The sequence below is a fragment of the Phaethon aethereus genome (assembly GCF_964289735.1).
Source record: "Phaethon aethereus genome assembly, chromosome: 8".
NCBI classification, from domain to species: domain Eukaryota; kingdom Metazoa; phylum Chordata; class Aves; order Phaethontiformes; family Phaethontidae; genus Phaethon; species Phaethon aethereus.
Genome location: NC_138584.1, coordinates 26533942 through 26678120, shown reverse-complemented (window position 1 = coordinate 26678120; position 144179 = coordinate 26533942). Strand labels below are relative to the sequence as shown.

Sequence of the window (144179 nt, the reverse complement as noted above, 5' to 3'; positions counted from 1 at the left end):
ACACTGACGTAATTTTATCCTTCTCTTCCTGTTTTATATTTGGGAGAATCTTGCCTGGATTAGAAGATCACATGTTCCAGTGCTCAGGATGCAGTATTTCAGCATCATGATTCTTGCAGGAAGCCCCAGGGGATCATTCAGAACAGGAAAAGAAGGCCTGGAAATATTGTTGTGAAAAATATGGTCAGAAGCATATTTAACTGCCATGTACCCTGTGTAATGGGATCAGTTTGGGACCAGCAGAGAGGGAGAGAGCTGCCTGTCAGAACTTCAGCACCACCTTGTACAACAGCTGACTGGTCCTGGGAGGTTTCCCATGCAGCTCATAACCAGGCAAGGCTCTGTTTCATGCATAAGAGTTGATGGATTCACAGCCCAAATTGCTGGCTCTGTTTACCTCTCCGAGTATGGTACAAATCCTAGTTATTAAAAATCAAGAACAGAAAATCCCATTCTAGATGTAGCATCAGTCCAAGTCTGATTTTGAGTAGGTGAAATAAACTAACTTCAGACACCAATGGACAGTTGGCTGCTGCACAGTAACACAACACAATTTAGTATAATTTTCCACAGTTGACATATGTTGATCAATATAGGACTCAGAATTTAACAGGCATAGAATTTCAATTAAACTGAATTACAGAAGAGTATAGTCATCACCATGCTAGGAAAGAGGTGTTTTAGCAAATGAGACAGACAACCCCACTTTCTGCATGCTGTGCTGCAACTGATCTGTGAATTGAAAAGTGGGCTTTAGCTTTCAAATTTTCATCAACACTTAATCCTTAACTGAACCATATTATTAAAGGTAAATTTCCTTCCTTCCTCCCTTCCTCCCTTCCTCCCTTCCTTCCTCCCTTTTCCTTTCTTTTCCTTTCTTTTCTCACCTTTTCCATTTCTACTGGGGCTTTGAAAAGGGTAAGCACTGATTGTTTCTAAACTGACAGGCATCTTGTTCCACAAGTGGGCATGAAGCAAGAGAAGCAAACACAAGCCCAGGTGGGTCAATTCCATTTTGATTGCGTTGGTCAGCCATTGCGGCACGCTCAGCCAAGGCAATGGTGGGCACGGCCACATGCACATGCTGTGTTGTGCGTACGTATGAAAAACCTTGTGGAAGTGCATTACAGGCTTGATGCTCACTGAAATTCACTTGTGTGAACGTGCACACTTCAGATGCCCTGCTGTTGTTCTTCATGCAAACATTGATGACTTGAGTTCAGAAGACCTTACTTCATGGTTTTGTGTGTCCCAGTGCCCACTGACTGTCATGGAATGGTTGCAAGCACTGACAAGAATCTAACTGTTGTCACTTAGTGGTGTTTATATTCTTTACAGAAAATAGCAAGAAGGAATCAATTTGTTTCAGTGAGGTAGATGAGTGGATTTTGACTGAGGTTAAGACGTAGGAATAGAGCAACACAGTCACAAGTGACTAAATTCCTAGTTCAGGAAATTTGCATCATTAATGTTGTCTTCCAGCCGTGGCAGAAGTGTTTGCCCAAGTTGTATGAGAATGTAGCGTAGCAAGACAGACTGCTATTTACCATGCTGCAGCTGGGTGTTTCGAAAGGGTCTCTCCCAGATACCAAGAGGCAGGTCCAGGTTTCCCTGAAGAAGCAGGTGCTTCCAGCTGCCTCCAGCTTGTTTTGCTCTGGAGAGTTGTTAAGTGCAGGCCATCGTTTTCAGAGCAGAATGCTCTAAAATGCAATCAGTGTGATACAGTGTCTGCGTTTCTGGCTCTTCCCTGAAACATCCATTACCAGCCAGGCCACCAGGGTGTAGGGAAAAGCTAGTATCTGTGCATTCAAAGGTGACCCAGTGTCTCTAAGTCTCAGTAGGTCTGACTGTGCTGTGCTTGAATGCTCCAGAGAGCGGCTGTGAGATACTGTGAATGGTGTGACATATACAAGGAATTGCTTTTATATCTTCTGATGAGAATGTTGTGCATGTGTGTGAATTTAGTGCTGAATTAACAGCCCCCAAAAATGTATCCACGGGGGAGCTTAGCCTGTGTCTTAGCCCTCATCTGGAGGGACAAGATTTAGAGGTGAAAAGTAAAGACCTCTCAATAGCCCACTGAGTGCCTTGTTCCTCTGTGAAAATATGCAACAAGGGTGCCAACCCAGGCAGCAGGTTTTGTCTTGTGGACACATTTCCACTGGCAAATGGACATAAGACCACCACATTCCCTTCAGCTGCATGATGTACACAGTGGATGTGCTTTTCCAAATGGTTATCTGCTCCAGGTTGACCTCCTCCAGCATTTTGCAGGTGCCCACCTGACCTTCTTGTCCCCTCTAGAGCCTCAGCCCAGTCCATATGAAAGCTTGTGACACTACTGGTGAGATGTGTTAATCAACTTCTGGCCATGGCAGGCACAGACTTAAAATGCCTGTTCATCTCCATTTGGAGACAGCCCATTCTCACCTGCCAGCCTCTGGTGTTTTATGGAAAGTTAGATTTGAGTTTGTCTCTCTGGATGCAGGTGAGCATGCTGGAGCTCTAGCAACTCGTCTCCCTTCGTTTCTTGGTGTTGGTTGTCTGGAAGGGAATACTGTGCAGGTCTGTAAGATGGCCTTTGGGATCTCTCCACTTCCTTTTCACTTAAAGCCTCCTGCAGCCTCAGATACTGACAGTATATGTACTTTAAATAACTGTGCTGTCTTCTCTCTCTCACTTGCTTTCGCAGTGGGCTCCTCCTCTTTGAATATTTGGGGTCTGATTCTTCTCATTTAGAGGGTAATTGACATTTCCATCATGTTGTACTTGCAGCTCTTCCTACTAAATGTCATTAAATTCATTCCTCTGTGGCTAAGGATACCTCTTATTTACACAAGAGTCCCAACATCTCTGCATTTGCAAACACAGTAATTACATATCGTTTTCCTGTTAGGTCTGACAGGTTCAGAGCCTAAGTAATGGCATGGTGGCTGTGGTGCTCCGTACAGACTAGCTCACTCAGATCTTACCTGCACCAGAAGACAAATCTGCTCAAGAAGCAGAATGAATTTTAAGCTACACTGGGTACTTTCATGTTCACTCCTCTTCCCAGGCAAGCTTTGTATCTTCTGTGGCTTTGTGAGATAGTAGGACCTATCTGAATCCTTCTCTGGATTGAAAATCAGATTTTTTTTTTTTAAGTATCTGTGGCTACTGTGAGAGTGGTAAACCTTTTTGGACAGGGAACCCATGAAAATATTTCTGGACTTCATAGTGCTCTCCTGGCATCAAACCATAGTCGGGTCACATACAACTTGGGCAAGCTGTGGTTTCTATCTGTTCAGGACACTGCAGAGCACCACTGGGTGGGCCACAAGTTTAACGCTGACAGTCCTCAGGTACCATCTAGTAGGTTTGTACTGCAGTGGAGTCATGGCAGTGACTCCATCATGGCTCTAAGCAAGGTCAGATCACTTAGGGGAAACTAAGCTTTGGAATATCTCTAGAGATTAAAATATTTGCTCATTCAGACTCTAGTTAAGGAAAGAGAAATATAAAAAATTAATCTATGTACATAACATATATACTGATTCTCCAAAAGTCTGTGTGTTGTGTTGCTGTATGGGGACATTCATTAGTGAGATGGGGCATCATCAGTGTAAATCTCCTCTGCTTCAGTAGAAGGATCAATTGCATTTATATGACATCCCAAAGAGGGTGGTTCTGGTACAGTTCATACTGTCTGGGCCAAGTAGGGCCTTGCTCATTTTACAGTCTGCCTATAAACATACACTGTTTGGGTTTGGAGGAGGGGGGTGTTGGTTTGGGGTTTTTTTAATGATTCTTCTAGGAATTACCAGAATTACTTCTTTTGCTGCCACTAACACTTTTGTCTGTGTGAAATAAATGGAGAGAAAACACAGTCACTCTCTACAGTATTGCTCTTTTCTTGCTTTCTGCAGTACCTGCTCATTAAACGGTTTGTTTGTTACGTTTCCCCTCTTGTATGAAATATATTTGTAAAAAAAAAAAAAAAAAACCAAAAAACCCAGCCTGACTGCAAAGACGCAAACCCTTGCTGAGAGAGTCAGAGGCATGTGGCCCATTGGAGATTCCATCTTTTGAGTTTCAAATTTCAGATTTTCCTTCCACAGGAGTGCGGAAGGTCATACACAGTACTTGAGTTGGAGATTCCTGACCCCAAAAATAATGTTGTAAGGCAGGAAGAGAGCTGAGCTGCTGGCAGACCAGCACCAGGGTTAACACTTGTGAATGATTCTCTGCCCTGTGCTAGCTCCGAAGATTACAATAGCTATTTCTTTTCAAGTAATTACCTGGTTAGAAGCCTGATCCAGGTCCTGCTGGACACAGAGGAATGCTTCCCACTGGGCTGGGATTTGGATCTCTCCGACCTTTTGCTCAGGAGTGCCTATAAATGGAGCACTCAGAAAAAGGGAGGTTGATATCCAGTTAGCAAATAGAGAAATTGCCAATTGTTGGCCATCGGGCACCTCTGAGAATAGAAGTGTGTAGGGCCACTAAAAGTTAACTCTTTTGGACAGCCACCAGCTCTCGAAATGTTTTTTGGTAATGTTGGGCATAGCCAAGAAACCTCGGCAGGTCATGGCAGGTCGGCACACCAGAAATGGTTATTGTTGCTTTTGTCTGAAGGCTGACAATAAATAACAAAAAGGTTTGACTTTTAAAGGGAATGTTAAAACTGAATTGGACTGCAGCCCTGTACAAATCTTGTATTTGCACACAGTTGGCAAAGCCAGAGGTTGTGACCTGAGGTCACTGCAAGCTGATGGAGGGGAGCTTGCCTTGGGGAGCGCTTCTCCATTCTTGCAGTTACAGAGATCCATGGATGAGGTGAAAGGAAAGGATCAAACATGTTTATGCTTAAATCTGTGATCCTTGAATGAAGGTTATATAAACATCTAGGAGTATAAAACTGGGGAGGAACTATGTACTTACTGAAATAGAAGAGGAAACAGTTTTATATAGAGAGGATGAATAGTTCAAGCAATCCTATATTGTCCCTAAAAATATAATCCACCGTCCTCTAAATTCTATTGCTGGGTAAGTCTTGCCTTGAAATCCTTCAGAGATGCATCCCCGGGCAATGTTTCTTGGGAACCTGTCCTGGCCTCCTGGAAGCATCAGACTGTCCTTTCTGTTTTCTGTAATAAACTAAGAGAAAATAAGGGTCCAGTTTCTGCCTGACACCTTCATCCAACTTGAGGATATCCTGAGACATAACTGGGTTTTGAAACATTTTGATCATAAAAATTAAATGAAGGTGGGGGATAAATCTTATTTCCCAATGTTCCTGCTCTCGCTCATCTCTGACACCAGTATTTGATGTATGTAATCAGCTGATCTGTGCTGGAAAGGTTAGAAGTGAAGGATGTTTCTGTCTGCTACAGATTAGCAAAACGTTAGAGTAGCTGCGGCCTTATGAGACTTGAGGTAAATCGGCTTAGTCCACCAAAGTGCAAACCCACAGTTTGCTGGACGGGTTATAGCCATGGGGAGAGAAGAAGTTTCTTTTGGATCAAGTGTTGCTGTATAGACTTAAACTGCATAGTGCCAAAATGTCAAGTTTGTCAGATTTGGCAAGTAATCTGGCAAAATCAGGTTAATTCACAGGATTTCTGTCATCTTGCACTGCAGAAATCTTGTGCTATTGCAAATTCTCTCAATCTTGAGCTCCCAGGTACAGTGTTAAGCTGAAGGCTGATTTCAGCGCCAGGATCTTGCTGGCCATGGATAGCATGGAAATCAGAGGCATGTGCATACTGCAGATTTGAATCCAGTCCTCTTCCCTTCTCCCCAGTAGCCCCATTTCTATTCCTTGCATAGCTAGGCATAGACTCACAAAGAGAAATGCTTTATAAGATGCTCATGATCTCTCCTAAACCGTGGACTGAGGCCTTTTTTCCAGTTATTACTGGTTTTGTAAGATAAAAATGTGAGTTTGCCTGGGGGTGTGTTCAGTTGCTCCAGGCAATCTGGATGCACAGAATCTGTCTGTCAAGATTTGAGGGTCAAATGACTGTGTCACTTGAAAGGTGGTTTCTCCTGAGTTGTCATCCGTCTCCAGGCCAATCTTGCTGGGCCTTCAGCTGCAGACGGATTGCCCCAACACACCCCAGAAAAGTGTGTTTTTTCCTCAGCACATTCCTGCAGTAAGAGTCACCACTCAGCAAGAGCAACTTCTATTACCTATTAAGCAGCAAAATCTCAAAGGAGGTAGATGCAAGTAGGAAGCATTCACCTAACCAGATGCCTTCTAGGTTCAACTGATTACTTTGCTTCACCAATTCCATTTTGCTCCTCCTATGCAACCCACACTGTATCCCTGCATCCTCATTTCAGTCTCCATAGTCTCCACTACCTCCTCTGTAGTTAGATTTCCATAGGAGTTAGAGCAGTTCTGGTTAGCACAGATTTCCTCACATTAAGTGACTTGTGGTTTTTGGTTCCTCTCTCCTGTGTTTGTCCTTTGCTCCCAGCCTCTTATGCCCTGGCTTGTGGGCTATTCAGAAGGGTCGCCTTTAGTTTTTTAGTCATTCATCAAATTAACCAATATTGACACATCTTTTACTCCTCCACATGCAGATGAGAAGGGGCATGGTTAGCAATATCCTTTCATCCTGAAAGTCATAAGAGAGCTGCTACCAATTCCTGACAATAAGAGGCAGATTCTCAGTCAAATTTGCCTAGTATTATTATCATGGGGAAACTGAGTCAAAGATATTACAGCCAGTATTTCCCCTGAGAAATCTAGCAGTCTTTTTAAGAACCTTCATTTGGATTTAGGAGCCAAAGGCAATGTCCATATTTTAATATTTTGCTTTCTCTGTCCTTACTTGATGCCAAGCTGGACAACCTGGGTGTAAAAACAGGGTGTCTAAACTCCTAGTCCTGTGCTTTGTCAGTTGTGGTGCCTCCCAACTCATGAGATTTCATGGAAATCACCCTTCTGCACCATGCCTCAGTTTCCCTGCTTGTAAAATGGAGAGCCTGCTCAGTTTGGAAGAGAGGGTGCAAAAGTAGTGAGTAACTTAAGTCTTGATGGTGAGACAGGAAAATGTTACTGGCTGTGCAGCCTGTGTGACCTTTGCTTTTAACAGCACCACAGGACATGCCCGTCTGCAAAGCCTTAGAGAGTCTGCCTGCAAAGCTTTCTATCACCTGGACCCTGTGAGATCCGATCTGTCTCCAGGCAAAATCCTCATCACTCACTGAGTTTTTAATTCCTTAGAGAGGCAGAAGAGACAATATTCAGCAGCTGGTTATTTCTTCCTTTCCCTCAGTCCCTCACACAGAGTGTCAGTTTAAAAAAAAATGGCAGAGAACTGGCCATTAGCAAGGAAAACAGTTTAGGGAAGAGACGAAATAAAAATGCAATCAATTATCTCTTGCCGTGCCCAGGTGTGTGGGTGCAGTCAATTTTCAAAGTCATCAAGAATTTTAGATGAGAAAAGGGAAGCTGTTCATGGCAAATTGCAAGTGTTGGGGGAAGGAGGAGGGAGAAGGAGAAAGCAAGCAGAGAGGGGAGAGAAGGAGAGATTAATTTCCCTCTTGAGTGAGGAGTGTGTTTGAGACAGACAGATGGGCTGTAAATACTCCAAACCAAGGACAGGAGCTGAGACAAGGGAGAGGCTGGTGATTGAAGTGTGACTGTGATGGAGGTAGTACATTTCCTGGCCAAGGTGACTGGTTTTGTTCTGAACGGGGGAGATTTCTGAGATGTGGCTGCCACACTTCACATCAACCTGGACCAGGACAGCATATTTAGACTTGATAAGTGATATCCAGGTCCCAGTGGGGTTTTCCTTAAGGGTCAGCTTCAACTGCCTGCCTTGTAAGGGAAGTCTGAAGGGGGAGAGGGGAGGGGAAGAAAGAAAGAAAAAAGGGAAGGAGGAGGGGAAGGAAGGAAGGAAGGAACAGAAAGACGCTCTTCTTTCCTCGTTAAAATTATTGAGCTGTCTACAAGTGGTGAGCGAGGGGACCATGTGACCGGCAGTTAATCACATTGCTGTGAAATGTGACTGCTGCTGATAATAGGATCTTTCCTTCAGTAGAATTTCTGTTTCAGAAGTAGTGATTTTCACAAAGAAAAGAGGTGAGGGAGATATCATTTCAGATCTAACAGAGCCTGTGTACATTTTCTTCAGGGAGAAAAACCTCCTTTTTCCTTTTCCGTTTGGCGTCCTTGTTTGTATTATTATTATTATCATCAATTTTTCATTTTCATAGCCCAAACTCACTGAGTACAAATGTAACCCAGCTCCAGTCTGTCTGCTAGCAGATTAGTTCCCGTTTAGTCATAAAGTTAACCAACCTTGTTCCAATCAATTAATCCCTAGAACCCTTAATTTATTGATGCCCCAGTCTATGCTAGCCATCAAAAAGATGAACATACTGCTTCAAAATGAACTGGTTTGTCTTTCCTCCAAGATACAGGACTTATAAGAAGATGGTAGTAAATAAGCATTTAGAAATCCCTTCTGCACAATCAAAGGCAACAGCAGCACAGAGGAGAATAAAGGGGATTTTAGCATGCGTGAAAAAGAGTGCAATAAATGAATCAGGCTCTCGGGACAGGAATAGCAGGGCTGTGGGGCCACTGTGGGCTCAGCCGAGTTGGCTCCTTCTGTCATAAATTGATCTAAATGTATGTCTGTTACTGCAAGAGTCACAGGCAAGTGAAAGGGTGTTGATCCAGACACCTTCCCACCTTCAAATTTTGCTTGCCAGGATCTCTTCCCTCCTTTTTGGGGAGAGTGAATTACTTTCACCCTTGTTCTCTAGGTTTTTGACTGGATTTACTGGTTAATTCAACATGAAACTTCTCCAAAGCACACTGAAATAAGTAGGAATCTCTCTGTTGATTTCGCTGGCTCATAGATCAGGTGTTGCTAAAGCAGATGCTTTAGTCAGAACTAATTAGAGTTGATCTGGTTGCATAGGAAAGAAAAAATTGTAGCAAAGAAAGTATGGAAATACTGAGGTTGTTTCCATGTTACAAGGCTGGAAAGGAGCTATTTTAATTTTCTCTCCATATTTTAAATAGTAGTTGTTGTGTTAACACATGTTCTTTTCTGAAAACACCCAATTTGGAAAACAGAAAGCACCTATAATTGTTCTGATATTAAAAATAAAATAAAATAAACACACAAAAAAATTGCAATCAGCTCAAGTGTTTCTGGAAAAGCAAAAAAGTGCTGGTTGAGGTGCTCAGAAGAGCCTAGATAAAGGCCAGGTCTCAGCTCTTGTGCCCTTTCAGCAACAGGACACACTGTGGTTCCTCTGACATCTTTTGCCTTCTCTGATCAGTCTGGCACACTCTTCTGCCTGACAAATGGTCTGCAAACAGACCCACATTTTCTCAGCTACATCAGCTCAAAATTACTTTCCCAAGCAATTCTTGGGCGGTTGTTCAATTGCAAGCCGTTCTTCATGGGAGGTATGTTTTGACAGGCGATCTGCTTCAAGTGGGCTCTCCTCTCCCAAGGGTTTGTTTCCTTGTGCCTGCGCTGGCTGAACGTGGGAAAGGCATCACTTTGTGGTTGTGAGAGGTGAGCCAGCAGAACATTTATTACTTGCAAACTGTGAGAAAGGCAATGTAGAGCAAGCACAAATGTAGCTGGAGCAAAGGGTTCTTCTCCTAGAAAATCTTTGTGGAAATATTTTTGATGCTATGGCCTCCTTGGTCTCCTCACCAGACAACGTGCCTAGGCTGTCTCCTCTCATGCAAGAATCAGCTTGACCAAGGACAGGCATGTTCTTATGCACCAAGTGAGGAAATGGTTCCTTTTTGTTTCTGCGGCTGCATTCCCTTGGTGGGGTTGCAAACATCTTGTCCCCTTTTGCACTTCTTTAATCTACAAATGGAGGAGACTGGCAGCCTTTGAAAGGTTTTTACTACAGGCAGGTATTGGTTTATTTGTTGCTGTGACCAGCTCTTTATGCCTTATAAGTCCTGCATTAATTTTTTGCATTTGGGAACACCACTTAAAAGAATGTGCTGCAGCAAATGTCGATTCCTGTCTCAGTACTTGAAGTTGTGCCTGTGTGGTGTTCCCTTTGGTTCTCAGTTGGCTTTCCTGGCAACAGAGAAGGGAAATTGGTCCTGAAAATGGCTGAGCCGTGCTTGTCCAGCCCTGTGCCCAAGCTAAGTGGGGCAGCTAACTGATCTGCTCAGCTCAGGGCAGCACCTTGCTGCGGTAGCAATACTGCTCCTCTTACCAGGAGAGGGGTCTCTTTACGTGGAGTATATCTTATATTCTTCCTTTGAACACTGTCTGGTGACACAGACAGGCTGTTGGAGTAGGTTAGGTTTGGTCTCACCTGGTTTGGTATTTCTGGTGAAAAACTCTTTTATTCCTGCTCTCTGTGGGGTTTTTCTAGATAGGCCAGAAATTTTCTGTCCTTTCTGTTTTCTCTGCTCTTTGTCTGCCAGAGCAGCTCAGGTGTGTTTCGCTGTTAGCTGCTTCAGTCCCTGCAAAGTCACACAAAGAGCAAGGACCGATTTCCCGTACCTTCTTCCTACACTGAATGGTTATTCTACCAGAACACAGTCCCAAAAGCATCAACTCTCCCGACCGCTGCCAGGCCTTCACAGCCTGGTCCAGCTGCCTTTCCTTCAGGTTTCCAGCACACTGGAGGTAGGCCTAAGGGCCCTATTTGAATGCAGTTCAAGATACACAGTTCTGCCTCATTTCCAGCCTCACAGCTTCATTCTCTAACCTGTCGTCCTTCGTCTCCTGTTCCTATACCCTACAGCACTGCAGCCCTGCTTGCATATGCTTCTTGCTTCCCCTTGATTGCTTTTTGCACTTCCTCCCTTTGCCCATACTGGCTTGCTTTCACAGGCAGTGTATTTATTGCTAGCTGGCAAACGCAAGCGCTTGGACATACATTCAATTATCTTTGAACAATTTCCATTTACTCTGCTTTTGCTTTTTTTCCCTTTCAGTTTCCCTGAACACTGCCTGTATTTTCTCAGAGCTTTTTCAACCGCAATAGTCTGCTTCTGTTCTCCCTACTTTTCTTCTTTCTTTCCTTCTTTTTTTCTTTCTACATTTCCATGTTTTCATTAAGCTCCCTCACTAAACTCTGGTGACCATTTCTCCACTGCTGCCCTTTCTGTACATTTGCACTGAGAAGGATCCAAGTTTAATGGCAGTGTGTTAAATGCTCCCTTCACCTGCAAGGAAATCAATGGTACAGGCAGATTGGGGTTTTATCTGCGCCCCCGCACCAAAACGTCTTTCTTTTTGACATACAGTAATCTCTCCCCTCCCTTGTGGTTTCACTCTTACCTGTTTTTTCCATTAAAACTTGACTTATGCTTTACTTTTACACCAACGGTGTGCACTGTGGAGATATTAAGGGTCACTTCTGCTTACTATTCAGGTGCTTTTGATCTCCAGATCAGTTCTCAAGTACATAATCTTCCCTGAGACCTTGCCTACACTTAGAGTTGCTGTTTTCCACTGCTTGTTCTCCCTTCCCTCTGGCTGGTAAAACATGACTGTATTTGGACCAACTCTTTCATAACATCTGTTACGTTTTTGTAAGAGACACATTTTGATTCGATATCCACAGAGAGATGTGGTATTGCAAGAAAGGAAAGTGATTTGATTGTCCAGCTTTGAAATCATCCAGACTGGATGACTTTGTGGAAGAGTTGCTTTGGTCAAAATCTTCAGGAGCAGGGAAATATCTGTAGCACAGAGACGCTCAAGCTATTTTTAAACAAGCTGGCTTAGGCACAGGAGAAACAGCATGAGGTGAGCTGTGCAGAGACACATGATGCTGTATTTTGAGTGCTTCTAACTATAGTTCAAGCAGGACTGTAATACGCTGCGGCCACTTTTATGACTGCAGCACAGAGACACCAGCCTGTCACACAGCAAAGGACTCCTCACCTCCAGGAGCTCTCTGTACTGGTACCCCTTGACTTAATCAAATTCTGGTCATCTTGGTGAGAACCTGTGGAGAGACCCAAAAGATGGGATTCATGAAATTTATGAAAGAAGATGACAGAGGGCGGTTTACCACTATGTGAACATGAGCCACTTGTCTGAGCTGTCCTTCTCCACAACTCCGTTAGCAACATTAGCCAGTGATGGGAGCTATCATGATGGTAACTCCTTTAAATACTCTTCTTCCACTCACCCACGCCAACAGTTTGTAGTTCCTGGTGAGTACAGCCATGAGACAGAGGCCTTTAGCCTTTCTCCTGTAAGTACTTGGGTATCGCTTACTTATTGGGCATGGAGCTAATTGAAGGGTAGTTAATGCCATCAAGCATTGGGATGTATTTATATTTTTAACTACATGTAAGTGATTATCAACATTATAAATAATTACAGTCTGCCTCCCAGCCCCTCTGCTCCATTCCACCCTGCTAATTGCAATGCTTAGATCTCAATGAGCTCATTATGTTTTGTCGATATTCAGCTCTTTGGCTTTGCTCACTTAGTAGGGACCGGGGGATGCAAATGGGAGCTAAAGATTGAAAATGCCAAGCTCCTAGGGATTTCAGTTAGCGATCATCATTGCTTCATCTCTATGCACAATTTATTCAGCACTCCACCTTCTCTAATAAATTATAGATCCCTCAAAGGGAAGCTTTGCCAAGGGATGGGCAATTGCCTTACTCACGGGGGAGCCCATTCTGTGCGGTATTGAGCATCTTTGACATCTGGTCCTCGTAGGATTGGATCCCTCCTGCCCTTCCCTTCCACCCATCTCTTCCACCCCTTTTGGGAAGCATTAACCTTTTCACTGTGATGTATGCGAAAGGGCGACAGTCAGCAGTGGCAGTTCCTAATGGATTCTGTTTGGTTGGTTGGTTGTTTGTCTGAACTGCCTGCAATGCTGTCCAGACCTCTTGGAAAAGCAAGCCAGAGTGCAACCAATATTTTAATTAGCAGCAATAGGCAGAGAGGCTTTTAAAGAAGAACAGTGTTTGAATTCAGAAGTAAGGAGCAGATGAATGTGGGGCAGGGGACCTGGGATTCAGTCCAGCTGAAGATGGTACCACATAGTGCCTTTAAGGAGGAGCTGAATTTTCAATCGCAGGCCATAGTGGTGAGATGGTTATGGTGGTCTTTTGGGGCTTTTGGGCTACAAAGGGGTGAATTGGTGCCCCTTACTCTATCCCAGCCAAACCAGGATAGGAGAGTTTGAAGGGGAAGTGATTTTTATAGCCATAAGTGACACTCTGGAAAATGGAGAGAAGTGAAGTTGCTGCTTAGGTTTCTCCTAAACTCCAGAGGTTGCTGGTTAAATTACGGTCACAAGCATATTGTTATGAAAGCCCTTTTCATCAGGGAAAGCAGTGACTGTAAAACTGGCCCACCCATTAATGCTGAATCCCCTTGCAAGCACTTGCTTTGAGATGCCCCTTTTATAAACCAAGGGCCACCCCTGCATTGACTATACAGCTGTGTACTTCCAGCCACTCCAGCAAAGCTGGCTGTTGTTTCAATGAGAGGAGTTGATGGATCTGAAGTTTGGCAATGGTTTATTCCCTCCTCATCAGAGAAGTGAGGGGAATAGACAGGCAGTGGAGAAGGGGAGAGCTGCAGACCTTTCCAGCATCTTTATCCGGACACAGACCCGCTGCTGCCAGCAGCACTTCCCCGGGGGACATGATGTAGGAAAACAAGCCAGCTTGGGTGAGTAGCTTTTTTAGCACAGGCTTTGTGACAGCAGTCAGAGGAGTGTTATTTGTGGCAGGGACTATATATAACTGTATTTGTGTCTGTGTAGATTAAATATATATATATATGTGTAGTGCCTTATCAGTGCATTGCAGCTTGAATTTAAAACACAAAGGAAAAATCAAAGGTTTTAAAAAAGCTAGGAATGGGAATTATAACAGCAAAGAGGTAATTAATTGGGGTGGGGGAGATTATAGTAATATTTTACTCCTTTCCTACAAAGACAGAAATAGGATTAGTTTGTCTACCTGTTAGTAACAGCTCTAATTGTCTTCTTCCCGTTCACCAACACCACTCTGGAGTGACCACCTACAGATGAGGTGTGCCCAGCTGATGTGAAGAGAGCTTTGGCCCAGTTCATACGTGTCCCCGCTTTGGGGAGGAGCCCTCCCTATAGCAGATAACTTGAACTTAAAATGTGGCATTGGCCCCTGATTCTGAGTCAGCAATGTAGGCAGAAATGAGGTCTTGGCATTCATGAGCTGATGCCCCTTCTTTCTCATTTTACTTCATTTAACGCTGGTTGTCCTCTCTTTTTTTAGTACCACTCAATCCCAAGCAAAGCACCCAAAGACACTTTCATCAGTGATTTATCCCTTGTGATGGACCTGCTATGCCACCCCAGCCCAGCCTTGTCCTTGCAGAGAGGGCAGGTGCCCTGTCTGTGGTTTGGCCAGGCATAGTTCCCATTGCCAATGCCCAGATCTTTTTTGTGCTCTGACAGCCCTGGAAATGTGCCACTTTCTGTTGCCTGCATCCTACACCAGAGTGCCTTGTTCTGAATCAATACTTGCAGATACTGGAGATAACTCAGGGAGAGAAATACATTAACGTAGCAGAAGAAACAAAGATAATGATATTTTTTTCTTCCCTTTTTTTCCTCCCTCCCTTCTCCTACAGAATAAAATTTTCTTTTCTTCTCCCCCATCCTCATCTCTATGATCTGCACTTAGCAGGGCTCCAGAGTCTTGAATTATTTCCCACTTTTCAATAAAGCCTTAAATCTTTTTTAAAAACTGCTTGTTTTAATTGAAAAATTTCAATCAATCAATTTGCCCCTTCTCTACCCTCTCGCCTTCCCTTCCTCCCCCAAACAGACCCATTTGCAGTAAATAATCTGTAGCCAGACTTTCTCCTCTAAAGAAATAAATAATTCTGAATTTGCTGAATCCCGCCTGATCTTCCAGCTTTAAATCACTGCACTTTGTACTGAGCTCAGCCAAAATGTTGAACACACTGAAGCATGACTATTACTTGGAGACTGCAAGTGTTTTTAAAGGTACAGCCTCTGAGGCCGTGGTCCTTTTTCCTCCCTGGACAGTCTGAGAGAGGAGCTAAGCCAACTACTGAGGTTAAGTTGTCTCTTCCCTGCATTTTGACCACTACAAATGCAAATGTTGCCTTGTCTTGAAGGGACTTATCAAAGACTGACTGAAGGCAGGAGAAATCCAGTGGGTCTTTCAGCAAGTCCTTAAGAAGAGGCACCTTGACTGAAACCATCTAATGGCCACTGGACCGAGTCCTTTTTCAGATGGGTGATCTAAGGTAGGTTCCAGGAGGTCCTTTGCATCTGCTCAGACACTGGAGAGCAAGTTCCTGTGCTCCCAAGTGCAAATAGTTGCACTTGAACACAGAGGAGCCTGGGGTATCCCAGCCAGGGGAGGAAGGTCTTCCAAAATCATTGTGAGTCTTTCAATCACTACCAGCATTCTGCAATTCTCTTTATTCTTCCTCCATTCAAGGATTGCTCATTACCAATGCTATTCGTTATGCCCTGTCTGAAAATGCAAGCTGCAGCTGAAGAGGGAAAATGCAGCATGCAACAGACTACTGATGTCTAGTTATGATTTATACAACTCATGAGCTTCCAATAATTTAGAGATGAAAAATGGTTTATCCACACTTTGGTGTGTTGAAACACTCTTTCTAATGTTTATCTTGAAACCGATTTTGTTTAGGTGGTGGTGAATGTGAATGCACAAAGCTGTGAGTGGAATGTCTGATGGAAACTGTCAGATATGGAGCAACGGGTGTCATCAGGCTTCTGGGCTGAGATGTGAGGGACTAAGAGGATTCCCAAAAAGTTCAGCCCATGATTTTCCAGTGTATTTGGGGAGGTTTAATTCGGATTGGAAAGTGTTCTACTGTTCTTGTGTTTCACAGAATCATTAAGGTTGGAAAAGACCTTTAAGATCATCAAGTCCAACCGTTAACCCAACACCACCATATCCACTAAACCATGTCCTGAAAAAACATGACTTAAGTTTTCATGCTGTTTTTCCCTTGTGCATTTGAGAACATTCATCAGTGTTAGGAGAAGATTGTGAATGCTGGAATTTCACTTGGAAATTTATTCCCTTCTCCTCATCCCTTTTTGGTATATCAGAGAGAATCAGCTCAGTAATTTTCATTGACTGTGTAAAGAGCTGAGGTCAGCTAACCCACAAGGGCCCCCTTCCCAGAACTCACAAGTGACCAGAATTGAAAACCAGCAAAGATTAGAAATGTTAAAATCACAAGAGATCCATCCTAGTGTCTTCCTGATATTCTAAATAAAGATCCATCAGACATTAATGTGAAATCAGTAAATACAGGCCCAAACTAAATTTTGGGACAATTTGACAGAAGCGGTTATAATCAGGTTTTAAGTATATCATTTTTAAAGTATACCAACATATAGAGGAATGCTGATGCAATATTTTCATGAATTAAAATATACTGGGGCTGAAATTCACCCTTTCTGGGTTTTTCTTTTTCAGCCGTGAGCTTGGTTCTGACCTCTGCCCCTTAGATAACCTCATCAGGAGTCAGCGCTGCCAAGATATTAAATAAACCATTTTCTTTGGTCGTTTTATATCTTAGGCCAGATTTTTACCATTTACAGGAGGGCCCATTTCCATCTCTCACTGGTGTAGAGGGGCCGTAAGACGGATAAAATGTAACTTACACAGAGCAATGTGAAGATGGCATTAGGATAACGGAGCAGCAGTCAGAGCTGTCCCTGCAAAATCATGCTCATAGTGCTGGTAAAAGGCATGTGGATTCAGAGGTAAAAATGGGCAGTGGTCCTCTTGTGTTTCCAGTGTTACTTTGGTGGTGTCTGAGACATCTCGCTCGTCTCTCTTTCCGTGCTTGCTCTGGACAGCCTGATCTTCCTTTCCCCGTCTGTCTCAAATCCCATGTTGAATTAAGTGCTCGCTTTTCATGGCCACATGTGGTAGAGGTTCTGCAGCTCGATGTTGCATGGAGGTTTTCGTCAGTAGCAACATGTGTTCAGCTGTGTGGTTCCTTCAGCGGTGCCGCTGTGCTGCAGAGGGAGAGTCGGGGTACGCGGGCACCCCGCGCCCCGCGCGCCTCCGCCGCCCTTCCATGGCAGCTCCCCGGCAGGGTCGGGAGCGCTTGGCTCTGTCCTGGCTCTGGCTCCCACGCAGCACCTCCACCTCCCTGCCTTTTCCTCTCTCTGCCTCGAGATCCCTCCATTCCCCGTGTCCGCGTGTTAGCTGGGATCCGCCTGTTTCGGTTTAGCTCAGGAGACGGGCAGACGCGATAGCTGATATCGTAATGAGCTCACGGGAGATGCAGCGTGGTCCTTGTGGCGCAGTCCCTCTGGCAGAGACGGCTCCCCAAGATACCTGTTCTCCAACCTCCTCTTTCAGAGAAGGAGAGAAAATTACAGGCCTCTGATTACTCGGGGAGAAGAGCGCACAGCTTCCATCTTCGTAATTTCTTCCACCACAATCAAGCATTTCAGGAAAAGGGCCTGAAAGCCTGAAATAGTCAGTCAGGGATCTTTCCGCCTGGTTCCTTCCCTGATAACACACAAGAAGAATAAAAATGAAGAGTCGTCATTGCTGTTACATTTCATTTCCAAAAGCATCTGTCTCATCTGGGATCAGGAACTGAGGCTGCTGAGAATGGAAATACTCTCCTTGGGGAAAGTCCCTTTGCTATTTCCAGGCTGGCGGTGTTCAGGACATTTATAGATTTTAAGGCTGGACGGTCTGGTTGCATTTCTCTAGCCTGATCTGCCGAGTACCATGAGAGGGTGTCACCAGTAATTCCCACATCGAGCCCGATTCTTACATCGGAGCTAAGAAAAGCCCCATTTTCATCGGAAGTGGCAGATCCTCCCCAGAAGGCATGCGCACGTGCACGCCGCAGCCCTGCAAAACCAACAGCCTGAAGCTGTAGTGCTTGACTGGCCAGGTCCTCTTCTCTCAAAAGTCAGTAGGGAGGACAGGGTAAGTCCTAACTCCTCCCCACACTCCCTTTTAGGAGCTTCCTCCTTTGATAATGATTTTGAAATACGAACCAGATACGCTAGACATTGTGAACCTTGTTTCCCTGGAGTGAGAGTCTCCGGGAAGGATGCATCATCAGCGCCCAGATTTGCACCGTGTTAAATGCTGGTGAAAACCCATAGAATAGCCCCACTCCCCCCAACCACCAAGTCTCTGTATTGCCCCAATTACACTTTGCCTGCAGCGGGCCCCCCCAGTAGATGTGATACGGACAGCATCTCTTATTTATTAGAGAATAGTGTCAGCCCTGTGAAACAAAACAAGTAAGTAACTGGTGAAAACGTGAAAACAGCTCTGCTAAAATAGAGGACTAGCTCTGATCAGGCTGGGCGTGATATAATACGGTGGTTTAAAGCTGTGTAATGTCATTTTCCATTAGAGCTCTCGTTCGAGTCAGGAAGGGGTTTGATCCATTGATGGAAGCTGTTATAAACAGACGAGAAAACCTCATCCATATTTCTCTTGAGATTGTACAAAGCTGACAGTATGCTAGCTGACCACAGTCATCTGGGACTCTCCCACACAAAATAACCCTCTTTACATAAATAACAGGATTGTTGTGGTGGACTGAGATTTGCTGTAGAATTCAGTTTTGTCAAACAAAGAGACTGCTTCTGGTTTTTAATTTGAGCTATTAAAAAGATTCATCTTTTTCTTTGTGTCTCATTTTCCTTCCCCTCTTTCTCTCTTTGCTAATTTTTCTTCCCCTCTGTCTGTTTTTAGGATAACTTAAAGCTGTGTGTCTGAAACAAAAGACTTGTGTGGGTCTGAGCAGTGGTGCCTCTGGATTGAATGGTCACGATTTCAAATCCTGTTTAGGACTGAACTTGGACAAATTCCATAAGCTAATAACCCAGCGCAGTGTTTCAGATTGATGGAGGTGCCGTCCTCTAGATGAGACATAAAAACAGAGATCCAATCTGCTTGGCAGAGACCCCACAGGACTTATCAAACATGAGTGGGGGCTGCTAACTGGTTTGCCCTTGTCACATCCTTACCCCCACCATGGCTTCTCCTCCCGTTCCAAAGCAATGACACTGGACCTTATGAAAATGAGATGGTGAACTTGAAGAAGCCATCGTTTTTCTAATTATTTAAAGCATTTTGCAGTGTCTGGCAAAAGGAGGAAAGAGAGATAAGCCACTCACTTGGAAGTGGAATGACCCTGAATTTCAAAAAGCAAAACAAAAGCGAGCGAATGGTGCCACCATGCTCTGCAGCAGTGACATTATTAAATGATCAGTGAGCTATTAAAGCAGCAACATTTAGTACCTCCCCTAATGACTTGTACTGCTAACTGGTTTCCAAATTGAGATTTTTATTGCCTCCATGCACAGACAGAACAAGGCTGTGTCTGTGCTTCTAGTGGCTCCAGCTTAAGCAGACTGTTCACAATAGGATCTATGGACCTTCTCAGTTGAAAACCAGTAATGGCTTATGAGATTCCCCACTCCTCTGCCCTCTTTTCTTACCAGGGCTGGAAGCTTTGGGGTGTGAGGCATGGCAGGGATTATAAATATGGGGGATTTTGCAGAGAGCCCGGCACGATTCTAGAGCTTCCTAACATCTGTGAAATTTGGCAGAGGAGTTGTGCATAAACAGACTGTCGTGAAATCTTCCCCAAACCACTGATGCCATTCAAAGAGTGAATGCTGTGAGAGCGGTGTTTGCAGGAGGGGCCTTGGGCACACTGGTTTCCACTTGCAGGTAGAAATATGGAGCATGGAGGAACAAGTCTATAGAGAAGGAAGGGAGAGCAAAGGGAATTGCAGATGCTAGTTAAGGTGAAGATTCACCTAGATGTTTCCACCGTGACTCTCCCAAATGGATTCTACTCTCTCATACTAGCTGAGCTCCCGTGATGGGAATAGCTGGGAAATGGCCTTCTACCAAGCGCAGTTCAAGCTCGGTGGGGAGTTCGGGTGGGCAAAAGCACAGCATGTGTGATTGCAGAAAGGAAGCTTCTTAAAAAAAAAAACCCAAACAAACCATTAACCAGCAAAAGTGGGTTCTGGTTGTAGCTGCAGTTATTTGTGTGCTCGTGATATACTGTAGGCCAAGGTGGAGTCTGGGTCTTCTGTGCAACTGAAATAAACGCAAATGTTGTTGCTTTGATTTCTTTTTCTCCATCGGTTCTGCACACGCATGCTGCCCGCGCTTGCTGAGTGAGTCAGGCCACTTCTCACCCAAGCTAGGCAGTCACACGGAGAGACTGTTACTGCTCTTTCTGGCTTTATGATCAGGTGCCTGATTTCCACGACAGAAACAGCCCATCCCTTGCGGAGGTGGCCGGCAGAGCAGAGGGGGTAGGATGCTTGAGAGACTAGTATTAGAACATGCACATTTTTTGTCCCACGCTGGTTCGAGTCTCGTTTCATCAATGCTGACTGCAAGTTGTTCCCATTTGTGACTTTTCAGTGGCTGCACGTGGCACAGGTTTGCATTTTCTCTTTCTTCACAGTGTCCGTCTACCTGTGTGTCCATGCTTTGCAAAATTTTAGCTTTCCTGGTAATCTTAGCAAACAGGAGGTCTGTGTGGGCTGCAAAACATGTTAAGAACTGTAGAAAAATGGGGTGAAGTGGCCTTAGAGGCCCTTCTATACTTCCTTTTCTGAACTTCATGCAGGACCAGTTAGATCTAAACCACCTGTGTCTGCTGTGGGTTTAACCTGTTGTTGAAGACCTCCGGTCTGGAGATTTCCAGACGTGCTAAGGCAGGTTATTCCAGTGGTTAACTGTCCTTACCTTTAGAAAGCTGTTCCTAAGACCTCAGTTCAGCAGCAGAGCTGGATTCCTCCAGGTCAGGGTTAAGGCAGAGTTGTAAGGCACCACGTAGGAGCTCGGGTAGGCACTTCCTCAGCTGCACCCACTCTCATCTAAGGGCTGCCTCCCCCAGGACAGCAGGTCAGGTGTTTCCCACCACGCAAACACAAACAATGTAGAGAGACAAAGAAAAGGGCAGCAGGGCCATTTCTGGCAGAGAATCCTTCTGAGATTGGCACTGACAAAATGTCCTAGAGACTTTACTGAGTCCAATTACCACTTTATGTCTTTAAAGAGCCGAGTAAATGAAAGAAACTACAAGAACAAGCCATGTTAGTCTTCTCAATCCCTTAAATGCTTGACAGCCCTCTCCCCTTCTTTCTTGCTACTCAGACTACTTTGAACTCTTAACCTTTGCTTCTTCTTTGAGTTCACATCTGCAGAAACCAAACTACCCCCAGCCATCCCCAAATTCCAGTAACAATCACTAAACGCTTTCAAAGCAATGCTGCCCTCCCTCAAATTGATAAACTTTAAGCTGTCTCCAAGTTTCTGAACTTTCATGCACGTACGGTTAGTCTCGCCCGTCAGTGCTGGCAGGCTGCGGGGGAGCTTACGGGCTACTGCAGCAGCCGTGAAACAGCCGGTGCTGTTTCACACAAGCAACTATCCCTGTCCACGCAGACAACAGCCATGAACACCAGCTGTTCAGGCGGTGCTGTACTGCTGGGCGGAAGAATATAGACACCCGCAGCACATATGGTATTAGGATGGCAATGAGCGTGTCAGGATAGACCTTGAAACAGAAGGGATAGGTCCATGTAACCACCCCTAGACACGGCAGCGGGAACTAGAAAAGTGAGACCAAATCACTGGAGAGGAATGTGTCAGGAGCCATCCTCAGCCACTAGATCAGGGATTGACTGCAGCGCTAGCGGAGCCGGTGGCTGCCTTTTGCAGAACTAGAGCTAGAGACTGAGTCACGTCAGTTCGACCTGCCCTTTAAATAAATAAATAAATGATAAGCAGAGATCTTACAGTGATGCCTGAACCTGATGTCTCATGCTCACTTGTTTTGATGTGTCTAATGTAAGTGGGCGGGTAATAAAAGCTTCATTTAGAAGCTAGTGTCTTCACAGGCGCTGCTGGAAGCCCCTGGGACGCTGCACTTCTGGAATTTTCCTCTAATGGAAACATCAGCAGATTACTATTGATAAAGCAGAACATGCACGCATGCACACAAAACTACCCAGCAACAGTTTAGTTTCCTGGACTGCTGGGTGTTAGATGCAGAGGTGCATTTAGATTCCTCAGGTTATGTACCCACCTCAGCTACTGGGTCAGCACTCCTGAAATGGCCATTACGATGACTATTTGGGGCAGTGCCCTGGAGAAGTATGTGGTTATTGTAGCATGAGTAGGCACCAGTTCAAAACAGGCAAATAAAAGAGTCCTCAGCCCCCATAATACAGCTGCAGATAATGGCATCGACTCCATTTCTCCCAGCTGGGCATCACTCTGTAGATGATATGCCAGCACTGCTCTGTAACAGGCAGACCTAGTGCTGACATTTCACATAAGCAGGAGATTCACCCCATGGACATATTGTCTAGGATATTATTTTTCAATGCATTCGCAGGTTATCCAGCTTCTTTTTCGGCAACCGAGTCTTCAGGAAGGTCTGGTTCCTGTGCCTGTGAGGTCTTTGGAGAGGCTTTGATGTGCAGCACCTGCCTAGTGCTGGGCTCAGGGTTAGCTGAAGGAGGCATCGTGGCTAGCGAGGACAGAAGAGCCCCCAGAGTTACTCCTGACCTCCTTAAGGTAATCTACTGTCCTTCCAGTTCAGTGCTAAAATCACTATTTCAGGTCCTGAGTACCACACAATCACAGGACAGTGTGGGGGTCAGTGCTAAAGGTTTGGAGGGCTACAGCTTTAATCCCAACCTTGAGTTTGTACACTGGTCCATGGCTGGTTCACACCATGACATTGTTGACCTTGTTTCCTGGATACAAGCGCAGAAATACTGCCTGTATCCCAGCATTTTTAGGTAATTATTTTCCCTGAACGTAGCAATTGGAAGGCCTCTTTTGTCTAGTGTATTACTTCATGACCACCACAGGGTTCTGCAGCTAGGCGTGGGGGGAAAAGGGAGATTGTTTCCTCCTGTCTGTGGTTTTATGCAGCATTTGCCTGTGAAAACAAGAAGCAAACAAAATGACCCCCACTTTATCCGCTTGCATAAGTCATTTTGCCTGAAGCCTGAGCACTGTGGGATGGTTAATGTAAAACTTGCTCATGCATCAAATAGCAGTAATTTACCTTTAGACACTGCTTTTTTTTTTTTTTTTTAAAAAAAAAGCTCCTTAATTAAAAACTTGCAGATATGAAGCTTGGAAGAAATGTGGCCAGGACATTCTTGGATTACTACAGACTGAACTCCTTGGTGGAGAGACCACTAGCACCTACTCCTAAAACTCGGTAGGTCAGAAAGCAATTTCTCTTGCTTTAGCAGGGCTGCATTTTTAATACCTTTCATGGCTAAATTTCAGTGCTACTGCATTATGGCTTTATAATAAGCACGCTAGTCTAACTGTGCTTATTTTATTGAAATTCCATTCAGAAATAAAGCATTTATAATCAGGAAAGATACCTGGTTTACGTCTGAAAAAATATTCAGGGGATTTTGGAGATATTGATATCTCTCCTGAATTCTGTCTGCTGTACACCAATCTCACACCAGTATGTTTAATGGACTTACCCTTCATTTATCTCCTGAGAGTGAGAGGAGAGTCAGACCCACTTTATTTTGAAAAGTTTTAATTCTGGAGGTGAAAGCTTTTTCAGTGCTTCAGGAAATTACTGGCAAGCCTGTGCTAAAGGCAGGGTTCTCCATCTCGCCTGGGACCCGCCGCAGTGCTGGCAGCCAGATGGCAAGTTTCTTCTGCCAGTCCAGCTGGGACCCTTTACTTGGGGATCCCCTCTCACCATAAGTCCCTACTCCAGCTTTACAACCACTTTAGTGGATGTTCATCTAAAAGGAAGTCTTTCGGGACGTGAAGTACGGCACCAATGAGCAATGCACGACAGCGTGAACAGAGGGTTTGCAATGCCTGAGCTCTGCGCCCTGCAGTGCTGCTGGCCCTCTGTCTAGTTTTGGCCAACTGGTGTCCTTTCAGTGGCTGTTAGCTCGTGTGAGGAGCAGGAGCAGGCGAGATACCACTGAACTGTTTGTTGAGAACTGGCATTCTCTGAAACAGGCAAAGATGCATAATAACATAAGGAGGGGAGCAGAGCAGGAACCAGAGCTCCTGTTTCATGGGAAACACCATATTCAATTGCCTCTGTTCTGAGAAAACAGCAATAATGCCTCCAAACTCAAAATTTCCAGTTAAATGCATTTGGGCCAATTGGATTGTTTCATTTGGGTTTCAACTCTTAATAGCACAACCAAATATAAATTATATTTTGCAGTGGAAAAGCCAAGTCCAAATTGGTGAGGGAGGCAGCTGAGCCTTGAAATTCACTCCCTTCATCTCCCCACTTTTTCCCCCTTAAAAAAAGTACCTGTGCGAACAGTTGCTTGTTTGTAAAGCAACACTTTAAGTGTTGTACTACTGAAGATTTTCTTGTGATGCGTAAGATGGATGTTACAAATATCAGCCCAGACCATAGAGCAATTGCTGGAGTTCGTTCTGCAGCCTTTACAAATCCTCTCAGCACAACCATTCTGGCAGTTCCTTATATATGTGGGCAGAGCCAGCCTGACTGCATTAGGTGTCTAAATGCCCTGCTTTGAGTCCATCTCCCTTCCTCTGTTCGTGATCTTGACACAACAGTTTAGTCTGGCTCAAGGAGGATTGTCAGCACTGCAGTTCTGAATGCTCTTATCTGCAGAGACCTGCGGGGTTAGCAGAGAAAAGCATCCAGCATCTTCCTCTCCTCCGGAAATTGAATGTATCATTTCTTTCAGACTCCCAGGGGCCACAGCCTCCAAGGCTAAAAACCCACAACTATTACTGAACCTAATTACCACCTGACAGCAAAGTGCTTTTCCGTAGCGTCATTCAGTTACCTCATCAAAAAGAATGTTTGTTTGCTTTCTTCATTTTAAATTGAAGAACCACTGACAGCGGTAACTGAAGCATTTTAATCTCATCAAATATCCGTGTCCATCTCTATAGAGACAGCCACGCCAGCAGGGAAAGATACACATCTATAATCAGGTTGCACAGAACAAATTTCTCTTGTTCCCCCACCAGAGTCGAATGGGGTGAGGGATCTTTTGTTTGGGGACTGCTACCTCACAGTAAAATTCTAAATACAGTAAATGTTCAGCCCAAAGCCAACAGATAAACGTTTGAGGAATAGATTTTTAAAGATCTATGTTGTAAATTTCTTGATAGCTTTCAAATACCGGCTTTTCCCTGTAAGCAGACAAATGCCTTCTCTTTGTATCCTGGGCTTTGCCACCTGACATTTGATCAGAGCCTGTATGTATATATAAAATGTACATCAATGAAATGAAATTGTTCTTTGAAGCTGCTGTGTTAACTGCAAACCTGTCCAGAAGAAAATCATGAAAACTGCTGGGAAACAGAAGGGAGATGGATGTAGCTTTAAATGTGCCTTGGCTAGGCAGTGCTACTAGGAAAGGACTGGAATATGTAAAATGATACTAAATATCTGTGTAATCAGGACTAATTATATGGCACGGTTATTAGCTTGAAACAGGACATGTTGTGCCCACAGTTTATGAAAATATATTAAAACATTACCAGATTCCACATACTCATTGAAAGAAAGCTGCAGAGTTAATAAACGTGTAAAGGACAGCTAATTGGCTGCTTTGTCCCAGCCTACTACAGGCAGAACGATTTCTGTTTGAGGGAATTAGTGCAGCCAAAATGTGTCGCAACGATAGCCCTGGAAATAGCAGCAGCCTGCAGCACTTCCAGAGCACATCTGACTGAAGGGTCTTAAAGAAAGAACCGTTTACGTTGGTACCACCATGTTGCAGAGGAGGAAATTGAGGCAGAGAAAGGGAGAGACGGTCCTGAGAGTCAGAGATATGGCTTATGGCTGGTAACCAAATTCAGGCACCTTTTCAGAGTTTAGACCACGCAGTCAGGCTGTCTGACAACAGCCATCCTAGAGCACAGGCCATGCAGGCAGTTCAGTGGGAACTGAATTTGGATCGTCTGGAGCAAGAGGCAAGAACTGATGCAACAGCTCTGGTTACAGAACTGTGGTGGGTCGACCCTGGCCGGACACCAAAGCCGCTCCATCACTCCCTCCTCAGCTGGACAGGGGAGAGAAAACATAACTAAAAGCTCGTGGGTCGAGATAAGGACAAGGGAGACCACTCTCCAATTAACATCACAGGCAAAACAGGCTTGACTTGGGGAAATTAGTTTAATTTATTACCAATCAAATCAGAGTAGGATAATGAAAAACAAAATCAAATCTTAAAACACCTTCCCCCACCTCTCCCTTTTTCCCGGGCTTAACTTTACTCCTGATTTCTCTCCCCAACAGGGGCACAGGGGGATGGGGAATGGGGATTGCAGTCAGTTCATCACACGACATAGTTTCTGCTGCTCCTTCCTCCTCAGGGGGGGACTCTTCACACAGCCACCCCTGTCGCCTCCCCTGCTACCAAAACCTTGCCATGCAAACCCAATACGAGAACTGAGGCTGAGGCTGGGGCTAGGGTACCCTCTGCTGTCCTGTATGCTTGTGCAGCTTATTTCAAGAGGGAAAGAGAAATAGCTGTATCTGTATAAGGTGCTTATGTCCCTGCAAATTAATCCAGCTGGTCAGTTGGACTTGTGGTTAAATTCCACCTGTCCTTGTCTACAGAAGCCTCTGAAACAAGTGTCACCTGTAGATGGGGCCTTCAGTTCCTTGCCGTGGAACTGTGCCCACCACCCTCCTCCCAGGAGTCCGGCTCCACCGACATTCCCAAGAGGCCGCCATGAAAGGCTGGTTAGAGCTGGAGCCCTCAAGTGTTTGCTGAGCCTGCCGGGGGCGTGGGGAGGGTGGCAGTCAGGGGGCTGTGTTTTGCCCCTGAGTGGTTGCTTGCTAGAAATGAATCTTGAACACATAGTTCTGATGGTGGTCTCTGAAGGGTTGGAGTGAGCTTGGATGCACCCAGCTCTGCACTGGGCAATCCTGTTCCCTCCCAGCACATCCTCACCAGCAAGAGGAGGTGTTCACAGTTGCAGGCCATAGACATCAAATGTAGAAGCTTCTGCTCCCTCCATAAACGAAGGAGCCTCTGGGCAAACCTCAAGTCCCCAAGTAGCTCAGATCCCTGAAAAGAGCTCTGGACTGTGCACTGACTCTGTAGAGAGGCCAGACACGAAAATTAAATGTTTAAAGTTTATTTTTTTAGCACTGTCTTTACTTCTTAGACAGTCTTTATCCCCTCTCTGTCCAGCATGGTTATTCTCCTGTGCACCCTCCTTCCCACCACAGCTCATCCAGTCCCTCCCAGGACCCTTCAGCTCCTTCCCTCTTGCTGAGCTTCCTCCAACACTCCCCCAGCTCCCCCAGCCCTGTAGCCATGCAGGGTTTCCCACAGCCTGCAAGGGAAGGTCAGGACTTGTTTCAAACAGTAACCCCAACGTGTCCTGCAGTCCTCATCGTGGGAAGACCCCGTGATCCCAAACAAACGCCCAGTTCAGAAAGATAGTGTCTGTTGCTATCAGCATGTTAAGCAGTTGTTTTCCTGAAGGTGAGGTGTCTGCGGCAAGATAGGAAAGCGTCAATGACTCAGCTGGGGAGGGCAGGAAGGTTAGCGTATTTTTCCATGTGAGCTAATGAATTAAAAGCCTTAGTGAAAATGATGGACATTTTCTGGAACGACAAACCAGTAGGCCTATGATTTTCTAACAGAGTTAAGAGAGATCTCTGTGCTGCCTACAGAAGCTGCTGGAGAAGGGAGTGCTGCCACTTAGGCATGCTTCAGAGAGGCTCAGGAAATTCCGTCCTGGACACAAAGACATCTCTCTAAGGTTGGGTTAAGTGGCCACAGAGCAGGAGAGTGCAGTGCAGAAAGGGGCTGTCGGGTGGAAATGAAGGTTCATGCCCTTCCTCTCCTCTTGTTACTGTCCTTTTTTAAGCTTCTCAGTGACCAGCAAATTCTGCTCCCGCTGCACTCACTGGAAAGCATTTGAGTGGGGCTCCCTTTGATGTGGCCAGTGGCACAGGGAGCTCTCCCTCTTACCGAGTCTTTGTCCTGCACTCCCCTCTTTCTACTTGTGCCAGAGTAAAGGTTAAGATTGCTTGGGTTGAAAGTGAGAAATGTCCTTGGTAAAATGCAAAAAATTTGTAAGAGATTAAGAGAAAGCAGAGTACAGCTGTTATGGAGAATGGTTAAGGTAGGAAAACAGAACTTTTGCTGAAAAATTTGCAAATACCAGTCACCTTGCACTACCTTAAGTCCACTGCTTTGCCTATATCGGTGTTGCTCTGCTCTTTCACTCCTTGTCCTGGTTTCAGCCAGGATAGAGCTGGTTTTCTTCACAGAAGCTAGTGTGAGGCTGTGTTTTGGATTTGGGATGAGAAACTGTTGATAATGTGCTGATGTTTTGGGTTGTTGCTGAGCAGTCAAGGACAGTCCAGCTTCTCGTGCTGGCCTGCCAGCAAGAAGGCTGGGGGTGCACGGGGAGCTGGGAGGGGACACAGTCAGGACAGTGACCCAGACTGGCCAAAGAGATATTCCCTACCGTACGACATCAAGCCCAGTACATAAACTGGAGTTGGCCAGGGGGGAGGGAATCGCTGCTCGGGGACGGGCTGTCGATCGCCGGGTGGTGACCAGTCGCTGTATTGGGCATCACTTGTTCTTGTACATCCCTTTGTTGGTATTATCATTGTTGTTTCCTTCTTTCTTTCTGTCCTATTAAACTGTGTTTATCTCAACCCACGAGGTTTTTTTCCTAATTCTCTCCCCCGCCCCACTGTGGGAGGGGGAGTGAGTGAGCGGCTGCGTGGGGCTTAGTTGCCGGCTGGGGCTAAACCACGACACTCCTGGCTCATTGACGGTGCAGCAGAGCCCTGCTCTAGGGCAGCGTCAGCAGAGGAGCTGTTGCTTCTTTAAACCACTGAGTTTTTTTCTCTGAGAGCCACCGGTTCCACGTTTCTAATTTTCTGGACACATTGGAGTTCAAGTTGTAGGAATGCTGCGTGCTTACAGCTCTGGCTGAGGTTAGGGGAGCTGGGCTTTGAACAGACACAGTGTGGGTACCCTGAAAAACCCGTCCTAGCCCTCGCTAGTAGAGCATTCTGCAACTCACGTTTACCTGTAGGTAAAACCCAGGCTCTCTGCTCACAGGAGTGCTGGAAGAGAAATTCCTCCCCATGTGGGAAGCTCATAGTTGCTGCACTGATACACATGAGAGAAGAATCCAGAAGATGAGTAATTCTGTCTAAGAGCGGGGATTTGATGGCACGCAGCAAATAATGCCTGGGGCCAGACACTGAACAAAAAAAGGACAGAACAAAATATTGACTGACCCTTCATTAATTGCTGTCTGTCCATCGTGCCCTGAATGAAGCAGCAGTCTTGTTGAAGAAAAAGTAGGCTGTGATGAAGTAATTAAAGACCACATCAGAAGGCATATCTGCCAGGAGGTTGAATTAAAATTGCTCTGACAGCCTTTATTCTGGCAATTCCTCCTTTTGCTGCTTGACGTTGCAGCCTTAATGATGATGTATGAGTTCACAGCTGTGTATCCTACAGGCTGGATAGGCCCACGGGACTGTCCCGTCACCCTCCAAGGCGATGAGCACCGTCCTCCGCATCACGACGAGTGGAGCTGGGGAATGTCTTCCTATGTATGGGCACAAGTCTGATCAGAGGCACTTCTGCCAGGACAAGTCAGCCTTTCAAGTTATGAGCCCCATCTTGACACTAAAGAGCTGTATCCAGATGTTGTATGGTCTTAGGGGCTCTGACTGATACAATCCCAGGGATTTGCTGCATGCTGTGTGTGGGTCCTTCTGCTCCACTGGGTCTGGGATGCGCTTCCCAGTCCACTTCTTCCTGTTTGTCAGAAAAACTCCTCTCTACACTTCTAAGCTCTGTTTTCAGTATTTTTGAGGTTTCACCTACATCTGGCAGTGCTTTCTTTGACCTGGCCATGACTGACATGAGAGCAGGGAGTGAAGCGAGCTGGGAGTGAAGCCACCTGCCTGGTTTGTAGAGACGGCTGCTTCTTGTCGTTCTCAAGGGGCTCCGTTTGCTGCCATCCCCAGCTCACTTCTCCCAAACTTAAATCACTATCTTGTCATTTGTTCCCCCACCATTTTCAATGGCTAAGAGGACAGCAGAGTCTAATAAATAGAAATAATGTTCTAGACCAGATTTGATCTCAGTGCAACAGAGATTTGAAATACTCTACAGCTTCCAAGGCACAGTAGCATTGCAATGCTGTGAAAGTGAGAGAAAGGAAAACTGGGCACCTTTTCTTTTTTTCTCATGATCTCTCTCACATGGAAGGAGATATTGCTGGCCATCTTTGGGTCATTCATTCCTTGGGCTCTGGTGACAGGGCACAGGCATGTGTTAGTATAGGAAAACATAGCCCAGTTAGCAAACTGATTTGAATGAAATATCTATGTGGGCCAAACAAACAACGCATTCTCCAACATGTGGGCAAGAAGGCAGCTCAGATTTCAGATGCACATTTCAGCCACACTGAGAGGCTACCACTGCTACTAAGAGCAAATTCAGTGCCTCCATTTTTTTGTTTGTTTTGGTTTTTTGTTTGTTTTGTTGTTTTTTTTTTTTTGTTATTGCAAAATAAAACTGTTTTGGGTGTTCAAGGAGAAGTTCCCCAGAGCAATCCTGAACACAGCTGTGGGTCTGACTATTCCCCTTGCCCAGAGAAGATACGCATAGGCTCTTCACCTCCCCAGGCTACTTGTAATATCAGCAGCTCACCCTACTACATCCCAGAGGGAGTGAAGGGACTCCCAGAAAGTCCCAAGGCACCAAAATGGTGCCAGTATCATAAAAACTACAGCCAGTACTTCTTGAATTGTGCAGACACAGCAAAGTAAATGGTTTGTTCCCCTTCCTCCAGTGCTGCTCCAGAGAAAGGTCAGCAAAACCACTTACAAACTGTAGAGAAAGGAGGAAATGAGAAGAGGGCAGGAAAAAAAAAAGTCAGGTGCAACACTGTCCATCACCATCCTGCCTCCTTGGAGGGAAGACTGCAACCTATTCCAGGGATTTCACCAGCACCTGGTCCATGAGTGCCCTATAGCTTTGTCACTTTTGTAGGGACACGTGGGACTTGACTATATTTAAAAATCTTCCTTATGTTACTGGCAGGGCTGGCCAGGGCTGCATGAAACTATGCTAGCACAGAAATGCCACCTCGCAGCCAGAGCCTGCAGACTGTCTTACCCGATTCCCTGCGTGTTCAAACAGCGCAAAGCTCATACGAGCATCTAAAAAACCCCTTGCTTTATCCTCCCACGTTGGCCAGTGCTCCTTTAAAAGGAAAATAAAAACCCCAAACAAACTGTTGAGGAGTCAAACAACTTCAATCTGATTTCCAGGGCTGTAAATTGTATTGGTAATGGGAGCTCTACTACGGTTTAAAGGCAAATTATATGTTTCACCTCAAAAATTAATTTTTGTTTTTTCCTCCTTCTCTATTGGTAATTATAATCTGTCAGCTCACTCCCACACATGTCTGCACATTTCATGCAACTCTTGATACTTGTAGCTGTCGTTAAAGAAAACCTTTCAGGTTTTAAACGGTGACACATTTGTGTGGGTTCAATGAAAAGGATCAATTTGCAGAGTTTGGGGAGATTTGCAGTGCTTGGCCAGCTCCCAGCAGAGGGCTCACCAAAAATACCACATTAAAACAATTACTTTGTCAAGCACTTGGGAACCAGAGTGCTGGCTGGAAGGATTTTACTCTGGATTTAAGCACACACAGACTGAAGCACCTGCAAACAAGCCAAATACACCTCCAGCTTGGTCTTCCTTTCAACAGAGGGTGTGTAAAAAGCCAGCATGCCTGACAGGCAGCCCTGCAGGAGAAAATAATCTGCATTACTATATTAAGTAGATTGGGTCCATGTTAACAATCCTTTCAAAACAAAGGTGCTGTCAGCTGATTTAGTTTAATTTACTCTACTTTAATTTACTTTTGGAAATGAGCTAAATGAATAAATTGAATTATGGCTGCTTTAACTCTGAAGGAGCACATCCACATAGGAGCTAGCTGTGGTTTCACTAATCAGTTTTGCATTTACACCTTAAATGTGTTTGGATTAGCTCTCATGGGCATCCTCATATAGATATGCCTGGAGATACCCACCTGTTTTCCCTTTCCTTCCTCAAGCTTGCTGCTTTGAGGAAGCCAGGGCTTAGTAAGCAGATTTACAACATCTGTGTTATTTCATGCCTCACCCCTGTCTGGACTTTCCCTGTGTTTCTAAAGAGCAGGACAGTGCACTCTCCTCTGAAAGCAGAGACAGCTGCCACATTTAGGGTGGGTTGACATGGGTAAGGTCTGATGTACATAGCACGTTAATCCCAGTATCCTCTTGCTAACTTGAACAAGCTCAAGAGACTGTCATTTTCTGCGACATCTCATCAGGTAAGTGCAACCCATTATTCTTCTGCTGCTCCTTAGGAAATAGGAGGACAGGAGGCAAGACAAAACCTATTCCCATCCTTTCTGCTCCAGGGTCAGTAAAAATATACAATGATGGCTGGGTCTGAGCCACATGCATTGCTGGCTACTTCTCCTTCTCTTGTGTGATAATGTGGTTCCAGTTACAAGCTAATTATTCCTGCTTCTGTGCACTGTCTCCTCAGTGAAGCAGGCGTGCCTTGCTGCAGTGAGCTGGGGAAGGAGAGCAGGAACAGAGGGATGGATGGCAAGTAGCAGGATCCCTTCTGTGGCAGAGGGAGAGACATCTGCAAACTCTCCTGGGGAGCAGGCTCTAATATGAAGCCTTCCCTATAAGCAGTGTGGACCAGCCCCTGAATTCAGAAAGGCAGAGCCACAGGGTATGGACCCGATGAGATTTCCAGGTAGTGGTGGGATTCTCCATACACATTTGTGGGGTTTGTATGGCCCAGAGATGCTGTAATAGGTAGATGGTCATCTGGCAAGTGTGAATTTGTGCTCACTTTCTGGAAACAGGCACTGGTGACCGCTTGGAAAAACAAAAAATCAAGTCTGTGGTAATGGCTGAGGATTTCTGACCTTTGCTCTAACATTTCAAATTTGTTTTTATTGCTTCTAATTGGCCTTGCTTTGGAGCACGCACATTATCTAACTGCCAGGGCACTGGTTGTCATTATCTGCTGCATTATTTGATTTGTGCTTTTTTACATTTGAAACCTGTCAGACATTCCCAGAAAATACTGTGCTCCCTTTGCAGTGTCAAATAGGGGCCTGGCTAATTGTGCATCCCTGAGAGTGAAGCATTTGAAGTAATCAGGCATTGATTGTTTAGCCACGATGGATGCGATGGAAACGCGTCTCTGCTGTATCGGGGGGGAAGTGTAAAAATTAGATCAGCAGCTACATGACAGAAGCCAGATTTCTTGGTTTCAAGGATCAGAGGTTAGCCGTTTTCCAGCCCTGATGATTCATTTTTGATCCCACGCATGTGGCTTGGATAACTTCGTTTTCTCCTTTCTGCAATTTAAACACAAATTCTCTTCTATTTTGGCTCTCTTCACTACAGCAGCTGCAAAGTCAGCTCAACTTGCTTCACCAGGTGGAAACAAAAGTCAAGAAATGTGTGTGTGAAAGAGCTCGAAATGTCACAGTGGCACAAGTGTGCCTATGGTGGTGGCTTTGTAAAGCTCAGCTCATCTAGAACATTAGCCCAGTTCACAAGTCTGCTGATTTATCTTAAGACCCTTAAGGTTTAAGGTTTCCTAACAATTAGAAATCCACATACAGTTGTTTCAGGTGTGAACATGTACACTACATTTGGAGTAGATGTATATAGGACTTGTCTTTCTGCAGACAGGCTGAGAGCGTTATAGGAAGCAATAGGAATATCCTCATTTTGCAGAATGTAAAAAATCATCACTGGAAATACCAAGATGTTAGACCTCAATGTGAATTGTGCATCTGCTGTATTTAGATAGAAGCAATTTTGCTGTTGAAATCAGAGGTTGGCAGTTTTTTCCCCATGGGGTTCTGTAACTCAAAATTGTGTTGAGATCAAGCATGTAGTGGGTTTTTTTTAGCTGTAAAGGTGAATGTATTCAGATTATTCAAGTGGTGATTTTTTTTGGATGTACAATTAGTTGACTGAGAGATGTGGTATAAATTTGGTATTGTAATTGCTATGCCTCCGAGATTTCAATTTGCAAAACAGTTTGCATGGCTGCAAGATTAACTGTTGTATGTGCGATGAGCACATAGCAGAGTTGCGATTTGGTCATGACTGTCTGTCAGTTGGCTGTATGTCCAAAAAAATCACTTTGTCACAAAGTACCTGATGTGAAGGGAGGGGTTGATACCCACGATGCTTCAGTTCGGTGGATGCCTGGATGGCTGCTAAAAAAGGCCAGTGTCTAATAATCCCACCTGTAAGTGCTGTTGGTTAGACAGGATTTCCTTTTTCCGTGTTACCCAAATCATGAAAAAAAGAAGAAGGTTTAAGACCCACTTTTATCCTCGTTGCATATTACATCGTTTCCCTCACTTGCAGAGAGGAGAAGGGGAATGAGGTTCAGCAGCGCTGCTCTAGCGGACCGGAGGAGCGGGCGCAGGGGAACCGGTGCCGGCAGCGAAGAGCCAGCCGCAGCGCGGGCAGGAGCCGAGCCCTGCCCGCCCGCCCAGCGCTGGCTCTGCCCGCCCAGCGCTGGCTCTGCCCCTGGGGCGGGCGGGCGGGCAGGCTGACAGCAGTGACACGGGCGGTGCAGATGCAGCCCCGGGGCAGGGGATGGCTCTCCTCTGTTTTGCGTGATTCTCCATTCGGTGCACAGCTGCTGCTGTGTTTGGGTCTCCAGCGTTGTCTAGGAATATGTCAATGTAATTATACACAGAACCAGAGAAACCGCTTGCTCTCACTTCAGTGTGCCTTTCAGGTCTCCCTCCCAGGGTCTTAATTTATTTATTTTTGGCTCAGTGTTTATCTCTTCAAAATACCACTGTGCCTTAGGTTGGTGACTGAACTGTGGAGATGCAGTTGATGCTGAACTGGTGGCAGCTGTGAGGGCAGTGGGGAGGGCTGGTGGAGGTAAAGCCCTGTGCCACATTGGCCCCTACGTTATTTCAGCTCTTTTAAAACGTATTTTGAAACCTCCTTCTGCAAATAAAAACCAAAGCACCGACGCACACCTGCAGGGTGGGGAGGGCAGGTTTCTCTGCACCACTGTGGCAGGCAGGTTTAGAGGGGCCAGTTCCTCAGGGGTGAGTCAAGGTGGAGGGATCGAGAAACCTGGGTTCCATGTCAGATCTTTTCCTTTCAGTTCTCCCCAAGTCTGCAGCATAGCCTTCGGTAAGTCACTTCACTTTTGGCGACATGGCTACGTGAACAGGTAGGTCCTCCCCTTCCTAGTGCTTGTGTCTCAGTATGAACTAGTACAGCACCAACAGCAGCCTGGCTTGGGTCTCCAGCTGCCGTAGCGAATACAGGTAACTGGTATTAGGGGAGCAGAGTGAGTGCTTAAAGAGTAGATCAGGCACAAGTCAAGGACCCTCTCCATTTGTGTCCCGCCATAGCTGGCGGGGTGGTGAATGAACAAAATCATCAGGGCATGGCAGGTACTGGGTGGGGGGGCAGGAGCTGTCTGAGCAGGCACCCTGAAGGTTCATTGCAGCCCCTCGGCTGGTGTGAGCAAGGCTGACAGCACAGTTTGATCCCCTTCCTCCAGATGGGAACAGATAGTCAGGTTTTGTCATTTTTACAAAGGAGAAGCCATGAAAAGTTACGTCTGCTTTTACAGCTGCAGCACAGCCAGCTTGGCAAGGGGAGGTAATTCTTGGTCTGCCAAAATAAGTGAGAGATGCAGCACCATGGGGTTGGAGCTTGATATATGCAGGGGATGATGATGGCTGCTCAGGGCTGGTGCTGCCTGGGATGAGCGAGGAGGGACCCCACTCTCCGCTGGCAGCCTGCAGGCCCGGCTGTAGGGCTGCCAGCAGACAGCCAAAAGCTCGTTCCTCTGGCTCCTGCACCCAGTGTTTGGCTCAGAGGCACCTTTGCAGCTCCGCTGCAACCCGCCAGTGCTGGTAGGGTACAGCGAGGTGAACCTCCCCACTCCGGGCAGGACCAGCACTGGCCAAATCTCCTTGAGCAGCACAGGATGGTGCTGCAAGATCCCCACCCCATGCCATTCAGCCTCCCATCAAAGCAAGGTCTCTGGGTACGACAACGTGGGTTGTGCCACTTTCGCACAGGCCTGGCTCTGCCCAGCAGCTAGACAGACCAGGGTGGAGGCTGTCTGGTCACTTGCGCCCATCTTGCTGTGAGACACAAGCGTGTCAGGACCCGGAGGGAGGAGAAGTGGCGAAAGCGCTGGGCTGTGAGATGGGAGACTTTAATTAAGGCCTTTAAGCAAAGAGGCTATGTAAGTAAGTAGAACAGAAATGCTACAGAATTAGCTGATAATAAAGGATAAAGACTCACTATTCTTTAAAGTGGCAAACATCCATCGTGCACACAGTAAACACACCCAGCAGCATCTTGTCTGGGAAACGAGTAGTGAGACTGATCAGGAAGCAACGCCTGACACAGCAGGTCTGTTGCCCCGGACAAGCTGCGGGAAGCTGAGGAGCTGCTTCTGCAGTGCTGAGTTGTGATGAGCTTAGTTCTTAGCCCAGGAACTCCTGGGACATCCCTGCAAAAGTGCTTTGTATTTAGTGTACAACTCTTCTCCTTTGGAGGTCAGTAGTTAAATTCCCACTGCTCTATGAGGACTGTAGCCCGAAAGGGGCACTGGAAATGCCACGCTCCAGACTATAGTGACAACTAAAGTTTTGCATGTCCTTCAGATAATTGGAGTTAACGGGCACGGTGAAATAGCAGTATCGCGTCGGGCTGGCTGAAGGCACTGGTCCGGATGCCGGAAGCACCGGCAGCACGTGACGGGCGCACCCTCACCGCGCAGCGGGGGTCTGTCACTGAAGAGTTTGGCCCCCGCTGTGAGCAGCCCTGGCAGTGGGGGCAATCCAGCGGTGAGCAGACCTGTGAACCCAGCTGTCCTGTGAAGGGCATATGCCCCAGAAGGAAATACAGTGATACGGGGGCTGCTAATGAGCAGAAATGAAGGGAAATGTTTCAGGCGTGTGGGGACCGCAGCGAGGAGAGAACAGCGGTAAGTGCATTAGCCTAAAGGGAAGCAGTGGGGACCATCTCTTGGAGAGCTCAGAGCTAGTACAGAGCCCTTGAAGTCTCCTGGAAGGACTATCTCTGCTCTGGCCAGAGGAGGATGGGACCAGCTGGTCTTTAACCACCTCTAATTTGTCTCGAGCTGCCAAAGCCTTCCTTGCAGATGCCCTTTGCTGTGAGACTTTACACATGGCTTCTCCTTGGAGCACATCCCACACACAGCTTACCTGCCGCTGAAACACCGCAGCATTTCACAATACCTGTCCTCTCTCTCTCTTCCTTTGGCAGGAAAGAAAAACTGCCGCTTTTTAAATGCACAACCCAGCGGGGCGAAGGGAACAGCCATGCCAGCAGCAAGCCAGAGAAGAGGAGCCTGGCACGTCTGAAGGACCAGTCCCTCTCCACGCGATGAGAGGAGGGCTGGTCTGCGGGGCAAGGTGGAGGAGCACGTTTAAGTCTGGAACTGATGATGTTTCTCCCTTTTTTTTTTTTCCCCCCCAGACAAGTATTTCTGAGATAACAAATAGTCCAAGGAGGGAGAGGGAAATTAGCTAGAAATTTTACTATTGATTCTTTTTTTATTTATAGATGGTAAATCAATTTCAGGGCTTTTTTTTTTTCCTTTTTTTATTCTTTTGTCTCATCTCTGGGGGGAAAAAAAAGAGTGACCCAATAGATTTACAGAAATAATTTGCAGTGGCTGAAAAGCTATTTGTTAACATGAGAAAGCCTCTCCTTTCTCCACCAGCCTTGCTCTCTCTCTTTAAAGGGGTAATCCATAAGATGAGCTAACAATGGAGTCCTGGCTCCCCTGCTATACCATGTGATGTCTCCCCTTTTAGTGTCAGGCTCAGAAGCTCTTATGCCAATTGCATGTGCTAGCCCTGTTAGCTTTCATTAAGAGAGCCTGATAAATAGCTTCTGGGAGTCAGGCAGGTGCTCCTCAGTGTGCTGTTTATCATCCGCTGCATGGTTAGGTTTTTTGCTCTTCTGTCAGGTCATTTGAGGAAAGGGGTCATATAGGAAATATTACTGTCAGGCTGCAGGCATGAAACTTGCTGCAAGGCATGGTCTAACAGGCAGGAACAGGTCCTCCAGCAAAAACAGGCTGGGGTCTGCAAAGATGGGACTTCTCAACAGATGTATGACTGCGGCGGTGTGAGCTAGGGGCAGTGCTGAAAGGGATGAACAGTGTTGTACCACTACTGTAAGAACCCCCAAGTAAAACCTTGCCACTCTCCCATTACGTGGACAGCATGTGAAAACTCTGGTCAAAGCCACCATCACTAGGCAGTCTTGTCTCCTGTGCTGTGTGACTAATTGAAACGTCTGCCAGTGATGTGGTTTTGAAGTGTGAGGCCAGTGGCTCTCAAACTGGAGAGTAAAAAAGGGTGACCCTGAGGGGAGTCTAAGTGTCTCCCAGGGGATGTCAAGGGAGAGTGCACTTAGAAACACCTCTTGCCACCCATCAGAAGCCTTGGGAAGCAGCTCCTCTTCACTGTCTTCTGCTAGGAGTTGGGCTGCAGTGGTGGCTTGGAGGAGAGAAGGTCCTAAGACCCAGTGGACAGAGAGGGAAAGGATGAACTAGACTGAGGGTGAAGACAGACATGTGAAACAAGACTGAATGAGCTCCTCTTGGTGTGAGGTGGCCCTGGAGAAGTAGAAGCCCCAGGCACTCTGTCTAGTAAAAGAGCTGGGTTGGTTGCTGCTCTTCTCTTTCCCAGGACTTGAGTGCCATGATCTAGGAACAGTCAGACTCATTTGGGTCCTCATGCTGGGCTGTGTGTAAGAAGAACGCATCCTGGAGGTAAATTAAAAGGTATGGCAAAAACTGAGAATTATAGGCTACAATAGGCCTTTCTGGTAACTTAAATTTACTGTCCGTGATTCTTTAGCAATGAAGACCTGACTGCAAGGCCTGAGTGTGACCAATGCTGAACAAAGGTATGATCCTAGGAAGAACTGAAAGCAGCATGGGTCACATTTATGCAGCCAGGAAGCCGGTAGGCCCTCATATGCCCTCAACTGTCTTTGAATACAGTTCCCATATCTATATCTTGATTGATAGAAGGGAGTTCTGTGTAAGGTCCTTGAGCTCCTTTCCATATAAGTAAACACAAAGCAAGCAGGGTCAAGGCTGAGGTCTGCATTCTGTGTCTAAGGACCTCACATGCACTTCAGGAGTCCCATCACAGCAGACCTCTTGGGGAGCCACTAGAACATGGTTTCCATCCACTGAGTGTTACTGCAGCCAGAAAGAGTGAGCAGTCAGGACAAAAATTTGGCTCTGCACGCCTCTGAAAAAGGACAAACTACTCAGGACCTGACAAAACTTGAGCTGATTGTGACTCTGCGTTAGGCACCCATTAGCTGGGCTTTCATTAGTTAGTTTCTCTCTGATAAGGGGAACTTGGTTGAAAACAAGAACGAGATATCCCACTGGAAGGAAAATGATTTAAAACACCAAGCAAACCTGATATTGTCAGTATTTCAAGGTGAGGGGGTTAAACTGTGCATGTTTTTAGGGGGAATAAAATGCCTTCGTATGATGAATTCCAAGGCATCCAAAAGGCACAGTGCTGGCTCTCTGTCTCCAAAAGCAGAGTAATGAATAGCAGTCACAGTGTGATAATTAAAATGACCTCTTGGAGATATGGATTAGAAGGTACGCAGAGGGGGGATAAGTTCTCTTTTGAATTAATCTAGTGTTAATTTATGACTATCGTTGGGTTTTATAGGGCTTTAGTGGAAGACTTTCAAAGTTGGTTTACTGGGGTGATAAAGTTCCTTCTGCATATCCATTGGAAAAAACATTTGCAGAATTCATCATTATTTCTTTTTGAATGGTTATTTATATATATACATATATATGAGTTTCAGGTATTTGCTTAGCCGCTAAAGAGTTTACTCTGGAAATACAAATAAAGTTATAAAAGCAGCTGTGTTTCATTTTCATTACTTCCTCCTCACAGACCCCCAGAGTTACTTCAAAACCAAGACATGGACAAGTGGGTTCTGGGAAACCCTTGTGCTGCCCTGGTATCTGTTATCAGAGGCTCCTGCTATCTGACTTGTAAAAGTTGGTCTTCTATATTTGGATTTAATAACTGGATCTTCCTAGAAATCCCTGTCTCTGCTTCTTACTTGTCTCCTGCTGCCCATATCTGCCCCACAGCCTGCAATTTCCAGTCTTAGTACAGACCTAATGTAGAACGCTCATCTCTGCCAGAGATGTTTTCTTTCTGCTGAGATATCCCAAGCTTTTAGTTGGATAGAAAGGACAGATTGGAGATAGTTACCCATATGGGAAATGATGACATCCCATTTGTCAGCTCCTGTACTGGTAACCTTCTTTCCAGCCTCTCCACCTGCCTAGCAGTACCATAACATCCAAACATTAAGGTTATCTGCCAAGAGCATCTGCCTTGCTTCTCAGTTAGGCAGCATGCCCATTCTGGAGCCCACCTTTGCCATCCTTGTTCCAGCATGTCATGTTCAAACTCTTTGCTCTTGCCTCCCATTTCATTCCTGTCCCAGTTTGTCCCTGGCACCTTCAGGTCCACTCACAGCCACAGCTGCCCCTACCCATTTTTTCCACCCTGAGATTCCGATCACGTCTCCTCTGAACCCTATAGGCAGAGTTGACTCTATAGTGCTTTCTTCAGAGACCCACGTCTGCTTTCAGGGTTCACGGATAAACTGTGTTTCTTGAAAGCTCTCCCTGACCAGCTGGGGATGGGAGCCTGAGCCTTTTGCTGTGGGCTCTCTGCTAGCTTTGCGTGATGAGGGCTCACGCTGTGGCGTGGCAGGGTGTGCATGATGTGCACACGCCGTTTCACAAGTGCTTGGGAAGACTGTCACAGGAGCTGAAAACATGAAACCTTTTGCTCCCGGTCTCTAGTTCACTTTCCTCCCACATGACTGATGAAGTCCATTTTCTCCAGCTTCCCAGAGCCTGCTTCAGAGCCTGCTTCTGGCCTGCCATGAGCCTCTTCTTCGTGGAGAAGGGGATCTGTGTCTCAGACGTAAGGAATGCACATTGTACACTCAGCGGGTAATTCTTTACTAGTCACTTGTGTCAGGTCCAAGGTAAGGTAACAGCAGGGATTTTTAAAGGTTCAGAAGCAAATATGGGTCCAAAACGGGGTGTCTAATTTGACAGAACTGTATTTAGTCCAAAGAGCAAAGGCACACGTTTATCTGAGCACAAGTGGGCGGCTCTTCTTGCGGGGAGACCAGAGCCCTGTTGCATTGCCCTGCCTGTTTCCACTCTCTGCCTGGGGAGCTGGAGCACCCTCCCTCGGAGCAATAGCAATGTATTTACCTGCCTTTGTACAGGGCTGGGTGATGAATATTACAACGCCAAAATTAACTTGTTTTCTGTGCATTCTGCTCTCCTGACAGGAAACCCCCACCACAAACCCCCGCGCGGGCCGTCCAACTGCGCTGAACTGGACCCTTGCTGTGAGGGGATTATATATTCTGATTGGGGCTGCGTTTGCAATTATTTTGTCTGCCACACCAAAGACCTTTACTGCAGAGCTGCAAAGCAGTTACAGGAACATGAAATGCTTTGACTTCTTCACTAGGGAAACATTAATCCAATCACAGGTTATGTCCATTACAGACTATGGCAATATTGTATACAGGAATTCCCAGGAGAAGGTTCTACAAAAATTGGAATCTCTCTATAACCATGTTATGAGATTTACTGGTGTGGATAAAATGGGCAGAGTTAAAATTACCAGGCTGGCTATCTCTAAAAGACAGGTGAAGTCTGCTGGCTATCATTGCTTCATAACATTACAAATGGAAAAGCCCTGAAGTAATTGAATAACACATCTGCCGAAAAAACCTTGTGAACTGCTATAACCTAGAGATAGACTGCAAGGAAACAATGTATGTACAGCACCCGGTTAAAAGGAAAAAGATGCCTTCCTCACCTGGTGCAGGAAGATACCGCAAACGCAGATACAGATTCTCTCTTTGCCTCCTAGATTATACGCGTGTCTGCGCTTTATATATATGTGCGCGTGTTTGTGTCTGTCTATCTCTTTTCGTATAAAGTAAGTTAAACCAGTCTCCTCAGCGGCCGGAGCGTGGTGCTGGGCGGTAGCGATTCATAAGCAGAGCTCACTGCGGCTCCTTTTGTACCGGAGGTGTGAAAAACGTCTGACACGGCTTGCAAAGAGGCTGGTTTCTGCCCCCTTAAAGTCTCTCTGTCCTTGTGCAGAAAAAGATTTCAAAGCATTTTGCAAGAGTTGATTAAGGTTTCCCCTGTGCTTTAGTACCAGTATTCAGTGGTCCATAGCAGGGCTTAATAGCAGGGAGCAGCTTCACCGGGTCGCTGCCAGCCCGGGGCTACGAGGGAGACGTGTACCGAGGCCGCTGCCGCCGCCGCGGCCGGGAGCAGCCTGTCCGTGTCAGGGCACCGCGCGCACCGCTCGGAGGGGAGGACAGCCCGCAGCCTGCCGACTGCCCCGGCATCGCCCCGGGAGTGCGCGCAGGTCACCTCCGGGCACGGAAGAGCCAGGCTTCCTGGAGCCCCGCGCTCCAGACCCGGCACAGCTGACCAGCCATCGCCTCGTCCGTTCTCTGGAGGTAAGTGCGCTACGGACTGGACTTCTCGTGGTGCGTGAGAGGGGATCTCAGATCAGCCGGACACGACACATCCTTCTACGGCTCAGCCGGGGCACGGGGGAGCACCTCTCATTACTCACGTTCCTCCCCATCTGCTAGCTCCGAGCAGGGATCCAAGGGCACCTGACACGGACTGCGCGGCAGCAGCATGGCTGCCAGGCGTTCTCACAGCGGCTCAGACAGGGAGGTGCGCTTTAGTTCGCCTTTCGCGCAGCTCCCGTGGCAGGCTGGCGCGCAGGGAAGGACGACACGCTTTGGAGAGAGGGAGCCTGCGGGAGTCTGAATCCTCCTGTGCAAGGGACACGAGGGCGGAGAGAGCACGAGTACTGATGCGCACGGGATGTAAAAGAACTTTGAAATCAGAGTCCCTTTTTTTTTATATGAAGTTGTTCATTAAGGAAGGTCTTTATCATTGAAAATGTTAAAAAAATCCAAATGTATGAAATATAAAAATGCTACTTTTCTAGTATGGCTTGAAATTTACTGTCTGGAAGCAGTGGGAACAGGAACCATCCAACTCTAACGTTAGCTGCATATCAATAGCCTGGGTATAGGAAGGAAGATTTTCTTACCAGCTAGTATTTGGAAGAAAAAAATACTAGAGCAAGTTATGCTATTGGGGACAAAGTCTTTCTCACAGTCATAAGGGAGCCAATACCCTACTGTGATCCCCCGTTACATACACAAAATTATGCTGAGTATAAAGAGTCCCCGGTTCCTTTTGCGCGCTTCAGGCTGTTATCGCTGGCACTTTCAGCCAAAGCAGCCTGAACGAACGCTGAGGATCTGCACGCGTTTCCCTTCGGTGCTAGGTGAAGGCGGGGGATTTTTTTGGTTTGCTCCGTGTGTGTACTGCTAAGAGTAATGAGGATTGTTCTGCAGCATTTATGACCCATTTTAAGGCTGGATTAATAAATTTCTAGAAGTGTAATTTTTTTAGGCGCTGTTACCCCCACCGTGGGACGCGGCTGCGAGGTGCCCCTTTACATGACCGTGCTGCCGCGAATGACGAAGCCGCTCGCTGGTGTTTGCAGTGCTGAACGCAGGACGCGGTCCTGCGGGGACACAGCGTGCTCCTGCTGGGGAAGGCGTCTTCTGGCAAATCCATGTTGTTCTTAGCACTTTCATTGCTTTGTCCCCTAAGGCAGATTTCTTTTCCCCCTCGGTCGGTCACAGCCCTGTCACACTCCCAGAGAGTTTGAGCAGCTGATCCTGAGTCACCAAGTGGAAAATACACAGCACGCCTGGGGAGGCTTGGCTGAGAAGTAGGAGGAAGAGGGGAGGAAAAAAGATGGAGAGGCACGATTTAGCTTCAGCTCAGGCAACTGGTTAGAGCGTAGAGGTGCTCTCTAGCACGGAGTGGCTCCTGCCACGCGGTTCAGCACTGAGGGCTGGGTGAAACCTTTCGTCCTTTTAGGTGAAGAAGAGTTTTGCTATTCTAACTAAAGCCAGGACTTCACCCTGGAAATCTTGAATGCAACTCTCAGCTCTTCTACAGATCGGATGTTGCAAGATTTAGGATAAGATGAGGAATGTTTAATTCTGTGATTCATCTCTACCATACAAAACCCCGTGATATTTCTACCTCATACTAATATTGCTTTATATACCTTTTTCCATGTGAGGAAACACCCATTTCTCCCGTGGTGGCCCAAGACTCAGGCAGCTGAAGTGAGCTGAAGCAGGACAGAAGCGGGTCACAGAGCCACCAAGGGACGTGAATGAGACTCCATGGCTGGGCCACGGCAGCCAGCTGAGTGATGGCAGTGGGTGCTTGGCTAAATCATCGCAGGTGCTCCCAAGGCGGTGTTGGCAGAGCGTAAACAGTAATTAATAATGGCTGTTAAATGCAGGTATTTCATACCTCTCAACCTTGAAAAAACAGCGAGAGGATTTTTGCAAAATTACTTCCTTTTCTGTCACTCTCACGCTGCAGGTTTGGTACATCCTCCTCCTGAACCGAGCTGTTGTTCAACCATGCTGAGACCTCCCAAACCACTCATCTGACGATTTCTGGCTGAAACGGCTGTAAACGTCACAGTCTCCAGGTCATTAGTTAGTTCCGTGCCCATGATACGATTGGGGGATTTGTGAGATGACAGAGGTTGTGTGGAAAGCCACACAGAGAAGAACCCCAGAAACCCCCATGCCACTTGCTATAATCAGTGTAGGTGCCACCTTTTGGGATTAATCTTGTTTACTCAGGACAACCTCCGGATATCTTTGATGACAAATCAAGGTTTCCTAAGCTTCCTTGCTCAATTTCATCATGATTTCACACTTATTACATCCATGTAGCCCATAAACAAAAAACTAAAAAGAACGTGCTTCATTTAGGCGTTGCAGATAAGTAGAGAGATTGTTAGCTGGAGTAGTTCTGCCATGAATGCCAACTGTCCTGCCTCCTGATACAGTGGAGGTGCAAGACATAACAGGGACAGTATGATGGTGCAAAAAAAATGGTCACAACCAAGTCCTCCCTTCAACCTGAGGCATACGGTATTTGAATGAAACTGTTCCCTGACGCCTATGCCATTTTTAAACAATTTAAAGTATAAATTTCAAATCTGTAACTGGATTTAGAGCAGCCCATGCATGGGTTGGAAAAAAAAAAAGTCTCTGACTTTCACTAATTTAGAAAAATGGTGGCAGTCTGCACAGTGTGGGGCCAGCGGTGGAAACCCAAGTCCTGTTTTGAGCGAGGGTGCCATGTAGCGTAGAACATGCCGGGTTGAAAGGAGAGCACGTTCTGGGAAGGAGAACTTGTATTTGGAAATATGGGCCATCAGAGCAACTAGTGTGGTCCAGGGTAAATTTGCCTTAATTTTCTTCCAACCGCCTCACTGTTTCAGTACCCAAATGCCTGCAGTTTGTATAAAAGTGTTTGTACTCCAAGCTGTAGGTTCAAAACATTGGACTTGACCGATGGCACAACTGAGAGGGACAGAGAGGTGCGCGTTGCTGCTGCTCTGACGTGAGTTTATCAGCGCGTTTGTGGTCAGTGTTCTGTCTGCATGTTTCCATGATACGGAGGGAGTGCCTGGGGGTAGCAACAACCCTCAGACATTTTTTTAATCCCTTACTCTTAAATGCACGTAGGCCAAAATCCTTTGTTATTGTGAGGCCTCTGGGGGAACAGCTATAGGTGAATCAATACCAACAATAGGAACGATCACAAGCACATGTCTCAGCAGTGGTACAGACTAGCCTTGTGTTTCTGTACTTGAGAAGGAGAAGCACATCCAACATATTCAGCCTTTGGCTGCCCCAAAGCATTTTCTTGTGCTTTTGGGAAGACGGGAATGCTGTGTGTTTCTGGAGAGGGGATTACTCAGTGGAGCCAAACACCACTAACCCCTTGTTACTGCCTGCCACAAACTTAACCAAACCTAACAGAAAGGAAGCGGTCCCTGGTGTAACCACGCATGGCAGCCTGGCATAACCCACACGGACCACACACGCCGGCAGGGACAAGGCTGCTCACCGTGAACTGGGAACCTCCCGATCCCGCCTGGGCCAGTTCTGGCCTCAGAAAAGCCGTTCAGTCCCAAACCAACCCACGAGGCTGATCACTCGTCAGCACAACTGCATTGATGCCAGTGCAGAACAGCAGAAAAGACTCTATCCCCATGTACTTTTAAATCATCAAGCTAATAAGTACCCTGGATGATAAGATGTAATCTTTTAAATGCAGTATGGATTTCTTCCCCTGAATTATGCATGATAACATCTTTAGGCATGAACTTTATTTTTTTTTTTTTTTACTGAAGGAGCTGTCTTGTGGTGGTGGTGGAGGTAATCACTGTGCTTTACAATTCGGCAGGGCGGCCCGGGGAAGGCTCCCTGTTGCTAGACAATCTCTGCTAACTTCCTAGGAGCGGTGTGTCCTAGGTCGTGCCAGAGCATCTCCAAGAGATGTGAGGCTGTTAACCCACTGGTTCAACAAGCTGATACTGGTCTCCAAGCAAAAGCAGCCAAATCTCAACAGAGGGAAAGGGAACGGATTTCAAAGGTGACCGGACAAATTCAGACCAAACCTGGTCCCATGCAGTCCCCACCTGGTGCTCGCTGGGAGCTCAGGGGTGTATGGGCACCACATGTTACAGGAGAGACAACAGGCACAAATTAAAACAGATGCATGAAATTCCATATGAACACAAGAAAACAGTTTTTAACGGTGAGGGTGGTCAGACAGTGGAACAAGGTGCCCAGAGAGGCTGTGGAGTCTCCATCCATGCAGATACTCAAAACCAAGCTGCACATAGTCTTGGGCAACCTGCTCTAGCTGACCCAGCCTGAGCAGAGGGGAGGGAAGAGATGATGTCAAGACCCTTTCCAACGTCATCCATTTTGGGATTCTGTTTCCTGCTTCTTAAACACGTTTCTGACAACTTTACTGGTCATTTTTCATCAAGCAGTGTAATAATACCAATATTATTTTTGCAGCATTTTTCACTCCTTGATCTGCCATGTCTTCAACGAGGTTTGTAGTTCATCATCCCTTTTTAACAGCTAGGGGAACTGGGGCAGTCAGAAAACAAGTGATTTGCTTGAAGGCTTTCAGGAAGGTGGGAGCGGAGCAGCAAAATTTCCTGAGTGTCACCTCCCGTTCCTGGACCAGCACTGCAACTGCCACGGCTGTACAGGCGGTATTTCAAGAGAGGTGCCTGGTGTACCCAGCACCCAGTGACAGTGGGGGCCAAAGGCACTGGATGCAGCACCCCACCCGCCGACGCAGCTCTTGGGCTGTAAACCACAGCAAAGGAGCTTCCACGCTTTGCCAGGGAGACAACGGCGCAGGCAGCTCTGCCCCGCTGAGCTCAGCTGAACCACAAACAAGAAGCTGGTGCTTTAATGGAGGTGTACTCACAACTGGTAAAAACAGTCTTTACCCACCGGTGCTTCCAACTACAGGGTCTCGTTTCTGTATAACACATGACTGTTTTTTTTTTCCAGTGCTTCTACTGCAGTTCTCGGATTTGGCCAAGTTACAGCACGTAACGAAAGAAACATTCTTTATTAACACTATTATTATCAATCCTTAGAGACTGATGTTTCCAATATCATAAAAATTCCTTAACTAAAGCTTACATCGCTGTGATTTGGCATCTCAATGTATTTTGATGTATTGACAAGTATACCTTTATTAAAAAAATAATGTCTGAAAATCAGACAGAAGAGCAGATGTGCATGCATGTCTCCAGACACACGCACAGAGCCCCCACTTTAAGTATTTGCTTAAATCCCCGATCTTGGCAAACAGGAATGATCTGCTTGCTACGCTTTTGGTGACCTGGATAAATACATGGACTGTGTTTGTATGGAATAGAGGAAGCAAGCAAGGGCCATTTATGGACGATTAATCACAGCCATGTATTCTTTATTTCCTATTTATGGGTGATACAGTGGGCGGAATTTTAATCAGCTCTCACTACGGTGGATTTTCATGTTTCTGCTTTCAGCAGTTAACACTTTAGAGATACCAGAAAAGGAAGCAAGTGGAATGTCTATGGATTGGGATTGCTCTCTGATTTTAACGAAGATTTTGCTTACTGCCTTCAGAGAAGGAGTGAAATAATGTCTCGTGAGTGTGGGCTTCTGGGAAGGTAACTTGGAAATGGGTGCAGTTAACGACATACGTAACAGCCAGTGGAACAGCAAGCTGAGTTCAACTAAAACCAGTTCTGACCCCAGATTTCCACTATCCTTACCTAACACAGTTACCAAAACTAATGCAAATCAGGGAACAAAATGCTACCGCTGGCGTGCAGGGAACATTCCTATTTGGTGGTGCTTTACAGCCATCCAAGAGGGACAGTCATAAGCAAGTGGAAACGGGGCTCCAGTCTCGTGCCACACTGAGTCAGTGATTCCTCCGACAGCAGGAACATCTACAAATGAACATGGGGGTTTAATGTTGTCTGAAATTGCTACTTGGCAGACGAAGCTTTTCTTAATGGCCAGACCTGGGAGCTAGCCCTGCCTGGAGGGGGAAGGCTGCCCTGCCTGGCCTCTGGCCGGAGTCAAGGGGTTGGTGCAGTTGTAGCTGGAAAGACTTGCAGAGCAAGGGCTGTAAGATTTCGGGCAGAGCTCAGCAAGGCTTATTTAAGTATTACTGCAGGAATGGCTCCTTCGTTCTTCCTTTTTTTTTAACTTAAATAGGCAGCATGGCAGAATGCTCTTCAGCAGATAGATACCCAATCTTCATCCCTTTGTTCAAGGAGTGGAGAGCAGAATAATTAACAGAGCCCTTACCTCTTCTCCTTGGATGATGCTCAGTTTGACCTTTACAGTACTAAAGCGGTATTAAGGTAAGAATCATGTACTGTATCCTGACCTCAGTTACGCCATGGTACATCTGAATTTGCAGTCCAACCACTAAAGTAATTAGAATTGACTGGGTCTAAGCCTGGTGCACGTGGTATTTGATATTTCTGGCATTTATAGTCAAGCCAGTCAGTGGGATCCATTACATCACCCCACACCTGCCCTATGCGTGCCGCACACAATGTCTTTATTACACGTGGTACTAATCGCACAGCAGGTGATTAAAATGGAGAGCATTCTAAAAGTCAAATTGGCCTTTTACATCACATAATTTGGGATGGAAGCCAGATTGCTCTGGATGATTTAGATACCTAACTCAATCAATAAGTATGAGGCATCGAAACGCTTTTGGAAAAAAAACCTGCAGTCCCTAATCTTTAAATTTCATCTTTAATTTTGGAGTGAAATTGGTGCTTAGAAAATATAGCTCGGGGAGGGCAGGGAAAGAAGAGTCCAGTGAGCAAAACTGAAATCTCGCTGAGCCAGGGACTGTCATCAGCCAAAGAGGAGACAGGAAATTAGCACGCAGCTCAGGCTGGCTCGCTCGCAGGAATACATTGACAAAATCGATGGAGGAAGATGATGCCATCCAGCCCCTAAAAACCTAGCGTCCTTTAAAATGAGGGCCCCTGGGTGACAGATACTTTTCCAGGCATTAAGACTCTGGCAGCCCAACCAAAGTACAAGATCAAGAAAGTAAATTTGAAGGAGTTACTTTATTACAGATAACGCTGCCTTCTCCAGATAGACACGCTTCGGTTAAACCCACCGAACCAAACACCACGTTGCAATTCAGTCAGGAAAAGCAGCTTGCCCTAAGATGTGATACAGGACAAGCAAAATTAATAATTTTGAGACGTATCATCATAGGAAGAATGTGAGATTTTTTTTTCTTTTTATCAGGACTCTTGAGATTCTCCTCCTGGGCGCTATTTAAAGCCCAACTTTGTTTGTGCTGCTTGGATGCAGTTTTTATACCCTAGCATAAAACCAGAGCTTGGGAAAGAAAGCAGCATTATATTCTGCCATATGCAGTGGGCCAAGTGGAGAAAAGCCACTTCACCAATGGGTGTTACTCAATGATGGAAAGAATTTCAATGCTTTTCATGAAATGAGGATTTAGTCCGCAAAGGGGCTTGGGGACATGGAGACTATTTAGAGATTTGGAGGCAAAATGATAGATCCTTGCTTCGAAGTCAGCCTAAGACTGCACAAAACCACTCTGAAATTACCCGCTGGCTTGAGGTTATCCTTGTGTTGGGAAGCGGATGCTTCAGCTGCCTTTTCTGGGGCTAGTCAAAGATCTCGGTCTTCAGAGCCGGCAATACTCCAGCACCGGAGTCTGTGTAAGTTGTGACAAATAAGGTGGGATTTACAGGGGAAGAAGTGCTGTGCAAGTACAGTGATGGAGATGCTAAAAGAGTTTCCTCCTGGGTGCACAAATGCTTTTGAGGTTTCTCAGGGTCTTACCCAGCAGCCCAGTTTGAGAAGAGAAGAACATTGCTCGTTTAAGCGCCTGTGTCTGACTGTTCATGAAAGAGCACACGCAATGTGTGCATTGGCAGCCTGGCGTTAACGAAAGATTTCTGTCGATTCCCAAGCACAGCTGGTTTGTCCTCTGCTACACCCAGAAACTGTGAACAGCATGGAAATGAAGATCTGCTCCTCATGGGTAATAATTTAGTTTTTATGTAACATGCTGTAATGAAGATTATCAAAACTGCCTTCACAATTTCCAGGTCCAATTATTTTTATTTTATTAGGAATTAAACTTTCAGTTCCCACATGTGGCTTTGAAAACCTTAGCTTGTAGGTCAGAAACACCAGTGGTATTTGTAACAACTTCCTTCTTGCCATAGGCTTTGTCCACACAGATCGATGGAGTGGGACTCAAACAATGGATGAACGCCGATGACCAACACTTCGTACCTTCCAAGCCCTGGGACCACAACACAATGTATGTCAGAAGCGCAGCAGAGGATCCAGCTGGCAGAACATGCACAGGTTAGTCTTACTGCATGGAGCCTTCATCCAGCTGCTCTTGTTACCCCGTGGCTTCCAGGGAATAGCACATTAGAGCAGTGATTTCATCTTCAAGGGTTGCACCATGCAAGATGCAAAGCAAGCCACCGCAACTCCTCTTCAACACTCCAGCAAATGAATATTAAATTCAGGTACATATTTGATTGTCCGGTGGCGGGGCAGAGCGCTCAGTAATGGGGGATGTTGGGGACAGCCATTACAGCATCAGCCTGGGTTGTGAGGCTCCTTATACTATTTTCCTTCTCTGACCTCTAAAGTATTTTTTTTTTCAGTTTCTATCTAGATCAACGTTCAAAGACACAAAACCTAGTGAAGAACAGACTACAATTTGAGCTAGAGTCCAAGCCAAGTCAATGAAGACATAGTTCATGATGGCAGCATCATTCAATCACCTGTGCCCACATACCAGCTGAAAAGGAGTCAGAGAAGGATTGTGCCTTCAGTCTGCTGCTTTTTGTCCTCCATCAGGCCTCTGGAGGTCACGGCAGTAAGTGTGGTCCCCAAACCCCAACAGTTTAGAAGAGAAAGCTATTCCCAGGGTGTCCTTTTGGAAGCAGCAAAGCTGCAGCTTTAGATTGATGTTCATTTTTATTTTGTGATCATAGCTAATTAAAATAAATTAATAGAAACATAGCCAGATCCAAAAGTTTATTAGTAAAGAAGCATTGGATTTTAATTACAGCACTATGTTGTGTATGACACAAGCCCACTGAAATCTGAATACTTGATGATCTCTGGAATTTGACTAAGAGCTCTTCGGCCTTAGGGAGAAACTTGACAATTACTAATCTACATATGCTGACAATCTCTACATATCAGGGGCCCCATGAGGGTCTTTAATTGCTCTGTAAACTTCAAACTGGAGTGTTCTTCAGTAGGAAAAAACAAGATGCTGCATTCAAGCTAAAGAAGAGTGGTAGTTGACATGTTTATTAAATACTCCCAGGCCCCAAAGGACTGCAGGGTGGAAGGTTCTCTGTGTAGAAGACGTTATAAATGCAGCCTCAGATTTATTCAAGGCAGAGCAATTATGCATGAATGCTCAGGTGCAACTATGCCACGATGGATCCAGGAAAACTTTCTGCAAAAGCATTTCTGCAATTCCAAACCACATTTTTAGTCTCTCAGTTCCACAGCCCTTTTTGCCACATTTGCTTGAGCTTTATGACTGCGCACACAAAACGTCTGCATGATTTCAATGGAAGTGGGCAGTAGATTTTGTAAGATGCTGACCCGAGCTTTTTCAAAAGCAAAATATGTGACGTTTGCCTTACTGTTGCATAATTGTAGGCAGTGAGTTTTCTCCATGTATCTGGCAGGGGAGGGAATTCTATCTTCCGAAATACCTTCAATACAGGACCTGAATTTATGCCAGAAATTTTAGTAGGTCTAGCTCAAAATGTAGCTGCAGGAAAACCTATCGTTTCATATGAGAACTGATAGCTTCATATTCCTTCCCTTTAATTTACAGTTTGACACAAGCCCGCACTTTGATGATTAAGGTTACTCATGTGTTATAGACAGCGCAGAAGGTTATTCTGGCTCATTCTCCTGTTGCTATATTGACTTGATGATGTCTGCTTTGATGTTTACCTTGTACGTTGTCAACATAATTGCCAAGCAAATTCCGATTGCTTCATTTCTCGTTTTATCTCTTTGAGTTTCAGGAATGTCTATAGAGTTATTCTCCCGCTGCGGGGAGGGTTCACTACCCCTACTGAACTGGTCACAGCACATGGAGAAAGCAGTAACACTAACCCCTTCAGAAGCCATCCAACACATCAGCATTGCTCGTGGCGAAGGGTTTTACAAAGTGCTTTGTCATTTCTGGGGAGCAGAAGGAACATACAGAACTTGGACTGCACCCCGATGGGATGTGCAGCACTTGCCATTAGGGGAACACCTTGCCTTGCAATGGGATTGATCAAGAAAGAATTAGAGGGAACAAACCTGGCAACTCCCAGTGCCAGCTTCATTCTGGACTCCAACGACACAATCCAAACCTTTGAATTTGGGCAGGGAGAGTGTTATTGATGCAACATGTTAAGCAACCTTAACTCCAGTGAGCAATGGCACCACTACAACACTTGTTTATTAGCAAAATGCATCTGATCTCAAAGGCCTGCATGACAAGTTCATTACATATCAATTTAATTAGCTGATTTACATTTAATTTACATTTCAATTAATGTCTTTAGCAACAAAACGTTGCCTTAATAGGGTAATTGCCTGTTAGGCAATATGTAAAAGAATAAATAGTCACATTCTGAGGAAGAATTCCTATTTTCAATTTTTTATTACCATAAATAACCTAAATAATTATTGCTCTTAAGGGGCCATGTCCCAGTTCCCTTCTGGGCCTAATTATAAAGACTTAGTACCTCATTAAGCAAAATGGTTTCGGAGTCACAGAAAAGCATTACTCTAATCGTGACTCATTAGTTTCAACAAAAGAGGGGAAAACTGCAAAAGTCGGCACATTTCACCATATTATTCTTGTGGTTCATAAGCAGCAGCACATTTGAGAAGAGGCTGTTACAGCTGTGTAGGCGTTTCTGTCACAAAGTCCTATTTTCAGAGGGGGTTTTTGTGTAACTTTGGTCATTACAAGAGAGTCACGTCCAACTGGAAAAGCTGGCACATGCACCCCTGGCATGGAGCAAGAGGCTTGAGCAAACTTTTGGTTTCCTGCTCCCTGAGAAGCTCATCTTTTCCACATGCGGCCACACACACAGTGGCTTGGTTTGAGGCTGTAATGTAGGACCCATCTTCTTCTACCATAGCAGAAGGGTTGCTTCTGCAACCCTGGGATATATCAGCAAAATATATCCTAGGGCATAGAAAACAGACATGTCTTTTAGGATTTGTCAGAGTTCAATGATGCTTTATCACAGTGCTGCTTCATTGTCACTAAAGAGCCGCAATTGACTGCGGGTTTGGGTGTGACCAGACTGCGACTTTAAGGCTCTCAGTCTTGGTTCCAAACCACTGTGGCAATCTGATCTAAACACTGAACTCATATACACTCGCTCTGCTGGTTTAAATTTGTTCAAAAAAACGTGGCGGGTTTGGCACAGTGCTGGCGGGTTTCATGCTACATTAAGCATTGACCCTCTGGGCTAGCCTAACGTTACACTGGATCCGGCACCGTCTGTCCTTCGGCAGGCGGTGCAAAGCCAGCGTTGAAGCATTAAGCTGGCACAAACTCGGTGTCAGGAGCCCTGGCTGATTTGATGTACATGTCTGCGCTTTGTTTGGATGAAGTTTGTTCTGCTGGCGATCCAGTGGTGCAGAGACCCAGAACTGATGACTGGAATGAAGGCATTGATTGCATTTGCTTAAAATGATGTCATGTAAGGAAATAAAAAAGGGACTGATTAAGATTTTGTTTAGCAAATAATAAATTCTTAGTATTCTAAGAATATATAGAGCTTTTAAAAAGAAAGTGTTTAACTAATGAGAAAACAACCTTTTCATATAGTGTTAGTTTCCTCATTAACCTTTAATGATGATTCATATGTAAAAGAAACCCAAACTCAAACACTGTGCTATTCTTTCTTACCCTGTAGATAAACCTGAGGCTAGAAATAGGATTTCTTAATGATAGTATTGTGCAGCTTGTAAGAACACATAATTGGTGGGGTTTTTTGTCTCTTTCCTTTCTTTTCCTTTTTTTTTTTTTTTTTTGTAACTAAGTGTTAATGTCTTCGTTTTACAGGTAGTTAAATTGGCAGCATAGAAATGCTAAGTGACATTCATACCTCAGAGCTGTAAAGAGAACCCCTACCCCCACAGTCCAGCAACCCTGCTCTAATGTCTACTGAAGTCAACGATGGCTTTAGTGGATTTTGGAACTCAATGTGCCTGGGCAAACGTATTGCCAGGCACTGGGCAAGTTCTAGTTCCTTAGTGCTTCATTTTCCTACAGCAGGGTGCTGTGTGTATATACCATTAGGGCAGTGACAAAGAAATCAGGCGGGGGTCACTTTCTTCTAATAGTAAATGCACTCTTTCACCTGGATAAGAAAAACAGTGCTGTCCTTAGAAAGAGAGAGAGAAGTTTCTGCTTCAAAAATAAAGTCTTATTACCCTCAGAAATTAATTGCTTAGGACTCGGATGTATCTCCTGTTATTCTGCATTTTATTTTTGCTCCTACACTTGATGGATCTGGAATTCTCTTCCAAGCTGCTAACGCAATTTTTGCTTTTTAAAGCTCATTTAAAACCTTTCCTACTTTCCTGTCTCTGTGATTAACACTAATCCACTCTACCCTTTCTTTTCCTACATCTTCTTATATTTGCCCCTTGCTGCAGCCTGCAAGAATTCTAACTGGCATCTCCTCTTCTTTTTGGGTTTCCATTTTTTTCTTTCTTCCTGCTCCATTTTCTCTCTGTTGCTATCTGGGCTGCTCTATGCCATCCTGTTATACTTTCCAGCCCAGATCTGCCTAGTGCTGTAAAGGATTTGATGATTTGCTTTAGGAAGGACTCTAATAATAGTCACAATCCTGCCTCTTTACAAATCTTCTTTACAATGAAAAAAAAATGTTCTGCCCTCCAGAGTGAATTCCATTGAAAACCAAATGTTCTTGTAAAAAAAAAAAAAAATCCCTCTCTGTTTCTGATGGATTGGAAAAATTTTAAAGGAGCAATGTTATAATTTATGGGGAATTTGAGCATAGACCTCAGAGCTCCCTATTAGACAGGGTAACTTCAGCTATTATTTGAAGAAAGCGTTTCAGTTTTCCTCTCTAATACAACAACAAGATACAATTTATAACAGGAAAACAAGCCAGCCAGAAAGTCCTTGAGGTTCTCTAGTGACTTCACTGTTGTCAATCAAATTAACATGGAAGATGCTCAAACATTGCTACTTTAGTGGGCAGAGGGACAAAACTCCAGACACACTGCAGAGAGGCTTTTGAAAAACAAGTGACTAGATGCCATCTGAGCTGGGTTAGGCTAACAGAAGCCAGAGCCTAGGACTATAATGGGATGTGATGGATTTTGAGCTTTAACTGCCATTTCAGATGGCCTATGCCAAACCTGCCCCCGTTCAGCTACTGCCTCAGCCTGGCTGCCCAGAGGGGAAGCTCTTCTCCCTGAAGCCTGCTGTCCGACGCTTGCTTCCTGGCCGTGCTCAGAAGTAGCTCGGCTAAGACAACTCTGGTGAGCTTGGAGCCACGTTGTGCCTTTGCCCTCAGGACTCCAGCAGCCAACACTCCCCGCTGCCCTCCCAGCACCAATTTGGCAACGCCAGGTGCTGCAACGCATGAGCTCCAAAGCAAACTGCTCGAGCCCTCTGCTCTCTGCTCAGTAAGCAGTACTTTACCATTTACCTTTCTAACGTGCTTTACAGAGTCACAATGTTTACAGACAGAACATACTGTTAGACCATTAGGGTAGCCTCCTGTACATCACGGACCATTAAATACTGTTGTCACTTTTGACTAAAATTTGCTTTGTTTTCATAAAAGCATTTCTTGAGTCAGCTCCTCGCTTTCCTTCAGTATTGTCAGAAGATGGAGAATTCACTTTCCCTTTGATAGCTTGCTCCAGTGATTACTCACTTTCTCTGTTACCACATAATGCCCGATATCTAGTTCAAATTTGTCTAGCTTTAGCTTCTAGCAACTGGCTCTTGCTATGCCTTCCCTCACTAAAGATCCATTTAGTATCCTGCATTTTTCAGCACAAAGGTACGTATCCACTGTAATCGAGCCACAGCTTTTGGCTTTCTGCTCAGGCCACTGCGCTATCGCTGCTGCAGCTGGAGCCATCACAGCTAACTATCCATTAGCGGAGGTTCTTCAATGCAGAATACAGGTCCCCTTTTGTACACATCCAAGCCAGCTGCTCTGAATTACTGAAGGATCAGAGTCGTCGTCTCTGGGATGGCAGAGAAGTGGACAAGAATAGTTGGTAATTTCTGCTTCCTCCACGACCATCATCTTGAGTTGCTTTGCCAACTCGACAATGTTCTGTTCTTTGCTTTTTAAATACAAAGCCGTACATACATAAGGAATAAAACGCTCTAATTTATTCTGCAAAAGTGTTCATCAAGTGAGAGACAGGACTCTGGGAAAAGATTAAGAGCTTACATTTTTCATTTGACTTATTTCACATAAAATTTCATAGAGGATAAAATGATGGGAGGCAAAGAAGCAATGATATTTCTGTTTTATCTCTGTCTAAGGACCATAAATCTTTCTGAAGTATCATTAATTATAGCAGCGCCATTCACAACGCTATTGTTCAGGGTCTATCAGCAGTCCCATTATAAACCCCTATTTTCAGGGGTTTTTAACTTCGTTAGAAGAATTTTGTTTCAGGCAAAAACTTCACTGGGGCAATGTCTCCATCTAAGACAATTTTTTAAAAATGTAAAACACAAAGGAAAGTGTTACCTCTTTTGAACTGCATAAGGGAGAGCTCAGCAACTTTCTAGGGGTACAAAGCTAATGCTGTCTTGGCTGATGGTATCTGTACCATTTGTGAATTCATAAGACTGTATTCATAGAAGTTCTCTCTTAGATGAATTTAGATCGTTCCTTTATAATGCATGTTTCCAATTACTACAACTGAATTCAAGATCCAGAATATTCCTCTAGTGGCTGTAACCAAAACAGATCTGATTTTCTTTTTTAGCTGCAGCCAGCCAAGAAAAAATTTAGCAGACCTGAAAAACAGCTTACATCTTAGAAAAACTTCAGTGTCCTCAGGTAGCTTGCCTTTTTTTTTGTTGCAGGCATGACATACATCAAGAATCAGTGAAGTTAATGGTCACATCCACCAAAGCAACTATTGGCTTAGCAGCCGTACAGAGGAATTGCTCTGTCATGGCTGAGCCACAGCAAAATGTTAGAGAGGCATCGAGTGTCTCCAGATGTGTAGTGAAAAATGCTCTTCAGTAGGCACTAGTGAGACTGGGAGGGCACAGGGAAGAAAGGTCACTGCTTTGCCTACATAACAATAGGTGGCCTTTTGCCCGTAGCAACCTGTAGGTTCATCAAGGAAGCCTGAGAGCTCTGCCAAGCTGTGTCCTTGCACGTTAGGAAAGAGCAAGACACTCAATAAGACGGGATCGACAAAATCATTGTGGCCTTTTTCTAAAGCAATAGATATTAATGAATGCTAACTTCTGGGCAACTTTTTTCCTGCTTTAAAGTAGAAAGATTAGATGAAAATGTATTTTGCGAAGAGTGTGCTGACACCCTCAGGTAATCTCCATCCTCTGTCCTCATGAATACTCTAACACTCTACCTTCCCTGTTACATTAACGTCTGCAGTAATGCAATTCACTTTGGTCCCCGTAGATCCTATTAGAATCGCTCACATTACAAAATTCTTCCAGCTCTGCTCTATAGCGTACTGGGATTGTTTAGTCTTAACTTCTGCTGGCTATTTTTCTCGACTGTATTCTTTGCACAGGAATTGACTTTTGTGAATTGCACATTTAACCTAACAGTGAGTGAGAAGATCAAAATAAGTAATGCATGTGGGTATTGTCCTATTGGGGTCCCTAAAGCAGTCTGATTCTGCTTTGAATGCTGTTGGATGTACCTTGTGATAATGAGTTCCACTATCTAAAGTACTTTCTTCTATCAGTTTTGATTGTGTTGTCTTTTAATTTCATTGCACGTGTCCTTTGAAAGGATAAATAGGCATGGGTAAATAGAAGAACCCATTTCTACATATTATTCAATCCCTTATGTACTTCTTTTGTATTACATCTTATTTTTCTCCACTCTAAAGTAAAACAGTCTTACTGTTTTGTTTGTTTGTCTTTTCTAATATGGAAATCTTTCCATATCTCATAATTTGTTGCTGTTATTTGAACAGATGTCTTCTTGGAATTCTCCACAGTTATTAATGATAAGACAATCGTACTCGGTGATGATATCTAAATAAAGGGCTCGATGTGCAGTAAGACAGAAGTCTCTTCTGGCTGCTCCGTCAACATCAGGGGCTTAAAGTAGGCAGAAATGGCTCTCCGGCAACTTTCATAAGAACTGCAGCAGAGGGTGGAAAAATGTGGAAAGCTCCTTTATTTCCTTCCTTCCTATTGCCAGGATGACTGTGCAATGCCACGTTGCAGGCAACATAATGCTTCCCAAGTTTAAGGAGAAAACCATTCTTGGCTTCTTAGCTGAAAGTGAATCTCTGACAAACTCAGTGATGTTAGACTTCCTCTCTGATCTCCAGTCTTATTCGATTTAATTCTGTCTAATCCACAGTATTTTTTAGATTCCGAACTTTAGAATACCCACTGTTTGCAAATCTGACTCTTCCCATTTTTCCTACTTCAACTATTTTGTAGCATATTAAAACTCCTGACGCCTGACTGTTAGGAGCACTGCAACAATATGGTATAAATATTGTGATAATTATTTTAAACCAGTGCAACCTCACTCTTTTGACAGTTAATACTGGTTTGCAATGATAGAAAGAGCAGAATTAAATATTTTGATGACATCAGAGTTCTTCCGAAGCAGGCATGTTGGAGAGCCTGGAGGACAGAAAAAGATGAAACTTTTAAACGGAGGAGATGATTGCAAAAACCTTAACATAATGCAGAGCTGTCACCCAGGCTCTTTTATTACATGGAAATAAGTATAAGTAGCGTTACAAGAAGATTTACTTTTGTAAAAGCAAAGGAACTCACGCGCTTTCACAGCAGGGAAACTTTATAGCAGTTAAAACCTGAGGTCTATTAAAGCAGCATGTACTTTGCGTGGTTTTGCTTCTCAGTTTTGCTTATTAGCAAATGGATTTGTGCTGAAAGTCTGGGTTTCCCCTCGTTGTCCCCAAAATTCCTGCAGCATTGTTCCTGCAGTGCAAATGTAAGATTAAATCATGCACTTCACTGTAACAGGAAGGTCCAGATGGATCTCACACTGCTGCAGAAAGGGCTGGACAGGAAAAACACTACAGCAGCAGCAGCCTTTTTTCCAAGGCTCAGCAGGGTAAAGTGGCAGAAACTCTACAGACCCAAGGGATGGAGAGATAGAAGCATCTCTGTGCAAAGTGCATATCCCTCCAGTCTACCCTGGATTTTCCCTGGTTTACCAGGGAAAAGCACTGAAATTCATTGCTGCCTTATCACTTCGGAGAAGCTTTCTGTCCTGCCTTGTGCTCATTTTTCAAGGGTTATAAAATACTTCTGTTCCAGGGCACTGCACATGGATATTAAATCTTCATCACAAACATGATGCCATTTTTGATTTCAGCATTTATCTATCTTCTGTTTTTATATGGCCACACTTACCATAATATCTCATACTTCACAATCTTTAACACATTACTTATCCCTCCAAAAAGCGTGTATATGAAAGGTACCTGAAGATAAGCAATAAACCATTTTAATACTGTTACCCTCTGAGGCTATGGGTCTTTGAGAATTTTCTTCTCATTAACTCTGGAATCCTACTCTTAACCTTGAGACTGATAATGCATAAAAAAATATTTTATCCAAGTGTCAACCCCTCCTTAATATACATATTAGAAGGCTGCAATTCAAAAATTAGTCTTTTCCAGGCCCTAAATATAGAATCCTGTCCTTTGCTCAGACAAATAAAAGACTTACAGCTGCCACAGAAGTACATTAATGAAAATAGGGCCTGCACTTCCAGTCATTAATTTATTTCAAAAGACTGGTATCAAGTATTAGTAGTGATATTTAATCCAGCTATAGATTTCACTTTTGTCTGCACTGGCATATTATGTTCTTTGCACAATTTCCTTTAAAAAAAAAAATTAAAAAGCAAAACATTTTGATTTCCAGATCACTTAGCACTAGCTTTCTTGATCACTCAGCATGATTTTTCCTTAAAACTGTAAAATTTAAATAAAGCAAGCCATGGGATGCATCTTTTGGATGCAATTAAAATTGTCCACTGAGTTTCCTCCCCTCTCTACAGCTGTACTTGTGAATTTGGAAAGAATATTTAAAGGCTTAATCCCCCTCAGAGTCTGAGGCTGAAATGAATTGCAGTTGCCAAAACAGAAAGTCATACTATTTTGGTGTTATACCTGACTGTAAATACTCTGAGAACAACTTAGCAGCAAAGACGCTGGGGAATACCCTTGATACGATCATAATGGTGATCAAGATAAGTTCCATAAATTTGAATTTTTCTAGTAACAAAAGCAGAAAGCTAGGCCTGAAAAGACAGCTTCAGATATGAGTGTGGAGGCGAGTCTCTGAAGATGGGACCAGTCAGAACATACTATGTCCACTTGTCTCACCCAGAGAGGACACTAAAACAGGATCTCAAAGAGTCAAAAGGGCCCAGATGCCTAAAACAGGACAAGCACCCCCCCCCCCCCCCAAAAAAAACCCAAAGCATGGAAAATCACTGCTTTTTAGCTATTCAGCCCTAGAGCTGTGTAAAACTTGGCTGGTGTTCCCCTCCTCTGAAGGGAAGGCTCTTTTGGCACTTGTCCCCAGGAGGTCCAAGAAACCATGGGGACACAGACACATCTCCAGCTTCACACTCCCTTTTGGATGCCCCGCAACAGCACCCTGCTCATGTGCAGCCTGTCCGATGGTGCACACTTTAAATTTTGCACCAGCAATCCACTTCGTAACACAGCACCCATAATTACAGAATCACAGAATCATTAAGGTTGGAAAAGACATTTAAGATCATCAAGTCCAACCACCAACCCAACACCACCATGCCCACTAATCCATGTCCCGAAGTGCAACGTCTATGTGACACTTTTTGAACATTTCCAGCGATGGTGACTCCACCACCTCCCTGGGCAGCCTGTTCCAATGCTGGACCACTCTCTCCGTAAATAGATTTTTGCTAATATCTAGTCTAAACTGTCTATTGTAACTGTCCTTTGGGTGGTTGAGGGGTCGATATTATTCCACGTCTGATACGCCCCCAGCAGCTCAGAACCACAGGCCCCTGAAGGAAGTGCCAGCACGGGCCAGCCTGTGAGGCACAGGAAGGGGACGGGCGGCAGCGCCCGGGCAGACTGTGGGGATGAACAAGGGCGAGGACCGACGACCCTGTGGAAAGCGGAGCGAGGCCACAGGGGCGGTGCACGCGGGCCTGGGCAGCCGCCGGCCTGGGGACGAAAGGGCAGGGAAGTGAGCACGGCCTTGTGGGAAGGGGGAGCGGCCGATGGCGCAGGCCATTGTGGAAGGGCAGGGCATTGTGGGAATGATGGTGGCCGTGAGCCGCCCGACCGTCGCAGGGCCTTGTGGGAAGGAAGACAAGCCGCGCCGGAGGGCGGAGCCGGTGCAGCTGGGGCAGTGCGGAGCGGCAGGCGCGGGAGGACGAGGACGAGCCCGGCCCGGCCCGGCCCCGCCGCCGCCCGCCCGCGAGGGATGGTACGCATGCGCAGCGCGGCGAGGGCCGGAAGCGCCCCGGTTGCCGTGACAACGGCGTCGGCCCCGCGGCGAGGCTGAGCCGGAGCGGGCCGGGAGCCGCCGGGCCTCCGCCCTGGCCCGCCCGCCCATGCCGCGGAAAGCGCTGCTCTGCGTCCTGCAGCTGGACGTCCGCTCGGTGAGTGCCTGCGCCGCGGCCCCCGCCGTCTTCAGCCGGGGCGCGGCGGGCCGCAGGCTGGAGGAGAAGCCGCGGTTTGCTCTTCCGGCGCCGCTTCCCGCCCCGGGGCTGCTTCTGGGAAGCTGCTGCGGGAGCTCTTGCGGAGCGGGGGGCCGCCCTTCGTCTGGAACTCCAGCTCGGGCTGGCTCCTGGGCAACTTCTGCCCCTTCTCGGTGTGTGGGTCCTCCGGCAGCCGGGCCCTGTAACCCCCTGTTGGTGTTAGCAGCACCCGTGCTCCTTCACAGCTCTCAACCGTGGAAAAGGTCTTTTTTTAAGATTCTTCACTGATTCTTGGGAAGCTGTATTGTGTGGGAAAAGCACTCTCGAAAAAAACAGAGCAAAAAAATTCCCGGGAAAGCAGCTTGTACATGGCACATGCACCCCTGTGAGCAGTGAGGTCCCTGTGAGGGGCAGGATGTGGCGCTGGGCAGCTCTTAGGTATCTGGCTGTTATGTGGCAGGGTGTGAGGCCAGTAGGTGTGAAAGTGGAAAGTTTTTACATTAATCATGTTAGGACAGTTCTTTGTGCAACTTTTGCAGAGTTTTCTGCTTATATACAAGGTGGAAGTAAAGTAAGAGTCTGTATAATTCAGCTAACTTTTAAGAAGTAGTTGAGGTAGATAGTTCTTGGTAGGTATCTCAGTAGAGTTGTTGGCTTTGTAAGCCCTGGTGGCTGTAATCCAGAAGTTAGGCCTCCTTGCGGGGCAAGTGCTGCCAGAATATTTGTTGCTGAAAGGGAAATCTGAGGTGCCATCCAAAAAAATTCAAGTGCAAATCCAGAAAGTACATGCTGGAAGTAAGTAAACGGACCTGGTATTCCTTATTGCTTAACCACCTTTGTTCCCAAATTTGTACACGTTCTCAGAAATACAGCTGTGAATTTCTATACGTAGATGTTAAGGGTTTCACCCTAATGGTGCCATTCTGCTGTCTCAACAGCTAGTGTTTGTCTTAATAAATATAATGCAATATAATGCAAAGGCCTGCTTAGTTCCTGGAAAGGAGCAGATGTGCTTTCCTCTTCTGTTCCTGCTGCTGTGAGCTGTTCATGTGCCAGGAGTGAGTACACAGAAGGTGTTCCCCCAGGGTGAGGCTTCTTCAGTTTTGGCTATTTGTTATTCACCCTCCTCCCAAGGCTACAAATTATAGTGGCAAGGGAGAGAACAAGAAATCTCCAACACAGACCTGAGTGACCCTTTTAGCACATGTGGGTTGTTCAGTTATATCCCTGCTATGCTATATAATTTCTCTCAGATAAACCTCTAAATAATTGTATTTAGTCTGGTTTTGAACCACTTGTTTTGCCTTTTTTCCCCCACTGGAGCCTACTTTACCTTGGCATTTCACTCCTGTGATGGTTTGAAAACTTTCCAGCCTAAATTTCCTTCTGGCTAGTTGATGCCCTATTCTTACACAAATGTCAACACTGGCCTTTTACTTAAATAATTTTTTCTTCCTTCCTTGGTGTTTGCTCTCCTGATGTATTTTCTGGGCAGCAGTTCTGTCTTTTTACAATGCATATTTGTCAGCTAAGATTCTTTTGGTAGTATTTTGTGTGATAGGCTCACCAGTCTTCTAATCATCTTAGGAATGCGTGCTACTCTTCCACTTTGAATTTTCATTGATCAGAATTGGAATTGAATTCAGCATTCCAGATGAGGTCTCACTGTTGCCTTAGGTGATGTCAGGGAAAAAAAGTACAACGTTCATCCTATATGTCCTAATACTAGTCTTTTCACACCTGCACTGCAGTTACGCTGTCATTTATTAACACAGTCATCATATTCCCCTCAATCAGCTTTGAACGTGAGGCCCCACTGAAAGCAGAAACCGTTGTTAATACACAGTAGGTACATCTCATCTCTATTACTGTGGTCCTGCAAACAGGTTTTGCTATATCTTTTTGTTGACCTCTGATGATTTCTGAATTTTTATTGGAAAAATTTCATGAGAACACTGATTTCTTGTGTCAGAGTCATTAAAAATATTAAAAGGCATGGACCTCGGATATATAGAAGAATGTCTTCAATAGTAATCCTCAACTCTGTGCCTTCTGGTTTTGCATGTTATCAGTGCTGTCCGTTGTCCAGTTCTGTACCACCTTAGGACTTTCTTACTAACTCCCATCATGTGCATAATAAGTAATAATTTCTCATGTGGCACCATTTGATGTTAATGCTGTCCAGATAAATTAGTTATCCTTTGTCCAGAAGATAGGCTTTCAAGAAAATGTCAGGTTTTGCTTGATTCATCTATTTTTATGAAACACGTGCTGTTGGGCTTTACTTTTGTGTATTTAAATATTCTTATTTAAGTATTCTGATTTATGGGGTTATAATTTTTCAGATCTCTTTTTCTTCCTTGCATGAGCCTTGTGTTTATTATTTTTCAGCAGGTGGTACTATCCTTGTTTTCATAACATAGATTTTAGTTATGTATAGATCCAGCAAGAAAAATTACATTCTTTCAGAACCTGGGCTGAATATGATTCAGCCTCCATGTGGCTCCTTGGTCCAGGCCTAGTGCATACTGGGTAACTTCTGCTTCCATCATTTCATTCTGTAAGTTGTTTTTTTGCTCCTGTATTAAATGTCATTAAAACCAGGGCTAAATACTCGGTTGTGTTTGGGATGTAGATTTGTTAGTTTTCACATTTTGGTTGATTTATACTATGCCCACTTCTTTTCTTTAATGTTCACTTAATTTGTGACTTAAGTCTCATCCAAATTTCTGATTCCTTTTCCTGTGCTTTTATAATGCTTTGTGTACTTCTCAACCCTCTCTGAAACCTATCCACTTGTGTTAGAAGTTCTGTCCTCTTTGTTTTTCCCTTGCTTTAGGATACAGATAGGTTTTGCTCCTTTTGACTTAATGAAATTCCAAGATCTTTTATGATCTGAGTCCACCAGCTCTTTGGTTTATCTCACTGCTAGTTTTCTTGATTTCTGAAAGGCTACTCTTCTAAAATGGAAAACCTTAGTTAAAGACCTTATTTGGTTTATCCTGCCATTAATTGAAACTGAATAATTCATGATAGGTAAGACTGAGAGAGTTCATTGTTATTTGGGTTTTTTGAGACTAATTTTGGTGCCTACCTCTGGTGCTGGCATTTAGATTGCTCATGTAGCAACAGAATGAAATCCACATTATTCTTCATGTCATTGCTACATGGAAAACTCACAAATGCGGCAGTGAAAGTAGGTAAAGCTTTAAGCACTAAGATGAATTAATAGCCTTGTGGATTATTGCCAGGTAAGGAGACTAAAATGGCATCTCTTCACACTGAGAAGATTATTTTTGCATCTCTAAGTCCAAAATGCTATTCTATCTGGAGGCTTGTACTCAGCAGAAGTTAATACTGTCCACTGCCCTTCATAGAGAACTCTTCTTGTTTTAATGGTAATGGGCAATTAAAGGGATTTTTCAAGGCGTGCCTTTTTCATTGGTTACATATGCAGCTACAGTTTTAAGATTGTGTGTAACAAACAAATGCCATAGGGGGTTGTGGATCAGTAGAATTCCATTCCTTTCCATGAGATGAATTCAGTGATTTCTTTATGGCTATTTGTGATGTTCAAATAATAGGCCTGGTGCATGTTTTCCATCTTCCTGGGAACTGCAGCAGAGAAGTCCAGGCTAAGATTGTCCTAGACATTTATCATAGTCCTCCTGGTTGCTTGTAAGATCAGTTAATTGCAGCATTGATATCCCTCTTTCTTAGCTGATCCATGGATAATACTCCTACAGTTTTTTTAAATGGTCCCTCACACTGCCTCAACAGTGTACAGTCAGATAAGAGCTTCAGTTTGTCTCTTAAATGTTACGCAGCTCCATGCATTGCATATTACAAAACGGATTTTGTGAACTGCAGTTTTATGTGTGTCATTCATTTTTGGAGCTGGTTTAAAGTTATATGAACATGTAGATCTGGTGTCCCAGCCAAGGTCATGAATTGTGCAGCTTATCTCAAGGGTAGTAGAAGCCCAAGTTTCCACATGTGCTATCTTGCCCCACATGCTGATTTGTAAGAATTTATTTTCTTTTACAGGATAGCCAGAATAAATGGCACCTGTTGTTTGCAGTTTTGCCCTCTCTGATGTCTTCAAACCTTTCACTTTTCATCTCAATAAATAGGCAAATACTGGTTGCCTTCTCGAAGGTGAAAGGCAGGAAACCCCAGCTAAAAATGATTGTAAATTTTACAAAAATGTCAAGAAGAAAAGCATGAACTAAGCTAATATGGCTTGTAGTATGTAGTTTGGGAGATATAGCCTTGTATGAATGAAATCTGTCTCTTTCACTCACTTCTATTCACACTTGCAACTGCACTAGTTAATGCTTGACAGTCTGTTTCAATTGGGATATCTATTATTCTGGCACTTTTCTTACAGATTTGAAGCTCTCATTTACATAGAGAGAAACTCCTTTTTTTTCCTCCCTGGATATTTATGAGTAGAAGCAGTATTTTTTTAGCTTATACTGTATCTATAATAATCTATCACACATTGGTTTCTGTTGCTTCTTTCACCTGAGGCTGTTTTTCTGCTGTTTATATAGTTTTCTTTTGGATCCAGTTAGTATTTCTCAAGTAAAACATTCATTTGGGAGTAGGAGACTGTAACCAAAGCACTTATTTTAATTCCTGTCACTCTGCTCTTTTGTCTTTCTACCTGGCAATTGAAAGTCTGAACACTTTCTCCGGCAACCTTATGTTGGAAGAGACAACCTCATATTTATTATACTGTGATAAAAAGTGAGCAGTAGAACTGAAGTGAAAAGTGACAACTCTCCATCTTCGTAATAGAATAAAACCATGTGGCTTGGAGAAAATAGCAAATAGTTTTGCAATGAGTTGTGTACATCCTTGCAGAGGAAAAACACAACTAAAAATGTCTGATGTTCATCAGAACTTTAAAAACATACCAACTTCTTATTTAAAGAATAAATATTGTCCAGAGAAAGTTGAGACGTTAGTAGCAGTATCTGTCAGCCTAATGAGGAGCCTTCCCTGCTTTGAATACCCTCCAAGGTGTTCAGTTGTCTCGGATAAAAACTTTGTGTGCCTTGTGTCTGATAGTAACGGAACAACAGTTGTGTTTCCTCATTTACGTATTAGAAGGCAAAGTTAATATAATATTTGCAAATAAACTTGCCCTTTTTGGTGGCTGGACAGAGTATGGCTGTCTAAGCATGTGCATTTACCAGCTTCATTCTCTCTGTGGCTAGAGAGAAAAAATCCTAAAATTTGGATGGGCTTTTGTGTCTTGGCATCATGTAGACTTCATTCTACATGACTCTTCATATAGAACCTGATGTGACCCATGATGATTAACTCTTATATAGTCAGTGCATGCCTTTAACTGCATTAACCTGCGATTGGGATACCAGGTTTCAGTTTTGGCTGAAGACAACAGAGTATGTTTGCTTACAGTATTTGGTCCTGTTTATTTTTAAATGGTGACTATTTTGCCTGGTCAGTGTGTACAAACAGAATTGCTTTAGAAAAGAATTTTTTTCACTCTAATCTGTTATAAGCTGACTCTCAGAAATCAACCATTTTAGCGTTGACCATTTCATTTTTATCTTGAAAACAGCCATTACTTCTATAAGTGAAGTTTGGTTTGTTAAATGAATGTGTTACTCTTACAGATAACTTGCCCCGGAGTGCTGCTGAAGGACAAAGAGGAACTTTATCTCGGTGTCTCTGTACTTGGGCAGTACAAAAAAACTCAATGCGTCCCTGCAGCCTTTCCACTCTTCTTTCAAGAAAAACTAGTGTTTGAAAAGGTAAGATAATGTCAAGAGCTAATACAAGCCAAATAAAACTTATCCCAAACTGCAAAACCCTGAGCACAAATAATCACCCTGAGGCTGGTTTAGTGTTATAACTCCTGCTTCTCTTCAGCATAAAGAAGGTGTGTGCCTATATTATCCACATGGTGACTCAAGAATTATGCATACTGAAGATTATCATATATGATGAGACTTTTTAGGTGTTTGTTTATGCTTTTTGAACTGTCCTTTTTCAGTTTCTGTTTTCCTGGCTTGGAAGGAACTGAATGTTACTGTTTTTAAAATTATGGCAAGGTGAAGGACCAAGACTATAAGACATAGGAAAGTCAACTTAATTTAGTAGAAAGATAAAATAGCAGCTCAAGCCTTTTTGGTGACATCGTTCTCCCTTTGAGATACTTTTTTCATGGTTTGTCACCAGAATTCCCAGGTTGGTACTCTGGCCTTATAATTTATAGTTGTTTATCACATATTTTGAGTCCCTACTAGCTTCATTATTAGTGCCACAGGGATAATGAAACAGAGTATCTTACAGATATGATCTGGCCTCTTGACTACCTATGAATAATAATACTTTGCCCTTTCTGGTTCTTTTCCTATAAGCATCCCCCAGCACTTTGAAAACCAGACTGAGTAAACATCAGTGATGCTTTGGTGATGTGGGTAAGATACAAACATAATTGCACCAGCTACTGAAGAGTAAAAAAAGACCATAGTTCTTTAAAGGCAAACATACCAAAAACTATTTAAGGGAAGTGTACTGAATACTGTTTTCACTGTAATTTACAGGAACTCCAAGACACCAGGATCTATCTGCTTACAAAAGAGGTGAACAAGAAAGCTGAGAATAGTATCTGTCATACAAATAGCTATTGAATAGGTCTAGATACTTGTGGAGCACTGGTACTTCACTGTTTTTTAGTGGTTGGTACCTTGAACAGCAAAGTGATCTACACCACTCTGCTGAGACTTTTTGTACAGAATTAGGGGGAAGTCTATTAGCTGCCAAAGTCTATTAGCCGTCCGGTGCAACATCCTCCCCTATTCCTTGCCATCTATTCGCATGGGATTCAGGTTAAAAAAAAACCCTGAATAGTACTCAGTACATGAATAGTCACTTCCATGAAAATGAAGCTTAAAGCATTACTAATATATTAAAGAACATATTATTCATCTATCATAATTCTAGTACATTCGGCATTATATCTTTCTCTCATGACATTTTCTCAGACAATACTCAGCTCTACGTGTTCAACTCTTCACAATACCTCCTGATTTAAATATGGGGAAGTAACCCTGAATGGCTAGAAAGCATATGACGAGTACTGCTAGCTTTCAATAAATTTGATCATGTGCCAAATGATAATTTCAGTTTCTTTTCTTTTTCCAGTGGGGATAGGACTCTTGGCAACCGTCTGAAGCAAGGAAGAATATTGATATTTTTTTTTTTAATTATTTTTTTTCCCCAGAGGTCCATCTGAGGACTTTGACCGTGCTGTTGTTATTATTTATTAATTTATTTTCCAGGCATTTGCTGATATAGTTGATCCTGGAGACCTTGTGGAGCTACTGGAACGTAGGTTCTGCTTTTTATCTATACTATGTTGTATGCATTAATGCATGTATGGGCTCTAAAGACTTTTTGGAGGTTTAAAATATGTGATAATTTTTCTATCAGGAGGCTGTTCCCTGAAAAGCTAATGCATAACCAATGTAATGTATCATATACTAAATAAGTAGGACATTAGCACTACTGGGTTTTCAGAATAGAAGATTCATTGTCCATGCAAGGTGGAGGTTTTTTCTCGTTTGGTTACTAGTAAGTTACCCAAAATACTGTTAACTAAGAAAATGCCTCTAGAAATGTATGTTACATGCTTTAGAACAGGAAAAGGGTTAAAAGTCATAAGTAATGAAAAATCCAGATGGTTATCTAGATAGGTAATGGATTCCTTTATCTGATCATTTATTTGATTAATTTTCAAATAATATAAGCATAAACCTTCAATTTTTGTAAAATTATTGTTTTAATTTTATAGAAAATGTCTTGCCACTTGTGGAGCATAACCAATTGTAGTGAGACAACATTGACCCTGAACTCAACTCCAGGAATATGCTCCCTTGTACTGGGAGTTCTCTGGGAAAGTGGCAAAGCTTCCATCACCTTCTTTAAAAGCTATCTTCAAAGGACAAACTTGGCAATAGATAGAACTTCCCAAGTTCTAAGTCAAATTTAGAGTTGTCATTTGTACGCTGATAATGCCATTGTGTTCATCTGTGTTATTTATGCAAACAGTTCTTAATTTTCTCTTGTTGCTGTGGTGGAAATAGTGTAGCTATGTACAGTATGAAGCTTAAATCAGTGAGACTTTTTTCTTTGGGTTTGACTATGAGAATTACTTTCCATTTTATTTTTTTTAACTCATGAGAAAACTTTTTTCCTTCCCAGTTGACACAGCAGTACTTGAACTAATACAGCTCGTTCCTCCAGGTATTGTATCAGTCTCTTCATAAATTATGCAGTTTAATAGGTGAATTTCCATGGGGACATTGCCCATTACAGCACAATCACTTTTTCCAACACACAAACAACATAGAAAGCTCTTCAACAAATAGTCCTCTGACTATAAAATGTTAATAGATCAAAAGGATCTCATTCTTGAAAGAGAATAATAACTGAATATTGAAATGTACCATACCGAAGCTTAGGAAAGCGCTAATATTTTAAAAATGGCAAATAAACTGAAATCATCCAGTGCACACTTATTAACTGTATCACCATTCACTTGCAAAGTGGCTGTCTGTGAAATTCAGACTGCATAATCTTGTTCTCAGAATGACACGTTTTTTCCCTTCCATTTTAATGGTGACCACTGGGAAAACTGTTATCCTCACTGTAAGTATTACAGGTCTCTTGGGATATGTGAAGATAATAAATAGCGATTTATCATACTTCTGTTATTGGTTTGTGTGATTATAAAAATCTATTTTAATGAAATTCAAGTGTGCCCATGAATAATGTAAATCTGCATTTTATTGGAAATAAAGTTACATTTTAAAGAGGACTCGTTTAGAAACTGTGGTATTAAAAGCACTCTCTGTCACTTGTCCTTAGTACTTTCAAGGAAATGACTACTTCTCTCAGGTGACTCACCAGACTTTACTTAAAGAAATACACTGAATGTGGATTTTTGTTGTGGGAGGGTAAAAGATCTTGGATAAGGAATTTAATTTCAGGGGTCAGAGGTAGGTGTGATATAGCATAACATAAGCTGTCAAGATTACTGCTATAGCACAATTTAAATTTTTTATAATATACATTCAAGATTTTCCCCTAAAGAATTTTTTTTTGGTTAAAGTAGCAAACCAAGATAGTGAGAAAATCTTGAGATAATGATTTTGAGGTTGCTTGCATTTGTTTCTTACTACTATGCCTACTATTACTACTACTATTACTATTCCGTAATATGGAGTGATACAGTTTTTCATAAGGGATTGGTTGCCATTATAAAAAAATACTGGTTTCTTCTGTGGCATGGAAGGGAAGGAGAGAGGAAAACAACTGAAGAATTGTCTAGAGAAAACTTCTCATATGTCTCCTAAAGAACACTGTGTTAACTGTTCTGTATTTTATGTTACAGTAACAGTGAAACATACTTTCAGAGCAGATTCTGCACATTTCTGCTGCTGATTTAACTGGATGAAGTTATTTCCTAGTGTGACATGAGTTTTAGAGCCATGCTGTTAATTTTTAAAGAACAAAATTTATCTTAGTTTCAATATGGTCTTTTGTGTAGTGTCTGTACTCTATGGCTTTGTCTATTTTCCAATTAAAGTATATATTTTCTTTTTAGTAGGAAAAATTCTAGCTACGTATGAAGAAAATACAAGAGACTTCCTGTTCCCTGATCCTAAGCTTACCTGTGGGCACCATGGTTTAGATCGTGAGATTTTAATGAAGAGATCCTGTTCTTTTACAGTGAGTGAATATCTGTGGATTGTGTTTATGATACAGTGTTTCACTGAAGAAACCCCTTGAACTACTTCAAATGAGAACTGATTACTTCTGACAGATTTTGCCATTTCAGGTGTTGAATGTACAAATCCACAGTTGAACTTTGGTGAAGGTATAATCTTTTTTCAGAATGCTTCAAAAAATTATTTAATGTGAAAAAGTTAGTTTCCACTTGGTTTGCAGCGTGGCACCATGACATGTCTTCCATTCAGTTTAGTCTGTGGTGCAGTTGGTAGTTGAAGGGATGCAAGAGGGAAATGTCGTATTAACTTCACGGTTCTCAAGAGGTAAACCATGTAACCCTGCCTCCTCAGTTTCCCTTTGTAGCTTTTTGTTTCAGACCATTTTTGGTACTGTTTAGGACAATGACAGTCAGTACAAATTTATAGTGCTATGCCATTTGACCTGTGAGCCTCCCTGAGGTGCAAGATCACCACTAAAATAGTAACTAACTGAAATTTAGCTTAGTGCTGCATGACTGTTTTTCAGTTCCAAAGCCTGTTTCTTAAGGTCCATTCAGGCTGTTCACACTCATTTAGTAACTTGCCTTTTCTACAGTTTCAAAAAAGCTATGAAAAATGACAGCTAATTGGCAGAATGACTGCAATGAATTAATGTTAATTTTCTGGAGAAAAGGGCTCAAGTACATAGTAAATGAAAATGAATTTATCTTACACTTCCCTTTTATGGAGTTCGACTGTTGAATCTTGGGTGTTATAGTAGGATAACTCAGGAAGGCACTTTGAAGATGCTGATGATGATGTGGGAGATGTTTGGGGTTTGTTTCATTCGTCTTATTTTTGTTAAATTTTACTAGTGGAGTGGCAGGACCTTTGGATTGGGAAGACAGGGACTCAGTTGCCCTGTCTGTTGTGATTGGATTAAAAACACATGGCAGGAGGGAAGTGCTGATTAAAGGTATAATCTTTACTCTGCAAGGGCAACCTGGAAATTGCCCAGCCACTTGCAATTAGAAGTGTTAATTTGGAGTCTAATGCTGTGTTATATTTGAATGAATTAAAGCTGTGATTTTGTGATACCAAATATGTGGTTCTGCAGCAGCTTAAACTGTCCCTGCAAAAATAGCTATCATGTTTTGGTCATAGCATCTCTTTGGTATGGCTTATCCTGTGCATGTTAGTGGTGGCTCAAGAGAGGGGGTGAGACTTTATTGCTCTCATATTGCTTATAGAATAGGTACTTTACTGGTGTTGAGAAAGATTAGATAGGGAGGTAGTAATAAATGAGGTGGTATTAGCAAAATTATTACAGATTTTTTGTAAATGCAGTATAACGAACCTTTGTAGCAGAAGAACCAATAGAGAATTTTGAGGGTTTTTTGTTGGACTGACTTCTTTAATACAAAAATTATGTGTTTTCTAATAAAGAGAAGGTGCCACAATTTGTCAGCTGTGAGAAGATGTGATCAGAGTCAGTTTGATGTGTAGCTGAATGATGACACTGTAGTAGCTTTAAAAAATTGGCTGATGTAAGACAGAAATATACTTCCATGTCCTTGGGAACAGTGTAAATGAAATCCATCTCTGCTCTGGAACAAAGACTGCAGAAGCACCTATTGCTCCCTTCCATCTCCATTGCAGACAGAACAGTTTAAGAAATTATTTTGGCATACTGACCCCATTTTCAGCAATACTAAAGAAACTGTGTTTGATGGAATTGGAGGGAGGCTCCTGACAAGAACTTGCAGTTCCTCTTGTTGCTTGCCAAATGGGATAGCTGTGAGAGGATTTTTACCTCCAGTAGAAATGCAGTCTCAAATGCCTCCATCTTCTAGTGTTCCCTAGGCTTTATTGGCAAGTATCTCCTGCTAACTCTTGTCAGCAGCAAGCACTGAATGTGAATGTGAAGCAAAAGGGAAAGTGTTAAACAAGGTCTTGAGAACCCTCATATTATTGCTATGCTAGTCAAGCCATGTTCTTCCCACATGAAAAGTTATTTATAGCTGAGATGTTGAGTATTTTTGACTTGACAGCTGTGCTTCAGTGGCATTTTGATTCCCAATAAATTTGTCTTTTATTAAAATAAAAATAAAAGGTAGCAACAGCAAGGTTACAGTTGTGGAGTTCAGATAGGCAGTGACAAGCAGTGTCTGATTAACACTGCTAATCTGCCAGTTGGAAGGAATCCCAAGTTGAGAGGATCAGAACTCCTCCAGAAATCTGGCACTTGGCTGATAATGTCTCTGGCTAAATGTCTTACAAGGCTTACAAACACAATGCGCATTCAAGATGTGCCTTGAGTTATCTTTCCTGGTCCAGTGTTGCCCAGCTGAGGCTTTTGCTGGCTCTTCTGTATTTCTCTGCGACCCTTGTCTTTCAGAATTTGTTTAAGCCATGACTGGTAGTGACTTCTTACACACGTTCTTATTGCCATTCCCCACCCTCATACAGTATTTGCCATGTTACTTAAAACAGTTTCTTCTTATTTATGCTATTTTTCATTAGCATGCCAATACAAGACCTTTTATTATATCCATATATGATTTTAAAGCTACAGACTTGTACTCATGCTCCTTACAGTCAAAAGCACATATTAGACTTGTTTTCTAACTTGGGTTCTTCTAAATATGAACCACCTTTACAGTTTTTCTATGATCAAATTAATATTATGTCCATATCACTTCTGTTTAATGACTGGTACAGAGGGACTGACAAGCCTGCTCAGAGCTGCAGACATGCTAAGCTGGAGGCAGAGGAATAAATCCCAAAAACTTTCTGGCTGGACTTTCTTTTACAGATATGTAAGACTATGCTATGTTAAGCATATATATAACATATATATATATGTAATACTGCTATTGAGCAGTCTTTATGTAATACTATATTGAATGTCCTTCGTTCATGTCCTTCAGCAATCCCTAGTTTGGGAACTGCAGAAAGCGGAACTACTCCCCTGATTGTTTTTGGTCTATAAGTTACATTTGACATATCCATGCCTATGTATGTGAGTGCCATCCTGTATTCCCTCTTCACAAACTACTTCTCTAAAGAAACCGTGATTTTGTGTGATTTTTTTAGCTATGAGCATTTAACAATTCTGTAATCATTCTCAGTCTCTGTAATAGCAGTAGGTGCTCTGTTGTTACTTTTTATAGAAGACTTACTAATTCTGATGTGTCCTTTTTTAAATTGTTGATAGCACTTGACAATTCATTAGTAATAAAAATGAGTTGATTAAAGATGGTCAGCTTTAAAATCTCTTTTATATGCCATAACCTGACTTGATTGAATCCTGGACTCTGTTAATTGCTATGACTGAGCTTTCTTGGCATTTTTGTTATTTCATTTCCATAATCTAACCTGGGGCCAGATCATATTCCCTTATGGGAAATCAGTTTGTGTTTAGGCAGGTGGTAAAGAATAGTATGGTTGAGCAGTAGACTTCACTGATTAAGTTCCTGCTAATTCTTAAGAATTTGGGGCAGAGTCACAAACAGACCAGCTCCTTTTCATTTCTCAGTGATTTTGTGTGTTCATGTGCACAAATGCTCATGCACACAGATGCCTCAGGGCAGCAAACTCTGTCCATGTTGAAAGAGTGGGTAGAAAGTTTTAAGAGCACTTCATTCTCTCTTTGCTTCTACAGAGCTGTGTAAGATCCACATACACGATTCCCACTTGTTTATAGTGTATGTGGCCTTTAGTTATTTGATGCCTTTTTTTAATGTTGCTGTTTTGGGAAATAATGCTTGTGTGTCAAAATCGCTGCCATTTACACCCACAGGAACTCTCAAAGGTATTATGTTTCTAGACACAGCTGAAGTAAAGGAAGATGCGTTTGGAAGAGGAACTGTTAGCCATGTAAAGATGGAAGGACTGACTGACCATTAATACATGTGTGCTGGTTGACCAGGAGGCTCAGTTGGACCCTACTGTCTCCAAACTGGTCACATTAGGGCTGCCTCTTGCCAGCCACATGCGTAGGAGGGGATTGAGAGGAAGTGGAACATGGTTATAGAACATGGGTGACAATCCACAGAAATTGGACTTCGCTATAGTGGTTACAGAATAAAAGGGATTCTTAATCATACTGTTAAAAATGAATAGTTATTTGCAGCTTAATTTACTAATTTTCAAAATGTTTTTACAAAAAAAATTCACAATTGAGGCTATTTATAAATAAGTTTCCAAAGTTAGCATTAATGAAACTTGTAGAGCATGACTGGTTTTTTTATTGAAGCTATGTAGCACGGCATGAAAAGTCTTTAAAAGTGCTTTTGACAAAGAAATGTATTGAAATAAAAGTCAGACCCTAATTGTTGTACGAAAGCAATATAATCATCTGTAATTGAATTGTCAGAAATGCAAACGTTAGCATCTTGACATTTACCATTGGTGTTCTGTCTTTTCTAATTATCTTTATTAAAGGCTGAAATTAACAAAGGAAATGGCTGAAAATTAGGAATAGTTTGTTACATTAGGTGACATTTACTTCTTTGATACCCTTTATCTTGAGCTGGAGCTTCTGTTCAATTATTGTCTCTCTTCTAGGGAATTGCACCAAAATTGAGATTTTCTACAAGCTCCCTTATTACAGAAAGTCTGTTAAGCTCAGGACGGAGTCGCATACAGGTTAGCATAATTTAATTGTTTGCAATTTAATTTCTAGATTTAATATTGATAGCCTTGGTTCCAATTTGTGCATGTGCTGCTCACTTCAAATTTTCTCATTCTTTTGTTCTGGTTAAAGCAGTTGTCATGGGTGCTTGACAACTTGATTAAATTTTTAATCAAGTATGAGTAAAGAGTGGGTTTGGTGCATTACAGTAAATGCTGAGAGTTCCTTGAATCTGAAACAATTATCAGTTGCTGTGTTCTATGATCAGCTGAAGTGTCAATCCCTGGTGTATTTGTAGGTGGGAAGATGCCTTCTCACAATTTCTTACTGACACTTAAAATTAAGGTGGGACAATGAAAGCTAGGAGAAGTCAGGGAAGGTACATTATCAAACCAACCGATTTAATTGTTTTCCATAACAATATCAATGACAGTAATAGAAATCAAGATTTCTGTTGAAAAGGCTGTCACCAATATTAATCTGGAAATGCTGCTTCTGCAATGAGCAAGTTAAAGGTGAAGTGGCTGGAGAGACTGGGGAAAAAAACCCCTCTCTGATGTGTTTGTTTATTTAGTAGCACTTTTCTGGTCTCTCAGATTGGAATTTTAGTTGGGTTTGCTGGCACAAGCTTGTCACATGAAGTTACTCTTGCGTCCTCCTTTTTTGTGCAGCATCATTAAAATGGAATGGTTGTCAGGAAGGCTTGCGTGCAAAGAGGGTTAGGTGACTTTGACCTGTTTGTGGCATTGCTAATTAGTTCACTGAGAAGTTTCTTCCAAATTTAGCAAAAGAAATGTATTGAGACATTTAGATAAAGAATAAAAAAAATCAGTGGAAATTGTCATTGTCAGAAAACTGACTTCACTGAAGGTGTCTTCAATAAGGGCAGTTCAATTTAAAATGAAAAATGTCCTTAAAAGTGTTTAATATGTTATGAATGGCATATCAAATTTGCATGTGTTGCAGTGAAGGTTTAGTTTCACGCTTGATGTGAGACAGAAGAAGCACAACCTACTTCTGGTGAAATTGAAATTAGTCTTAGAGAATTAGGTCTGGTTTTTTTGGTTCAGTTCCATGCTCTGGATCGCTACCAGCTGCAGAAGTGCTAGTACAGGCATGAGAAAGACAGTGGCATGAACAGTCTGTGTGATGCCAGATTCAAACTATGTTGATGCAAAACAAACACCCAGCCTCAGCCTCATTCATTGTTGAGTGTAGAGGGAAAGGCTTGAAGGCAAGCTGGACATTTTATTTCTGGGCTCCTTTAAACTGAAGTAGTGCCTGCAGCATTCAGATTTAAGAGTAATGTCAACTTCCTCAAGCTTGAAAAAGAATTTCTAGCAGAAAGAAAAGTCTTGCTATACCATTATTTTTGATCTTTTATAACATGTGAATTTGGGCCAAATTTGACCAAAAAGCCTAATTATCCATACTGCGGTATTCAAAGTTAAAACATGCTGCTGACTAAGTAGCCTGGTAAGAGTTGTATAATCTAGAGTGCATTGACCTACAAAGCTTGTAATTGAATGCCTATTTAACGCCAGGTTTACAAAGGAATGATAATGTCTTTCAAGCAAAACTTCAGTGTTGGAAAGAGTTTCTCAGAATTTGAAATTGGTCACTGGAGAAGTTAACAATTATTTGGAGGAGGTGTCAGTTCTGATTGTTAGGTAGGCTTTGCTGGTAATAGCAGCAACAACAAAACCTACAACAGGACTACCTCCATCCTATGTTGTGGGAAGGGAGGTGGTGAGGCTGGTTACTTCTCCCCTTTCCTTTATTCTGCTGTATATAGGTATTTTAAAAGCAGTATCAACTCAGGAATAAACTTCTTAAGGCAATGTTTGATAATGGTGTGATTTTTGTAAATTTTATCTACAAAATCCATATTTTGGATGACAAGTGCTAGTTTTAGAAATAAACTGCTGCTTTGCCTCTTCTTTTGCAACATTATTCACATGATTTGAAAAGATTTTTGGAAGATGATCTTTAAAGTTTTGGGAGGGGGAGTGTGCTTTTTTTATAACTGTTTAAAGAACTAGTAAATTCACCATGACCCAAGAAAATATAAATATCATCTTAAGAGGCTTTAGGCAACTCTAAATGATTCTGTCACTTCAGGATATGGTTTAGTGGGCATGGTGGTGTTGGGTTGATGGTTGGACTTGATGATCTTAAAGGTCTTTTACAACTTTAAAGATTCTGTGAATCTGTGAATATAACTTAAAATAGAAGCCTGTTTAATAGTTTAACTTATGTATTTTAATTTAAAGCATAAGGATTTTAAAAGGTTAAAAAAAGTTTAAACAGATGAAAAAATGCTTCAAATCTGTGTGTGTACAATCCAGGTAAAGTTTGTGTTAAATGAACTTGTGACAAAATTCAATTTAATTTTTTGCAGTCTCTGTACACTAACTGTGTGAGAAATCTAATTGGGTAAGTATGAGACACTTAACCTTAATATCTAACATGTAGCAATGTGTGTTTTAACCTCCTTCTAGTTTCAGAGAAAATGGTAAATACGTTGTTGTTTTTTAAATTGCTCTTTGATTATAGTTTTGTGAGGGGAACATCAGCTGACATGGCGCTTATTTCTGTTAAAATTATTAGTTCCCTGTTTGCATTATTTTCAGTGATCTTTGTTCTGCATGCTGTCAAAACAGATAATTTCTCTTTTTCACTTTAGGGTGATTTGAATTTGGTACATCACGCAACCCCAAATGGAAAATTGCAAACAAAGTTACCAAAGAAAAACATTCTTTCACCTGAGAAAAGCAGGCACAGCTTAGCAACAAAGAACTATGAGCAGCCTACAATAGCTTCTAAATCACGTTCTCCATCTCCATACACAAAAAGACGAATGTGTGAGCTATCAGAAGAAGCCAGGCAACGACTGGCCCATTTAAACCTTGGTCCTTACGAATTCAGAAGAGAAACTGATAAACCTCCATTTGTAGTCAGACGGGTTTGTATTCTTTCCAAAGTGCTTCCAGCTTAAGCTCAGATCAAATATTGTTCTTTCACTAAATACTGCTCCAAAAATTCATTCAGCTCTTAGTTTAGATGAATAATTTTTCTCTTCTTAACAGTCTGTCACGTAGTGATTTAAATGTAAAATTAACTAAACTAAAATTTCTTTTATCCATGTTAGTAACAGACAAAGATCAAATTCGTTCATGAATATCTTGGTTAAATTCTCTGAGGCCCCATTTCTTTTCTTCCAGCACAGTAGACAGGATAATAGGTATATAAATTCAGCTTGGAAGTAATTGATATTAGTATTAAAAATTCCTGAATAAGGCTGTAAAGAAAGAGTGTCTAGTCACATTAGGAACACTTCCTCTCTTTCAACTTTTTTGATGTTGGCATCCTATGATCTTTGAAACACTTCCTTTGCTCAGAGCTACATCTCTAACACTTTGACTTAGAGTTCATAACCAACCTGACTTTAGCACCTGCATAAGGACATTTTGCTAACTGTCCATGAAAAATTGTTCTGAAATTAGGAATGTATTTAAAGAAACTGTGTTTAAGTGCTTTAATATGAAGGGGCTGGATTTCCCATCCTCTTGGATCTTCCAGGATCAAGAGGATCATCTTTTTTTTCCCCCCTCTTTATTTTTCTTACGATTGCAACAATCCTTTATTTTTAGAATACCACTTTGAATGTGTAGGAGCAGAGATGGGATTGTTCTGATTCTGTGCTATGACATTATGATTTGGCTACAATTCTGGACACTTGTCACGGCCATTGAGATAATCTAATGTTTAATGAACTTGCTTCTCACTTTTTTTCTTTTCTAGTTTATGTACAAATGAATTAATAATATCTTGTCAAATTTTAGAATTCTTTGCCAAGTTTTATTCTACGTATAGTTACCTTTTAGTAATTCAGATTAGCCTTAATAAGCCATTAATCATTCATCAGCCTACTGTTTATCTCAGATATTTTTCTTTTAACTCCTTTTAATCAATTCTTCTGGTTTTTGATCTATAGGTGAAGTTCACAGTTTAATTATAGCATCTTTAAACACTGATTATTGATTTTGATTGCATGATTATGTTTGTACAAAAAAGGAAAAAGCTTGTCTCTTAATGTACCATATCCTGACTGTCATGGTCTTTCTAGATTGAGAATCCTCCTTTTAGGGCGCCTTTACTACTGAGGACTCTTTTGGCCTGGGTTACAGGAGGATTAAAATTAGATTGTGTTAAATGTAACTTTTTTAATTAGGAAGAGATTCAGATCTCTCTTGGGGAGATCTGAACTGCTTGGAATAAATATGAGATACCAAGAATTGTTTAAAAAGACTGCAGTCATTGTAGGTGAAGGGGAAGCTATCTGCATTTTTTTTTTCTTTGAACAACATGATAATCAGAGTTTTCTAGACCTTTCTAGTACTGTTTTTGTTTATGCACAGTAATGCTAATAATACACATGAGCAAAGTGTTGTGAAAATAGTTTTAAACAGTATTTAAATAAGAATAAAGTATTTCAAAACAGACTAGATGTGAGCTTATGAATGAAAACAGAAAAAAATATAAATTGATACATCTGATACTGAGCATCTTAATGGTATTTTTGCTTCAGGTTGAACAACCAAGTCCTGGTATTAAACTTCATACGTGGTGTCCCACACGAGAAAGCACCGTGGAAGCCTGGACCAAGGTAGACCACGGTCAGTATTTTCTACTATATATCACATTAATGCTTATGTTTTCTGCAGTAGTTTAGTGAGGTTATTTTGGTTTGGGGTTTTTGTTTTGTTTTTTTTATTTATTTTTAAAAAGTCAGTCTATAATGGAGAAGCTGTTCATTCTTCCTAGGGATAGGAAGTATACCAAATGAGCTACTGCTGCAAAAGCTGGTTTTGAATAGTTCTTTACCTCATGAAACTTGGAACATAGTTCTATATGATACAAAAGAAGGAGTAGAAAATACGAAAGCCCAAGCGGGTGTTCTGTTTCATTCCATTTGATGAGTTGGATAGTGGAGCAAATCTGCACCACAGTCTGTGGGTGTGTTGATCAGGCTTGGAGTATTGACCATTTTGAAGTTCAAGGGCTCTGTTTCTTCAAAAATTAATAACATTCATTTCGGCACTATTTGTGAGTAGTGGATCAGTGACATACCATCCAGGATGTGCTCGAGTATCTGCTTCAGCATTCATTGGTATCAGTAAGTGAGGGTTTAATAAAAAGTGTGGGACCAGAATTCTAAGGAGGTACCCTAAAACTTGATTTTATTGCATGTGTCTGGCAATATGAGAATTTTAATGAGTCTCGTCAGTATTTGTTTGTTTTGTGTGCTCTACCTCATTTTTATTGTTCCTCCTCACTAATTATAAATTGTTATATAGCAAATCATTGTGAACTTGTTATTTTACATTTGTTCTTTGTAGTAGCACTGGGTGCAGGATTTTAAAGGTTTCACATTCCCTTTAGGGTCATACTTACCAAACTATAGTAGGTGGAGACTGTAACAGACCTATTATCATCTGATACCATTGCATACTTATGAAATGAGTTGATGGCTTCCGGCCAGTGGTTAGGAGACTGAAATCCACTTCAGTATTAACATCCGGAGGATTCACTGGTCACCTGCCTGTGTCTTGAGGCTTAACTGTAACTTCTGAAAAAAACAGATTCCTAGGACTAGAAATCTCAATACTGACAGTAGAGTTTAGTCCTTTGCTTTTGTGCAGGTAGCTAATAGAGGGGTGTCTTGGCACTGCTGCCCAGCACAGAAGTACCTCTTTGCGCTTGGGTCACAGTATGAGGATTGTTCAGTACAGACTGATATATCTGATCAAGAAGCCACACATAATTTCATGTCAGTTCCTCAGGGGTGAGGTGCTTATTGACATTGGTGAAACATCCTAACCCGGTATGGACCTAATAGTTTCCCCACGTATGTTTCCATAGGCTTTGTAGTCATGTTTGTGGGTCAGTGGTGAGGGAAGGAATGAAGAGGTGATAGGAGCAGAGGGAGGTGGTCACTGGGAAGCTTGTTCAGAAAATACGAGTAAGGTAGTGTAATGTACATAAGAATTTTTGGGAATGGTAGAGCTTGATTTTATATTGATTTAGGTAATTAATAGCTTAAAAAATGTGCTGCTTCTGTCTATGGAGAAGACAACGCTTACACTGATTCATTATTATAAACATAGTATTCCATTAAATGTGAAGTTATTGTGTTCAGCTAAAGAAAATGCTTTCCTTAAATATTCTGAAGAGACTGTTTATAATTTCACAATGTATAATAGTAAATTGCTTTAGTACTGTTTGGGAGGAGAGAGAAGCTATTTTGTAAAAGATTTCAGAAAATTTAGGACATTCGGATTTTCTTTTGAATTTCTTCTGGGATGCGCCTTTTTTCTTTCTCCAGACCCTTCTCTTCTCGGCAGCTACAGACCCAAGAAAGCCAAAGTGAGTACTTTGAAATGTTATTGTTTACAGATTGGTTTTTGGGAAGCTCTGAGTGAGAAGGATTTTCCTGTGTAGGTATTTTTGAAACTTTATCTATTATAGTATCAAAAGGAAGAAAAGGGACCTATTAAATATTATCTAACCCAGTTTATGCCTGCTGACAGATTATTTACAAATAGAAATGTGGAACTTAACATTCTATAAGATATTCGTGCCTGTAGGTACAGAACTTGCTTTTCCTTGGCATTAAGTCTTGTGACAAGGCTACAGAAGAGCCTTTAAAGGCAGTTTGCATTTGCCTTCCTGGTCATTCTGAGAGCACACTTCATTCCGGAATTTTATGCAAAGGTAGCACTGGTACAACTGGCAAACCACTGTCCTGTCATTTCACATACTTGCTTTTTCAGATTTTAGCTGCTTTGGGTATTAAATGGATCTGAAGATTAATCTTTTGGTTTTTTGGTGTGTTTTATTCTTTCCAACCTCATTTAGTTGTTTTGGCCTGTGTTCCTGAAGTACTGCAGAAATTGTGGATTTAGGCATTTAATTATGTATGCCCTCTTAGATTTCCTAATGGCTGGGAAAACTGATGATAACAGGGAGGAAGTGAGAAAGGGAATTAAAAGGATAAAGCTTGCTATATGTTAAGTGCACTTTTGTCAGATTCTAAACTTTTATTACCAAGGATTGCAGTTTTGTGTACCATGCGAGTCCAATATATTGTGCTACTTCTGGATTGTTCCATGGCTGTAAATGAGAAACTGTAAAGAAAAATAGAGAATTTCTAATAAATAATGCTAAATATGTCATTGTTTTCTTGTGGTTTTTTTAATAATGGCTCTTTTAATGTTGTGTTGTCCCCCTTATGCCTCTGCCCCTGCAGTAGGGAAGTAGATTTTAGGATCAGTCATTGTTTGGAGAATGCGGATAGCTGAGCTACCAGTTAATTAATTCATCGTGTTCTTGATGCCACTAATCACTTGTGATTTTCACAAAATCAGGGCTGAAGAGAATATATCTTTTTTTTTTTTGCCAGAAATATAATAAAGCTTTGTTTAAGGGGAGCTGTTTCCCAAAGCTGAGGGGGGGGAAAAAAAACCTGCAGCCAGGAAAGAGCTAATGAATAATGTGATTATTGTTGGTCTGGTTTTGTTGTGGGGTGGTTTGTTGTTTTTCTTCCTCAGCTCTGGGAAGCACCTCCTGTAAAAGTCCCCATTCCAGGTAAAAGGGGGTAACCCATGGAGACATTTCAGTGGTATGTTGCAGGTTAAGAGGAACTATGAAAGGAGAAACTAGTATAGTGAAGAAAGAGTAGAAGATGAGTAGATGGGCCTGAGTTTTGCCTTGAGAAACACCAAATAATGAGGAAAAAGAAGTCTAAGAACAAGGGTTCCCACACTGAAGAGAGGTCTGGGGTTTGTGTTTAGACTTTCAGATTCTGAATCTGAGATTCCTGGGACAGGTAAGCTTTTAAATTGTGCAGTCAGAAAAGGTGATAAAAGTCTAGTTACACTAGAATGCCATAAAACGGTGTGTTAGATACCACCAGAGTCCTCTGACACTGGTTGATTTAATTTAAACCAGGGCTCTTTCTATGAAATGAGGGTCCTTGTTCTTTCCCCAGCAGGCAGATACTCCTGCATGTATGTTCAACCTTTAACCTTTTGGTTTGAAAATAAAAACATAAAAACTGTACATCTTGATATTAATAAAAAATTTTAGCAAGGTTTGGTGTTTTTTTTAACAGGCAAAATCTACTCATGGAAAAGACTTTGACAATTCTGATGTTTGCCATGAGGATGTGATCTCAGATCCACCCAACAGACAGTCCCATTCTGTCTCATTAGAGCATTTGGCACCTCCAGCATTTCAGAAGCATTCTCTAAGTTCTGTGCTAAATCGATCTTCTCTAAGGGAAAGGTAATGACTTGGTTTTGTTAGTGACATTCTGGATTTATTAACGTGAGCAGGTGACAACAGTACTTGCATGACTGTAGTTTGCATGTGTGGAGGTGTACAGGCTGAAGAAACCAACAGATCTTTCCCAAACTGTGTTGCCCTTTGACTTTTCCTCAGGCACTGTGTTTGCCGTCACCTCTCTGTTTAGTGAATACAATCCTAATAATATGTCAATGAAAAGGATTGTTGACATCTCTGTCGCTAACCTTCTCTGAAACAAAGAAGCCCCAGATTTCAGGCTGCCAGTGTCTGTCTAAAACAGAGAATACTTAAATATTCACTCTTTCAGAGGCGATTAGAATCTCAGGAGTGTAAATATAGATACATGTCAAGTAGGCATTACAGGAGGTACTTGGAAACCTTTTTTCCTTCTGACTGTTGTTCAGCCTGGTGTTTGTAAGCACATACTTGTGGCTGTTCTGTAGTCAGATGTGTGATGAGTGTGTGTAACATGCTTGGGCTAGCTTTAATGTAGTCAGTGCATTATTTTCCAATCTTACTGCTTTATTGACATCCTAAGATGTTGTTTTGTTTGAGTTGAAGTGTGGGCCTCTGCAGCAACTGTGTGTATATTAATTGACATATTTAAATTTGTTTTCTTAGTAGTCTCCACTGACCCCGATGGAGTTGGGGTGGAGACAGTTTCTAATATCCCTTAGTTCAGTGGTTTCAATCCCTGAGTTAATATTTTGGGTAAGCCTTGCAGCTTCAGTGTCTCAGGAAGGTGGGATGGAAGAAATGTTAAAAAGCAACCAATTATTTTCATGCTTAGGTCATGTAGTCCTTCAAGGAAAGTATTCCCCACCTCCTGCTGAGTAGGACGTGCACAATGCTTTTACTGTACATTCAGTTTAGTAAGTTACTAGATGGTTTTCTGGGAGCAGAAAAACTATATACGAAGCTGGGCCTCAATAAGCAAATATATAAAATAATTGGGAGAAGCTGAGGATCAAACTGATCTCCTATCCTAAATGCTGAAGTGTTTACTGAGGCCCTGCTTGGAGATGTACTTTGTGGCTAGTTCAGACTTGTTCCAGGCTGTTTTCATCCTTAATACCACTGGTACCTCATTTAGTCTGTGCTCACACGGTGCATTTTATAGCCTACACACAGCCTAATGCTTTTTTCAAAACAGAAAAATTGTCTCATTTTTTTTCTTTAAAAAGAAAAATGACAGATGGCAGGTGGGGATTGAATTTTTTAATACTTATAAAGATCAAGTTGGTGTTTTAACATCTTCCTCTGCTTGAAAACTTGCTTGTTTGTTGTTCTGTGTAATAGTATTTCTTTATTTTGCTTTTTTTTAAAATTTTTTTAGAACTGTTATACACAGATTAGGATGCATCTGGAGTTTGGAGGAGGTTTCTTTGTCATCTTGTCTACCTCCCCACTCTCTCCTGATATGCATTAGTTACCTATGTCCAGGGAAGAGATATTGTAATGGTGACTTTTTTTATCCTCCTTCTTTCAACTGAACTCCTTTGGGGGGGAGGGTAAATTTTAAAATGGATTATATTTAAAGCTGACAGGGTCCCTTATATTAATGTCTCGTGTGTTGTGACCTGCTGTTACATGCAGAGTAATTTAATCATCTGCCAGTTAATCTTGAAATTATCTGAATATTCTTGCTTTTTCTCTTTATGAGCCCCTCTCCAAAAGAGATTTGTGATCTTGTGAAAGTATGTTTTTTTTCTTCTTCTTAGAAAAAAATGTTCTCAGCTCTTGAGAGATGTAACATCTCTTCATGTTAAAGATGTGAGCATTTACTTTTTTTATAAAAAAAAAAAAAAAGAAAATGAGAAGGTAAATGGCGTAGTGTAAAGAATTTGATCTCTATTTCATGCTGCTGAGATAACAATGGCTTTAGCTGACCATATACTGAGAGCTGTAGTTGGAATGACAAACATGGATCAGAGGTCAATGTTTGGAAATGCATGCAAACGCTGCTGTTCAGATCATAGAAATACAGAGAAAATCAGTACTACTGAAAGTATTCCAGTGTTAGTGTATTTGCAAGAATACATTATTTGGTGTTTATTTCCTCAATTTTATTTTGAATTACAAAGAGCTTAGTGTATCCAGGCTATTTTTTTTAATGCTAGTCAACCCACAGTCAATATGAAACTTGACTTCCCACCTCGACCTTTAGTTTCCTTTTTTCCTTTTTTTTTTTTTATTTTATTTTTTTAAGTAGTGAGAAGTGAACGTCTGCCTTCTTGGGAGTACTTCCCAGAGCACTGCTGAACAGTTGTTAAGCCACCGCAATACTTTTCAATGATACAGAAATCGGGGTCTTGCATATCTCTGAGCCCTGTAGCAGTTTCCAGTCCCTTTCTGTAAGCCTGCTAGAGAAGACCACAAATCAGTCCTCTCCCCTTTTACACTGGGTTTGAGCCAGAAGCAGAACTGTAAATAGATTTACTGCTGAACAAGTTAGCAAAGCTAGCAAAGTTTTGAATATTTATTTTTTGTACTTTGTTTTTACATTTTTTCATTATTTAGGTCACCTAAGGAAAGCATTTGCTGGTGTTGCAGACTGACACTCAGCAGAGTGATGTGGCTGTACATCTCTATTTCTCATTTTGATTCTAGCTCCTGTGCAGAGCAATCATACATGCACACTCTTTAGTTCCTGCCCATTTTATGTGGCCAGCTTCAGTCAATGCAGTTGACTTATCCCCACAGATTGTTGGTTGTGCATAGATAAGTATCCTGTATGCTTTGTGAAAGAGCGTTAGCACTATGTTCTCTCAATGCTGCTGCACAAAAGCAAAATTCAAGTCCAGTCCTTGCTTTCATAGTTCATGTACATCCTCATGCACTCCTAGAAGATAGTGTTTTTCTTGAGACTTACAGGTAAGCCTTCCTTGCAGCGCTGAAACCTGCAGCAAAGTACCTTTTGTAAAGAAAAGGAGAAACAGTGAGGTGGATTTTATAAGGTAATGACAGAAGTCCTCTGAATGGAGCTATCTGCTGGCACAAGAGAAGTTCTTTTCTCAAGAGATTGCAGCAATCATAGGAGTATTTGACCATGTTATGTTGAGAGGCAAAGCTACTTCTCATGCATTTGGGATCAAAGGATTCTTTTTCCTACTCTGGAAATGGCAGGCTTTTGTTTTTGTTTTTTATCATTGACCTGAAGAATAATAATTTCCAGAGTGAAGCCCAGCTTGATGTCTCTTTTTATGTTCTCCTGGTTATACTGCTAATATGTGATCTTACCTACTATAAAATTTAACAAAAATCTAAGTTCTGTTTGAAGTAAGACAGAGGTTAACTGTGTGGATCAGATGCCCTTCTGTAATATTCCTCTACTGTTTTAGTATAATCTCTTTATGTTATCTTTTTTCAAATACTAGGGAAATACCAGCATGAAGTTAGCTCTTACTAGTGATAGATATAATGACAGATACTAATAGTTAGATACTAATGAAAGACTACATCCTATGTGAAGTCCTTGAAAATTCCAGTTACCAGAAGCTTTGGCTTCAGTGATCTCGAAATGTCACCCCATAATCTTGGGTATTAGTTTTGTTGCATAGAAAAATCCAGACCACACCTAATATTTTAGAGAGTGGCGTCCACCCCTAAGACAGGGTTTACTTCTGTAACGGTGTGCTTAAACTCTGAGAACATTCTACTACAAAGTGGAACACTGAAAAATTTAGCTGACTTTTTAGGAAAAAAGCTTGTGCCAGGGAGAGGCTGCAACTAGGTTTCCTGCCTATTTCTAGCTATTTATAAGTCATTATTTCTGTGTTTTTGGAATTTAGTTTGGTAGTAAGGTTGTTCCTGAATCTTTTGGGTTTACCAGTCTGGCCCCTTGGGGAAGTTTCTGTATATTGCATTCTTTGTTAACCTCTGGAAATCAACACTTGAAGATCAGTTATTCCATACTATATTCTGCAAAATTGAACAGTACCTAAGCCTTGTTTCATATTTTTGACCAACATCTGTCATCTTCATTGGTTGATTTTGCTGCAGCAGTAGGCAAATTTGAAATCGATTGCTGTCAAAGCTGTTTTGTGTGTAAATTAATAAATCCAGAGATGATAGAAGGTAATGGAAAAAATTCCGAAGAGGATAAGGAGGTGCAGCCCATTTATGACATGCTAATGATTTAGTACCAGAATGACTTGAACTTTTTTGGTGTAACTGCTCAGCCTGAGTATTGGGCTTTCCTTGAAATTTCAGAAGCTATCTGCCACTTGGGATTCACTTTTTACATGAGGCTGATATGTCTTGCCCCAGTTTTAAGGACTAGATATGAAGCTTAGGAGGGAAAAGAAAGCATTTACTGATTTAAAAGCTCAGTACTGAATGTGTCTCTAGTGCTTCAAGGCCTAACTGTAAACAGGGCTTTTGAAAGTAAAAGAAACTATTTAGAAAGGATAAGAAAGTTCTACTTTGTTAAAACATCTTACTGGAGGGACAGCAAATGGGTACACAGCTAAGCTGTCAGCTTCTGCTTCCAAACATATAGGCTGCTGTGCTTTGATTTAAGGCCTTGTCTGTGTGTAATTGTTTCTGCTTCATAGTAGTATCCTGGCATTGTGAAAGCAGCATACTTCCTCCACTTAAAATCCTTGCATTCTTACAGTATTTGTATGTTGATATGTTTTCATTACAATTCATGAACTGGTATGTACCAGTATGTACCAATATAGCCTCCAAAACACTTTTGTGCTGGTATAGCTGGATCTATGCTAAGGTTCATAGCCATCAGTCATTTTAAGAAAAAGCAAAACAAAATTGCATCATTTAAGTAGATCAGTAAAAGTGCAGCTCAGCCTTTCTTTTGTGTCTCCAGACAGACCAGTATATACTGAGAAGCAAGTTCATTGTACTGAATTGCCACTTCATGCCTGCTTAAATGAGAATAAAGCAACTCCTCCACTTAGTGTGAATGCTGCATAAATGCCCACTTGGATATAAAATCTGTGAGGTTTATTTCTACTTCAGAATTAAATATATTTTGTTTTCCTGAGAATCTCTCATGTTCCATGTATAAGTTCTTGCAGATTGTGGTTTTTCAGGTTATACTTAGCTTTAGGAGTTCTTTCACTCGTCTCCCCAATTACAGTAGCATTCTCTCCAATTGTGAATCTGGTACTACAGTACTTCATTGATTTCTGTCCTCTGATAGTTTGTCCTTGTATGTGGTTTTGCTCAGCATGAAGTCTGTGTCTTTGAAGCTGATGAATTCTTCATGGAGGCCACGTGCACGGAGCTATTCACAAGACTAGGAGGTGTGATGGTGGGGGAAGGGGTCACGATAGGCATTGCAAATATTCTGCAGTAGACTTTTGCATTAATTCTACTGATATGAAATGTATTCGTATCTCCTGCTGAAATGTGATATTAACATTTTTGCTCTGTGCCAGTGGATGGTTGGATTGTCTGACATTTGAAAATTCCTATTTATTACGGCTCTCAAGTTCTCAAGCTGCTGTTTGACTAGAGTACGTGGGTGGATGTATCCTGTTTGTATTTCTAATGGAGTATTTCATCTTACTGGATAAAATTATACATGAAAATAAGTTTAATCTTTAGCACAATCTTTAGGCTTTTTTTTTTTATCAAGGTAGATGTTGTCTGTATGACCTTAAAAAAATCCTTATCTCATGAAAGAAAATAAACACCTTTAGTCACATTACAAGGGAAAATGGTTCTGTTTCCTTGATTGTACTCGACACAACATCTTTGAAATTAATCTTGAGAAGTTCTCTGATTGATGTGGCTTTTTCTAGGTCACTGAGCTATATTTCCAAAGTGTTTATACAATCTATTGGAATCAATAAACAATTTAAACTGATGTAACTGCAGAATGTTTGCAAGTCCCAGGGAAAATTGAAAGTATGACAAAGAATACAGCTGTAGAAGTTTATTTCGTTTATCAGGACAAACAGTCATTGAAATGAAATTACTGTCCTTTCAACATTGCAATATGATAGTGACACCTTAATCACATAAATAAGTAGCTAGTCATTTTAAAATCTCTTTGTTGGTGATTTGGGGCAAATGGAATCCCTTTATTTATACTTTAAGAAGCTGTGCTATAAAGCTTGTTTTATAAAATGTTTCCAGTAGGAGAGTTAGATTATCATAAAAAGGTTTCACTTCAGATTATGGTTGTTACATTTCAGGCATGATTTTATTTTAGTTTGAGTTTTGGCTGGTGTAAATATTAACATTATGACTTTAAATGTGGTTTAGACTCTATAGTTATTACTAAAATTAGACAAGAACAATACTAGGAAAACTAATTAAAAAGAAGCTGATACTGGTTTTAATCACACAAGGTTTGGATGTTTTCCTTGTCCCTGTCCCACCCCCCCACCCCCCACTTCTTTTTTATGGTTGTAAATTCAGTTTGGGGTATGTGTGAGTGGCTAACATTTATTATACCACAGCGCACACTAGTGGATTGATCAATAAAATCACCTGAAGAAAGAAATGTAATAGTTCTTGAATTAAGTACTTAAATTTTCTTCATTTTCTTGCAGACATAGCCAGGTATTCTCTAAATGAATACAATAGCAAGCTGGGTTTTCTTTTTTCCAAAAGTAAATACATTTATCTCCAAGTATATTTGTAAATTTAAGATTAATAACAATGAGCTGAAATCTTACATACGAATTTCATAAAATTTATTTCCCAAAGGCAATCTATTCCAACTTCTCTTCACAGTGCCAGCAACTTGGATAATGTAAGAATAGCAGCTGCTGTATAAATAAGAGAAAATGCCATGACTTCACGGGTCTATCTTTTGTTTGTCAAATGGGAAATGACTCACTGCATCTAGGATGCAGATTTTTAAACCTGCATTTTGGAGGCTCTTTAATATTAGTAAATGTTTGTAAACATTTAATAGACAGAGTTCTGTTTCTTTAAAGGCAATGCTTTCCGCCCCTAACAAAATTCACAAACCGTTTCGCTTTCTTTTAGGGAAAGTTATGTGAGATCTTTTAGTGCAATAGATCGTTAGACTCTAGTATGCAAAAGAATTGAGCACTATGGATTTCCCATACATGCTCTTGGGTTTGAAATTAATTGTAACTGTTCGGGATGCTAATATGAATGTTATAGCCAGCTTTGTGAAAATTCTTGCCTGTAATGTACCAAAGATAAACAATGTTAAATGTTATTAGAAATATGGAAAATACATCCTCCTATAAATTATATGATTCATCCTTCCAATATTGTGTCATTTCTTGGCACTCTTTATTGAAGAAAGCTAGAAGCATTCAGAAATAGACTGTTTGATTTAAGGAAACTCATAAACAGGCTGAAAATATTGGGGCTCTTTAGAACAGAAAGAGGGATTTCAGAAAGGTCAACAATAATGACCGAGTCCAAATAAGTTGATTAGATACAAGAAAATAGAAGAAAGCTACTCAAAAGCAGATAACTGGTCACTTTCTGCTTATATTTCTATCACTCTCTGGTAATAGAAGGAATGATCCAAAAGACTATAAAGTAGTCCCAGCCCCACCTGTAACCTTCAAGGCAGCCTGGCACTTCCCATTATCCTGCTTCCATCAATTTTAATGCCGCCACGTTACTTGTTTTGGACTGAAACTTTCTATGTGTACTTGGTTTGTTCTTTTTGGAAGAAGCTGTACAGTTCTTTACCTATATTGAAATTTCTGGAAGCTTGATGAAGGTAAACTAAGCCAGGCACCATCAAAGTGGGGATTTCAGAGACTGGGTAACACAGGGAATGTGCTAAATTGGAGAGAAGAGGGCAGGGCTTGCAGTCTCAGTCCCACAGACCCCTCCAGCGACCAGTGTAGTATCTCAGAGTTCAGAGTCATGATGTTTTTCCACTGCATCAAATTTGTGAAGCCAACTATTAAAGCATGTCGCTGTCTCTTGTGCTCCTAATCCATCCAAAGCATGGCAGCCCACTACTGCTGTTGGGCTCAAATTGCAGTGGTGTGGCTTGCCAGCTCGCAACTTGCCTGGTGACCCCTATTCATATTAGCATGATACCACATCATGAGTTTTTATTTTCTTGGTGCAAGTCAGGTTCTCAGAGGTTAGGAAATGTTGAAATGAAAATGCACAATCTTGATTTGGTGCACTGTTTCTATCCACTGTGATGAGAGTGTGTAAGTAAACATTTAATTACTTTTCCCCAATAATTCTTTCCTTGAATTTCCTAATCTTTCTCCTCCACCCCTCCTTTTTTTTTCATAAATAATACATTTTTTAGTCTACTAACATCTGGAGGTTGGTGTGTAACTGATCCTATTCTTAAAATCTTAGTTGCCTACCTTACCAGTCTGAGAATAACTATTGATATGAATTTTCTGTCGGCTTCTGAACTTGCTGAGAAGGATGAGGGTGGTGTGTGTTTGTTTTTTTGGTTTTTTTTTAGCGAAGTGGAAAAAATTGTGCTGCAGAACATAAAAGGGTAAAATCTAAAAGTAACTGTTGGTTTTAAGTCACTCGTATCAAGCAAGCTACCTGGTTTTTAATGTAAAAAAGCAACTTAAAATGCAGTTCCATCTTGTGAAATAAAGATTGTGAATTTGCAGTTTTTTAACACCATGGGCTTTCCAATTTGCATGCATTGGGATTATTTTATTTATTCCAGTGAAAAGAATTTCATGTGTGTAATACTTCCTTTAAAAAGAGAAAAATGAAACCTGATCACTGGGAACAGAATAACTGTATAGCGTTCTATTCTATAGGGGCAATACAAACATTACAGAAATATTACTCAAGTTACAAAATTGTCAACATTTTCCATGTTTTGCATCTTCTGTTGGTATTGTGGATGCATACCGTTTATGCCCTGCTTTGAAATGTTTCTTTACTTGTACCCCAGAGGAGAAAAAGAATAAAATCTAAACATTGTGTATGTTCCAAATAGAAGGAAGTAATGCATGTGTCATAATTTAAAACAAACAAACAAAACAACAAAAAACCAAACCTGAGTCAAAAGCAAGTTTGAGCTTTTCAACAAGAAAATATTTCTTCTGTTTTTCCTCTTCCTGTTGCAGATTTAGCTCTGGTTGGCCTTCACCAGCAAATGGAGATGAGATCCACAAAAGAGTGAAAAATATTTTAAGGACGCACAGTGCTAGACAGCGCCTAATATTTGTAAGTTTGACTGCAAACTAGATGTTTTCTTTCCTCTAAGATGGCTGAGGAAGAGAACTGTGTCTATGGTCTTGATTTATTATAAAGTTGTCCTTTGCAACAGCCTTGATTGTAGAAATATGGATTCAGTATATAAACTGAACTGTTAGCACCGATTTCAGTAGCCTCCTTCTGTGTAGCCTTTATGGACAGCTGGTATAGGTAAGCCTCTTATGGAATATTGAGGACAATTACAGGGTTTTTTTTAATCTGGTTCTCCATTTCCAGTTTAAGCAAAAAAATATGTTACAGATCTGTAGAACATCAAGGCTTAACATGTTGTGCTGCAGCACATCAGCAGCTGCTTATGTCCAGCTGTTTGTAGAGCTAATATTATTATTTAGATGTGTTCTTTTTTCCCTTAATTACCTGGCTTTCAATGAACGGAGCTCTTTGTCTAATGAAATTATGCCTGGGATCAGAATATTTTTGTCCTTGAGTCTGATGGAATTTTGAAGTGTGGTTTTAGACAGATAAAAATTTTTGCTATTGCAATTTTGAGAGACCCAGTCATGGCACAGGATGAATAACGAAGTTGTTCATCTGCAAAGAACCTAGGGTCTTAAGAGTGAGGTGAGGTAAATGAAAGGTAAGGTAAAAGGATGTAAGGATGAGAGGTAGGTAAGATTAACATTAGGAGCTCTGATGAAATTATTGTTTTGTCTGACAATCTAACACATAAATGTTATTGATCAGTTAGAAGAGTCGTGAGTGTCTCCAAGTGGAGAAAGTAATCTTTCGCACTTCAGTTTCTCCTCTTTAGGAAAAGCAGTGTTGACAGAAGTTTGCTTTTGAATGGTGCTGTAATTTTAAGTTACTACTGTCCCCAGCTGTCCACCTTTCCCCTCTGACGTAGTTCGCTGTATCAGTGGGAAGCATGATGAAGGGTGTGAGAGCCCTGGCCTCCCCACCTCACACTTCAACACAGAAATGGCAGGCGTAACACTAGCACGCTGGCATATAAGCTCTGCTGGCTGGGATGTGGTGACTCCACTGACTACAGTAAACCCATGGCAGAGGGTTGGGGCAGAAGTGAAGGTTGTCTCAATCCACTGCTGCAAGATGTGTTGAAGAAATCTGACTTTAGCTCCGAAGTCTATTTATTTATTTATTTATTTCCCCAAATCCAGCCATTCTGGGCAGCTCCTTGTGTTGCTTGCATGCTCTCTTAATCTGATTATTTTCTCATTTCTGTTCAATCTTAATTTTTAGCTTAGTTGTTGTGCTTTTTGTTTTAAACTCTGCAAAACCTTTTCTCATGCATGCCAAGACTGCTTGATCTAGTTCATGCTGTACCTCCATGAGTTTGTATATGAACGTTATGATCCTGTGAGCTGCTGCCTCTCAAATAGAAGATGCCCATCACATTTTCTGTGTTTCAGCCACTCCAAAATAGGTACAAATCATGTCAAATGCTTCTCTGACGTTTCAATGAACTTAAGATAACAAATTGAACTTCATGATGGTCCAGCACCTACATGTAATGAAAGTTTGCACAGCCTGAACTATCTCCAGTGGTCCTTGACTACTTTCCTCGATGGTACAGTAGACCATGACTTTGATAAAGATTTACTAGTTTGTTAGGAGAGCTGGGTGGCTGGTTATACGGTCTCTCCATACAGTCATAAAGACTATTAAATATAATAACAGGTAAAGGAGAATTTGATAATTTTCTTCCTATTTACTTATTTTACTTATATAATTTAAAACATTATACTCTAGAATGACTTACACGTATGCTGGTATTCACTTGTTACTGCAATATTGCACAAATGCTCACAAAATTGCAAGCATGGTATTAGATTCTTGAAGCATGGTGCTTTCTGTTGGCTCTCTGATAGAGCATCTTGTAACTTCCAGTATCAAACACTTGCTGAATACTCACAGGGATTAATAATCAGAGGTGATGCTTCCCAGTTTCCTCTCCTGCTGGAAAACGTCGTGCTTCTGCCCTAAAAAATCCACGTATCGGGGTATTGGGTAAGATTTTTGAGTCGTTAATTACCAACCCGGTCAGAACAATGCTGGGAGAGGACCATTTTTGTCACTCCATTTTCTTCCACTGAGCAAAAGGAATGGGAGGGTGTTATAGGGAAGTCTCAGAGTGTTTGATAATTGTGTACAGCTAACTTGTGAAAGCTGTGCTAACAGCAGCTGATCTGCTTAAAAAATAAATAAAAAAATCAGGTCTACTTGCAGTGAGTACCATAAAATACACCAGAATTAGTTGTTCTTCACCAGATGGCCCAAAATCTAGGCTGCATTGTTATGCAGTGGATGGATGAGGTAAATGAGTTATCTTGAAAGTGAGGGAATAGTAAAGCAAGTGCACTGGCAATGTGGCGAGTAGATTTTGGCTCCAGTCTGGATCCTCTTCCAAACTTTGAAAGGTTAAAAAGTATCTTTTACTCTGTTCATTCCAAAGAGCCTCTAAGTAACCATTCCCAGAAGCATCCAGCTGTGTTTTCCAAAATTTTGTTTCCATAGTGCTTTGTAAAAATAGTGTGACTGGAGCTCAGCGGCACATTCCTTAGGGTGTCCACTGTAGCTTTCTGCTGTGACATTCTGATGGTATCATAATGTTTCCTTCTTTTTTTGCTTTCCAGAACATAGTTTGCCTCTGGCAAATGTTGCGGAGTTTTATTTACCACTGTACCCCATTTCCTCTTCAGTGCATTGCAGTCTGTGACTGCTGAAGGAAGAGAGTTTTCCTGTTTACAAACACAGTTATTACCTTGTACTTCACCACAATAAATTGTGTTAGGATTTTTCCTCATCCATACACCTGCCCTTCAGCTTGTTCTGCATCTTATTGCCATCTACTATTTATTGTCTTTTCTCCCAGTTTTGTGTTACCAGCAAGCATGATTATTTTTACTGCACATTCTTTTTTCCTGGTTGTTTCTTCTATAGCATGAAAGATGATTTTGTTTACTAATCCTTACAGCAATCAGCTTCTGCTAAAAGTGTCACTTAATATCACCTCTTAAGTAGTGTCTTTGCTCTTCAGAGTAGGGTGAACGTGGTTGTGTGTGGTGGAATTTCTACCATCCTGTGTCAGGTGAGCAACTGGCTCCCTTCACACAAAGTGCTTTGTTTCTTACTTACCGAAGAGGGCAAATATGGGTTAATTAATGTCTAGATAGCATCTGGAAGGTAAGATCACCTTCTAGCGACTCCTGAGAATACCACTGAAGGGTCTTTAAGTTTATCGTAGTTACTTTTTCAAGTTGGGTAAGCATGTTCTCAGCCCTGTGTATGGAATCAAAGTATTCGGATGTGTAGAATGCTTCTGTCTGGTAAAATGCATTAAATGGATAACAATAGCTCATTATAAAATCCAATAAATAATAAGTTTTAGGTTCTTTTTCCCCTCTTCTGCAAGAAACAAAAGTAAGGCGGTGAGCAGTAGGTTTCATAGCATTTAACCAACATGTTTGGGGATTATTGAAGCTTGTGCTGTCTGCATAGTTCTTTAGATCTACACTGTCTAGAAGTTCTTTCGAGTTTATTACCTGAAAATTATTAGCTGAGTTGTACTGAATTTAATTAAAAGTGTCCATAAATGGCATTTGGCTCATTACATTCTGTCCCTTTCTCCCCCAAGAAATGTAAGCACTTTAATAGTCTTCTACTAAATGGAGGAAAGTATTTTTGAAATGACATCATTGTAATCAGAAACCAAGGTAATGAGAATTTGATTTCTGTTTTTTTAGGATGATAGTAACTCATCAAAAGGAGACTTGACTAAGACAAGAGAATCTTTGCATAAAGCATCCTTATCCATGAGTGAACTGCAGAGCAGGTATGGAGTTTTTCTCTGACCAAGACAGAACAGTCATACTTAACGGTGTTGCTCTTTAAATTTAGCTAAAAATTTCTCTTCCTATTTTGAGCTATGTAACATACTGCAGTGGGAAAAAGCTTCTTTAGGACTTAGTCCTACCAAGCTCTTTCACCTAATTCATCTAGTTAACTATCATTATGCGTTTCATGCTGGTTGGTACTGTGTCAGTATAGTCTTCATAAAACACTGATTTTGGAAGTGGACTCGGTCATAAAAATGATCCTTGGGCAGTAGTTTTTTTGATTTTATCAACCAGAGAGCAAATATCACTTTAAAAATAACTAATTGGTTATTCTTTCTTAAAAGTATGGGAGTGCAAAAATAAATTGAATATTCTTTAATAATATGGTTTGGGGTTGGTTTGTTGTTTTTTTTCCTTCCCTAAAACACATATTTGGGAAAGAGAAGCATCTTAAAAAACACAGCAAATATATATGCTATGGTTTAGTGATTCTGCATGCCACATTTCAGAAGGTATCTTGAAAACCTAGTTTATGTTGGTTAATTATTTTGTGTATTCCTCACATATACAACTAGGGTTTCATTTGAATATTTTACTTAAATGACACTGATTGAATTCATTTTGACAACTACATATTTTGACATACTACACATAACTTCTACAGAAGTTATTGGTATTGACGTTCTCTGTGTATGCACACAGTATTTTGTAGAACATTTTGGGTACTTTTTGGAGGAAAGATACTAAGTAATCCAAAACATTTTTGGGGTTGTACGGCTTTTCTGTTTTTCTTTATATTAAGAGAGAAGTCCTAGAACTTTGGTGCTAAATTTGAGAGGTCCTGACATTAGGAAAAAAAGATTTTATTTTGATAATTAAATGTGATGCAATATTTTGTAACAAATGCTTCCTGAATCACCATTGTATACCATTGAAAGGAGGATAATTCAGTATGGGTATCATAGTGAGCTTCTACTTGCAATTAGTAAGCTCTAAAAAGTTCATTTATGAGTTGTTAGCTTTTTTAAAAATTCCTGTAATTTATAGTCACCTCTATGCAGAGTATCTAGGTAGTCGTAGATTTTCACATGTATGTGAAGTTGCTACTGAAGTTGTTAGTATTTCCATACCTGTGCTCACTCCTGTATTCTGCATGTAGCCTTTTTGCTCCCTTATCCTTTGTCCTAACAGCTGCTGCAATTAAATTGTGTAGGATGTGTTTGTGAGAGAGAAAGTGCAAGTTTTTGTTTTGAGGCAGCTTTGGGACTTTGAGATTGATGCTGAAACTGCAGACCATGGGAAAAAAAAAAAATAAATCCTAATACTACAGAATCAAGAAGTGATGGGATATGAAATGTGGCACTCAAGTTGGGAAAGGACTGCTCCTTGGGTTTAGAGGCTGGCAGCACTAGTCCCATTCGCTGAAGGGCGAGACATAAAAGGACTCGAGGACAGTCTGATTGCTGAGGGTTTGCCACAGTGCTCATAAACAGGATACAAGGACAGAGACAGAGTTCATAGAAGGACATGGTACTGTCGACCAAATGTTGGTAGTAAAGCAGATGATTGAAAACCACTGGGAGTAAGGAAAAGGTCCATGTTTTGTGAAATATTTAGTATATGATTCACTCAGAAAAGAACTTCTGGGACTCTTAAAGGAGATGTATGAGGGAACAAAAGCATATGACAGGTATTTCAGAGCAGGGAGTTGCGTGCAGGAATCCTGCTGTTAATGTGATTTGTGAGTGTAATTCCCAGATTGCTTAGCTCAGGTCGTCAGCTGGTTTCCAGTTGAGACAGGAGAGGGACTCTTCCCTAGCTTGGCTGTATCTTTGTCCACACCAGTGCTAAGTATCTCATCTGCAAGGACCGGCTAATGAAAATACATACACACACACACACACAAAAAAAAAAGAAGCGAAAATGAAGTTTATGGTTTTGTTTTTTTTTTTTATTAAAGTCTTTGTCAGTACCAAAATAAGGAACTTATGAAAGTTACTATTGTTTTTTGAGTCTTTCCTTTACTGCAGTTCGTGGTTGGATTTTGAGTGTCTTTGTGTAGGTTAAGCTTTCAGTAGAAGAAAAGACAAACACAAGGCTGACTGCTGGAAGTGTATTCCAAGGAAAAGAGTGTCAGAGCTGGTTTTTGCATGGTTACAAGTGCTGCTCCTAGTTCTGTGCTTATTTGTTGGCCTGAGAATTCTCCATCAGAAGTGAAGTAATACAAACTGCAGAGAGGAGGTAAAACTTCAGTTGTTGATAGGTCCCCAGGATATTGACTTTTTTTAATTTAATTTGATTTTACTGTTTGGTAGGTTGGTTTCTGTGTCCAAACTGTGAAGCACAGTTCACCCTCTCCAGGATGATAAACAGGTTTAAATTTTCTTCATGCTGTTGACTGACTGTAAATGCCAGCTTTTTCAAAAGCTGGAGCTTTTTCAAAAAAGTGTGAAAGGGGCCTTCCTCCCTTTTTAATATTGGAGCAGTATAAAAAATCTTGTTGTTTTATGTGTTGTAGATTGGCATCACCATAATATTTGAATGTAAGAAATCTAAATGCAAAAGCTATTCCTTTTTTTGTTTTCCGTGGGACAGTGGAAGCTTAGGAATGTGAATTTAGAAAATGGATCCTACCTCTTCCTTTTTTTCCCTCACCACTTTACTTTCTTAAAGTGAAAACCTTGTGTTTTGATGCAGCTAGCTAGAAGTATAGTTGTAAGTCCTTTGACATAAGGTTTCTTTCAATTTTGTCACAGGTGTTTACTAACTTGAGGACCAAGTTTTAAGTACTGGTTTGACCATAGTAGATTAATAAATGATATGTATATAAGAGGATATAAAGTCTCCCTGTGAAATGTAATCCATTTCCAAAGTGAAGATGGTCACTGTAAGCTTCACATTTCCAGTTTCATTTCCCAGACTGAGAACATTCAGGAAAGGCTGAAGATAGCTCAGTCCTAATTTTTAAGTGTCGTAAGTGCCTAAATCTCTGAGCAGATCTGAAAAATGTCACCTCAGTAGTAATTTTTTGCTTATGATTTTTGAGCTACTTGTTGCATGCTTTATTACAGGAAAATGGTTCATTTCTTTATATGACACAAGCCTTTGTTTTGAAAGTTTCAAGAGAAGGCAAATAGTCGTAAGGTTTAGATATACATACTTCAGATTTGTCAGTATTTCATAATGATTTTCAGAGGATAAATTTCACTTCATAGATCTAGGAAATAATTTCTCAAAGCAACTGAAATACGAGACTGTATTTGTTTAGTATTACAACAGTGACACAGAAGATGGGGTGGGGAAGGAACACGCGATTGCCACTATATCATAATATATTTGGTAGAATACTTAATCCAAGATGCTTCTGATAGAGCACTTTACAGCTGCAACCACAGTAATTTAATATACCTCTGATAGATTGTCTTCATATTGAAATAGCTGCTTGTGGTTACATTTTGACCTTCAAAGGACACAAAAATCCTACTGTGTTGCTCTTGCATAGGCTTAGTGCCTAGTCATGCTGCCTATCAAAATACAGCAAAATTACTGCATGCTCTTTGAAAATTAATTCTCTTTCTATTTGGGAGGTATTATCAAGAACACTCAGATAAGTGGGGGAGAATTTATGTGATTGAATAACGTGGGGCTTCTATTTCTTAGAATTAGCTGCAGTGCAGTTTTTGTTTCAATTTGTGAAAAGTAACCTGTGTTTAGCAGCTGTGCATTAGGTTTTCTGCTGGTTTTGTGCTTCTGATTCCTCTTCCTTATCTTGATTTGATCATTGTTTCTTATCTTCTTTCTGTTGACAGTTCACCAGTGCAGCAAGGCACTACCGTTCACTTGGATAACGGTGAATATTGGTCTAGTCGTGCAGCTGCATACAAAGGGAAGCCTCACAGAGTGATCTTTGAAGAGAGTCTCGAGAAAATATATAGAAACATGTACCAAAAAGCTTCTGGCACTGTTTCAGACCAAAAAACAGACTCCTGATAGCAAGTCACCTGGAAACACACAGTACACAGTGTTCATATTTGTAATGAAACCTATTTTTATGTAACAAATATTTGTACTCTATTTTTAAGGTGCAATTATGGTTGGGCAGGGTTTTGGAGAAACGCCATTTTGGCCTGGGTTGCTAAACGGAAACTATTAACATCCCCCTACGCACTCTCCCAACCCCCCCCCACCCCCAAACCAACCCAAAACCAGCCAACAGCAACTAAGCCCTTCCATAGTTACTCAAGACGGTGTTGCTCCTTTGAGACTATGAAAAGATAGTAATTTGAAGACTAATAGGTCTACTGGACATTCCAGTCTGACATCAACTCAGGTTTCAGCTGCAGCTAATTCTTACTAAATAATTAAGGCTATTTAGTAACGTAAACGGAATGGGTTGAAAAAGCAATATGGCCTTGTGTTCAGAGAGGGGCTCTAAAGAGGAAGGTGAATGTGAGTGTTTATTTAAAAGCGTCCCATCTGGGACAAAGGGAATTGCTTTTGGATTGTTTATTTTTGAGAAGGGCAGAAACTCTGATGCTGACCTATAGACGTGCTTTCAAAATGGTTTCAAGCACCTTTAGTCACAAATTTTCTACTACTGTCAAATTTTGAAAGAAACCCACCCAGCCCAGCAGCCTTTGTATCTTTCTTCTGAAAGGTCATCTTCACACACCCTGTGCATGTGAAAGTTTCCAGGTTCTCTTGGATGCAGCCATGACATTTGCCAATATACTGGTAATTTTAAAAAATATGAATAAGAAAGGAGTGTGGCAGGGGAAAGACTGGAGCTAGTCAGCAAGCTCCTCATATACCCTGGACAGGCTTTCTGAAGTTCCTGCATCACAATCCCACCTAATTTGGAGCCTGTCCTTCCCAGTCTGCTGGGATCCTGTTGGCAGAAATCGCATCGTTTTTGCTAAAGGCCACCAAATGTTCATCAGCAGTTCGATGCTCTCCCTGGGGATGGAACCTTTTCAGCCTTGCATTGAACAGATCCCACATTAGCAGACTGGGGCAAATTGCCCATCTATTGAAAAGCGGAATGTTTTAAAAGGGCAAGAGTGTCCATCTCCTGCTTCCTTTCAGGATGGGGGGAAAAAACAAATGCCTGTTCTGGCTCCTTCCCTGACTGAGTGAACAGATTAAGTTACACCAATGCCATTTTACCTGTTATGATTGGATAAAGGATAAAGCTAGCAGTACAGATGGCAGAACATATGACTGTAACCTGCCAGCATGCCTGGATAAACAAAAAGTTGGTCTACTCTGCCTTCCATCCTTTAATGCTGAGACAACATAATTGATTTGAGAAAGCAGTTGCTGAGCAATTATGCTCGTGGGAAAGCACGTTGAAAGGCTGTGTGCTTCTGTTTCAGGAAAGCGGACTCTCAGAGGAAGTGTCTTGCATATAGACATTTCTATTCCTTGTAACTGTTAAACCAGTTGAAGTGGATTAACACTGATAACTTCCTGTCCCCGATGCCATTTAGCACATTAGTGCTTTCAAAGGGCATTAGTTGCACAGTCTCATGCTATGGGTAAGTGTTGAGTCACTCTATGAAGTAGTAGTACACTTTTCCAGAAGTGAAAAGTAAAACCTACCCAAGCTGTGCCACTGAAGGCATGGTGGCTGTGGAATGTTGTGCTACCAGTACCTGGTATGCATTCATTGGCCTGTTCCTGTGACCCCCTATTAGTCCATGAAGGAATAGTTCTTTCTCCTTGCTGCTCAGGAAAGTAGGTGCATTCAAATGGATCCTAAATAGGCAGGGCACATTCTGAGAGATGCTTTCCAATCTTCTGGCTTAAAATGAATCTACCAAAATCTGAAGGTTGCTGTGGTTTCCTCTATGTGTTTGAGCCGTAAGATTTACTGTTCTCATGGTATCCCACAGCTTTCATCCAGTATTCTCTGTGTTTTCCCTCTCCAGTGCTGCTCCCCTTTGGCCTAATCTGGTTCTGTGCCGTAGGAGTACTGTTTGATTTTTCCCTCCCTGGCAACCCAGCATTGCAGATTTTAGTCCCGGTTTGTGTGATGTGTAAGAAGGCCTGAATGCCAAGGCTTTGGCTTTTTTGTATGGATGAGTAAGGACACAAGGTACCATGAATTCAAGATACGAGGAGGGTATGAGGAAAGTTGGAGGCCACTGTGAAAGAACAGGATAATGTTTTTGAGGTGTCCAGAGGAGTGGCTGGGGTATATCTGTTTAATTCCCCTAGCCAAAGGAAAGAAGCATATGGTAATATGGCAACCTTCAGTTTTTCATCAAAGATGAAAAAATTTTCATCAAAGCTGAAAACTGGATGGGGGAGGATTCATATATTGAATTTTTTACCAATATGAATATTGTCCCTGTAGCCTTTGTATGCAGCATAACAACAAATGAAGCAGATAGATAGACTGTGAGTGTCCTTGGCCCTGCTCCAGCTGCGAGGGGAGATGGTGTGTATAATGTCTTTCTGAATCAGCTGCTGCAGGGTATGTGTTTCTCTTTTGGGTCAGAGTCATTCCACAGTTTGTATGCTCTGATGCAGCAAAGAGTGTTCTCTTCCAAGCACTGTGCTAGAAATCTGGTTTGGTTAATGGAAAACTTTTCTATGAAATGTGACTTAAGACCCAAATTACTCGATCTGTCCATAAAAATCTGCAAGCCACTTAGTTTTCAGAAGCTTTTGGCCCCTTCCCTGTTTGCTCAGCTAACCCTCCTATTAATATGCATACAGCTCAAGTGCACTGAGCACAGCGGCTCCTTTGCTACTGCAGGATGTGATAAGTATAGGTTCAGGCAGTGAACCTACATAGTAATAAACTGTAATTGTTTAGTGCACCTTGCCTTCTAATACAATTTAAATCCCTTCTATCAAATGCAAATTTCTAGGTTCCTGAGTGGAGCTTTAAATAGCATTTTCTATGCTCATTCCTTATCTTTTGCCATCCACAAAGTGGCCTGTTAGTGACAGTGGGATGGCATAATTCCACCCCCATCATTTTGCCACCTAAAGGAAAGCTGCCTACTCAAATCTAGAAATAATGGGCTAGATTAAGAGTGAATTAGTGTTTTTCTGTAGAGTCTGTCTCTTTCTCTTGCCCTCCCCAAGTTATTGTAACCCATGAGTATTCTCACCAAATGCTATTCAGCACCCAGTGTTGCTTGCAGTATGCAATCAGTGCCATATTTTTATATTTTAATCACTTTCATTTTATTAAGTTGGAGTCTGCTTCCTACTTGCTTCCTTCCCTCTTTCCTACAAATAACTTGGTATAATTTAGGATCTTGGGGTGGCTTTAGACAAACTACCTGCCTGTGTTCAGTAGAAATGCAAATCCTTTGCTGAGTAGTAGTTGCTTTGGAAATCACTCTGTCATTGACCTGTTGTGGGTTGAAAGCAAAAATGTCAAACTCTATCTAAGTTTTCAACTAGAAGGGAAGCTTAAACTGGTCCACGGGGGACGAGAGGCATAGGGATGGCTAGAGGAAAGCGAACAGGTAGGAGCTTACAGGATCTTTGTAAGATAGATGGGCAGCAGTGTTTATACCCCAAATCTGAGCAGCTCAGAAGATGATGGGGGCTGTTCTTTAGATTGTGCATCAGATGTTTGAATTTTACTGTTAACTTAGGAGGCTGCCAAAACAAGTGAGGGGAGAAAGAAATCTACCTATAGGTGTTAGGAGTCTATTTTTTGGGTAAAATAACAGAACATTTAGCTCTGCTCAGTGTTAAATAGTCTGTTCCAAACTCAGTCCCATTGTTACCTCAGCTGTAAAATGGAGAGTTTGTGCTCTGTTGAAGCTTAATTAAATGACTATGAAGTGCTTTGGGATCCTGAGGTGAATGTTACAAAAATTATTTTGTGGAAGCCTGGCTGAGAAGTCCTGTCTCGTCTCCAGGTTACTAAAAAAACTTTATTTTAATTTTCCCAGGTTTATTATGTTTTAATCAGATAATTATTAAGCAAGTCTTAATCTTATCAAGATAGAAACCTATTAAATCTAAGAGACAGCTGAAAAAGGTAATGAACTGCTTTACTACATGTGCTTTTAGAGCTAATCTTTACAGTGGGTATCCTACTCAGCTCCTGTCTCCTGCATGATATGGATTCATCATACTCGTACTGATTACTCTCGTAATACTTTTTTTTTAATACAATTTTTTTTTTCATCATCCTGATGTGTTACTGCTTTCTGCTATGTGTACTAATCCGCAGTGTTAACATCTATCACATCGCTCGTTCTCATCGTCTCCCCAGGAGCAAGGGGTGCAATGGTGTGTGCAACTTGACGGTGGAAAAGTTTGTATAGTGTGCCATAGGTTTGGCAGAGAAAGTAAGTTGGAAGGAATCTCTGCCTTTTTAGTCTGTGCGCAAGAAATAGCTTATTGTATAATTCTGCTCTTCCTAATTTTTAAGCTCGGAAGTGTTTTCTAAAACACTGAACTATGCAACAAAATTCTTAGCCTTTTAGCAGTGGTCACTTAATGGTGTAAGTCTTGTAATGTGGAATCTCTGTGTCGTAGGAAAGCCTACGATAATGTTAATTACGTCAGTGGTTATGGAGTGATCATTATCAGGATGCTGAGAGTATGTCAAGAGATTTGTTTAGTAGTCAAGGAATTTGGGGAAACGTTCAAATCAATGCAACTTAGCTTCTTGGTTCCAGTGAAAACAATTGAAGCTAAGAGAGAACAGCATTTCTGTGGATGATTTTAATGAGCTACCTCACTGACAGAAATGGTGTCTGGTTTAGGTGATTGTCTCTGGTAGCAGCAGAGAACTGGTCTTTGCCCAGTTCCTTTCAGTTTCAAGAAATAAACCCGTGTTCTGGGAAGTGATCAAGAACACCTAATATTCCTGTTTCTGTTACACAGTGAACTATTAAGCATGAACCTCGTCGATTGCATTGGTTTCTACTGCTTTCTCCATGGAATTCAAAACATCATCAACCAAAGGCCCTAAAAGATGAGGCTGTAGCTCCTTTTGTTAACAATGTTGGCTTGCTAAAGACAGGCAGTTTGTCCCCTGTTTGTCTTCAGTGAGAAATTCTCTGAAGTGCAGTGACATTTGTTGGGATGGCAACATGAAGGAACTGTAATATTTCTCTTTGCTTGATCAATGTGGACATTGTGCTTTTTCTTCATGTGTATTTCCACGCAATTCTGGATGATTGCTTCTGACCTAACAGAGAACTCTGTGCAGTCTGAGAAGTGGTGATCTGAGCTGCCTTCTTCCCTCTTCAGGGAAATGAGTTTGCTGTTGCAAAACAACATCCCTCTTCGTTCATAAGAATTTACTGATCCTGAGGATACAGCACAAAAATTTTGTTCTGTGGTCAGGCACATGCGTAACCCTGTAGAGCTGATGCCATTGAATGAACAGAGCTTCACCCAAAGTGGGGGTGAGAGGTTGAAAGCAGGGGTAGACTTTGAGAGTGGTTTGATGCATGGATGCCATGAATTATGCGTTTGTAGACCATGAGTTATCAGTGTATAAGTTAACCTGTGAAACTTAAGTCATAAAAGCGCTATTTACGTCACTGAATGGTGGTGAGTTCTAATGCTCATATTTATATTGTTACACTTACTTGAATTTTTGAATGTTTAGCTAATTGTGGTGTTACTAAGGCTATAGTTGTATGAACTGTTTCATTCAGTACTCCAGTAGTAAACATTTGCTAAGAGGTTGCTTTCCCTGCCTGTCTTGTTTTCACCACAGTCGTCTAGTGTTTACATACATTTTAGCCTCTGTGCCATTTCTGAAGGCTTTATTTGTCTCATTTACGTTTTTGGTTTGGATAATACTTAAATATGAAATCCATCTGGGAAACATATTGTATATTCACGTTGAGGGGTAAAACCAGTTTTTAATTAAAATTTTATACAGCACTTGTATTTCACTTTGTCCTGTTTTATTATGAAACACTTCAATCTTCTTCCTAAAACACATATGTCTTGTGCGTTTCAAGATGTTCCTTGTTGCTCATGCAGAACCAGTTTCTGAGCTCTGTCAGCAGCGTGCCATATGTTCTGGGGTTCGTTTAGCTTCTTTGGCGTTTGTGTAGGCAACATGTTGGATGTAATGCAGCTAAGCTCTGCTCCATTCTTTTCTTTGTAAACTTGTCAAGAGATGAAAAAAGCAGGGAGAAGAAAACACTGAATAATACTCAAGTGATTTGAATTATCAGTAAGTTTTGGTAACTCAGCCAATCAAAACTGAGGTTTCTCGTGTACTTGAGGATTTTTCTTAATTGCGGCTTATGCGTAGCCTATAAAGTGAAGCATCCCTCAATGCTACCCGGTATTACACCCAAAGCAAGTGCTGAAGATTGAGTTATAACCCAAGCCATTTGGAAATGACAGGCATTAAGTGCTCTTAATTTTGCACTGATTTGCTATTTTAAATTAAAAAAAAAAAAGTGAGTAATAGAAGATGAGCGTGTGAAGGGATTGTACTCCTCTTTGTTGTCTTCTGGCTTTGTGGAAAATAACTCCCCACTGTTTAAATGCCTGGTATTGAAAAGAGAAATCTCAAGACTATGGTGCCCCCCTGTTTAAAAAAAAAAAAAAAAAAAAAAAAAGTCATTTTTCTTACTAATCCATTCCTGTTTCTTCCCTGCCCCTCATAATCTTGACCAAGAACCAGTAGGTACCATCAGTCTTCCATACACTGCCAGTATGTAGGAGCACAGCCCTGACTGTTTATTGATAGCAGACAGATACTGTCAGATACCGATCTTGGCTGCCAAAAGCTTTTCAGAACCATCTCGGTGACTGTGACAACGGAGCAAAGTATTTCTGTCATTCTGTAACTAGAGCTTAAAAACACAAAAAAAGGAAAAGAAGGAATCAGAAACTAACAAAGAAGAAATATGCATTAAACTGTTTCCCTTTTGCCGAGGGAAAGGACTTGAGTGGCTGCTTGATAGGAGTGCGTGGAGGAGTGGGGAGGGAGACTTCTGCAGTTCTGACCTCAGGTCGCTCAGAAATAACCAGCTGAGTGACATGAGTGTAAACCTGCTGAAGTGACAGGCAGCTCAGCTCCTGGGACTCTATTTACATATGTTTAAAACAAACAAAAGAAAGCTGCTTTTGTTCCCCAGGAAGATCTATTTACTTGGCAGTCAGCTCATGTATAAGCTGAAACTTCTTTCATGGAAGATGTAGAAACAAAGCAACTGACATTTCTGCTTTGATGTGAGGCTGGAGCTAAGATGTGATTTTGAAATATGAAAGTAAACTGAAACTACTTCCAATTTAAAGGTGGGGTTTTTTTAATGACCTTAAAAATTTTGAGAAGTTTTTTTTCTTCCCCTTAGGGACCAGAAGAAATTACAACAGTAATGTTACTTACAGCTGTAAGTCTACAGAGACAGTGGCTGTAGGTTAATGAAAAATTGACACTGCCACTTGCCTGTGCTTCCAGCAGAATTTTTTTTCTTCAAACCGATGTGAACTATTGCACTGTGTTAGCTGGTTATGAATCTCACATATTAAATCGAATGCTGCTTTTGTGGAAGCTACAGGAGCGAGTCACAGCTGAATGTTTTGAACAAACATTCCTGTTTGGAACAAATGCAGCAAAAATTACAGGTTTCTTAAAATGGTTACACTGGTCCTTCCCCTAGACACACAGAGCTCAGAAATAAAGCTTGCTGTGTTAGTCTAAACTAGAAAGTGGGCAGAGGAATTGTCCCTGACGATCTCCATCCCAGTACTGAATCCAGAATGCTGTGAACCCAACCTGATGGTAGTCTAGTAGAGAAACCACACCACAGAGCAGGAACGGAGTGTTGCAAGTGCCGTTGCTCTTAATGTTTTGCTACACGTGTGTACTGTTACACACCTGCGCACGCTCCCCCTTGTCTGGCACTGGGACGGGCCGTGGCTCACACAGCGTTGTTCAAGTGCCCTCTCCAGGAGCATTTCTGCAGAGTGTTTTGGGACAGCTTGCTGCTCGTTCCTGGGAATCATGCACGGAAATTGCCTGAACTCAGCGGCTCAGACTGACTTTGGTTCGCACTCTGACAACTTAATATCTCTGTCTGTTGTCCTTGGCATGGTGGTGCCATCTGGTCTTGCTCGGACAGCTTATCTATAATACTGCACTGCATGATATTTCAGGTTTTGCTTATGAAATCTTGGGCTGTGCTTGAATAGCACACTGATACCTTGATGCCAGTCTTTGACCAGATGGCACATGCTTAAATAACATCCCCCAGGTACTGTGACGGAGATAGTTGGAAATTGCATTTGAGCCAAGGGGAGGGAAGGCATGAAGATGGCTTCGGGTGTTATGTGGGATCTCAGGTCAGGAATTAAAGAGCCATTGCACATCCACAAACTTCCCTGCTCCCCTTAAAGGACTTTAAGCCTATCACAGACTCCTCAGAGTGCCCAGTTCTTGGGTTGAGGGACTGTTCTGGGGCAGAAGCATTCTCCATCTCTCCTGTAAGAGTTTCAAGACTCACCGAGTTACAGAAAGGTGGAGAAAATGTGTGAGACTGAGGGTCAGGGTACACTTGGGAAAAGGTAGCGTTCTGTGGAGCGGAATTCAGGGCAATGATGGGCAACACCATTGAAGATTCCTTGACCGTTTCTCCAACAAGGACATCTGTATTTTGGTGTTCCCACAGGATTTGCCATCTCCACTGGGGAGGTTGCATCTTTCACTTCTCTTAAGAACGGGCAGTGATGTTTCCTTGCAATCTTTCACAGCCTAGAAGGATGCCTCCATCACTGTTGCAGCAACGCTGTGTTGGGGCAGAAGCTCAGCAATTGGCCTCTTCACTCATGTTCACCTGCTTCAGAGGAGGTTGTACAAAAACCTCAAATTGTTGTGACATCGTCATTTTACCTATGCTAAAAAAATCGCTTTCATTTATTGCCCCATGTTGCCTTCACAATACCCTGTACATCGCTCTTACTGCTCAAGGCAAACAAACTAAAAACTGTTCATACCCAGCTTTGGGGAACCACCGAGGCTGGATGACACTTCCCACATTATGCTGCCATTAGTCTGAAACAGGAGAAATAAATGTACTCCATTAAATATACATACAGGACTGAGAGATGAGAGGCTTGAATTTTTTTTCTTGCGTCTGCTACAGTTCGTCCTTTGCCACTTCCTTTTGGTATTATCCCCTTTTTTTTGCCTTTCCGTGATTATAAAGCCCTATTTCCCTGCATGCACTGCCTATGATTTTTATTTATGTGGTGTAAGTTCATAACAGACAAGTGCTTAATGCAAGATGAGGCTTGATGAAATCCAGCAGGTGAAAGCTGGATCGAGATGCAGTCACACTAGAAATAAGGTGCAGCTCCTTTTTTTTCTAATGTAATGAGTATTTAGCTTTTAGAACGCTTTAGCCAGAAACTGTTTTCTTCTCAGCTTGCAGTCTTTATGCCAGGATGGTCCATTGTGCTAAAAGAAACATGGCTAAGCTGGCAGTTTGATAAAGAAGCAGGCAGGGATGTTCTGCTATATGCATTGTGGTTACTGCTCAAAGATCCTGAAAGCTACCAGTGAATGCTCGGTCAAAGTAGAAGATCAGACCTTTCAGAAGCTCAGAGTCTGGTCCTACTTCGGTATGCATGGCCTGGACATGTGCAGCCTGAGCTCTCGCCTCTTATGAAACTACAAAGTGTCCCCAGAGTAACTGGAGATACACCTCTACCTTAAACAGAGGGCAAACTTTCTTCTCTCATTAACTCATTACCTTTTAATCTGCAGACAAGCCAAACCCTGCTTTGGTATATATTCAGGCTTTTCTTATTTATTATAAATTTTTGAAGACCTACGCTACATTGATGACTTTTTAATTTTAAAAAATCCAGAAGACTTTGTTATGTAGCTATAAAACTTACGGTTAAATACCAACCAATTTAGCGAGTGTGCTTGTGCTGCTCTGCAGAGGTACACGAATGCACACTTGGAAATTCTCCTGTCGGTATGTCAGCATTTTGACACTGCTACAGCCTGAGGTTAGCAGGATTATTTTCTTTTTGTCCAGGGTTTAAAACATTGCTCCTAACCTGGTATCTGGGTAAAATAAAATGAATCCATTGAAGGTAAGAAGTTGACTTTATTATCTGTAAGAGAAATGCTTCTTGAGTATGTAATTCAAAACTGTTCTAAGCAACCTTCTCCTCTCCCCACCAGCAAGGAAGAAGAGTCATTTGCTGGTGGTGGAATCACTGGGCACCAACAGGTAAGTGAGCTCCGGTAGTGGGGGGACATACACACACACCTTCCAGGCACAAGGCTGTGGAGGGGAGTGGTGGGATTCCCGTTTCCAGAGACGTCACAGCCCAGAGCCAGGCACGTGGGGAAAGTCCTGTGGAGACACGCCAGTGGGTACCTGCACCAAACCGGGGCTCAAAAGGTAAGTTGATGGCTGTGAACACAGCAAGGCAAAGGCAAATTCGGTGTTAAGTTTTTGCATTACTATTAACAGTAAAAGTAGGAGGGGGTTCTGATGTGTTCTTTGGTGTATATTTGTTGTTATTATTTTACTCAAATGAGAGGAAGGGAAAGTAAGAAGAGAGTGCAGAGGAAAGGAAACTAATCCATGTAAATCTACTGAGTTTCTTTCTTTTCCTCATAGGAACCAAAAGTGCTGAAGGGTGCTGGGACGCTGTCAGCCCACGTGTCCCCTCCTCTCCCTCAGATCTCCCCAAGCTTTACCCTGGTGAAGGTCCCCTCTGGGGGAGTGCAGGGCGGGAATGCTCCCTGCAGGGATGAGAGCTCGTCATCCCAGATAGGATCCAGTTTAACCCAGAAGCAGAGACTTCCAGCTGTGGTTCACTTGGGCAGGCGCCAGTCTGCGCGCACCAGGAAGGCTGCGTGCGCCGCTCCCTCCTCGTCCCAGAAAACGAGCGCGAGGAACCAGAGAAAACACGGTGCTCCGTTTAGAGGTGGTTACTCTCCACCCTGCTAAAATGCATGTGGTGTCATTTCTTTTCTTTGTAATAAACTGCGCCCACCATAGCGTGTATTCTTTTAAATAACATTTTAAAATATTTTCCGGTAAATTAAAGAGATGACATGTTTGTAGGGTTCATTGTTAATTTCATTTCCTTTGGCTCAGCCAGCCAGATCAAACGCAATGTTATTAATCTTTGTTTAAAAGAAGATCCTTTGCCGAACGGTAATAAATGATCTTGATAGATTTGTCAGGAAAATAAATGATAATCATTTGCAGATAGACATAAGCCTAGTATGGAAGATTAATAAGAAAATATGTATTGGCATCATTAATAACATCTGCTGCCAATGCACTTGTATATTGGTTACAGCTCTGAAAGCGATGCGTTCTTGTAGGATATTGCAATTCGTCACGCGCGGTGAGGCGCGAGGCTGCGCAGCGCTCCCGCGGCGGTGACGAGCTGCTCCCTGCGAAGGGCTCGCGAGGACCCCGACCCTGAGCCTGCGCCGCAGCCGCTGTCGGGCGACCCTGCCGTGGCCCAAGCGCCGGTTCGGCCGGGCTCTGACTTCCAACGTGCATTTCCCCGCGTCACTGCTAAAAACTCTTGCGGACGCCATGAATTTGCTCATTCCTTGCTTTTGGGGCTATGGCTGGCCGGGGTCGCGGGTAATCCTTGTTCCCCGGGAGCTCTGCCCGCGCGGGCTGGCGGAGAAGCAGCTCCGGGCACAGAGCAGCATGGGCTGCGGCACCTGCTGTTTGACATCATACGCTTTCGCTCGGCACCTGCGCACATCCCACCTCATGTATCTCTAGAAAGGTTCCTTCAGAGCCTGCCACAGGCATTTAAGCACTTGTACGTCTTCAACTGACGCAGCTTTGGGAAGTACCCCCGCTTCACTGCATGCACCCTTAGGAGACAACGCATTAGGGGATAAAGCTCTTCGCAGGTGCTGCATGTGACCGTCACGGGCCACGGCTTTTGATCATCCCTGTTAGGAAAAGAGTGTTTTATTTGGGGCTTGCAATCATTCCACCTGCAGAGCCTCTGTTGGGGTTTCCCTCTTAAAATCCCCGGAGCATAACTGAGATGGTGCAAAGAGCCGCACGCTCACGGCAGCGCGCTCTGCCACAGCATCACGCCTGCAGCGGCAGGGAGACGAGAATCATCCCGTCCCGTCCCATGTTTATGTAGCATAATCTGGAAATTATCAAGGCTGGGAAGGAAGGACTGGGAGATGCAGAGGGGAAGAGCTGCACATGGGTGTAGGCAGAGGGAACGGGTGTAGGAGATGAGAAGAAAGGAGCAGAGGGACTGAAATGAGGAAAAATGTGAAAAGGAAACTCACCTCACCCCCAGTCTTCAACCAGGAGGAAAAATATAATAATCTCTTTTTGGTTTGATTTTAATTTTCTTCAGCTAAATATGATGTTTTCCTAGAAAATACAAGGAAAGGTCAGGATGTTTTGAGAGGACTTTGGTTTGTTTCAATAAAACATTTCAAACTCCCCCTTTCCAATGATTTTTTCTTTTGTTTCGCTTTAGTGCTTCAAAGCAGAGTACTAAGTCAAATAAATTTACCAGTGAAATGTGTTTCTCCTGTGGGGCACACATCTGGCTGCATCTGGCAGTGCGGATGTCTCCATTCCTTCTGTGGGCCAAGCTCAGGGACGCAGTCACACTGCTCAAAGCGCATTACTTTGTTTAAATGACAGGCATCATCATTTTAAAGGAAACCTTGTCTTCCAGGGTCCACAGGGTGAGATGGGGAGGGGAAGAGCTCAGCGTTATATATCCAAAGATTATAACTATTTGTGTCATTAAAAAAAAAAAAAGGCTTAGTAAATGTCACACCTATTCTCCGCAAAACGGAAATTTTCTTAGGGGAAAAGAATAATCTCAAACATTTAAAAAACTGCCCCAATATTCCTCACCCTGCTTGGCACTGCTTTCCCCATGGCTTTAGCGGATGTGTGGTCCAAAAAAGCCAATAAAGCCACGGATCTAAGTGCTGCCGAGGGGCTCTGTGGCTCAGGAGCACTCAGCACCTCGCTGCTCTGGGCGAGGAGGCGAGAGCCCTGGTGTTTCTAAATGCCTTAGAAATGTGTCCGTTATTATTAGACATTTACCAGCTATTAATCACAGCTGGTAACTTGATTTCCTCCGAATGTTTTAAGGCACCCTCTGATCTGGGCACCACCTGCTCAAAATTGAGTAGCGGAAAGGCAAGGCAAGCTCTGCGGAGTGCGCCTCCTCCCCCAGGGGTGGACAGGCAGCTGATGGGGCTGAGATCTCCCTCAATCAAAGGAAATCTACTTTTTCCTCTTAGAAAAAGCAAATGCTGACCTGCATGAGCACAGCCCAGACCCCACCCTGCATGGCCGATTCAGTCTCCTCTATCCAAACTGAGGATGAGCAGGGAAACCGTGTCCTGGGCTCGCTCTGCCAGGTAGGCACAGAGCCTTATTTCTCCTCTCCTTGCCAGATCTTGACTCATTTTCTTTATCTTTATGGCATTGTGCTTCACTGCACGCCCTCACCTCTCCACACAGCCCATGGCTGGTGGCTGGGATGTGCCTCTTGTATGCTGGAGTAGAGGGGTCACATCTCTGTGGGCCTTCTTCAGGTGAGCATCTAAATGACCAAAGATACTAACAGTGGGTACTGCCACCTCTTCCTCCGGAGATGATTCAAAAGATCATGGCCATGCCACATTTCATGATGATACCAAGATGGGTCAGAGGGGCCTAGACTTGCCCAAGGAGGGCAAGGTCCAGCCTTGGACATGGCCCAAGGAGGAACATTTCTTTTCCCTAGCACAGCCAGGTCACCGCGGTCCCAGGGAGACCTTTGTGCGTCAGTGCAGGGTATATAACCACAATAACCCAAAGAAAGAACTGGCTTTGTTACTAAGGCACCTTTATTGCTGGTAATGCTGTTAAGGGGCAGGATTGACCCAGTGAGTGAACAGGCTCAGGCTGTTGTAAGACCCATCATCACATGGCAGAGTGGGCAGGGTGGTGGGACTCGGGGGGGGCGGGGAAACCCCTGTCCCCACTGCTGATGCCAACTGGGGGGTAATCCAACGCAGGTCCTGGGGGTGGCTGTGGGAGCCAAGGTTGTCACTGCTGAGCTAATCCAATGGTCCCACACTAACCCCATCTGAATTTTGGGCATATAAAAAAACTGCAGGTAGTGCTTAAGTCTCCTTCCCCACACCAGTGTAGACCAGAAGTCCTTCCACTAAGAGCAGTGGTGCAATGTCAGCCCTGAGCTGGTGCATGAGGGGAGTGAGGACCTAGCCATGCCACAACTGGACTTTGCTCCTTGCTGAGCTTGGCCTTGCACCTTTAAAATTGACCTCAGGTCTCCTGACTTCACCCACATGCTGTCCCACACGTCCCCTGCATCCAGGATGTGGCCAGTTTTCAGTCTTGGTCGCACCTTATCTTATGGAGAAACCGAGCCCCGCAGTCATTTCCAGCAAGCAGTGCCTCTGGCAAAGGGCTGCGCCAAGGCGTGCCGGTGCCTCTGGGGACCGTCACGGGGGTCTCTGCCACCCAATGCTTCCAGCTTAGACATGAAGATGAGGACCCATGAGAGAAACCAAAACCACGTGCTGCCTGACCCCACCTCAGCCAAAATATGCCCACAGAAAGACATTAATGGTCAGCAGGAGAATAGCGTTAACATTGCAAACAGTCTTCCACAGGGGCTTTTCCTCGATGCTGGTGAGTCTCCGCTCCAGGGCAGCTCTCTCCTCCTGGGACAGTGTGGGTGTGGGGCCAGTGGACAGACCGCAGAACCACAAGTACAGTATTTTCCAGCAGGGAGGCTTAACTGCTGCAAGAGATGGACCAAAAACTGGGTGTTATCGTCTAACTGGGACTCTTCCCTCCCTCCTTCACCAGCCTGGAGGTGCATTGGCCAATCTGGAGTGGGCTTCAGACACACCTTGGATGAGAGGTGCAAGATGATGATGGGAGATGGGAAGGGAAGGGAAGGGAAGGGAAGGGAAAAGAGAAAGCTCTATCTCAACCATATACAGCACAGCCTGATTACAGTTGGTTGATTGCAACATCAATCATTCATTAGTTAATTAACAGACTTCCTCCTCCCCAGCCCAGTTTCCATCCACTTTCACAAATTCCTGGCAGCATGATGGTCCATTTAGAGATAGCCTGGCTTATTTATTACATGTGACATGATGGGTAAAGTATGTGTTTTAATTGTCAGCCCTGTGCCATGTGTATTTCACTGGTTGTTCTTTCCAAATATAACCTTTTTCTGAAATGCAGAATGTCATAAGGCCTTGAAAAAGGTGTTACCCAGGGAAAAAAAAAACCTCATTAAACTGTCAACTGCTGTTTCGCATTTCCTTTCCCATCATTACTAATTACCAAAATACCAAGACATTTGTTTATAAAAATCTGTGCTAGTTAAGTGAACTAGGCATTGGTAAGAAATAATAAATAATGCTGAATGGCTGCATTCAACTTAAACCCAAACTTACTCTATCGGGAAAAAAATTATTAAGGGATTTCTTTAGTTGTTCACTTCTGTTTAGCTTGGCTGTAATTGGCACCAGTGTCCTTTGGACTGACTAGCAAAAGGGAGGAGTGAAGAAATCTTGTGTATGTGCCTTTCTTCTGAGATTTCCGATCTGTAAACTTGGAAGGTTAAGCTCAAAACCAAAAAGCTGCATTTTTAAAATAGATTTGCAGAATAAACCTCTGTCTACCCTGAAAAGAATGGTACCCTATGTAGCATCTCCTGCTACTGTTCTAGCTCCTGACAACTCTTTCAGTTCATTTGACTCTTTGCCTTCCTTCTTATTAAATACCCTTGGTAGGACACGCAGCTATTTAAGCAATTTGGGTTTGAGTTTTAACAATGGCTTATAACCTAAGGGAAGATGAAAGATACTATTGGCATAATGTAAATGAGAAAAGTGAGTCTTGTAGATTTACCCTAGGGCATCCACAGTGTACACATCTGCCCCCAGTGTCTCATGGTCCCTTCGGACTGTGATGCTATTATTTTGATACAGTCTGTTACAGCATCACTGGGTGAGTTTGGCCAGCAGAGCCCACATAGGGGTAAGGAGGAGGCATCTCTAGCGCATACACAAGGGGTTTATCTCCTAGCAATGATGAGGACAGGAAGGGATGCCACTTTTATGTGCAGAAAGTTGAAATTACAGAGCCTGCCACGACTTTCACAGCGCTAGTGGTAGCTGCTGCTTTGGTTATGCCTGCGGTAGTGCTATGGAACTCCTCAAGAGCATCTTGGTGAGATAGACAAATAGGGGCAGAGTCATGTTACAAAACCTCAGTGTCAATGGGGTGAGGAGCAGCACAGACCTCCACCCTCCCAAGTGGCCATCGACTCCCATCTAAGAAGTCCAGCACACGATTAAATGTCCAGGCCTGAAGTGCTAAAATAACACTGTGACTTGGACAGAACTGGTCTGGGGTAGTTTGCATGGGTAAATAACTTGTTCTAGGGAGAAGGAACATCATTTTATTAAATGGTGGGGTGTTTTTTTTTTCAGGAATAGCAGCTCTTCTGAGCCGTTCAGAGGATTGAGACATGAAGGTAAATGCTAGAAAATACATTGGGAGGACCAAGAGCCACAATGCTTTCATTTGTCACATCCCTGTAACTTGTATACCCATAAATACAAGCCCGAACTCCAGTGAATCCAACAGATGGCCTCTCATGAGCTTTAGAGGGACTTGCATGAGATGTTGCCTGTGCACTCACATGCACATGAGCATGCTTGTTCACAGACCACCACCCTACCTGCCTCCTCCTTATCACCTGAATCTGCACTTTTGACCAAGTCACTCTCTCCGTTGGCTGGATTGATCTGTGCTGCTTCACTCTTGTAATTTTTCATGTCAATGGCAGGTGATTTCCTGTGTCTTGTCCACCATGTCAGGCAAGCAAGCTGCAAAGTTGGACATAGAATAAACAGGTTATTGCCTGTCAATCCCAAATCGACATACCAGTCATTTCCCTCTTTGAGGGGCACAGACCCAAGACAGTGCTGAGATCTGCTCTGGGGCAACAGTTGTCCCCTATTTTCTCCAACCTCCCGCCTGCACAGGTGCCCACACCCTGGAAAAGGCAACTGGTACCATCCACTTGGAACTGAAAAGCTGAGAAAAAGTGTGAATTAATCTAGTTTCTTTCCTTCTATTACTTTAATTAACCTGTTCCATCCCTGTCTCCACCAGGAGTAACATTTTAGTAGACATTGAAGAAGCAGCTTCCTATTTGCTAAACTCGATTGATTGACATTAAATAATAATAACCTCCATCCAGTATAGCAGCCCTCCAACAGGGAAGGGTAATAAAGTCAATTTAAAAAAAAAAAAAGAAGCCAAGATAACCCTCTCTGGATATGGTCAATCACAGACTGCAGTTGTAACCTCAGCAGAGAAAGATCAGTCGGGTGTTGGCATGTAGATATATGGCCGTAGGGGCATGACACAGGTACATGGCCACGGGAACACTGGTATTTGAGCAGCTCCTTCTCTGGGACATGGGGAGGGACTGGAGGATTTTCTGTCTCATCTCAGTTGTTATTTTATAGGAAAAGAAAACCCAATGTGAACATTACACCCCAACCCTTTGGGACAAGCTCACATCAAAGCAGCAACCTGCACCTCCAAATGAGCTTATCTCAGGGCTCTTACTGGGAAAAGTAGCAGTATTGTGTCTTTGCTCTGTGACTGCAAGTGCATGTTCAAGAAGTGCAACTATGTGGGTGGACAGCCATGACAGCGAATATTAAGTCACAATTCACAGGGAGGATTATACCATCCGTTAGACCAACAGGTTTAGTTACAAGTAGAATAAAAAAGAGCTCTGGACACACACTGTAAGACTTGCCCATCCAAACGCCTTTTCTCTTTTTCGTTTCCTTGTTGGTTTGGCTTTTTTTTTCCTTTGTTTTTTAATTCCAGTTTTCTCTGCTGGGCCAATATAAGACATTACCTCTCCCTGCAGTCTTTCAGTGAAAGAACCATTGAAAGCCACGAAGGAGGATCAGTCCTGGACAGGCTGCTGTGGCTGCAATCTGCTCTGCAGATTACAAAAGCAGAAGGTCTGAAACTCTTATCCTAGGGCAAGTCTGAAAGTCTTCTCCTCCCTGGGACGTAAGCAGTCCACAGCAGGCGTTAATCTTGCAAACTTCACATGGTCCTTGTACAGCGGTGGGGTTAACCATCCCAGGGGCTCAGGTCTTTGAATTTAAGCCAGGCCTGCTGCTGCTTTGGCTGACCGTGGCACACCAAGTAGCTTGGTGGCATCAGCACTTCCTAACCTCTGCGGTCTCTGGCCAAGCCAGGCAGCAACGACCAAGCTTATCAGTCCCACTCAAATGCAGCTGCACGGTCCATGGGCTGTCCTCCTGCTCCAGCCCGTCCGCTGCCCCGTGGCGGAACCGCAGGATGGGACCGGGGCAGCAAAGCTGCAGTGATGACAACAGGTCAGGCAAAGTCACACACTTGCCTGACGAGCGGCTGCCTCCCTGCTCTGCCGAGGTGGAAATGAATGTCTCAAATGGGTCACTTACAGAGTGACATGAGTTTAATTTTTGAGTTTTATACACACGATTCTAGGCAGGAGTTTCCAGCTGACACAAAACGTTGCATAATTTCCAGAAGATTTATAGCTTTATTTAAATCATTTTCAACCAAGATGAGCATTGGGCAGGGCTAATCTTTCTTGTCACGATGTGCTAAATTGCTTTCATTTGATGATCCTCATCTTTCTCAGGGATTCTTTTTTTTCTTTTCTTTTTTTTCAATCACTTAGGAAATGTCACTGGAACATAGCAAAGTTTCAGGGTACTAAAGGATTTCCAAAACTTTTCTTCTTTTCCCTCCTCTTCCCAGGTGTCACTGAATGATTTTCTCTTCACATTGCAGCAAAATGTGCAGGGGCTGAAGTTTACCTGGGGCTCAGACTCTGCCAGACGGGAGCAATTTCCTAATTGAAAGCAGCATAGACACACACGTAACCTCATTGCGTGTCATCCCGCTGACACACCCGGGAGCCGGTGCTTTGACCAAGGCCAAATAAAGCAAATCACCACCCTAGAGGGCTCCTCAGTGAAGCATCACACCAACGCTCTGGATTCAAGCTCCCCTGTGGTGGGTTTTGGCTGGCTGAATTCCTCAAGGTCCCCTTTCTCCTCTTTGCCATTGCCAGAAGGACACGTGCCAGGGCAGATCAGCAACATTGTGTGGCCATGGAGGCCACCACAGGGCTGGCTACACTGGCATAGACTCAGGAAGGGATGGGGACGGGGGAGGCAGATGATGGCACGTGTTTTGCATGCCTGGAGAAAGCAAGCAGGCACATAAATAAGGAGAACTGCTGACGGGGGAGCTGAGTTAGCATAACTGACTTGGACCTTGGAAATGCTGCCCGAGGCTGCCGTGCCCAAGGGCAAGGGAGTGGGGCGTAGTCGCTTGGTGGGTCCCGGGGAGCCCTGTGGCTCTGCTCCCCACTGCAGAGCCACGAGTGGGCACTGCTCAGGGATCCCTGTGTCCCCACATAGTTTGCTCCTCTATGAGCGCCTGGTTCCCGCAGGAGCTGAGCATGCTTTGCTCTCGGTGGCACTAAAAGATGCTGTTGGAGCTTCAGTTGCAGAGTCTCCGAGTGCACACTGTGGGTGCAGGCCAACCAAAGTGGGCTCGGTGTTCCTCCTAGCCTGTGCACCTAAAGGACCCACTGAAGCCAGACCTCAAGGCACAAGGAAAACGTCCCTGACCCCAGAGTACACCCGCTGGAATTGCCAATCCATCAGCCTGAGTGAGCCCTGACCCCTGGGGAGGTGACCTGCTCGTGTAGCACTCATGCTCGGTGGGCTGTTCCTCTCCTTTTTCACCCTCACATTCTCCTTGGACAAGGGAGTTTGCAAGAACTCAGCAAAAAGTTTTTCTTTTGTTGTTTGTAAACTAGAATAAATCCTTCTGTTCCAAAATGCCATCTGGCACCTGACAGTTGTGTTTCAGCTTCACAGTCTCAAATTTAATTGTAAGCTCTTTTGCAGGGTTTTCAAGGACGGCGTGACACAATATGGACTACCTACAATGAAGACATATGAACTCTGGAGCATACCAAACAAATTCTTTGCATACTTGTTTTCCAGCACAGCATCAATCACCACAGGGATGGGAGAGTGTCCAAAACAGCAGGAGAAAATGCTACAGCTTGCAGTTCTTGGATTGTAATTCATTTAAAGCCAGGCACATTAGCTGTACCACTCTAACATCAGACATAAATCTCTTTTCTCCTTTTGCCCATTTACTATCTCAAAAGCATTGAGATTCAATATTTAAAGTCGTCCAGTGTAGATCCTCAGCTGGTGTAAAGCAACATAACTGTGCTCAACAGCTGTTCCTGGTCTTTGAAGGCAATGGAGCTATGCTGATTTACATCTGATGAAGTATGATCTATCACTGTATTTCCTTGGCTTTTTCTTTGGTGGCTTGTTTTTCTTTTCCTTTTGCTTGACAAAATAAATGTCATAATTCCTAGCTCTTATAAGGCGTCTTTCATCATTACATCTCAAAGCACTGCACAGATAAGGGCTAGCAGAACCAGCCCCATACAATTTTTATGGGGGAAATATCTGAGGCTCATAAAGTGAATTGAGCAACACATGGGACTGGGAAGCACCAGAGTTTCAGATATTCTTAGCCAGGACACCCGTTACTAGCTTCCCACCTCTCAGCCACTATCATGGGCACATACCGGCTCCTCACCACAGGTTTGCCCACTGGCATGCCAAAACCCAGCAACCCGAGATCGCTAATGGCCAAACACAAAGTTCAGGTGCTAGTTTACACCCAGAGGCTTAGAGCATGACACGTCCATCCTGATTTCTACCTCCTACCCTTCCTTCCCAACACCTTTCTGTCCTTGAGCCCTCTCAGTACAGCCACAGATTAATTTGAGATGAGGAAACAAGCCCTGCTTGTGAGAAACGATGCCACCAGGAGTGGTGGTCCAAAGCTACACCTGTGCTCAGGTCTAGGGCAAAAGTTGGGGTGACTGTCACTAAGAGAAAATAAAAAATGTTGGGTTTAATGCTGCCCATACATGCCAACCCCATAACGCTGGCACCTACCTCAAGTTAAAACCCATGCTTTCACTTTGGCTGTTCTCTGAGGAACAAAGTCAGAGCTTTCTCAAAGAAATTGGGGATAAATAGTAGAAACTGAACGGAAATCAGACTAAAACCAAGTAGGGGCAGACTCTCCCATTCCTACTGAGCCATGGGAAGAGGGAATTAGCTACTTCTTAGTGTCACAAATTGCCTGGCAGCCCATCTCATTTTCCTTGTGGTAGGAAGATGCTGGGGGGGCGGGGTGGCACATGGGACATGGATGGTCATCACCATCATCAGATGATTGATTTGGGTCTCTGTGTCCAGCTTCTCATTGCCACAGGCAATATCATTAATTCTCATTAATTTTATTCAATAGAATCTCTTATACAGAGGTCAAGCACTGAGCTCAGAACTACATGGTGTCCGTAGCCTACCAAAAGGCTTATCTCTTTAGAAAACTTCCCCAAAAAAGCCCAGCCTATGTTTGTTTATGGCCAGCACCACCCTTCAGCAAGCTGCCCTCCCTCTCTGGCTCTCCAGATGTACCTAGGGTGCCAGCCACCACCCCTCGTCCTTTGCTCCTCTGGGACAACTGCACACAGCTCGCTCAGACAAAATCCTCTCCTCCCTGACCACCCCATTGGCTTTCCTTCCTGGACCGCTTCCAGTGTGAATCCACCTTTTCTGAGCATTGGCTTTTTGAAGAATATGTCAGATAAGGACTCTTAAGTCCAGCGCCGATAAACTCACCTATTTCTGCTGAAAATCTCCTCTAAGGAATCTCTTATGATCATAAACTCTCTTCCCTGATGCTATTATAATAGGTCTTCATCCTGAACTCCCCCTCTTAAAAGGTACTTTAAATGTTTTTATACCTCCAAGGTCAGACTAAAAAGTTTGTAGGTGCTGTGGCCAGTTTCTTCATTTCCTGAACTATTGGTATGATGTTCACTATTTGCCAACACTATGTTAATGCATCTTATCTTGCTATTGCTGTGGGCAGGGAGCACTGCACATGTTTAGTTATCACAGGTCAGATGATGAGTGGGAACTCATTAAACCACAGTAATTAATTGCTGGCAACCATCTGGCCACCCTGAGCAGTAGTGAACAACGTAAGCAGCAGAACTAATGGTGTCTCCTTGCCAGTATTTCTCTCTCCCATGTGGATCCTCTGATGATAGCTAATAAAAGCTGAGACTTTTTCTCAGAGCAGACACAGAGACAGTCTCTCTCTCCCCCCTCTCCTCTGTCTGAGCACCTGCTTTCACGTAAACTTTAGGAGCTGGGTATCTTTGACACCACTAACATTCAATCAAACATTGACAGAACTGGTTAATGCTTTACAAGTTATGAGGAAGCAACAGATAGAAAATGCTATGATGGCATCACCCTCATTTCCTCATGCAGCTAGGCAAGAAAAAAACAGGTCTTTTAAATCTTTCCAGTAACCTTTGTTTGGAGGTAGATGGCAGTTTTGTTATATTGACAGCTGCTTTAAAACGTGGGGCTGGGAAGAGTTGCTTTAAGGTTTTATCATATAAAGCCTCCCAATTCTGCACCATTTTAATGTGTTAAGTAAAAGAAAGTTGTGCCTGACTAAAAGTTATTGAATGTAATTGAGATTACTTTGGGACAAAATATTATTTTCCTAAATGCCCATGTTGCAAAAGATATTAATCTTGTTTGCCTGCAAAATTGATGCTGGCTCTGCTGAAACAGGGTAGATGCTACAATTAGATATATTTAATTCCTCCTCAGCAGTGCTCTGTAATATGATTTCATATCCTTTCCCTTCTTCTTTTCTTTCCATTCCAGTTATGATGGGCGGTGGTGTCTGCCCCGCTCTAGGCACAGCATGGGAACTCACACTCAATTTCAAGCACTCAGTGCCTTGGGAAGCATTAACACTACGCGACCTGGGGAATAGGAAGCTGAGGAGCAAGGGCTTCTTTGCAGCATATGCATTACACACCATTTCTTAACCGTGGGAGGAAAATGACATATTTCAGAGATTTTTGAAAACCAAACGGGGGCTCTGAGAAAAGGGTGCCACTGCAAGTCACTTACCTTTTCTTCAGGGATCGGTGGGGTGCAGAGACTAATAAGGACAATGACAATCGCAGTGAGGACACAGAGGATGAGGGCAAAGTAGAGGTAGTGCAAGTCCTTTAGCACAGCTGGTCTTCTGTCCTCCTCACCACAAGACGGTGTGCTATAAATAAACTCGATGATCATTCGAACAAGACCAACAGCTAGCCCAACCATGAGGCCCCAGAAAGCACCCTGAGAAAAGGCAAGCATAAAGAAAAGGTCACTGCATGTTTGCTTGAACTTAACCTTTCCTTTCCTTTCCCTTTCTTAGACCAAGACCTTTTATGCCTGATGGAAATCCACACTGATATGCACTAAAGGAGGATGTTTTCAGTTAAAAATCCTCATTTTCTCTTTCTGCCCTTGAACATGGAACAGATAGACCATAGGCAATGCAGGAGTCTCTTCCCTGCAACATGCCTCCAAGTAGACTTGGACACATCATCCCTAGAGTGCAGAACAACTTTGCCTTGTGTGCTTTCAAATGAGACTGTCAGGAAGTACCACTTGCAGTGGCTTCTTGGAAGCAAATACACATAACACTAGAGACTGGGCTAAGATCCACTAATGCGTGCCAGGGAAATGCTGTTTAATTGTCACACTTAACTGGACTGACTTGAATTTTAAAGAGTTTCAAAGGCTAGGTAGCGAGGGGAGACTTAGTTATTTATTTTATCAAATATATATCGATTTTTTGTTGACACTCCACTTACAGGCTCGTTAATCCTCTTGCAGAAGATTGCCAAGATGAAGAGAGCTGTGATCGGTGGGGCTAGATAGCTGGTTATGGACTGAATGTAGTCAAAGAGCTTGCCGCTGTTGGCCGATTGGATGATTGGGATCCAGAGAATACTGATAACTACAAGGATGAGGACAAAGACTCTGGAAGGTAAGGATAAAACTGGATTAGCTCTGCAGGTGGTGGAGTCCACCTGAAAATTAAGTTTTTCAGCAAAACACAATTCCAATTACTCTCAGAATTTCCTAAGAAAAAATCCACAGATCACTCTCAAGAAGAAGCTTTTCCTGTGTACTCAGGAAAAGAGAAAATTGTTCCCTTCTAGAAAGTCAATTCAACCAATTCCCAGAGCTAACTTCACACATTTCAGAGTGAGTTGAGCTAGGACTTGCCAGTCAACATGCATGATTGATCCACAAGGACATGATGGCTCCCACTGTGAGCTGGATCAGTGCAAGCCCTTCAACCTGGTGTGTCCTAGAGTGATACGTACTTTGAAGGACTTGCTCTTGGATGTGACAGAGAGAGGGAGCTGGGAGCTTGTGGAAGCAATCTTTCTGCCACCTTTCTAAGCAGATAACATGCTCACCCTCGTCCCTTTGCCTAATTCCAACTCATTTGCTCCCTTCTTCATCTTTGCACTGTATGTTACAGAGGTTTCTCCATATGGCTGAACAAGAGGTACGTTCCCTGCAGCCTTCACCCACAGCCAAGTTTGGAAACTTAATGCTCATGACAGGAGAGGAAAAACACCACAAACAGGCAGAATGCAGCTTAAATGCTGCTCTCAGGAGAACTTTATATGCCCCTGATACAATGCAGTACCAAAGCTTGCTCGTAAAGGGCACTAAACCTTATTAGAGAGATAAAGCTTTACCCTGAAAAAAAAGGAGTAATTGCAATGTACCACTCCTGTCTGATGCAAAGATAACATGCTCTTAAAGACCTCTGGTGACAGTGACTCGAGAGCACCTTCAGCTTTTCTCAAAGTGACACTTAAGGCACTATTTATGTTAAGTTTAGAGAAGAGAGAGGCAATGATCTACCTAGCTCAGTGGTATGCTCAGTGTTTCTCTTTGACCAGGTCTATCTCAGGTGAAGCTGGAAAATGTAATGTTCTTTCCCAGGCTGCATTCCTGTTCTATATTTTAGGCACCAGATTTTTCTCAGTGCGTCTAGACCAAAGAATGTAAATGCTGCACTCAAAACAGATGATGAGAGCAATGAGACATAAAGAAATGTAAAGACCTGCCCACAATCATCAGCTCCTGCTCCGAAGCCTTTCTGCGAATCCGCTGCCAGATGTCTATAACAAAGAGAGTGCTGCTGCTGTTGAAAATGGAGGTGAGGGAACTCATCAAGGCTGCCATCATCACGGCAATCATCAAACCCCGGAGCCCTGGGGGAGCAAAAAAGGGGAGGAAAATCAGTACTAGACCTTTGGCCTGTCTCTGGTAACTGCAGTAAGATTTCCTCAGCCTTAGGATGGATAAGGGCAGTTTGATCCCCCCATGCAGAGCATGGCTCAAGCCCACCTCCACAAGTGTAAAGGTTTCTCACCATCGGGCATGAGTTCTATCACGAGTTTGGGGTAGGCAATGTTGGAACAACCCACTGCAGCTCCACAGACCCTCTTACAGATGGCTGGGTCCACACAGCCCACTTCATCTGTAAATAACAAGAAGTCAGTGTAAACCACATTAAGGCATAGGTTAATTTAAGAGAACAAATCTTGATGCCTTTTGCGGGTTTATATAAATTCAGACGTGCAGTTGGAATACTGCTAGAATGAGTAGAGCTGAAGAACATCTTACGTCGTAAAATAAAGGTGAAACTTCAAAATGACATTTTGCAGTTCTCTTCAGCGTACAGCTATAACTCTCCTGGATCTTGCATAATTGTAATCTTTGATGATTTGTCGTTTGTGGCAACTGGACTGTTTCCGTGAACCTGTCAGCTGGGTTACCAAGGATGTTGCAGGCTGATTTACTCCTATTTCTGGAAATCTGGGAGAGAGGCACTTGAGACACACTTTCCTGCAGGAGTGGTCCTCCTAACTGGGGTATTCTTCCTGGGAAGTGGTATGCTATGGAGAAACCATCAATGAGAGCTCCTTGGGAGACAACATGAGGGGAACTCTTACTCTTTCACAAAGGAGGGCTGTTTTGCGTAGTCCACCAGGAACTGCATGAATCTGTGTGGCAGATTGCTAAGGCCCTCACAAATACCTAACGAAAGTAACCCATAGGACCTGCAAGACAACATCAGTGCTCCGTGTATTTCATCTCACCGATTTTCTCCAGATAAACATATGCATGCAATGTCCACAGCATGGAGCTGTATGACCCCAGTGGCAAAATATGCCCCTTATGGATACTCCCAGTGACTTCCGCCACTGTGGGAGCACTGGAGGTGGAGGAAACGTATGGGAATAACAGTGTACAGCAGGAATCGGTATGAATACGCCTGAAGGATGGCAGTTTCTGAGACGTAAAACTGCTGGAGCACCTGGGTGGGGTTAGTGCTCATGGCAGGTATAAAGCCCTGGCAAGCAGCATGGGAAGGCTTACCTGGGTAAAGAGCTCTGCTGATCATTCCTGGCATGACAATGAAAAACATAGGGAAGATTTTCAGATATCCTCCCAGCACCGATCCACCCTTGGCATGGGAGAGGTTCTTGGCAGAGAGAGACCTCTGGACTATCACCTGCAAACGGTGCAGAAAGGGAGCAGAGTGTAAAACAGAAGCACTACAGAGAGAGCAGGATCCATCCTCTCTTTGCCTCTTGTTCCCATGGATGACTTTCATCCATCAGGATCCCAGGGTACTTTGCATGCCAATGGCAACCTTCCCATCTCGGTTGACTGCCAGCCTGCTGCCACTGCTCAGAGCTCAGTGCACAGGCTATAGGAGAGGGCAGCATGGAAATTTCCTTTACAGGAATCATTTCGCCCTTGACTGAAATGAAGCCACCTTGAGGACTGGAGACAGCAGCTGTACGTCAGCAAGAGACAAGGAAAGAAGCAGACTGTAAGTGTTTTGGTAAAAGTTCGGTGGCAGGTTTTCATAATTATCCCATCTTAAAGCACAAAAGCACCATGTCTTGAGAAACAAACACAGTTTTCCTTGTGTGTATCTTGGAAAGGAATAAGAAACATGAGACCTCCGGGAATATGAACGGCTTATCTGGAGGTCTACGCAAGGTCACTGCAGAGCCAGCTCCAGATGCGCATTTTCATATCCCTGTCACACTGACTGCATGAAGACTCCCAGTACTCACCAGTCCACAGTGGGATAAAGATGTAAGAAAATAACCTGTTCTCTCTGCACTAAGAAGTGCACAAAATTAGCAGCATGCCGAGAAGGTGGAAGGAGCGAGATACTCAGACCAGCAAAAAGGCAGTAACTCCTGCACAGTGAAACACAGTCATGTTTCAGCCCACAGATCCACAAACTGAGGAGTGGTCTGGAAATAATAGTGTGGTTGTTTGCCTGCAGAGGGAAAGGCTTTCTTTACCTGATCAGTGCACCAGCACCAAAGAGCCAGCACAGAAAGCCCAAATATAAGGCCAGGCCAAGGAATGTCTCCTGTGACTGGATCCCTGAATAAATGAAAGGCATCTGCACGTGGGAGGTGACAGGTCGTGTTTGGGACTATGATCTTTGGTATTGCTGTGCTGTATTTCTCCTGAAGTCCTTCATACCAGCCAACTTTTTCAAATCCTGAAAACACAAAATGCCAGTGATTTAAGGTCTGGTGCATCCTGCAAAGTTATTTCCTTATCTGCATCTCATGATTACTTTTCTTTTCTCCTATTTTCCTCTTACCTGCTTTATTTTCATTACCCCTCACTTTTGGCAGTCAATGTTTCTACAGGAGTCCATTTGATTTTGCCCAGAGTCCTTGTGGTTTTAACAGTACATCTTGGAAGAGGATCAATGCAGGAAAATCTCCATGATCCTAATCCCCACAATGGCCTCAGCATCTAGTCTTTGCTCATACAACCTCCAACAGCTACAGCAGGAAGGTATGACATGAAACAAGATATATCTATATTTCTGTTTGCTGAGAAGGCTTAAAGCAAAGACCAATGATGGTCAGTTCCTTGTTGCTTTTTTTGTCTATAATGCTGTTACACCCAGATGAATCCACAGTAACTCCCAAAGTCAACAGGGAAAGTCAGCAGAATTACTCTGAATTTACATGAGCACAGTGAGAGCTGAATTTGGCTCTGGGAACGCAGCGTTGCTAAGTCTTTGGCAACTACAGGTAAACCCAAACCAGCGAGGTGAAGTTATCCAGAACCTCATCTCCATACAGTTAATGCAAAGGATGAAGTAAGTCTGACAACTTGGCAAATGAGTTGTGCTGGCACCAATTCTGTGAGGGGTTAAAACTCACTTCTGCACCATAGGTGAAAGGGAGAGGTACCCTGCTAAGGTCTAATGACCTTGGGGCCATTAAACTGGTGTACCATGCACTGCAGGTTCCTCTTACCTATGAACATGAGGACCAAAGCTCCAAGCACCATGATCAGGGTCTGCAGCGCATCCGTGTATATCACAGCTGTTAAACCGCCTGTCAGGAGAACCAGAGACAACAGGCAGAGTGCATCACCACGCACAATGAAACAGGTACCTCACCTGGGAAAAGGATTTCCTTGGCCCCAGCCCTGTGATTTCAGGACAGACCCACTGGGAGAAGCTGGCACTGAGCTGGTGCCCAGGAGCCTATAGTTGTCACCAGCCCTCCCGTAAGGAATGCTCTGAAGGGCTTTTCCACGTTCATGAAAGGACTTGGAGGCAGTTCAGCATCTTAATAGCTAAAGTTCCTAATGTTGCAAAAAGATTAAAAAAGAGAAAACGTGGGTGGTGGTGTCTACCTGCACAGAGGGAGCCGGGAGCCTTCTGTAGCGTTAGAAAATCCTCTAGAAAACAGTGATGTTCCCCCATACCAGTTTCCCTTGGGCCAGGAGGGGAATAGCCAGAGGTCTCCATCCGGGGGGAGTGACAGGGCAGGTCCTACCAGCAACTGGGGGAATCTCTCCCTCAGACCAGGACCTGAATACATTCCGCTATGTAGGAAAGGGGAAACTTATAACCTAGGCTCCAGCTTAAAATGTTTCTTTCAAAATCAGCTATTTACCAGCTATGGTGTAGACAGCAGTCACTGCTAGCAAGACCACAGTGGACAAGTAGAGGTTCCAGCCCAAAGAGATTTGGATGAACAATGCTCCAGAAAAAATGTCTGTCTGGAATAAAAAAATCAAGGGCATTAGTAGTCTGGCATTAGTAGTGCTTCGTGCAAGGGAAATCTAATAAAGCAGCCTGCAGCCCTCTGCAGCTGAAAGCATTGATGAGGGAGGACACCAAGAAGGTGAAGTAGAAGAGAAGGAGAAAGCATGGGGCTGTTGGCTGTGAACCTTCTTGTTCTCGGTGTAAGGAAAATCTTTCATCCAGGTCAGAGCTCTGAGCAATCTGGGAGCTGCGGCAGCAGGAAGGTAAAAATCAAGGTCCTATGCCAAGGGACTAAAAAGTCATCAAAATAAAGACTCTCTTACAGGCAGACTTCACGGCATGTAGTTCTCACTTGCACAGAAAGGTATTGGTGGAAACTGTCACTCCTTTTGCTGACTCTGAAGACATCCATGGGGAGCAGGAGCACATGTATCCACAAGCAGACACAGAAGGGAAAGGGGGGCAAATAGCAAGAGACCAGGTTCCTCCCAAGACTGTATCTCGGTGGCCTAGTGGCCAGGAGACACTCCTGCTTGAAAGACCCCTAAAGAATCACTGATGTCTTGTGCCGTGACTGACTTATCTGAAAAGGTCAACAGCTTGCATTTCTATTCACGTGGTTCAGCATACTAGACTGCCTCCAGAAAAGCAGGTTATACCTGCTGGGGACCTCACTAGAATTACAGAAACACCCATCGGCTTTGTTTTGTTTGGGCCTAGGGGCAGAGAAAGTGAAACCAGAAACGGGGCGAAACCTGGAATTATACAGATAACATCGTTCCAATGCAGCAGGTGGTATGGGAGATGTGTATGTTGGGAAATCAATTTGAAGGAACCTGCAAATCTGGTATGGGGTGAGATACAGGTAAAGACATTTGCCAAGGGAGACAGAAGGGATGGGGCAAGATTTCTTGCTGTGCCTGAAGTAAGCACCTTAAAAGCAAGCACCCAGTGCAACTCCTGTCCTCTGCAACCCTGAGGCAGGACAAACACTGTCGGTACACCACAGCAACCACTGTGTCTTCTGGCTTTTGACTTCCCAGCAGGAAATACAAACACCTCTGTAGCCATGCAGGATCAGCCTTTGACAACACTGTTTAGCGAGATCTCCGTTTTTCTTTGCAAGCAGGGAAGGCTCTGCAATGCCCTAGCTGCTAACCTGTGTTTGGGCAAAAAGCACAGGGAGAAAAATCCTTCTTGTGACCAACTGCCTGCTGTCCAGCCAGCCGCTAAATGAGCTCTCCACAAACAATAGCACTGCTTAATAGAAAGCACCTGTCATGCCCATAAACTCCACCAGCCACATCCGTCAGCCACGCGTGAATTAGCTGCACAGAGGAGAAACCACTGAGATGAAACAGCAGTGAGGAGGCCAGGGTCCTGCCTGGAAAGGCATTGGCAAATACTGCTCTGCTGAAGGTCGTTTTGAAAGACTGGTCTGGTTCTGCCACATACATTGACTGTGTAGCTTTGCACATCGTGGTGCCGTTGCAGGAGAGATCTTCCATTTACCCCTTATGGGTGAAGAGGCTTCACACGCCTCTTTGCAAGACCCCACCCTGGGCAATATTTCAATCCCACAGAAAAAAGCTCCTGGAGGCAGTGGTGACAGCAATGGGTGACAAGACCAAGAGCTGGCCCCTGGAGGAGGAAATCTATCCCATACTCCCAGCCTGGAACCCCTCTTAATGCACCTCCCAGGCCCTGAGACACAATAAACGTGGGAGAAGGACCCTGAAGGCAGTTGCAAAAGGCACATGGGTGCCTCGTCTCCAGCCGATGTCTTCCAAGGCAATTTGACATCTAAATAGTAGATCTAGTAGATCAGTAGGATCTAGTGAAAACTGACTTGTACCCGCCACGGGACAATCAGCTGGAGACAAAGGACCCACATTTTCAGTCCTGTAAAGGGCTCTGAAATACAGTCCTCCCCCTCCAAGAGCACAGGTAGTTCTTAGCAAATCTCTGAGCGTAAGTTCTGCATCTTTATTAATGGCATGTAAATGAAGGGAAATACCCAGTAGCTTACATGGCTTTTCGGCTACCAGCAGGGTACAATGCTACAAGCAACCCAGGAAAGATGCCGAGTTCTCTTTTAAGCCAGAACCTGCCTCCCTTTCACCATACCTTTTTTATACAACACAAGTGACAGAAAAAGAGACGAATAACCATAAAATACCTAATGCTGAAAACTCAGCTACAAGAACAACAGCAGATTTATGATAATTAAAGAGAATTTCATCTACAAGATGCAGTCAGCCAGGGCCTCAGACGGGGTACTGCTGCAGTTCCCCTGTCTATATTGCCTAAGCTTTGATCTGATAGAAGAGGAAAAGCAGGCAGACAGCTTATGGTACTTACACTGTTTAGTAATTAGCTGCCATATCCCTGTAAAGTTCTCACTGTGCGTTGCAGTTTAATGAGGGCTCTCTCTCTTAGGATAGGTCTCCATGATCAATACAGAGGCAGGTATTTACTTGAGCAAAGCAGCACACTAACTGTTTCTAACAGCACGCTACTGTTTCTGGTAGCTGAGCTGGTCCTTTCAAGGACATCTGAGTTATCTCTGAGCAGTGCTGCGTTGTACTGGGATGACCTACCCCTGCCCTAGAAAAAAGGGTTGTGTTCAGTTGGATACATACGGATATCTTGGTGAATATATAGAGAATGAGGGAGAGTACAGACATGTAGATTTGTATCCTCTGCCCTCCAAATCTCTTCTGCAGGTACTCAGGCATGGTGACCACTCCTGCTGCGATGTAAACAGGCACAAAGATCCAGCCGAGAGCCAGAAGTGCCCAGGTAGCCTGTTAAGGAGACAGAGAAAATAAAGGCACATGATTTAACACATGGGAACTTCCTTCTCCTCTGTTCTTTCAGTGGATATCCTAAGAAAACAGAAAGGTACAGTGCCATGCAATATATTTGGGAAGCAGTCTGAATTTTTCTCCCTGCTCAGAAGGTGAGATGACAAATGGAGGAATTATTACAATACAGCCAGAAGCTTTTGAAGTCATCCTCCTAAACCCTGTGCCTCTCTGTCATGGGTGGCACATCCTGTGCCATCTCCTTTTGGGCAAGATGGTGTATTCTGTTGCTCTGGATGTCTGAAATATGGTGTTGTATTTGGTGGCCTTTGAAACCACTGATGCTGTGGCAGTGAAGAGTTAAGTGATTCAGAGAAGGATAGGAGCATCTGTTTGTTGCTTGATTAACAAGTGATGAGGCTGAGGCAGCAGACTGTCCCTGCAGAGCATAAAAATAAGCAACAGCAAGACTCTGCCGGGATGTTCTCCTTGCAGGCTGATGCGGATGTGCTTTTGTCGCTGATTGATAAAGGGGCAGTTCAGTTGCTTTGCCACAGGTGAAGGGTCTTTTGGAAGGTGTAAAGGCATCTTCCATCACGTATTTCTTCTGTTAAACCCAGCAAAAGCCCAAACAGCAGATCCTGAACATAAATAAAAGCCATTGGATTATCAAACCTTATCTTCTGGCTGTCTCAGGCCATTACCTTTCATCCAAATACCTTATATTAGTCCAGATTTTACTTTCATCAGTTTTTTAGCAGAAATGAAACTGATCCCTGTGAGCAAAGGTTGTGAGTGATCGAGGAGAACAGCCATGGCTCCTGTAGTGGCAGAGACTGGCTTAGGTAGAAGATGCTCATACGATCCCTGCGGCTGAGCGATGCCCCATGACGAAAGGAGAGAATAATGGCATATCAAAGGTCCCTTTCCAATCTGAAAGAAATGAGTCTAAACTCATGAAGTTAGATTTGCCCTGACATACAATCTTGTCTTCAAGGGTTTCTAAAATCACTTGAATAGATTTACTTAAAATACAGCGACACTGGTGTATTGACCATGCTGAACACAGGCTCTGGTTCCTTCACAAAGGACTTAGAGGTGATCTTAACAATTTGGAAAAAAAACAGTGCAGTGAATAGATATCCCAGGAAAAAGGTTTTGGTGGGCCCTGCCTGTGCTTGGCAAGTATCCGGCACTATTAGCAGTCTCTGCTGATACAGACAAGAGATTTGGAGTTAGGTGAGTGACGTTTATTGTGGGGCTGGCACTAATCTCACTCCTCATCACTGCAGCTGAGAAATTTCATTAGCATCACACACAAAGGGGCTGGTTTTCAGGCTCTGTGTGGTGTCAGTGGCAGTTTTCCAGGCCACTTCAATAGGGCAGAATGAGACCTGCCTTCACACCCAGATGTTCACGTTTTGGCAGCTGACGGGTGAAGGCAGTGCTGCTGATTCTCCTGGCCTTACACTGAATTTAGGAGCACATGCTGCTTTTTTTTGAACTCCCTGTACCCCGAATCCTGTGATTATCTAAGCACCTTTTCAGCATCCATTATCTTTTATTTTAGTCTTGATGAGTGCAAACTAAAGCTTAAAAATATGGCCATGTGCTTCTGGGAAGGTCAAAGAGCTAATAATTTTAGTGGATTCCACTTAAATTAAAATAAAGATCTCATGTCTTTAAGGCTGTCTGAACGTCTGGAGGCTTCTCTCCTGAGGCTTGAGAACTTGTAGGTGCCGACACCGTTAGCATCTGGTTTTGGAGACAAACCCCCAGTCCCTTTGTAAACAGTGACATCTTAGTTGACAACATAACTGACTCTTACGTTCCACTCAAAGCCCCCAACAGCAAGGCCCCCAGCTGCTCCAGTGCCCGCCAGGCCGATGAATAAGCCGCTGCCCACGTTGCTTGACATCAGGGATGCTCCAATCTGAAACACATGGCACAGGCACAAAACCAGAAAGTCACCTTGAGGAACCTCTGTATCAGCCCAAGCATCCCCCCAGGCACTCTCTTTGCCCAGGGCCTCATTTCCTTGTGGGTAGGTGCTAAATGGAGAGTTGGGTTTTGCTACTCTTTTTAAAGAAAACTAATTTTTTCTGTCTTAAAGTGGGTGCGTCTGCTCCCCCCCACTGCCCCCACTCCACCGCAAAGCTTAATCTCAGAATCAGGGTTCTCTTTGTCAATGGTTCTCCTGAGATGACATGCTTGTTATGGCAAGTACAGTGGGGTGAGGGAAGTCTGGTGGCAGCCACAGACACCTCAGTGTCACAGAATCACAGAATCACAGAATCACTAGGTTGGAAAGGACCTTTAAGATCATCAAGTCCAACCATTAATCCAGAACCACCATGTCCCCTAAACCATGTCCTGAAGCGCCACATCCACATGTTTTTTGAACACTTCCAGGGATGGCGACTCCACCACCTCCCTGGGCAGCCTGTTCCAATGCCTGACCACCCTCTCAGTGAAGAAATTTTTCCCAATATCCAATCTAAACCTCCCCTGGCGCAACTTGAGGCCATTTCCTCTTGTCCTATCACTAGTTACTTGGGAGAAGAGACCAACACCCTCGTCACCACAAACCCCTTTCAGGTAGTTGTAGAGAGCGATAAGGTCTCCCCTCAGCCTCCTCTTCTCCAGACTAAACAACCCCAGTTCCCTCAGCCGCTCCTCATAAGACTTGTGTTCCAGACCCCTCACCAGCTTCGTTGCCCTTCTCTGGACACGCTCCAGCACCTCAACATCCTTCTTGTAGTGAGGGGCCCAAAACTGAACACAGTATTCAAGGTGCGGCCTCACCAGTGCCGAGTACAGGGGCACAATCACTTCCCTACTCCTGCTGGCCACACTATTCCTGATACAGGCCAGGACGCTGTTGGCCTTCTTGGCCACCTGGGCACACTGCCGGCTCATGTTCAGCCGGCTGTCGACCAGCACCCCCAGGTCCCTTTCCGCCGGGCTGCTCTCCAGCCACTCCTCCCCAAGCCTGTAGCATTGCATGGGGTTGTTGTGGCCAAAGTGCAGGACCCTGCACTTGGCCTTATTAAACCTCATACAGTTGGCCTCTGCCCATCGATCCAGCCTGTCCAGATCCCTCTGCAGAGCCCTCCTACCCTCCAGCAGATCAACACTCCCACTCAGCTTGGTGTCATCTGCAAACTTACTGAGGGAGCACTCGATCCCCTCATCCAGATCATCTATAAAGATATTGAACAAGACTGGTCCCAGAACCGAGCCCTGGGGAACACCACTCGTGACCGGCCGCCAGCCGGATTTAACGCCATTCACCACGACTCTCTGGGCTCGGCCATCCAGCCAGTTCCTCACCCAGCGAAGAGTAAACCCGTCTAAGCCACGAGCCGCCAGTTTCTCCAGGAGAATGCTGTGGGAGACGCTGTCAAAGGCTTTACTAAAGTCCAGGTAGACAACGTCCACTGCCTTTCCCTCATCCACTAGGCGGGTCACCTGGTCATAGAAGGAGATCAGGTTGGTCAAGCAGGACCTGCCTTTCATGAACCCATGCTGGCTGGGCCTGATCCTTTGGCTGTTCTGCAGATGCCCTGTGAGCACTCTCAAAACCAACCGCTCCATAATCTTCCCTGGAACAGAGGTCAGGCTGACAGGCCTGTAGTTCCCAGGATCTCCTTCCGGCCTTTCTTGTAGACGGGCGTCACATTGGCAAGCCTCCAGTCTTCTGGGACCTCCCCTGTTAACCAGGACTGCTGACAAACAATGGAGAGTGGCTTGGCAAGCTCCTCCGCCAGCTCTCTCAGTACTCTCGGGTGGATCCCATCAGGCCCCATAGACTTGTGGGTGTCCAGGTGGCTTAGCATGTCCTTGACTGCTTCCTCCTGGATTATGAGGAGTACATTGTGCTCTCCATCCCCATCTTCCAGCTCAGGGGGCTGAATATCCTGTGGATACCTGGAGTGGCTATTAAAGACTGAGGCGAAGAAGGCATTAAGTACCTCAGCCTTGTCCTCGTCCTTGGAGACAATGTTCCCCGCCATATCCAGTAGGGGATGGAGATTCTCCTTGCCTCTCTTTTTGTTGTTAATATATTTGTAAAAACATTTTTTATTATCCTTTACGACTGTGGCCAGATTGAGCTCTAGCTGGGCTTTTGCCTTTCTAATTTTGTCCCTGCTTGACCTAACGAGATCCTTGTACTCTTCATGAGTTGCCTTCCCCTTCTTCCAGAGGTGATAAACTCTCCTTTTTTCCCTGAGTCCCAGCAAAATCTCCCTGTTCAGCCAGGCCGGTCGCCTTCCCCGCCAGCTCTTCTTACGGCACATGGGGACCGCCTGCTCCTGCACCTTTAAGATTTCCTTCTTGAAGACTGTCCAGCCTTCCTGGACCCCTTTGTCCTTCAGGACTGTCTCCCAAGGGACTCTCTCAACCAGTGACCTGAACAGGCCAAAGTCTGCCCTCCGGAAGTCCATGATAGCAGTTTTGCTGACCTCTCTCCTTACTTCACTCACAACTGAGAATTCTATCATGTCATGGTCGCTAAGTCCAAGACGGCCTCCGACCACCACATCTCTCACCAGTCCTTCTCTGTTTGTAAACAGCAGGTCCAGCAAGGCACCTCCCCTGGTGGGCTCACTCACCAGCTGCGTCAGGAAGTTATCCTCCACACACTCCAGGAACCTCCTAGACTGTTTCCTCTCTGCCATGTTATACTTCCAGCAGATGTCCGGTAGGTTGAAGTCCCCCACAAGAACAAGGGCCAGCGAATGCGAGACCTCCGCCAGTCGCTTATAGAATGTCTCATCCGTCTCTTCATCCTGGCTGGGTGGCCTGTAACAGACTCCCAGCAGGATGTCTGCCTCATTGGCCTTCCCCCTCATCCTTACCCACAAGCACTCTACTTGGTCTTCACAATCTTCGATTTCTATGCAATCAAAACACTCCCTAACATACAGAGCCACCCCACCGCCTCTCCTTCCCATTCTATCCCTTCGGAAGAGCTTATAGCCATCCATTGCAGCACTCCAGTCATGAGAAGCATCCCACCATGTTTCTGTGATGGCAACTACGTCATAGCTGTCCCGCTGCACAATGGCTTCCAGCTCCTCCTGTTTGGTGCCCATGCTGCGTGCATTGGTGTAGATGCACCTGAGCCGGGCTATCGATTTCAACTCTGGCACGTTGAACCTACCCCTAGGTTCAACTCTAGTGAGCCCCGTTTGTCCATGAAACGCTGTGGATTTCTCCATTCCCTTGTTACTCATCCAGAAATAGTACTCAGCCTTCAACGACCTTGCTGACCTTGGTCTGCCTCCCCATGTCTTGCTGACAGCCCAGCCTCTTTTAAGTCTTGCACTGAACATGCATGTGGTGGTTTACACAGCCATGGTGACAGAAGTGCTCTCTTGGAGCTCCTCCTGAGAGGAGATTCCTGAACCATAGCAGGGATGATGTTAGAAACTTGCAGGCCTTTTGTGTTTAATGTCTACACATAGGTTCAAAGATTTCCTGCAGTAGGCTGGAAAATGCTAATGCCTCAGGTGAACTTTAACTGTAGGCTGTGGGCATGGTAGGCTGTCCCTACCATGGCTCATTGACACCCTAATTGGAAGAACACAAGCTCCAAGGGACTTTAAACAGGGTGAAGACTATCTATCTGACTTAATTACTACTTTTATTTGGCACAAAGCCTCATCTCCTTTCTGTATGCCTCTCTCTCAGGGTCAAATGAGAACTTAACCAAAGGACAAGTCTAGCCCTTTTGTCTCTAGAGAAGGTTTGCTTTTAGCCTATGAGGAGCTTGTCTCTCCTTAGTACTGCTACGTGTGAAACAAGGAGTGATGGAATTTGATCTGCTTCTCAACTTTGAGCAAGGTAAAACATTAATAGGGCATCAACACCCACACTGATTCCTGCCAACAGCTCTGCCTTCCTGTCTGTCTAAGAAAACTCTTGATTAGACAGCTGGCTGCTGCAACATGAATTTACAGCTGAGGTGAGGACTGGTGCTCTCAAGAAATGTAAACAGTTTTCCTGATATCTATATCAGACACAGAAATACGGAAGACACATTGCACGGAAGCAGCAATGCAATATCAGGGTTCAGTTGAGGCTGCCTAACACACAGCAGAACTCTGTCACCCCTGTAAAAAAAACCCAACAAACCAAATGTAAGCCAGCCATGTACTCAAGGCAAAGGCCACGAGGAGCTGAGCCTGCAGGAGTGCTGCAGAGGTGGAACCAGCTCTCTGACAAACAAAACTGAAAAGTGAACAGCATTAGAAGTTGCTTTGAGCCTAGAATGATGTCAGGAGAGCTAAGAGCCAACCTGTACCCAACAGACTCTGTGGCCACCTGTGGTTGGAGCCAAAAGCAATAAGAATGTTTTTGGGTTTGTTTTGTTGTGTTTTTTTAAAGAAAAAAAGAATAATGTTGGGGAAAATATGTTCCATTTTATTATCTTTTAATTTTCCCCCTCCTAATTAGAGAAAACCATCAAGCTAAGCTTTTCCATTAAATGTCACTTGGCCAAGATAGAAGTATTAAAGAACATTTAAGAAATAACAGATTTTAGAGAGGTGTGTGTGTCTCTGAGGGAAGAGGATGAAAATCTAGCCTAATGAATTCATGGGCAATGTACATTCAAAGGAAAAAAGTTTAAAAATACAGTGTTTTGGTTGGGAAGTACATTCCGTCACCCACAACTCACTGGAGAGACATATGGTGCTCAAATCTGGCATTGGCTGAGAAGGATCTTTATTCTTGTGGCGTTTTTATTCCTTTCAAACTTTAAATTATCTTTCTATGTACCTTTCACTCCCAAGAAAAGGCGCCTTCAATAGATTTTTTTTTCTTCATAGTGAAGATTTATACTTCAGTGGTTTGAAGTTTATATCCTTTACATCGTTAGTCAATAATCTCAACTTTACTGTAAATAGCAAGGGCTCAGAAAGTCCTGGGCTTTGGGATTTTTTTTTTTACTGTATAGCACATTCCTAGATTACCTAATGCTCTCTTGGCTTGGGGACAATGTATCTTTGATGAGTTGGGGTGAAAGAGTTTCAAACCCAGCTAGGCAGTCAGCACTCCCTCACTTCCATCAATGTGAACATTTTTATTGCTGACTTGAGCAAAGAAATTGAGAGTTGAAAAAACCTGAAGATGCTGAACTATCCTTTTGGCCCAGCAGCTCCACGCTGTAGCCCATTAGCAAAGCTGTGCAGGATGATTCCTGGTGGATTCTCTGCATCTCAAGACTACAGTCAAAACATGTATGGGCTGGGTCCCCTCCCTAGACCTGCCCTCCTTACATCTGGAAGTGTTTTCGAAGCATGAGAAACAGAGTATGCATTTCACTCACAGGCCACCAAGTCATGGATCGTCCAGCTAGGAAATAGCCTCCAATGGTCCCCCGGCTTGCTCGTATCGATGACTGGAAGCACAGGAAAAAGAAAAGTGTTTTCCTCCATTCCCCCACCCTCAAGTCAGTCCCGATGCCCATCCCAGTAGCCCTGAAACATCCCATCAGCAATGCCTTGCACCACCCCAGTCCTACTCCCTTGACTGTCACTGCAATCAACTGGCTCGCCCTGCGCAGAGCAGCAAGACAGGTAGTGCGTGGCTCTGACACAGGCTGAAGCAGGGCCTCTGTGGAAGGCATCTAATTTTGAGAAAGCTAGGGGTTTGTCTGCTCTCAGCCATGGGAAGACACGTGTTTGCAGCTCCAAGAAAGGCTGCCCGTCTTCTGATGATGGTATGCTTTAAAAGGAAGCATTTCCCTCCTCACTGTCCAGCGCCCCTATGAAATGCCGTCGAAGCCAAATAAGGGAGAACATGGCAGAGGGGTGAGAATCAGAGGACAACCTTGTGTCCCATGGGATGGCATCTAGGACTGCATTGAGGCATGGCATGCAGGTGCACCCCAGGATGGCTAGCAATGTCCTGCTGCAGCTCCTGCTGCTTTGCCTCTTCCCACTGCTGTGGTTTCAGGGTTTCCAGCAGCCCTACACTTTATGGCCACATCATGCAGCCCCATCTAGGAACTTCATGAGAACTGCAGGGATTTCAAGAGCGATAGGAGGTCCATAGGCCAGCAAGCCCCTCTGACGGGCTGTCCGAGGCTGACTGTGCTTGCTGTTTGCAGCAACCAGGAACCTGCAGTCGAGCACCATAATAAAATTATTTGCTGCAAAAAGCCTATGTGCATGGCAGCACCCAGACTGGTGAGCAGCACTGCCACCAAGCCAGAAGCAGCCTGGTCTCAGCATCAGCTCCAAAAAATTTTTTGTGTATCTGTTAAGTATGCCAGGCTTCACCCATTGTTTCTGCCTCTCTTTGTCCAGGTTTCTAATAGTCCAGCTTTGGAAAGAAGCTGCTTGTACCTATTTAATGACTTCTCCTTGAATGTGCCAATTGGGAAAGAAGAAACATTTCGGCCAACCAGAACACCATAGGTCTCTTTAAAAGAGGCCTTCACAAAGCAACAGGAACAAGTAATTAGCAACAATCTTTCCAAAGCTTTTTAAAGTCTTGTTTCAGTCTTCTCCTCTCCAACCCTGGCTTTTCTTTCATCCCCTGCCTGCCCACAACCTGGTGTGAGACTAGTTTGTGGCACAGGAGGTAGTCATCATCCCCAGAACAACCTCCAGGGAATGACCCCTTGGTTGTCCCCATGTGGGGGTGGGGGGTCACAGGACGATCACTGTCACCCTCAAACTTGCTGAATAGACCCTGGGATAACGCTGTGCCCAGAGGATGCCCTTTGCAGGCAAACACCTTTGTACCTAGGAGGGGTCCAGGGAGGATCAAAGGCTCCCTGCCTCAGGCAGACCTAAACCCAGTCACGTCAGGGACTCACCCATATCCCGACGGCGAGGACAAAGGCGAAGTAAAAAACCACGACAATGATGTCTGCCACCCCAAAGGCCACTGTCGTGTCCCCTGGCAGCGCGGGCAGCTCTGTGGTGGCTGGGGTTGGCTGGCTCATGGCTGCAGAAGAACTGCTGATTTTCTCTCTCACACTGGACTTTGGTGCACGTTGGTCTTCATCACTTCCCTTGTAATAATTAACAGGGTGGAGAAGGTGTGAGTGCGGAGCAGGAGCCAGGCAGGAGTGTAATTTCCCAGCAGGAGCTTTGGCTCCATGGTTCATCAGGGAGAACCTCCCCATAGCTCTGTAGTGTGAGCATCACTCCTGCTCCTGCACCCTTTCACCAACGGTCCCCTCTCCTGCCCATTTACCCTTTGGTGACAACCATTGGGATGGCAAATGGGTAAGTGTCACATTGTCTTGTCCCCCACCCCTCTTTCACATCAATGTCTCTGCAGCATCCTATGGGGGGAAAGTTCCTCCTAAGAGGAGCTGCCATAGAGGGGAGTTGATCTTTCTTCCTGGTGCGGGTGGCAAGGATACCGATCTGTGCAGGCTCGGGGGTACTCCGTGCTGCAGAGAGGCCCACGGCCCCGGCAGATTGTCAGCAGACGAGGAGCACGTGCTATGCTGTACATTCACTCTGCAGATAGCAACAGGGGGAAGCGCAGGGAAGAGACAGCTGAGTTTTCTTGGCAGGCTTTCCAGCGCGCATGTGGCCAGCAGCGAAGGGGTTAAGCTGCTGGCATGACAAGCAGGTCACCCACATGAGCCAGTAAAGTTGCAGTGGCAGCAGGAGCAGCAGCTCTCTGGGGGCATGGGCAGGTAGGAGGGGTCTGTCCCCCAGCATAGCAGCCAACTGCAAACTGCAGGTCCTCCTCCCCGTCCCACCAGCTGCCTGGTGCAGCAGTCATTCCTCAGCTGCATGGGCTGCCTAGCCCTTCTCCACCTCTTAATGCTGGGGCCAGGCAGGACTCGTGCCTCCACCTCCTTCTGAAAAGGGTCCTTCTCAGC

General features: G+C 43.4%; 3 protein-coding genes across 3 annotated transcripts in view; 2 read left to right on the top strand and 1 right to left on the bottom strand.

Moving 5' to 3' along the window:
- Window positions 1–38319, top strand: part of LOC309407560 (BEN domain-containing protein 5) — a gene marked incomplete at its 5' end in the record, with an annotated part of 952618 nt that extends 914299 nt beyond the window's left edge. Inside the window, 2 exons of the mRNA XM_082003109.1 lie at window positions 23138–23234; window positions 37380–38319. Of these exons, the coding sequence (XP_081859235.1) occupies window positions 23138–23234; window positions 37380–37503 (221 nt within the window). The 3' untranslated portion in view covers window positions 37504–38319. The remainder of the gene's footprint in view (window positions 1–23137; window positions 23235–37379) is intronic.
- A 24149-nt stretch (window positions 38320–62468) lies between these two features.
- Window positions 62469–102384, top strand: SPATA6 (spermatogenesis associated 6; the record flags this gene model as incomplete). The annotated part of the gene is made up of 13 exons (XM_082002959.1): window positions 62469–62623; window positions 68311–68448; window positions 69982–70030; window positions 70904–70945; window positions 72309–72433; window positions 76981–77061; window positions 79734–80012; window positions 81639–81726; window positions 83436–83476; window positions 85224–85396; window positions 94447–94546; window positions 98302–98390; window positions 102204–102384. Exons 1-13 carry the CDS (start codon window positions 62576–62578, stop codon window positions 102382–102384), a joined length of 1434 nt encoding a protein of 477 aa, XP_081859085.1. The 5' UTR covers window positions 62469–62575.
- A 14560-nt stretch (window positions 102385–116944) lies between these two features.
- On the bottom strand, window positions 116945–143282 carry SLC5A9 (solute carrier family 5 member 9; the record flags this gene model as incomplete). Its single annotated transcript, XM_082003266.1, has 14 exons — window positions 116945–117153; window positions 119116–119263; window positions 125513–125728; window positions 126250–126418; window positions 127524–127674; window positions 127836–127943; window positions 128846–128981; window positions 129793–129998; window positions 130774–130854; window positions 131422–131527; window positions 134156–134320; window positions 136149–136253; window positions 141657–141728; window positions 143154–143282. 14 exons carry the CDS (start codon window positions 143280–143282, stop codon window positions 116945–116947), a joined length of 2001 nt encoding a protein of 666 aa, XP_081859392.1.
- Between the last annotated feature and the right edge of the window lie 897 nt (window positions 143283–144179).